This window comes from Microtus pennsylvanicus, chromosome 12 (assembly GCF_037038515.1).
Source record: "Microtus pennsylvanicus isolate mMicPen1 chromosome 12, mMicPen1.hap1, whole genome shotgun sequence".
Taxonomy (NCBI): domain Eukaryota; kingdom Metazoa; phylum Chordata; class Mammalia; order Rodentia; family Cricetidae; genus Microtus; species Microtus pennsylvanicus.
Genome location: NC_134590.1, coordinates 95,349,457 through 95,493,635, shown reverse-complemented (window position 1 = coordinate 95,493,635; position 144,179 = coordinate 95,349,457). Strand labels below are relative to the sequence as shown.

Below are 144,179 nucleotides of genomic sequence, written 5' to 3'. Positions count from 1 at the left end.
GCTGGCCAGCCTTCCCGAGGGCGACCTCTCAGGGATCCCTACTTCCCGATCTCATAGATGGGTCTAGTTGCCGATGATATCCCAGCGGTGCCCCCAATTGTAACACCCGATTTGGTGTTACACCCTCGGTACAGTTCGCGCGCCTCTGTACCGAACTCGAGTCGGGCAAGGGCCTGGAGATTGAAAAGAAGACACAGAGAGACCAGGGTCATTCGAAAGGAGATCAGCCAAATGCCACTTTATTCAGCATTGGGGGAGTCCTTATCTACCTGACTGCAGCACAAGGATCTCCGCCCAGGCAGGTGGGAAATTACCATATTAACAATGGAGTAAATGCCCTGCAGCTAACCACCAGGTGGGGCAGGCATAGCACAGAAACACACAGGAAGCTTAGTTGGTAGATCATAAACTGTCCCCACAAATGCACCACAGGAATAAGGGAGACCAGGGCCCTACACATGACCTCTAACAGGAGCCTTCTCTGCCCTACTGCTAACCTCAGGTTTAGTTATATGATTCCACTACAGTTCAGCTATCCTTCTATCACTAGGACTCCTAGGTAATTCACTCACTATATATCAGTGATGACGTGATGTAATCCGAGGAGGCACTTATCAAGGACATCACACACCTATTGTACAAAAAGGCCTACGCTATGAAATAATCCTATTTATCGTCTCCAGAAGTGTTTCTCTTTGCAGGTTTCTTCTAAGCATTCCATCACTCAAGCCTAGCCCCAACCCATGACCTCGGGGGCTGCTGGCCACCACCAGGAATTACACCCCTTAACCCTCTAGAAGTTCCACTCCTAAACACATCAGTCTTACGAGCATCAGGAGTATCTATCACAGGAGCCCACCACAGCCTAATAGAAGGCAAATGAAATAACACACACCAAGCCCTATTTATCACAATCATACTGGGAATCTATGTCACCATACTACAAGCCTCAAAATATTTTGAAACACCATTCTCTATGTCAGATGGAATTTACGGATCCACATTCTTCATGGCAACCGGATTTCATGGCCTCCACGTCATCATTGGCTCCACCTTCCTAATTATTTGTCTCCCACGACAATTAAAATACCACTTCACATCTAAACACCACTGTGGCTTCGAAGCAGCAGCACAATATTGACACTTTGTAGACGTAGCATGATTATTCCTATATGTATCCGTTTATTGATGAGGATCATACTTTCTTAGTATAATCAGTACATCTGACTTCAATCAGTTAGCTCTAGTGCAACCTAAAAGAAAGTAATTAACATAATACTTATCTTACTAGTAAACATCACCCTAGCCATAACCCTAATTCCCGTAGCCTCTGACTTCCTCACTTTAACATCTATACTGAAAAAGCCGACCCATAGGAATGTGGATTTGACCCTCTAAGCTCCGCTCGACTACCCTTCTCAATGAAATTCTTTCTAGTAGCGATCACCTTCCTACTCTTCAATCTTGAAATCGCATTAACTCCTTCCATTACCCTGAGCGATACAATTCCCCAACAGAAACATACCAACAATCATCGCATTTATCCTCATCACAATCCTAGCCCTCGGCCTAGCTTATGAGTGGACATAAAAAGGCTTAGAATGAACAGAATAACTGGTAATTAGTTTAATTGGCATTAATGATATCGACTCATTAGATTATGATGATATCATAATTACCAAAAATGACACCTGCCATACTTAACATTACCCTGGCCTTTACTTTTTCTTTCCTAGGAACCCTTATATTCCAATCGCACCTACTATCTACCCTCCTCTGCCTAGAGGCTATAATATTATCCTTATTTATCCTAGCCACTATCACACCCTTAAACACACACTCCATAATTATAAATCCCCATCGTTATCTTATCTTAGTATTTGCTGCCTGTGAGGCAGCTGTAGGGCTAGCCCTATTAGTAAAAATTTCAAACACCTATGGCTCTGATTTCGTACATAACCTAAACCTTCTACAATGCTAAAAATTATTTTCCTATCATTCATACTATTACCCCTAACCTGACTTTCAAGTGACAAAAAAGTATGGATCAATGGTGACAACCTATAGCCTTCTAATTAACCTTGTCTCTATTAACCTTTTATGACAAAACAACAAAAACAGCCTGAGCTTCTCTACCATATTCTCCGCAGACCCCTTATCTGCCCCACTTCTAGTCCTAACAACCTGACGACTTCCACGAATACTCCTGGCCAGCCAAAATCATATCAAAAAAGAGCCCGAACACAACAAAAAACTAAACATTTCCCTACTAGTGGGCCTCCAAACTCTACTTATCATGACATTCTCTGCCAATGAACTCATCATATGTTACAAGAGGTCCTCCCACTCCTCCAGCCTATCGCCGCTGAGATACCAGCCCCTTGGGGCGTGGTCTCTCTCCCTTTAAAAAAGCGGCCACTTCCCTCTCCTCTCTCTCTTCACTTCCTGCTCCGCCAGCGAGTAGACTTCCTTCCTGGTTGCGCAGAGGGCTGACGGTGATCTGTAAGTTTTTTCCCCTTTAAATAAATACCACCCTATCAATCATAATTCCAAACTGGTGTGGCATTGTTTATGACTTATGCCTTCAATCACATTCTATGTTCTATTCTAAGCCACCCTCATTCCAACCCTTATTATTGTGACACAATGAGGGAACCAAACAGAACGGCTTAACGCAGGGATTTACTTCTTATTTTACACCTTAGTAGGATCCATCACCCTAGTAATTGCCTTAATCTGCATTCAAAACTCAACAGGAACATTAAACCTTACCCTAATAACACTAAAAATCTCCTCACCAATCAACCAAACATGGTCTAATAACATCCTATGACTAGCTTGTATTATAATAATAATTATTGTTATTATTATTATATAATTATAGTTAAAATACCCCTATATGGAGTCCACCTAGGACTCCCTAAAGCCCATGTAGAGGCCCCCATTGCAGGATCTATGATCCTCGCAGCAATTCTACTAAAGCTAGGGGGATATGGCATACAAATCTCTACAATTCTAGACCCAGTAACCAAATACATAGCCTATCCTTTGATCCTATTGTCACTATGAGGAATAATTATAACCAGCTCCATCTGCCTCCGACAGATGGACCTCTCATCCCTCATTCTTCAGTCAGCCATATGGCCCTAGTCATGGCCGCCATTATAATCCAAACCCCAGGAAGTTTTATGGGAGCTGCAGCATTAATAATTGCCCATGGTTTAACATCCTCCCTATATTGTTCTGTCTAGCAAACACAAACTATGAACGCATCCATAGTCCAACAATAATCATAGCCCGAGGTCTACAAATAGGATTCCCTCTAATGGCCACATGATGAATCATAGCAAGCTTAGCTAATCTTGCCCTACCACCAACAATCAATTGAATTGGAGAACTAATAATTACAATCTCCTTATTCTCTTGATCAAATCCATCCATTATTCTACTAGGAACAAACATCCTTGTTACCTCCCTTTACTCAATCTACATAATTGTCACCACACAACGGGGTAAACTAACCAACCATATAAATAACTTACAACCTTCACACACACGAGAATCGACACTCATTCTATCCATATCCAATAGCTATCCATATTTTACCTCTCATCCTACTTACTATTAACCCTAAGCTAATTATGGGATCCACACTATATTAATATAGTTTAAAAAAAATACCAGACTGTGAATCTGAAGATAGGATATAAATATCCTTATTTACCCAGAAAGCATGCAAGAGCTGTTAAACTCTCACTAAGCCTAAAATTTGACCTTTTCTCAATCGTTTTCTTACCTGTAGCCCTATTCGTCACATGATCAATTATAGAATTTTCTATATGATATATACACTCAGACCCAAACCTAGATCGGTTTATCAAATACCTATTAACATTCTTAATCACTATAGTCATCGTAACTACTGCTAACAACCTGTTCAGAAGTTAAATGGTCAACCTTCTTTTAAAGTATTTTATTGTCAGTTTCCCTCTTTATTTTTTATTTTTTTAAAGATTAATTTATTATGTATACAACTCTCTGCCTCCATTTATACTAACATGCCAGAGGAGGGCACCAGATCTCTTCTCAGATGGTTGTGAGCCACCATGTGTTTGCTGGGAATTGAACTCAGGACCTCTGGAAGAGCAGACAGTGCTCTTAACCACTGAGCCATCTCTCCAGCCCAGTTTCCCTCCTTATTATTTTTGTACTTTACCCTCATTTTATGGAGTTTTTGGGCCCCTAACCATAACACTAACCATAACCTCTGAAAGTAGCTTGCTCTAATACAGAGAGTACCAAAAGTTGAGTGACAAGCCACCACACTTTCTAGGCCCTCCATGGACCTATACCCTGACTGGCTCAGTTTCTCCAGCGAAAAGGAGAGTTTCCTGCAGGTAGGCTGGACCAATACCCACTCCCATCCACTGGACCCCCACAAGCAACAAACACCATCCTGCACCAAAATGGAAATCTCAAATACAATACAGAGAGGACCAAGAGGTGATTGAACCAGCAGGGGTCCTCACAAACAGGACTTGGGTTATCTAGACAGCCAGCAGGAGAGGTTCCTGCTGAGAGGACAAAGAGCGGAACTCTAAAGCACAAGCTGTGAGAGCAACCCAGGAGAACAGAGCAAGAGAGCATGAGACACAAAGCAGACCAAGAACAGTTCCCAGAGACTCAGACAGCCATTTTAAGAATTGGATCAACAGAATAGAAAAGATGGAAGAGAGAATCTCAGGGGTTGAACATAGCTATATGAAATAAATTCATCAGCCAAAGAAAACATTAAATCTAACAAATTCTTAACACAAAACATCCAGGAGATCTGGGAAAACATCAAAACTCAAAACCTAAGAATGATAGGGATAGAAGGAGAACTCCAGCTCAAAGACACAGAAAACACATTAAACAAAATGATACAAACTTAAGGAAAGATAGCCCTACAAAGATAGAAGAAGCTTATAGAACACAAGATAGACTGGATAAAAATAAAGTCCACTCACCATATAATAATTAAAAAACAAAACATATAGACTAAAGACAGAATATTATGAGCAGCAAAGGGAAAAGGTCAAGTAACATATAAAGGTAGACCTATCAGAATGACACCTGACTTCTCAATGGAAACCAAGAAAGCAAGAAGGCCATGGTCAGATATGCTGCAGACACTAAGAGACCACAGATACAAGCACAGATATCTATACCCAGCAAACCTTTCCATCACCATCAATGGAGGAAACAAGATAATCCATGACAAAACCAGATTTGCACAATATATATCACAAACCCAGCATTACAGAAAGTACTAGAAGGAAAACCCCAACCCAAGGAAGCTCACTTCACACACAAAATAATCAAGCAACAGATAACCTCACATCAGCAAAACCAGAGGAAGGGAAACACACAACCACTCTCAATGAAACAGAACAGGTATTAACAACCACTGGACATTAATAGCACTTAGTATCAATGGTCCCAACTCACCTATAAAAGGACCCAGGCTAAGAAAATGGATAGGAAAACAAGATTCAGCCTTCTTCTGTATACAAGAAACACACCTCAACCTCAAAGACAGACATTTCCTCAGAGTAAAGGATTAGGAAAAGGTTTTCCGATTAATTGCACCTAAAAAAAAAAAAGGTGTAGCTATCCTAATATCTAACGTTAGATTTCAAAATGAAATAAATAAGAGATGAAGAAAGACAGTTTATACTCATAACAAGATAAATCTATCAAACTGAAGTCTCAATCCTTAATATTTATGCCCCTAATACAAGAGCACTCACATATGTAAAAGAAACATTACTAAAGCTTAAAACATACATCAAAATCCGCACACTGATAGTAGGAGACTTCTACATTCCACTAACCACAATGTTAGTTTGGTCTATCAGACAAAAATTTACAGAGAAATAAGGAAACTAACAGATGGCATGGATGAAAAGGAATTAACAGACATGTACAGAACATTTCACCTAAACGCAAAATTATACCTTCTTCTCAGCACCTCAGAACCACATACTCCATAGCAAATCAAACATCTGCAGATACGAAAAAATTGGAGTAACCCTATGTGTCTTATTGGATCACCAGGTTTAAAGTTAGAAATTAACAACAATACTATGAGAAATCATACAAATTCATGGAAATTGAAAAGTAAACTACTGAACCACCCCTGGGTCAAAAAAGAAATAAGAAAGAAATTAAAGACTTCCTAAAATTAACAAAAATGAAGCCACAAAGTACACAAACCTATGGGACACTATGAAAGCAGTGCTAAGAGGAAAGTTTGTAGCACATAAAGAAAGTGGAGAAACACTTATCCAAACTCTTATGCAAACTAATAAAAAAGCAGAGATAGAAAATCCAAATTAACACAGTCAGAAATGAAAAGGGATAAATGACAACAGACATCAAGGAAATCCAGAGAATCCTTAGATCATACTACAAAAGCCTGACTCCACAAAGTTAGAAAACATAAAAGAAATGGACATTTTTCTGGTTAGGTACCATATACCAAAATTAAATCAAGACCAAGTGAACAATTTAAGTAAACCTATAAACTATAAAGAAATAGAAGCTATCATAAAAAGCCTCACAAACAAAAATATCCCAGGGACAAATGGTTTTAATGCAGAATTTTATCAGAACTTCCTATACTCCTTAAAGTGTTCCCCAGAACAGAACCAGAAGGAACATTGCAAACTCTTTTTTATGAGACTACAGTTATCATGATCCCAAAACCAAAGACTCAACCAAGAAAGAGAATTAAAAAATAATCTCACTTATGAACATAGATATGCAAAAGTACTCAATAATATACTAGCAAACTAAATACAAGAACACATGAAAAAATTCATTCATTATCAAGTCAGCTTCATCCCAGAGATGCAAGAATGGTACAACATACAAAAATCTATTGAGATTCCCAGCCTGTCTGGGCGCTGGGTCCGAGTCCTCGGGGCGCCCGGGCAGGCTGCAGTTCCTTTGTTTCTGGGGCCTGCCTGCACCAAGCGGGGTAGGCGCTTTGTTTGCGAGCTGCCCAACCAGCATTGAGGCCTGATCTCTCGGCCCCAGGAGAACCAGCGTTGGGGTGAGTTTCTGGCCCGCGGCGACAGCCTGGGATGGGGAGCTCGGGGGTTCCTCGGCCCCCTGTCCTTCTTGGGCTCTCTGCAGGGCCTCTACTCCCTGGGTGCTGCCTCTTTCTTCCTGGCCCACCCAGCTTCCGTCCTTCTCGAAACCTTCTCGAAAACCTGGAACCTTCTCGAAAATCGACCACATAGTCGGTAACAAAGCAAACATCCAGTTACAAAAAAATATTAGTAACCACCTGTGTCTTATCAGATCACCATGGATTAAAGTTAGAATTCAACAAAAATGCTGCCCCTCGAAAGCCTACAAAGTCATGGAAACTGAACAGCCAACTACTGAACCATACCTGGATTAAGGAAGAAATAAAGAAAGAAATTAAAGTCTTCCTGGAATTCAATGAAAATAAAGAAACAACATACTCAAATTTATGGGACACTATGAAATCAGTCCTAAGAGGAAAGTTCATAGCACTAAGTGCCCACTTAAAGAAAACAGAGAAAGCTCACATTGGAGACTTAACAGCCCACCTGAAAGCTCTAGAAAAAAAAGAAGCAGACCCACTTAGGAGGAGTAGGAGACTGGAAATAATCAAACTAAGGGCTGAAATCAACAAAATAGAAACACAGAGAACAATCCAAAGAATCAATGAAACAAAAAGCTGGTTCCTGGAGAAAATCAACAAGACTGACAAACCCCTATCCAAACTAATCAAACGGCAGAGAGAGAATTTGCAAATTAATAAGATCAGAAATGAAAAGGGGGACATAACCACAGACACAGAGGAAATTCAGAGAATCATTAGATCTTACTACAAAAGCCTATATGCCACAAAACTGGAAAGTGTAAAGGAAATGGATACTTTTTTAGATAAATATCATTTACCAAAATTAAATCAGGACCAGGTGAACAATCTAAATAGACCTGTTAGTCGCAAAGAATTAGAAGAGGTTATCAAAAACCTCCCTACCCAAAAAAGCCCAGGACCAGATGGTTTCAATGCGGAATTCTACCAGAACTTCCAAGAAGACCTAATACCTATACTCCTTAATGTATTTCACAATATAGAAACAGAAGAGGCACTGCCAAATTCCTTTTAAGAAGCTACAGTTACTCTGATACCAAAACCGCACAAAGACTCAACCAAGAAAGAGAATTATAGACCAATCTCACTCATGAACATCGATGCAAAAATCCTCAACAAAATACTGGCAAACCGAATCCAAGCACACATTAGAAAAATTATCCATATTATGATCAAGTAGGCTTAATCCCAGGGATGCAGGGCTGGTTCAACATACGAAAATCTATCAATGTAATCCATCATATAAGTAAACTGAAAGAAAAAAACCATATGATCATTTCATTAGATGCTGAAAAAGCATTTGACAAAATTCAACATCCCTTTATGATAAAAGTATTGGAGAGATTAGGGATACAAGGGTCATACCTAAATATAATAAAAGCTATATACAGCAAGCCGACAGGTAACATCAAATTAAATGGAGAGAAACTCAAAGCCATCCCATTAAACTCAGGAACACAGCAAGGCTGTCCACTCTCGCCATACCTCTTCAATATAGTGCTGGAAGTTCTAGCAATAGCAATAAGACAACATAATGGGATCAAGGGGGTTTGAATTGGAAAGGAAGAAGTGAAACTTTCGTTATTTGCAGATGATATGATAGTGTACATAAGCGACCCCCAAAACTCCACCAAAGAACTTTTACAGCTGATAAACAGCTTTAGTAATGTGGCAGGATACAAGATCAACTCCAAAAAATCAGTCGCCCTCTTATACTCAAAGGATATGGAAGCAGAGAGGGAAATCAGAGAAGCTTCACCTTTCACGATAGCCACAAACAGCATAAAATATCTTGGGGTAACTCTAACCAAGGAAGTGAAAGATCTATTTGACAAGAACTTTAAGGCATTGAAGAAAGAAACTGAGGAGTATACCAGAAAATGGATGGACATCCCTTGCTCTTGGATTGGGAGGATCAACATAGTAAAAATGGCAATTCTACCAAAGGCAATTTATAGATTCAATGCAATCCCCATCAAGATCCCATCAAAATTCTTCACAGATCTGGAGAGGACAATAATCAACTTTATATGGAAAAACAAAAAACCCAGGATAGCCAAAACAATCCTATACAATAAAGGATTGTCTGGAGGCATTACCATCCCTGACTTCAAACTCTATTACAGAGCTACAGTAATGAAAACAGTGTGGTACTGGCATAAAAACAGAGAAGTCGACCAATGGAATCGTATAGAAGACCCGAATTTTAACCCACAAACCTATGAACGCCTCATTTTTGATAAAGGAGGCAAAAGTATACAATGGAAGAAAGAAAACATCTTCAACAAATGGTGCTGGCATGACTGGACGTCAACCTGTAGAAGAATGAAAATAGATCCATATCTATCACCATGCACAAAACTCAAGTCCAAATGGATTAAAGACCTCACTATCAGTCAGAACACATTGAACCTGATAGAAGAGAAAGTGGGAAGTACCCTACATCAGATGGGCACAGGAGATCGCTTCCTATGTGTAACCCCAACAGCTCAGACATTAAGGGCAACATTGAATAAATGGGACCTACTAAAACTGAGAAGCTTCTGTACAGCAAAGGACACTGTCACCAAGACAAAAAGGCAACCTACTGACTGGGAGAAGATCTTCACCAACCCCACAACAGACAAAGGTCTGATCTCCAAAATATATAGAGAACTCAGGAAACTAGACTTTAAAATGCTAATTAACCCAATTAAAAAATGGGGCACTGATCTGAATAGAGAATTCTCAGCAGAGGAAGTTCAAATGGCCAAAAGACACTTAAGATCATGCTCAACCTCCTTAGCGATCAGGGAAATGCAAATCAAAACAACTTTGAGATATCATCTTACACCTGTCAGAATGGCTAAAATAAAAAACTCCAATGATAGCCTTTGCTGGAGAGGCTGTGGAGGAAGGGGTACCCTCATCCATTGCTGGTGGGAATGCAATCTTGTGCAACCACTTTGGAAATCAGTGTTTAGGTTTCTCAGGAAATTTGGGATCAACCTATCCCTGGACCCAGCAATACCACTCCTGGGAATATACCCAAGAGATGCCCTATCATATGACAAGAGCATTTGTTCAACTATGTTCATAGCAGTATTATTTGTAATAGCCAGAACCTGGAAACAACCTAGATGCCCTTCAATGGAAGAATGGATGAAGAAAGTGTGGAATATCTACACATTAGAGTACTATGCTGCGGTAAAAAACAATGACTTCTCGAATTTTGCATGCAAATGGATGGAAATAGAAAATACTATCCTGAGTGAGGTAACTCAGACCCAAAAAGAAGAACATGGGATGTACTCACTCATAATTGGTTTCTAGCCATAAATAAGGGACACGGAGCCTACAATTGGTGAATCTAAAGAAGCTAAGTAAGATGGTGAACCAAAGGAAAAACATATAGTTATCCTCTTGGCTATGGGAAGTAGACAAAGTTGCCAGGGGAAAAATTGGGATCTTGGGGGTGGGGTGGGATGGGGGTAAGAGGAGATGGGGAGAGAAAAGGGTGAAGGGGAGGAAGGGGGGAACTTGGGGAAAAAGGAGGATTGGGATAAAGGAAGGTTGGATAGGGGAGCACGGAAGCACAATTCTTAGTGAAGGGAGCCACTTTAGGTTTGGCAAGAGACCTGACCCTAGAGGGGCTCCCAGGTGCCCAAGCCGAGGTCCTCAGTTAATTCCTTGGGCAGCTGAGGATAGGGAACCTGAAATGACCCTATCCTATAGCAATACTGACGAATATCTTGCATATCATCATAGAACCTTCATCTGGTGATGGATGGAGATAGATACAGAGACCCACACTGGAGCACTGGACTGAGCTCCCAAGGTCCCAATGAGGAGCAGAAGGAGGGAGAACAAGAGCAAAGAAGTCGGGACCACGAGGGGTGCACCCACCCACTGAGACAGTGGAGCTGATCTATTGGGAGCTCACCAAGGCCAGCTGGACTGTGACTGAAAAAGCATGGGATAAAACTGGACTCTCTGAACATGGCGAACAATGAGAGCTGATGAGATGCCAAGGACAATGGCAAGGGGTTTTGATCCTACGTAATGTGCTGGCTTTGTGGGAGCCTAGCCAGTTTGGATGTTCACCTTCCTAGATATGGACAGAGGGGGGAAGACCTAGGACTTACCACAGGGCAGGGAACCATGACTGCGCTTTGGACTGGAGAGGGAGGGGGAAAGGAGTGGGGGGAGGGGGAGAAGGGTGGGAGGAGGGGAAGAAGGGTGGGAGGAGGGGGAGGGAAATGGGAGGCTGGGAGGAGGTGGAAACTTGTTTTTTCTTTCTCATTTTCTCAATAAAAAAAGATTTAAAAAAATCTATTGATATAATCCATCATGTAAATAAAATGAAAGAAAATAACCGTATGACCAACTCACTAGATGTTGAAAAAGCATTTAACAAAATCTGATACACCTTCACGATAAAGGTCTTGGAGAGATCAGTGGTACAAGAAACATATCTAAATGATATAAAAGCACCTGTAAGAATGGCTATGTCCAAAAACACCAATGATACCATAAGCTGAAGAGGATGTGAAGTAACTGTTGGGAATGCAAACTTGTGCAACCACTTTCAAAATCACTATGGCTGTTTCACAGAAAACTGGCAATCAACATACCCAAAAATCCAGAAATACCACTCTTGGCATTATAACAAAAAGACGCACAATCATACTACAAAGATATATGTTCAACTATGTCCTTAGAAGCATTTTTTGTAATAGTCAGAACCTAGAAACACCCTGAATACCCCTCAACTGAAGAATGGATAAAGAAAATGTGGAACATTCACAGAGTTAGATTACTGCTCCGTGGTAAAAAAACAAAGATATTTGAAATTCTGCATGCAAATGGATGGAACTAGAAAACACCGTCCTGAGTGAGGTAACTCAGACCCAAAAAGATGAATATGGTATTATGTACTCACTCATAAGTGGATATTAGCTATAAACAAAGGATATTGACCCTATAGTTCATGATCCTAGAAGCTAAGTAACAAAGTAAACCCTAAGAAAAACATATAGATCCACTTGGAAATTCAAAATATACAAGACCAGCCACAAATTAGAATAAGGGGTGTCATGGTAAGGCTTGGGGATAGGAAAGAGAATGTAGATATGATATAATCTCAAAAAAATTATTTTGAAAAGTTGAAACAGGATTGATAGTCATGTAATTCAGTAACTAGGGATTTATATTAGGGCACATCAAAGATTTCTCAAACCTTTTATCTCAGGGTATATATTTAAAACCAGTAATAACAGTCCTGTTAGGCAGGGCCACATTTTACTCAGATCTATTTTGGTTGAACTACTGTAACTATAGCAATTTGGCTTTATGATAAGATATGTTTTTTATCCAGATTCTTGATTATATGGCATGTGGAAAACAAGAAATGGCCATCCGGGACATTTATGGAGCGTCTAAAATTGATCACCTAATTACTAATTAGATAATTACTACATAGCTAAACACTGCTAATCTCAACTACTGTTGAAGTAGGAACCTTCTCAACCACTGTCCTGTCTCTCCCTTTCTGCACTGTGAATCTACCAGCTTCAAGCTTGACCTATGTACTCAGTTCTTGCACAGATTATTTTTCATTTATAAGCAACACTAAAAAAAACAGAGATACTAGAGGTCACTCACTACCTGGTGTATTTATCCTTTTCACAGACCAGTCAAGGCCCAGTCCTGAAGGAGTTGCAGGATTACCTACCCAGCACTGAGCAGCAGAGTCAGGATTATGTGTTTAAAGCAATTTTCAATTACATAGCATGAGGCAACAACATTATAAATTCATAGTCTCCTATGCTAGAATGGCAAAACCTCCCCCTCGCCCAGGGAATTGACACTCAACAAAGATCAGAGGCTAGCCAGGCAGTGGTGGCGCACGCATTTAATCCCAGCACTCAGGAGGCAGAGGCAGGTGTATCTCTGTGAGTTCGAGGCCAGCCTCGTCCAGGAGCTAGTTCCAAGAGAGGAATCAAAAAGCTACAGAGAAACCCAGTTGATGGAGGAAGGTCATTGGCTAATAAAGGAACTGCCTTGGCCTATTTCATTGGTTAGAACATAGGTAGGTGGAAAAACATAACAGAACGCTGGGAGGAAGAGGAAGTGAGCTCAGACTCAACAGCTCTCCTCTCGGGAGCAGACGCCTCAGAGAGACTCCATGCTCCTTGCTCCCGGGCAGACACACATGATGAAGCAAGCCGCCAGGTTAGACATGCTGAATCTTTCCCGGTAAGACCGGTGTTCACAGATTATTAGAGATGGGTTGATCGGGATGTGAGAATTAGCCTGTAAGGGCTAGAGCTAAAGGGCCAAGCAGTGTTTAAATGAATACAGTTTGTGTGTTGTTATTTCGGGCATAAGCTAGCCAGGCGACTGGGGTGTTGGGGACGCAGCCCTGCCGCCCTTATTACTACACCCAGTCTCGAAAATAAAAAAAAAAATCAGAGGCCAAGGGCCACTACCCAGGTCACCACACAAACTAACAGAACCTGTATGGTTCACGGTCCATTGCTTTCTAAGCAGCTAACAATTCAGCCAACCTGCTCTTCCTGGTGCTCCCTTCAGCAGAAAAAGAGAATCCTTTAAAAAAACAGTAAGGTATCGGTGCTCCTGATTATCAAGTAGAGTCCTTCATTACCTAGGATGATGACCCATCTGGGCTTCAAGACATTACCAGTTAACCTACTGGTGAACAGAAATCAAATATCTCAGAGAACAAAAGTCTTCCAGGTTTGTCCTTGCACACTATGGTGAGACAAGACCCTAATTTATAGTTTAACAAAATCTTCTATTCTCCCAGAGCACTTCCTGTTCTTCCTCCAAGGTGCAGGGTCCTATGTGTACACATTCCAATATACACTCAATGTCCAGTGTAGCCAACCCTTTACTCCATAACTGGGAGGTCCTGCAAACAAACACAGGTCACATTCAAACAATAATTGTTAAAAAGAGGCCATGGATTAGAACACAATAAAGGGTCCATGGGAACAGTTAGAAGCCAGACAGAAATTGTGAAAATCATGTAATTAGAATGTCAAAAAATTACAGTTAAAAAGTTGAAACAAGCTTCATGGTCATGTGCTCCAGAGGCTAGGGATCTGTATTAGAGCACACCAAGTACAACTTATATCATTCTCTGAGGGTATACAGTCATGTTAGGCAGGACCACACCCTTTTGCCTCATTGTACTAGTTTCCTTGAAATACTGTAACTACAGTAATTTGGTTTAATAATAAGTTCAGTTTTTAGACAGATCCTTGAATGCATGGTTTGTGGTGTGTCACTACTCATTGCTCATTTTATGGAGATTTTGGGCACCCAAGGATAACCCTAACCTCTGAAAGTAGCTTGCTCTAATACAGAGAGAACCAAGAGGTGAGTGAACAGCCCCCCAAAACACACTTTCTAGGCCCTCCATAGTGAGGCAAAACCCTGGACCTCTACCCTGACTACCTCAGTTTCTCTAGACAATCAACAGGAGAGTTTCCTGCAAGTAGGCTGGCCAATACCCACTCCCATCCACTGGACGCCCACAAGCAACAAACACCATCCTGTAACCAAATTCACCTATCCTGCAACTTCAGTGGAACTCAGAAATACAGCTTGCTACAATACTGAGAGGACCAAGAGGTGAGTGACCAGGACGCCAGCAGAACTAACTAACCCAATGCGGGTTATCTAACCAGCCTGCAGAAGAGGTTCTGCTGAGAGGACCGAGAGAGGAACTCTAGCTGTGAGAGCAACCCGGGAGAACAGAGCAAGAGAGCAGGCTAAAGGAACCACAGTGGCTCCCTGAGACACAGAGCAGACCAAGAACAGTTACCAAAGACTCAGACAGCCACTGTAAGAATTGGACCAAGATGCAAAGACACTGCCAACATCAATTGAAGAGATGGGTAGGCTCCAAACTCCAATGCAAGAATTTATCCAACAACCTAATAAGCCGCATGGTAACATCAGAAACCAGTGATCACATACCAGGGAGACTTGACCATCCTAACCAAGTAAAAGCAAAAGAAAATGATTTCAAACATAAGTTTATGAAAAGGATAAAGACCGTTAAAGTGAAATGAAAAACTCCCTTAATTAATGGAGAAAAAACAACAAAAAATTGGGAAAAATTAATAAATCCCAAAAAGAAACCCCCCAAAAAATAATCAAACTGTTGAAGAAAATGGTTCAAGACTTAAAGACCAAAATAGAAGCAATAAAAAAAGGGAAACTCTGGATATGGAAAATCTGCATAAATGAACAGAAACTATACAGAGGGAAGTATAACCACTAGAATAGAAGAGATGGAAGAGAGAATCTCAGGGGTTGAAGAAAGCTAGATAAAATAATTTTAGGATAAAATAATTTTAGGAAAATAATTATTTAGATAAAATAATTTTAGGAAATCTGGAAAAACATAAAAACACCAAACCTAAGAATAATAGGGATGGAAGGAGAACAACTCAAGCTGAAAGGCAAAGAAAATATATTCAACAAAATCATACAAGAAAACTTTCCCAAATTAAGAAAGATATTCCTAAAAAGGTAGAAGAAGTTTACAGAACACAAAAAAGACTGGATCAAAAAAAGTCCTCTCACCATAACTCTTAATATCAATGAACTGAATACAGAAAGACACAGGCTAAGAGAATGGGTAGGAAACCAAGATCCAGCCTTCTTTGTATACAAGAAACACACCTCAACCTCAAAGACAGACATTACTTCAGAGTAAAGGGTTGGGAAAAGGTTTTCCAATCAAATGGACCTAAGAGACAAGCAAGTGTATAGCTATCCTAATATCTAACATTAGATTTCAAAATAATCTAATGCAGGAGGACACTTTATACTCAGAGCAAGGTGAATCTATCAAAATAAAATCTCAATCCTTAACATCTATGCCTCTAATACAAGAACACTCACATATGTAAAAAAAAACTAAAGCTTAAAACACACATCAAAATCCACACACTAATAATAGGAGACTTCTACAATCCACTATCCACCAGACAGAAACTTAACAGAGAAATAAGGAAGCTTACAGATGCCATGAATGAAATGGACTTAACAGACACGTACAGAACCTTACACCTAAACTCAAAAGAATATACCTTTTTCTCAACACCTCATGGAACATCCTCGAAAATTGAACACATACTGAACAAAGCAAACACACACAGATACAAAAAACTGGAGTAACCCTATATATCTTAGTGGATCACCAAGGTTTAAAGTTACAACTTAAGACAACAATACTCTCAGAAATCCTACAAATTCGTGGAAATTGAACAATAAACTAATGAACCACCCACCCATGGGTCAAGGTAGAAATAAATTTAAGACTTCCTAAAATTCAACAAAAATGAAGGCACAATGTACCAAAACCGGCCCTGGAGACACCCCCCCCCCCCGGTGCCGCCCACCCCTAGCGACGCCCCACCTCTAGCCACGCCCTAAGTATACCTTTATGGCACAACAGGACTTAATGGGGTTGTGACACTGGCATGGTATCTTGTGCAGCATTAAAAGGATGGTTTTTTAATGGAGGGATGGGTGTTTCTGCTGTTTGTAAAACATGGTTGTCGTCTTTGTTTTGAGAATGTAGCTAGTCAATCCTTGTGGGAGTGGGTGAGTCATTGTTTGAGGAGGCACGACATCTTGGGAGGGAGAATGTCCGAGAGGGAAGAGCCATGGTATGAGGGGTTTTTTTTTCTTTCGGAGAGTGGGAGTGTCCTTGGAGGAGGGGGTGTGGCCTTGTGGGAAGGAGGTGTACATTTGTAAGGGTAGGTGTGTCATTGTGGTAGGGGGTCCTGTCCTTGAGGGAGAATGACTGTCACTCTAGTGTCCTTGCAGGAGGGGGACAAGTCCTTTTGGGAGTCTGTCTGTCCTTGTGTGAGAGGGATGTTATTGTAGAAGGTGTGTCCTAGGTGTGTCCTTGGAGAGGGTGTGCATTCTTTTGGGATAGGGCAGTCGTCCTTGTGGTAGGAGGCTTGTTTTTGGTGGAGGAGACAGATGGGGACTAATTGGAGGTGTGTCATTGTGGGAGAGGGTGTTTCCTCCTAGGAAGAGGCAGGTCCTTGTGGGATTAGGCATGTCCTTGTGGTAGTGTACACAGCATTGTTGTAGGGGGCATGTCCTTGTGGGAGGTGCTCTGTCATTGAGTGAGGAGGAATGTCATTGCAGGAGGTGTGTGATTGTGGGATGTCCTTATGTGATGTGGTATCTCCCTGTGGAAGGGGCATGTTGTTCTGGGAAGAGATGTGTATTTGAAGGTGGTGTGAACTTGAAGAAGGGGGTATGTCTTTGTTGAAGAGGGTGTGTATTTGTGGGCGGAGGCGTGTACTTGTGGGAGAAGTACAAGGAAGCTTGTCATTCAGGGAAAAGGTGTGTTCTTGTGGGAGTGGGCGAGTCCTTGAGGAAGGAGGTGTGTCCCAGTAAGAATAGGTGTATCCTTGTGGGAGTAGGTAAGTGCTTTGTGGGAGGGATGTGTCCTTGTGGGAGTGGGCATGTTTGAGGAGGCGTGATATCTTGGGAGCAGGCATATCTTTGTGGAAAGAGGCATGTCTTTCTGGGAAGAGGTGTGTGTGTCATTGCAGAAGGAGTATCCTTGTGGGCAGAGGTATGTCTTCCTGTGAGGATGCATGCCATTGCAAGAGGCCTGTCCTAGTGGGAGAAGGCATGTCCATGTGGGCATTTCCTTCTGTCCTTGTGAGAGTAGGCATGTCATTGTGATAGTGGGCATTCCTTGTGGGAGGGGCATGTCTTTGATGGAGGAGACTCATTGTAGGAGATGTGTCCTTGGGGGAGGCTACATCTCACCATGGGGGTTGTCCTTCTGGGAGGTGGGGTGATACTGATGGTATTAAGAGGTGATGTGAACTTGAGAGAGGGTGTGTATCTTTGTCATAGGGAACCATGTACTTGTGGGAGGGGGTGTTACCTTCTGTGAGGAAACGTGTCATTCTGGGAGGAGACATGACCTTGTAGAAGAGGGTGTGTCCTTTACAGAGGAGGTTACTCTTCCTGAGAGTAGGTGTGTCCTTGTGGGAGCAAGCATTTCCAACAGGGAGAAGGCAAGTCATTGTGGATGGGGGCGTGTCCTTGAGGGAGGAGGTGTGTCCTTTCAGAATAGGTGTGTCCTGATGAGAATGGTGTTTCGCTGTGAAAGGGGTGTGTCTTTTAGAGAATGAGTATGTCCTTGTGGGATGGGCCATGTCCTTGCGGGAAGGATGCATATTTGTGGGAGGGGGTATGTCCATGGAGGAGGATCTAAGTACTTATTGGAGGGGGCGTGTCCATGAGAGGGTGTGTCTTTGCTGGGTGGGGCATATCTTCATATTGGGAGGCCTGACTTTCATGCAGGAGATATGTCTTTGCTTGAGGCATGTCCTTATGAGAGTAGGTGTGTCCTTGTGTGAGGGGGTGTTTCCTCCTTGTAGGAGGAGTGTCCTTGTGGGGCAGGGTGTGTCCTTGATGGTGCAAGTGTATCCTTGAGGGAGGGGTCAGTCCTAGTGGGAGGAGTCTTTCTGGTATTAGTCATGTTAGTGCAGGAGAAGTGTCCTTGTGGAAAAGGGCACAAGTTGTGGAAGAGAACATTTCCTTTAGGGAGGGGGCTTTTGCTTGCCGGAGGAGCCAATACTTGGGAATGCAGGCATGCCCATGTGAAATTGGGTGTGTCCTTCTGGGAGGGTGTATGTCCTAGTGGCAGGAGGCATGTATTTGCAGGAGGTTGCTTTGTGGGAGGGCACATGTCATTTTCGTGGGGGACAAATCCTTGTGTGAGGGGCATGACATTGTAGGAGATGTGGCCTTGTAAGATGTGGCAAGTCCTTTTTTGAGGAGGCATGTCCTTGAGGGTGGGGCTTGTTGGTGACAGGAGAGGTGTGTCATTGCAGGAGGTGTGCCCTTGTTGAAGGGGTGTGTCCTTAGGGGAGGAGGTATTTCCTACTGGGAGGAGGCATGCACTTTATTTAAGAGGCAGGTCCTTGAAGGAAGAAGTGTGTCATTATTGGAAAGGTTATGTCCTTGTGGAAGGTGTGTCATTGAAGGAGGTGTTTCCTTATGAGAGGGGTGTGTCCTTCAAAGAGGCGTGGTATGTGGTATGTTTCTGTGGGAGGGGACACTTCTTTTGGGGAAGGACACACCTCTGGGAGCAGGTGTGACCTTGATGCAAGAGGCTTATCTTTAAAGGAAGTGAGAATTTGTGGAAGGGGCATGCTCTTGTGAAGGGGTGAAAATTGTGGGAGGATACACGTCCTCTTTGCAGGAGGAGTTAATTTTGTGGGGTGGGCATGTCTTTTTTTTTATTTTTTTTAATTTATTTATTTATTAAGGATTTCTGCCTCCTCCCCGCAACCGCCTCCCATTTCCCTCCCCCTCCCCCGATCAAGTTACCCTCCCTCATCTGCTCGAAGAGCAATCAGGGTTCCCTGACCTGTGGGAAGCCCAAGGACCGCCCACCGCTATCCAGGTCTCCTAAGGTGAGCATCCAAACTGCCTAGGCTCCCCCAAAGCCAGTACGTGCAGTGGGATCAAAAACCCACTGCAATTGTTCTTGAGTTCTCAGTATTCCTCATTGTCCTCTATGTTCAGTTAGTTCGGATATATCCCATGCTTTTTCAGACCCAGGCCAGCTGGCCTTGGTGAGTTCCCGATAGAACATCCCTTCAGGGAAGGGTCAGGTCTTTGTGGAGAAGGTGTGTCATTGAGGAGATGTGCCTTTGTGGGAGGCGTATGTCCTTGAAGAAGATGTGCCTTTCAGAGAGGGATGTGTCATTGCAGAAGGTGTGTCCTTGTTGGAGGGGGCATGTCTTTGCAGGAGGGGTGTGTCCTTAATTGTGGGGGCATGTATTTTAATGAGGGAGCATGTCTTTTACTGAGGTGCATGTTATTTTGTGAGGAGGCATGTCCTTAATTGAGGCAATGCGTCCTTTATTGAGAGGTCATGACCTTGAGGGAGGTACATGTTCTTTATTGAGGGGCATGTCCTTTATTAATGGGGCCTGTCCTTGTGGGAGTGGGCATGTCCTTGAGTGAGTAGACGTGTCCTTTTGTTAGAGGGCATGTCATTGAAGGAGGTGATGTATCCTTGTGTGTGGGGTCATGTCCCTGAGGGAGGAGGCATGCCTTTCAGGGAGAGGGTACATCATTATAGGAAGCATTTCCTTGTGGTAGGGGACTCTATATTTGTGGGAAGAGGCAAGTGGTTTCGGGTGTGTACTTGTGGGTGGGGGCATGTTCTTGTAGGAATAGAATGTCCTTGTGAGAGTAGGCATGTCCTTTTGGGATTGGGCATAAGTTTGTGGGAGGGGCTTGTCCTTGATTGAGGTGGCAGAACGTCTTGAGAGGAAGCATGTCCTGTTTAAGGAGGCGTGACACCTAGAGAGAGGATGTGTCCTTGTTGTAGAAGGCATGTCCTTGTGGAAAGGGCATGTCTTTATGGAAGTGGGCAGGTCCATGTGGGTAGGTGTGTGTGCTTGTTGGAGGATGCACATCTCTGCAGGGTGATGGGATGGGTCATGTCCTTTTTGGAGGGGCAATGTTATTGCATGAGGCATGTCTTTGTGGGGAGCAAGTCCTTGTGGGAGGAGGCATGTCCCTCTGGGAGGAGGCATGTTATTGCAGAAAGTGTCCTTGTGGAATGAGGCAAGTCTTTGCATGAGGAGGCATGGCTTTGATACGGGAGTCACGTCTGCAGGAGTCGTGAACTATTGTGAGAGGAGTGTACTTGTAAGAAGAAGTGTGTCGTTTGTGACAGGGGGTGTGTTTTTGTGGGAGGAAGTGTGTCATTGCAGGAGTGTGTCCCTGTGAGAGGGGGCGTATTACTGAAAGATGGTGTGTACTTTTCAGGAATGGGTGGGTCATTGCAGGAGGTGTATCCTTGTGGGAAGAGGCATGTCCTTTTTTGATGGGGTGTGTCCTTGTGATATGTTGTTGATATAGGAGGCAAGTCATTGCAGAAGGCCTGTCCTTATAGGAGGAGTCATGTCCACATGAGAGGGGATGTGTCATTGTGGGAGGGGAGTGTTTTCTCCTGGAAAGGGGCACAGCCTTTTGGGAGGAGGCATGTCCTTGTGAGAGGTAGAACCTCTCTGTGGAAGGTGTGTCCTTCTGGGAGGAGGCAGGACCTTGATGGAGGGGGTGTGTAACTTGAGGGAGGGGGGGTGTCTTTGTCAGGGTGGGCATGTACTTGTGGGAGGAAGGGTATCCTTGTGGAAGGGGGAATCACCTTCTACCAGGAGGCATGTAATTCTGGGAGGAGTAGTGTCCTTGTGGGAGAGGACATTGATGTAGGAGGGTTACTCTCTGATGCTTTCATTGGTTAATTAATAAAACTGCTTGGCCTGATAGGTCAAAACACAGGTAGGCGGGGAAGACAGAACAGAATGCTGGGAGGAAGAAAGCAGTGAGGCAGACACAATGGAGCCAGCCACCAGGTCAAACAAGCTAATCTTTCCCATGGTGCTACACAGATTATTAGAAATGGGTTAAGCAAGATGTGAGAATTAGCCAATAAGAGGCTGAAACTAATGGGCCAGGCAGTGTTAAAATGAATACAATTTGTATGTTGTTATTTCGGGTGTAAAACTAACCATGCGGGAGCGGGGTGGGTCGAAAAGCAGGCCTGCTTGCCTTGTCACTACAGGACGTGTCCTTATAGGAGGGGCCATGTCATTGCAGGAGGTGTGTCCTTGTGGGAGGGGCATTTTCCTTATGGAGGAGGCAGTTCATGATAGTAGAAGTGTTCTTGTGGGAATGGGCGCGTCCTTGTGGGAGAGGGATGTCCTTTTGTGAGGAGCTATGTCCTTGAAGGACTGAGCACTTTCATGCAGCGCAGCAGGGGGCATGTGCTTGGGGAGTAATCTTATCCTTGTAGGAGGGCTTGGGCCACTTTGGGAATTGTCATGTTGTTGAGGGAGGATGTATGTCATTACTGGAGCTGTGCCCTTGTGGGAGGGGGTGTGTCCTTGTGAGAATAGACATGTCCATTTGTGAGTGGACACATTCTTGTGGGAGTGGGCATGCACTGTGACAGGAGGCATGTCATCGTATGAGGAGGCATGTCTTTGATACAGGAAGTGTCTTTGCAGTGGGTGAGATTGGAGGGAAGGGGCATGTAATTGTGGGAGGCAGCATGTTCTTGTGGGAGAGGGCGTGTCCTTGAGGAGGGAGGTGGATTATTGTGAGTGTTGGGATGTCCCTGTGGGAGAAGGCACACCCTTCTTGTAAGAGGAATGTCATTGAGGAGGGAGGTATGCTCCTGTGAGAGTAGGAGCATCCTTGTGGGAAGGGGCATGTCCTTGTAGGAAGAAGGTACATTTTTTGTTTGGGGGGTGTCTCCTTGTGATACTAGGAGTGTCCTTGTGGGAGTGAGTGTGTCCTTTTGGGAGGGAGTGTGTTCTTGTGGGAGGAGGCATGTCTTTTAGGAGGCATGCAGGAGTGTCTTTGCAAGAGTGAATTTGTGCTATGGGGCAACTACTTGTGGGAGACCTGTCCTTTTTGGAGTGGGACTGTCCTCACAGGGGCATGTCCCATGACTACCTTTAAGTGTCAGCCCCAAAGCCAGGTGGTGGTGGCGGCACACTCCTTTAATCCCAGCACTCAGGAGGCAGAGGCAGGCAGATCTCTGTGAGTTCGAGACCAGCCTGGTCTACAAGAGCTAGTTCCAGGACAGGCTCCAAAACCACAGAGAAACCCTGTCTCGAAAAACCAAACAAAAAAAAAAGTGTCAGCCTCACCACCATGGCTACCTTTGTGTGTCAGCCTCACCACCATGGTTTTTATGTGTCAGCCTCATCACCATGGTTACCTTTCCACATCAGCCTCATCACCATGGTTACCTTTATGTGTCAGCCTCATCACCATGGCTGCCTTTATGTGTCAGCCTCACCACCATGGTTTTTATGTGCCAGCCTCATCACCATGGTTACCTTTCCACATCAGCCTCATCACCATGGTTACCTTTATGTGTCAGCCTCATCACCATGGCTGCCTTTATGTGTCAGCCTCATCACCATGGTTACCTTTATGTGTCAGCCTCATCACCATGGTTACCTTTATGTGTCAGCCTCATCACCATGGTTACCTTTATGTGTCAGCCTCATCACCATGGTTACCTTTATGTGTCAGCCTCATCACCATGGCTACCTTTATGTGTCAGCCTCATCACCATGGTTACCTTTATGTATCAGCCTCATCACCATGGTTACCTTTATGTGTCAGCCTCATCACCATGGTTACCTTTATGTGTCAGCCTCATCACCATGGCTACCTTTATGTGTCAGCCTCATCACCATGGTTACCTTTATGTATCAGCCTCATCACCATGGCTACCTTTATGTATCAGCCTCATCACCATGGTTACCTTTATGTATCAGCCTCATCACCATGGCTACCTTTATGTGTCAGCCTCATCACCACGACTGCCTTTGTGTCAGCCTCATCATGGCTACATTTGTTGTGCAGAAGAGGAACCTGAAGCTAGAAAGAGGGAACACAAGGTGCCCAGTGACCAAGCAGAAACTTGCACCTGGGCTTCTAATCACCCTGTTCCAGTGGCCCTGCTGGCAATTCTGCTCTTGGGGAAGCAGAGACTAGGGAACTTAGCCAGCTACTCAGATGCCTGGCCTCAGGCAGAAACTGTTGCGTGTCTCCAACTTCAGATAGGATTAGAGGCTGAGCCATAGGGTGGCCATGATATGGGAGCATCTGACAAGCCAGCAGGGTAATCCAGCCATTAATCCCTTGAGCCAAGGTCTCCTTCTGGCAGGGCCCAGCTGGTGGGAGGAGCAGGAATCAGCCCCATCATCCTCAGCCTCTGACTGTTCCTGTAGGCTTTCCCCCCCTTTTATGTGATGCTGGGGATGAAACCCATCATCAAGCCCTTCCTTCCTATGTTCCTTTATGGATGATAGAAAATTGAGCCCAGAGAATTTTGATGGCAATCTCTGCTCAGTAGCCCACCTTTCCAGTCAAGACAGCCTCCCCATCTCCTCAGCACATACCCAGAACTAACTTCCATCCCAGCCTCCCACCTCAAGGGTAGAGGTTAGAGGCAAGCTTCCTTTCCTTCTTGAACTGAGAGATTCAAGTTGGAGGTTTGTCTACCATGTGTCTCCAGAACCTTGAACAGCATAAAACAGGGGCAGTCAATGCATACTGACTGGGTGACCCACGGACAGGAAGAAGGGACTAGCAAATACAACCCTTCTGTTGGCAAATAATCTTGGGGTCCAGGCACTGTACCAGGTGTTTTTCTGCTGTTTCACTCATTAAAGCCCAGGCAGCCGTGTATGATGATCTGTGTGGCACCCAGGCAGGAGCTGCAGTTCTTAGATGGGTTATGGTCAAGAGGCCCTTTGACAACAGGCCTAGACTCTGTGTAGAGCTATGGGAGGCACTCCAGAGGACACTAGACCTAGAGAAAACACAGATTGCAGGGGCCTGTGAAGCAAAGCCAGCTTAAACCGGACCTGGGAGAGGACACAGGAGGATGTGCTCCACAGCACTGACATGTTTCATAGTGATGGTATGGCTGCTGGGCAGAAGACAGACTGTGTGGCTGGGGTGAGTTTGGGGAGTTCCTGTACACTGAAGCCCTGATCTGAGCATTTGTTTTCTTTAGCAGACTCTTCGCAGAACAAATTAAACTGGATCCCAGAACCCAGTGCCCTATCCCAGCTCTTCCCTCAATGAGCTCTGATCTGAGATTGAGGCTCAGAAGCACACCCCTCACATGTAAGATTCAGGTTCAGTCAACAGGTCCAGATGGTGCTTAGTCTTATGATCAGGGCTCCTACCCCCACTGCTCTCTTGGAGGTAGACCAATGGTTTCAGGGGGCAGTAAGCATATGTGTGCCTACACGGCTATGTTCAACGGGCCCTTGGGCACCAGGCTTACACCATGTGAAGCTGCGCAAGGTGCTCTAGAAGACACTATTACACAGTTTGCTGCCTCCCACCCCCGCCCCGGAGGATATTCCTCACTGCCCACTCACCTAAACTCAGAAAGCCAGCACCCAGTCTCACTACCACACTGTCCAAACCCTAGAGCACTACAGAATGAGGCCATGGAGACAATCTGCACATTGCCCCCTTCCTCTGTTTTGTGACCAAGCACATGGCTGACTTTGCCAATGAACTGTGAGGGGACAGTCTTAGACACCAAAGAGAGGCTGTCATGCATTCTCCCACCCCCCACTTCTGGGGACCCAGAAGCCAGCCCTTGATGACAGATCAATGTGGAATTCTACTCTGGAGAGGGGCCCTACTCTCCTTGGAGATTGTCAAGCCTGTATTCATTTTGTGTGCACCTGTGTGTATGCCAGAGGCTAATGTTTGATATTTTTCTCTACTTTTAAAAAATGTATTTTATGGGCATTTTATCTGCCTGGTGTTGACAGAGGCCAGAAGAAACTGCAGTTACAGATGTTGTGAGTTGTGAGTTCATGTGCTGGAACTTGAACTGGGACCCTTGGAAAAATGGTCAGTGCTCTTAACTGTTGAGCCATCTCTCCAGCTCATCTTTTTGCTTTTTATGATTCATTTTATATTTAATTATGTGTATGTGCAAAAATTTGTGATTGTGTCCACATGAGGTTAGATGACATTCAGAGGCCAGAAACCCAAGTTACAGACAGGTCTGAGCTGCCCAATGTGGATGCTGGGGGCTAAACCTGGGTCCTCTGCAAGAGCATCATGCATTCTTAAGCACCACTGCTCCAGCCCCTACCTTATGCTCTTACTGAACAAGTTCACTGATTTGGCTAGGCTGGCTGGCCAGAGAGCCCCAGGGATGCTCCTGTTTCCTCCCTAGTGCTAGAATTATATGCACATATATCTGTATATAAACATATATGCATATACTGACTTTTATGTTGAGGACTGAAATGTAGGGTCTCATGAACAGATAGCACTTTACCAACTGAGCCATCTCACCAGCCACATTTCCCCCAAATCTTAAGCCCCGTTATTGCAACTCAGTCCTACCCACTATAGAGAAGGATTTGGGCCACTTGTGACTTTTATCTCAGAACCTGAACTTGGCCACCTTACACAGACAGAACTGAGGCACACAGCCTAAGTGCCTTGCCCAGGGTCACATGACAGCAGGACTCAAACCAAAGCATTTGTGTACTATGCCATTCTGACTCACTGCCAGACCCCAGGCAGCTCTTAACCTTGGTCTCCCCCATTTCATTTTACTTTTAATTTGTGTGCCTGGAAGAGGGCACTGGACTCCTGGAAGCCAGTGACACAGGTGCTGGGAACTGAACCTCAGTCCCCTGCGAGAGGAGCAAGCACTCATACCTGTTGAGCCCCCTCTCCAGCCCTGCCCTGCTACTTCAGACAACAGCGGTGACATGGCTCTCCTACTCTGGTTCTTCCAGAATGGAGGTTGGAAACCTCTGTACTCAAAAGGAAGTAGGATGGTTGTTTAGAAAGAAATAAAATATTTTTCTTTACTGCAAATTATTTGTAAATATTCACGTTTCCAGTGTCATTACAAAAAGACCCCCAGGAGAACTCTGGGTCCTTTAACGTGAAAGAATGGTACAACTTACAAAAATAATAAATACATATATTGCCACCTAAAGAAAAAAGGAAATTGCCTCAAGAAAAAGGAAATCAGCGCCAAAATTCATAGCAAGTATGAACTGTGGCTGGCAGCAACTTCTTGCTGCCCATGGGGGTCTCTCTTTGGTCTGCAACCCAAACACCTAGAGGACCACTCTGAAGAATTCAAACTGAGGATCAAGTGCAGAGCTGGACGTGGCTACTCCCTGAGTCAGTACCTCCTCCCAAGATATCCAATTCTGGGCACTGACTTTCTCTCTGGAACGGTGCTTAAAAATGGTGTGAGCGTGGGGGGATCATTCGTTTTCGTGAACGGCTCTCTTTTTGTGCTGGGGTGACAAGGACTGTGGCTCTGTCTTTGGTACCACTCTTCTCATCTGTGGGTACCACATCCATCATGCTCCTGACTTCTGCTGCTCATAACTACTTACAGATATTCTGAGAGGAGTAAGCCCTCCTCCTCCCAGCAATGGACAGGAAGAGGCAGAAAGCAAGGAAGGGATGGGGGCGGTCAGGATGTAAGTCCCTGTGAAGGGAGTATTGCTTGGCCTGGTTCAAAGCCTTCTGCTCAGGTCCTTTCCCACAAGGCTGCACCTAAAGCAAGTCCTGTGAGAGCTGCACTAGGTGCAGGGAAGTGTCAGAGTGCCTGAAGACCAGATGGCAGGCAAGGAGACATCACTCTGAGGCAACAGTATTTGTTGTTTGTTTTGTTTGTTCTTGTTGTTCCCTTGCTTTCAACTGCAGGCCTGAAGACAGGAAGCACTCTTCTGGAACCAGCAGGACCATGGGAACTGATAGAAGAGTTGGCAGGATCAGGAGAGGCTCCAGGGCTTGGCATCCATGGATGTGGCTGGAGAAACATGAGGCAGTAGCTGTTTGGTCACTAACTAGTGTGTTTGACACCAGCAATTTCTCTAGCAATTCAGCTGCCCTAGGCCCTACAGGAGCATGGGTAAACTTCCAGAGAACCTCACAAGTGGTACCAAAGGTCTGGCTTGTGTTTAAAGTGGAGTACATCTGTCTCCCAGTTTCTTCAAGGTCAGATCCAGAAGGGGGCCAGATGGTGGCTGCTGCTTTGTGCGTTTTGCTTTTTAGTTTGGTTTTCTTTTTCTTTATTTATTTTTTCATTTCTATCTGGGAGGCTTGGATTCCCAGGATTGATGGCTAATCCCTGGATACTGGGATGCTGGCCCCACAGTTCTTACCATCATGCCAGGGCCCAGCTCACACCAAGCCTGCATCCTTAGCCATGCTATAGAAGATGCCCCTGTGCTGCAGGAGCTCAGAGGGTGCACCACACTCCCGAACTTCTCCTTTGTCCAAGACGATCACCCTGCATGGGGAGAGATGTAGATGTGAGCATTATGCAAAGAGATGTGTTTGATGTCTATGGGATTGCCTGCCTGCAGAAAGTATTACAAACTCTAGGGGCTGGAGAGATGGGTATCCACCCTACCACCTCCTTGTTATCACTTGTACCTAGCACATGTCACCCTTTGACATCAATGTTTGTTGCTGTGTCCATTGTCCCTCTCTTTTAATTAAGTGTCCTGGTCCTTAAGATATTCCCTAAGCTTTGTTTGAGAGGTGACCCCAGAGTCCAGAATAACATGGGGCACATAGCAGACCCCTCATGCATATAAATATGCTGAATGAAATAATCCTGGATAACCTGTTCTTCTCGTGACAGAATAGTCCCACCAACTGGTGTTGCCCCTGAGCCTAAAAATGGTGACGGATGCATGAACAAACATGACTGTGAACCGGACCAACCCTGTAGGCCCACAGACCCACTCTGAGGGCTTAACCTTGTATAGTCCATGATGGTATTAAGCCGATGAGCAATAGTGAGCACAGTACAGTCTTCAAACTGTGTCCGGATGGTAGACTGAATGAGGTCATCTGTCTCTAGGTCCACAGCTGCTGTAGCCTCGTCCAACACTAGAATCTTTGTCTTCCTCAGCAGAGCCCGGGCCAGGCACACAAGCTGGCGCTGGCCGACACTAGAAAGGGAGAAAATCTCAGAGACAGGGCTCAAACTACCCTGATCCTGAACCAGGCTTGGAGGGGAGAAGGCTAGCGCACAGTCTGGGGGTGGGTTTTAGGCAGGAGAACAAGTCTGCTCCCCATGTCCATGCCTGTGACAGATATTACTAATCAATCATGCTTTACTTCCATGTGAGCAGGAAATGGACTTAGAATCATTCCCAACAAAAGGCTCAGAGGTAATATTCACAAAGTATCAGGCCATTCTGGTGTGGATGACAGAGTGGATAACAAAGGTGGTTCACTATCCATGACCTCTTTGAGCTGCTGCAGACTCAGCACTGGCTGGGCTCAGCTATGAGCCTGGCTTTAGTCAACGGGATGCTGACCAATGAACGGCCAGTAGAGGCCTAACGTGGGAATGGACATGTTCACCCTTACACATCTGCCATCACCACGACAGCACACCTGGGCAAGTCTGCTGGAAGATGAAAAACAGATGCACTGATCCCACTGAGGCCAAGTAGATCAGCCAACAGTCAGCTGCACCTACTTCCTTTCCCCATGAATAATCCCAGTCAAGGTCAGCAGCACAGTCATTGACTGACCACTGACTGAAGCAGAATGGAGGCTGGTTGCCCTGGTGATGGGGGCAAGAGGACAGAATCTTCACACACTAGCCCTGCCTGCCTACCTCAGGTTCTCTCCACCTTCTGCACACTCATGATTCAGCTTGTCGGGCAAAGCTGACACAAAGCCTTTCAGGTGAGCAAGCTCCAGGGCCATCCAGACTTCTTCATCAGAATACTGACTGAAAGGGTCCAGGTTCATGCGGAGAGAACCCGAGAACAAAACAGGATCCTGTGCAAGAACAGCAGATAGCATGTATGAGGGTCTAAATCTAGAAGGTTCCACACAGCCTGATGTTTTGAGCACTTGTTCCACAGTTGGTGGTGTCATTTTGGGATGTTGTGGAGCTTTTAAGGAGATGGAGCCTGTCTGAAAGAAGCAGGTTTCTGAGGGCAGTCCTCTGAAGCTTAGTCTTGGCTCTGATACTGGCTGGGTCCCTGCTTCCTGGTTGCTTGATGTCACCACCAAACATACTACAGCATGACCTTGCTTTCCCCACTGTGATGGACAGCAACCCTGTGATACTCTGAATCTCTCTTCCCTGCAGATGATTCAAGGATTCTGGCACAACTATCAAAAAAGTAACTAACAGTACATGGCAATCACACCACACTGAACAAGGAAAGCTCACCAATATAAGATATGAGATGTTCACACTAGAACAGGAAGAGATCTCAGAGTCCCTCCAGAGCATGAACTCTGTGAACAGAAAATGTCTGGAAAACCCTGCGTAACCAGACCAAAACTTTTTTTTCAAAACTTCTCCAAACTTTCAATATGCCAATTCTCTGTTGCTTTTAGCGGTGTTATTTCATCACAGCAACAGAGATGTAACTGACGCTGTCACTCAACCCCACCTGCAGGAAAGACTCAGAGAAACAAAGAAAAATCACAGCCACAAGCAATGCATTAGGGAACTCTTGCCCACAGGGAATGGTTTAGAAAATTCTTATTTGCAGCATAGCTCCAGAAGTGTTAGAGATTAAGACACTGACTCCTGCAACTGGTAGAGAAGACTGAGTTATTATCACCAAAGTCCTCAGATGCTCTGGGTCTCTGTATGAAACAGTAGAGAATTTTCACATCACCTGTTCACAGTTCCTATATACAGCCATGTACTATCTAACACCAAGAAAATACTTAGGAAAATAGCTGACCATCACTTGGGGGTAAAAGTCTATGTATGATATTAAGTGCAGATGCTAAATCTGGAAAAAGAAAAACTAATCATGGGTTTTGTGACCAAAGCTACATGCAACCAAGCCTGATGGCCTTGAATTTGATCCTCAGAATACACACGCAGAGGAGAGAACTGACTCCTGTAGACTATCAATTCATATGCATGGTCTGTTCCCCTCCTCCCAATAAATACATGGATGCAAATATATTACTCTCCATCTACAGTTGGCAGAGTATATGAATACAGAGGGTGTGGCTTCAGTGTGTGCAGGACCCATCAGCCTTGCCCACCTGGGGGATAATGGTGATCTTGAATCGCAGGTTGTGTAGGCCAATCTTAGCAATGTTCACCCCATCGATGATGATCTCCCCTTCTGAAGACTCATTGATCCGGAACAAACCCAGGGTGAGTGATGACTTCCCAGCTCCTGTACGGCCCACAATGCCAACCTGCAGAACAGGAAGAAGCTGTGGTGATGTGGGAATGCTGCAGACTCAAGGTTCTCCCAGCAGGTGGCTGGGTCAGAGCTGTGGTCATCTGGTTGATCTAGCTTCCACTACAGTGCTTACCCCCTCTCCACCCCGCTTCTCCAAGACCCACCTTCAGGGGCTACTTTGACAAAAGGTTGGAAAAGATGCCCTTTGCTTCACAGAGGCTAAGGACTTTTCATAAGTCAGAAGAGATGCTCAAAGGAATAGGGTGCAGATTAAACAAATGTTTAGTTGTGCTATGTTCAACTAGAGAGAGTCGGAAAATAATGAGGTGCTTCCTGGCTTCCCACATGGTTCCTCTCTCCTCTGATGGGAATTCCTTCCTGAAGCCATGACTATACCTCAGATTCAAGCAAAGCCCCTGAACTTCTCTGATATGGTCCGAGTACCCCAGTTCCTGATCAATGGCTAACATCCTCAATGTCCAATGACAGGTCTTTCTCCTCTCTTTTACATCTGGGCTTGAGTAGGCTCCTCCACAGTTATCACAGCTCAGCACCCATGCATGAATGCCCGTAAGACTCAGAGATTTACCTCATGGAAAGAGAACACTTGGACACATGTGGATGGACAATTTAACAATTCAATATTACAGTATGCAAATGCCTAGGATGATCCCTGACCAAGTGTCTGAGAAAGTTCTATGGGTCATGGTCTTGAATGCCTTCCAGGAAGAGCTTGGAGCTATATGTCCCCATAAGCTGTTCTGGGATGATGGTATCACTTTATTACTCTAGAGTTTACAAACTCCAGTAAAGGGACACACAGGAGGAGCTGGGGTGAGCTGGAGGGCTAGATTCTTCTAGACAGACCTGCAGGGGGGTGGGCAGAACTGCTACATGTTCCAACCATTCAAGAAAAGCAGAGGGACCATTTTATGGATCACGGATTTTTTTTTAGTATTTATAGTTCACGCAAATGTTTTCAAAAAACGTATCTGCATGTCTGGGGGTGTCGTCCACCTGTTGAATACACTCAGCATCTTTTATTCCCATGATTCCTCCCTGTAAAAGCACCTCAATCCCACAGTGGAGAGTTCATGCTGGACCCTAAGTCAATGGAACAGAGGACGGAGCACGCCCACCTTTTCTCCACCCTCGATGGTGACGTTTATGTTCTTGAGAACCAAGTCCAAGTCCTCTCGATACCTCAAGCAGTAGTTCCGGAACTCTACACGGCCCGAATGGGGCCAGGTGCTGGGTGGAGCTGTCTCCTGGATTTGCCAGGGAGCCTGGATCACAAGAAGAGGGATAAGAGAAACTGGCAAGTGCAAGCTGCCAAGAACAGTCTTTTATGTGGGTTCTGGGGTCTGAACTCTTCACCCACTGAGCTATCTCACACTTCCAATCAACTCATTCATGCTTAATTCCTCAACTTATGAGGAAAATTGTCCTCATTGTGTTCCTGTTTCCCCAGGGTACCTGTGGGCTGTGTTACTTATACTTACTAAGGGATATTTTCCTCTAAAACAAGATGGTTCTTAATAAGTGTTAAAAGCAGACAGGAAAAGCCCAAGAGGGCCTGGCAGACACATAGTTCACCCTCTGAGTAAGCAGAGGACACCCAAAGGGTTTCTGAAAGGCCAAGGCTAAGGGGCCAGACTGAATCCTGCCTTACCTCCTTCTCTGTTTCAGAATACTCTTTGAGTCTCTCCACAGCCACGATGTTGGTCTCCATCTCAGAGGACATTCGAACCAGCCAGTTCAAGTAGGAAGTTATCTGCCAATGGAGAGAGCCATGTGGGGTCTCTTGGGGAAAGCGTGGCTTCATTTTCATTAAGTATGCATCATATCATTCACACAGATACAGAAATAAGTGACCTACAGAGCCATCACCAGAATGGACACACTGCACCTCTTAGGAATCACACCTTTCAAGGTGACACATGGTTCACACAAGTTGTCAGAAAGCAGCCAAGAGCTGTGAGGTGGCTCTGTGGGCAAAGCACTTGCTGAGCAAGCCTGGCAACCTGAGTTCCACCCTCCAGGGCCATGTAAAGATGCAACAAGAGAAAATGACTCCACAGAGTTGTCCTCTGACATCTGCATTGTGGATGAAAGAAAGAGAAGGGGGGAAGAAAGGGAAGAAAGGAGGGAAGGAGGGAGGGAGGGAGGGAGGGAGGGAGGGACAGAGGAAGGGAGGAAAGGAGGGAGGGAGGGAGGGGGGAAAGAGAGAGAAGACAGAAAAGAAAGGCAGAAAGAAAGAGAAGTCATATAGGAAACTGGAAAATATTTTGAAACTGCATGTGTGGATCCGTAATTAATCCCAGTGCTCCAAAGATTGAAGACGCAGAATTATGCCAAGTTCTAGGCTACCCCATCTTAACCACACAAAGAAAATATTTTTAACTCAGTATGATAAACATCATGAGATGGAACTAACACAGAACTCAGGGAAATTCATAGCTTTGAAAGCATCAAAGCCACTGAGAATCTTCTGAATGGTAAAGAATGCAGGCCACGTGTCAGGATTCCCATAAAACTCCATTCAAGCCCTCTCCTTTTCCCATTCGTGCAGGTACCCAAAGCCAAGGTCTAGAAACTCAAAATCTGGTTGCCATAGGGAGAACATTCAACACAAGAAAGAGCCTTCTACCTGCAATGAGTAAGACACGGAGAGGCCCACCAAGCCAGCGCTGAGGCTGTGACGGGATATGACAGCAAACAGGGCGGCGAACAACACGATACAGTTGCCCACACACTCAAGACGCACAGCGAGCCACCTGTAAGGAGATATGTAGGAGTATATCAGACAGACAGACAGACAGACAGATGCACAGTTTTAAGTTCATGGAACAGAGCTAAGCTCATCTGCCATCTGAGCTAATTTCCAAGCACTTCTAGAGAAAGGCCTTGTGGGTGACACTCATCCAAGATATGAGAACTGGGAGTGGGGGTGGTGCCCAGGGCCCATAGGACTTCATGAATCTGGCTTGCCTAGGGACTAAAATAGAACTCTCAAGAGCAACCTCCACCCTGGAAACTCAAGTTTGCCTTTGGAAAGATTGACTTTTTCTTAGGAAATCTTTAATATCAAGAAACAATTCCCTGGAAATCGCGAAGTTGTCATCGACTACAGGAGGCACTGCTGTCTGTAAACAGGCATCGTGGGCTGGGGCAGAGCTCATTGCTGGGTCACTGGCCTGCCGTGCACAGGGCCCTGGGTTTGAGAGCCATCACCACAGAATACTAGCAATAATAATTATAAAATAAGTAAAAGTCAGTCCCTTGGCAAGAGATAAACCTCAATGTGAGGAAGAAACAGCTGCTATTTACAAAGTTGGACACTGAGCTCTTAGGACCACCCCCCACCTGCACCCCACAATGCTAAGATTATGTGAGGACAAAAATGTGGGTTCTCATGCTTGCACAGCAAGCAATATCAGCCACCAGGCCAGCTCTCCAGCCCCCAGGCTGCTTTATTTTTTAGACAAAATCTCATTCTATAGTCTAGCTGGCCTGGAATTCGCCAGTTAATCAAGGGAACCTCAGACTCATGGTAATCTTCCTTCAGGCATGTGCCCCGCTGTTTCCATTTCTCTCCCAGAAGAAACAGAGGCTGAGGGACTGGGCCCTCGGCTGGCTTCCCACCTGTTGGCCACAATGCTGGGGTAGTAGGCCTTCTGGTTCTCATCTACTTTTAGGTCACTCTGGCGAATGAAGCGCTCCTGCTCCTCAAAGGCACGGATGACACTGACCCCCAGCAAGGTCTCGTTGAAGTGTGAGTACACAGGGGAACGGCTAACAGACTCGAGGCGCTTCAGCTGTCGGGAGGAGGCCACATAGAACCTCTGTGGGAGAGAGAGAGGCACAGAATCAGTGCTAGCCCCTCGTGCCATCCTCCTGGGATATTCCGGGAGAAGCTCAGACGTGGCTGACCCCTGGAGATGGGCTGCTTTCCTGGTGAACTGTGGAACAGGAATGTCAGTGACAGTAGCCACAGTTTCTTGGATGCATGTCCCATTTTCCAACCTAGGCAGTGCTCTTTCTTGCTCTTGTGTGGAGACAAAGGGGTAAAAGTGGCCTCCTCTTTGGGTCCGTGCCTAAGCAGCAGCAGGATGAAATGACCTCCAGACTGCCTGGTCTCTCAGGAGCTCTCAATGTTTGGGGCTTTCCTCTCCCAACAGTACAGGTTCAGAAAGACGCTTTGTGACTGGCAGACCTCTTTAGTCTTCATTTGCTACTACCACAGAAATCCAGGCCTTGGCTTCTTCTGTATAATAGCAACACTAAAGCCATTTTGCACAGTAGACTATGAGGACAGCAGGTAAGAACCAGTATGGTTCTTCTTTGTGAGTCTCACATGGCTATATGCACATTCATTGCACATGTCTCACACACATACATGTCAAGGATGGAACCCTGTGGATGCCACTAAACCAGGAGCCTGTGTCAGCAGTTTCACACACATGGCAACTCCATGCCCTCCCATATGCCCATCCCTATTCTCCTTCAATTCATGGTCTCTTCTTTCCCTCATCATTACTGAATGTCTGTAAGTGTGTGTAAACATATACACATTCCTAGATAGAACCTGTGAGTCCAAATGTTACCTATATGTATGTTTTCAGGGCTGACCCTTTGGCACTAGACACCCAACTGATGGGCTCTTCTTTGGGGAGGGCCACCTCTTCTGTTCCTAGCTGACAGGGATGGGGCCACAGAAAGGAATTGACATTGGTCTTCACTCTATAGGGTGACAAGCACAGGTCAGCAGGAGGCAGCGCCAGGTACAAAGAGTAGGGGCCAAGTCAGCAAGGGACAGGAGTGACCCCACTGAGAGAAAAGGAGACAAGAGTTGCTTAGTCTCCGAAAATGCCAAACAGGATGAAAAAAAAAAAGACTACAAAGACATCAACCCTTATATACACAAACTATATAGGTGTGCTGGCTAGTTTTATGTTAGCTTCACACACGCTAAAGTCATATGAGATGATGAAACCTCAACTGAGAAAATGACTTCTTTAGGAGATTTTCTTAATTAATGATTGGTGGGGAGGGCACTGTGTGTGTGGGGGGGGAGGGGTGGAGGAAGTATCCCTGGGCTGGTGCCCTGGGTTCTAAAAGAAAGCAGGGTGAGAAAGCCATGAGGAACAAGCAGTACCCTCCATGGCTCTGCATCAGCTCCTGCCTCCAGGTTCCTGCCCTGCTTGAGTGCCTGTCCTCTCTGTCATATGGAATGGTGAATGCAATTAACCCCTTCCTTCTCAAGTTGCTTTTTGTTATGGTGTTTCATCACAGCAAAAGTAGCCCTTAGCAGTGTGCCCAGCAGTTGCTATGAACACCAAACAAGCACTCAAACAGCAAACAGCAAACATGTTCCAGCCTAGCTGAATTCTGCAGTTTTACCTATTACATAAGTTTCTTAGGAAAAGCACTTGTCATTTTTTAACTTTAAATCATATATGATAATGATGATGAGTTTGTGTATGTGTGCACGGTGTATGCATGAGCAGTATATATGCACACCCACGCCAGAATGCATGTGTGGAGGTCAGAGAGGTTCTCTCTTTCCATCTTGGGATGTGAGAATCAGGTTTGTGCAGCAAGAGCTGAGCAAGTCCTGTCTGCAAAAGTAAAGTATACTGACTAAGGTGGTTTGAGTAAAAATGTGCCTCACAGGCTTAAAAGTGTGAACACTTGGCCCCTAGTTGGTGGCACTATTTGGGTAGATTTAGCAGGCATGGCCTTGCTGGAGGAAGAGTGTCACTGGGGCAAGATCTGAGGTTTTAAAAGCCATGTACCATTCCCTGTCTGCTGTCTTGTCTCATAGTTCAAGATGTAACCTCTCAGCAGTTCCTGCCATCACAGATGGTACTTGTGTTCATGACTTCCAGATGTGATAGTGATGGACTTTTCTCCCTCTGGAACTGGAAGCCCAAATAAACCCTCCTTTGATAAGGTGTCTTGGTCATTGAGTTTTTATCATAGTCATGAGAATTTAATTTATTGAGAATAATATGAATAGAAAGATTAAGAAGTGCCTAGAATTAAATGTATAAAGGGGATGTAGGGCAGGGGAGCATGAGCAAGTGGAAGACACTGGTCTAACACTTTAGTTTCCATTCCCAGAACCACAAAATGAAGATAGTAGGTAGACAGACAGACAGACAGATCATGGAATATTCCTTTACACTGTGTGAATATATGTCACTGTGACTGACAAATAACTGGACAGGAAGAGTTTAGGCAGGACTGGCAGACAAAAAGAGAGCATGAAAAAGAAGAGGAGTCTCAGGAGTCACGAGGAGAAGCAGAGGAAGTAGGAGATAAACTTGCTATACTGAGAAAAGGTACCAAGCCAGGTAATAGAGTGTAAATATGGGTTAATTTAAAATGTAAAAGTTAGCTAGTGACAACCCTGAGCCCCTGAGCTTGGTATTGGTCAACTGCTATTGGCCAAGCATTTGCAATTAATAATAAGCCTGTGTGGCTATTTGAGAACAGGCTGGCAGGAAAGAAAATCTGCCTACAATAGATAGAATTGAGTATGATGATTAGACCTTTCTCAGAGAAGGTCAGTCACTGTGGGCACCAATAAATACATCTATCTCAAAGTCACCTTTAGTAGTACACCTATTTGTGTGCTACACAAATACGGTTGTAATTAGTGACTGGAGCATTGATTAAATGCCACCAAAAAGATCAAAGAAGCACACTTTTGAGTACAAGTGAGGAATTTTTCAGAGAGCATTAACTGAGGCCAGAAGACCCGCCCTGAATGTGAGAGCCACCATCTCATTCTGGGAGTCTGGATGAAGTCTGGATAAATAAAAAAGGAAGCTAGCACAAACATCTTCTGCTTCCTGACCATGCCACGCCCTCCCTACCAGACAGCACTAAAACTGTGAACAGAAGAAAATCTCCTCCTTGAGTTGTTTAGCTCAGGTAATTGCCACAGGTCCACAGAAATGACTATGCCAAAACACCTTCCACACATGGGCACTGCTTGGTCATCAGGCTTGGCTTTTCTAGGGATCAAACTCATGTACTCATGCTTGTGAGGCAAGCGCTGTACTCTCAAGGGGAAACTCTCTAGTTTCCAGTGTTACACTCGAGGGATGGTGTGGCCTCTTTGAACTGGAGCCTGCAAGAAGCTTTCCAGGCAGCATGAGCACATTTACCACATTTTGGGAAATACAGCCAATAAACAGCCAGCACTGATTTAAAGAAGCGACAAGGCAAGTCCAAAGATGGACTTTCGCCCTACAATTCCATCTTTCTTTATGGTAATGTCAATGACCTGAAGTGTGATAGGGTCCAGGTACGAGACAGCAATACCAAGGTCCCCAGACTCTATGTGACAAGTATCCACAATTTGGTATTTTTACTTTTTTGTTTTGATTTTGAGACAAGGTTTGCTATGTAGCTTTGAACTTTCTGATGTGGGACTCTCCTCTGTATGCTGTGAATATGATTTATTATCATTGCTTTATAAAGAAGCTGCTTGGTTCCCTGCGAGCTCCTTGGAACCCTGCCATACATCCTGTACCCAAACTTGGGGAACATAGGACATCCCTCGACATTTCTAGCTGCCAGAAGAATGCTTGCCTGCTAGCCTTCAATCCACCCTGCCCCCAACCTGCAGTTCCGTGCAAGTTTCCTGGAACCCTGCCATATATCCTGCATCCATACTTGGAAGACAGAAGAGCTGCCAGCAGGGAGCTTCCCTACTAGCCCTCAATCCACCCCACCCCCAACCTGCCTTTCCCTGCAAGTTCCATAGAACCCTGCCAAACACAACCTGTGCCAATACTGAGTGGACCTAAGAGCCTGCTCCAATACTGAGTGGACCTAAGAGACAGACACAGCAAGGATTGGACCAAGAAGCCAAGAGACTGCTCGCTTCATTTGAAGGAAGAGATGGGTAGGCACCAATGCAAGAATTCCTCCAACATCCTAAAAAACAACATGGTAACACCAGAACCCAGCAGACACATAATAGGAAGACTTGATCATCCTAACACAGAAGATGTAGAAGAAAATGACTTTAAATATAACTTTATGAAAAAGAGGAAGTGGAAAACTCCCTTAAAGAAATAGAGGAGAAGACAAACAGAAAGCTGGAAGAAATTAATAAATCCCTCAAAAAAAAAAAAAAACCAAGAAAACCAAGAAAAAGCAATCAAACAGGTGAAGGAAACAGTTCAAGATTTGAACACTGAAATAAAGGCAATAAAGAAAACACAAACCGAGGGAATTCTGGATTTGGAAAATCTGGGTAAACAAACAGAAACTACAGAGACAAGTATAACCAACAGAATTCAAGAGATAGAAGAAAGAATCTCAAACACTGAAGATACCATTGAGGAAATAGACTCATTGGTCAAAGAAAACACTAAATACAACAAATTCTTAACACAAAACATTCAGGAAATCTGGGACGCCATGAAAAGACCAAACCTAAGAATAATAGGGGTAGATGAAAAAGAAGAACTCCAGCTCAAAGGCACAGAAAATATACTCAACAAATTATAGAAGAAAACTTTCCCAACTTATGGAAAAATACCCCAATGAAGAAACAAGAAGCCCACAGAACACCAAATAGACAGGATCAAAAAAAAAAATCCCCTCATCATATAATAATCAAAACACAAAACATACAGAACAAAGAAAGAATATTAAGAGCTGCAAAGGAAAAAGGTCAAGAAACATATAAAGGTAAACCTAACAGAATTACATGTGACTTCTCAATGAAAACCATGAATGCCAGAAGATCCTGGATAGATGTGCTGCAGACACTAAGAGACCATGGATGCAAGCACAGACTACTATACCCAACAAAGCTTTCATTCACCATTGATGGAGAAAACAAGATATTCAATGACAAAAACAGATTTAAACAATACATATCCACAAACCTAGCCTTATAGAAAGTATTAGACAGAAAAACCTCAACCCAAGGAACTTAACTACACTCACAATAACACAGACATCTGATAAACCCCCCACCAGTATAACCCAAAGAAGGGAAACATACAAATACTACTCCCAAAAGATAACCGGAGTTAACAACGACTGCTCATTAATATTGTTTAAAATCAATGGACTCAATTCACCTATAAAAAGACACAGGCTTAGAGAATAGATATAAAAACAGGATCCAGCATTCTGCTGTTTATAAGAAACACACCTCAACCTCAAAGACAGACACTTCCTCAGAGTAAAGGGTTAGGAAAAAGGTTTTCCAATCAAATGGACCTAAGAAACAAGTGGGGGTGGCTGGCTACCTTAATATCTAACAAAATTTATTTCAAACTGAAATAAATCAGAAGAGATGGAGAAGGAAACTTTATACTCATAACAGGAACAATTCATCAAGATGGAGTCTCAATCCTGAATATCTACGCCCCTAATACAAGAGTACCCACATATGTACAAGAAACATTACTAAAACTGAAATCACACATCAAACCCCACACACAACTAGTAGGAGATCTCAACACTCCTCTCTCACCCATGGACAGGTCAACCAGACAGAAACTTAACAGAGAAATAAGAGAACTAACAGATGTAATGAACCAAATGGACTTAACAGACATCTATAGAACATTCCACCCAAACAAAAAGAATATACCTTCTTCTCAGCACCTCATGGAACCTTCTCGAAAATTGATCACATAATCGGTAACAAAGCAAACATCCACAGATACAAAAAAATTGGAGTAAACACCTGTGTCTTATCGGATCACCATGGAGTAAAGTCAGAATTTAACAATTCCACCCCTGGAAAGCCTACAAACTCATGGAAATTGAACAGTCAACTACTGAACCACCCCTGGCTCAAGGAAGAAATAAAGAAATAAATTAAAACTTTCCTTGAATTCAATGAAAATAAAGGCACAACATATCCAAACCTATGGGGCACTATGAAAGCAGTGCTAAGAGGAAAGTTCATAGCACTAAGTGCCCTCATAAAGAAAACAGAGAAAGCTCACATTAGAGAATTAACAGCATGCCTGAAAGCTCTAGAAAAAAAAGCAGCAGACTCACCCAGGAGGAGGAGAAGACAGGAAATAATCAATTGTGGGCTGAAATCAACAAAATAGAAACACAGAAACCCATACAAAGAATCAATGAAACAATGAGCCAGTTCTTTGAAAAAATCAACAAGATTGGAAAACCCTTATCCAAACTAATCAAAAGGCAAAGAGAGAACAACCAAATTAACAAGATCAGAAATGAAAACAGTGACATAACAACAGACACTGAGGAAATTCACAGAATCATTAGGTCCTACTACAAAAACCTGTACTCTACAAAATTGGAAAATGTAAAAGAAATGGACAATTTTTTAGATAGATACCATATACCAAAATTAAATCAAGACCAGGTGAACAATTTAAATAGACCTATAAGTTGCGAGGAGATGGAAGCTGTAATCAAAAACCTCCCAACCAAAAAAAAGCCCAGGGCCAGATGGTTTTAGTGCAGAGTTCTACAAAAACTTTCAAGAAGAGCTAATAATGCCTATACTCCTCAAAGTGTTCCACATAAAAGAAACAGAAGGCTCATTACCAAACTCTTTTTATGAAGCTACAGTTAACCTGATACCAAAACCGCACAAAGACTCAACCATGAAAGAGAATTACAGACCAATCTCACTCATGAACATGGATGCAAAAATTCTCAATAAAATATTGGCAAATCAAATTCAAGTACACATCAAAAAAAATCATCCATCATGATCAAGTAGGCTTCATCTCAGAGATGCAGGGCTGGTTCAACATAAAAAAAAATCTATCAATGTAATCCATCATATAAATAAACTTAAAGAAAAAACCATATGATCATTTCATTAGATGCTGAAAAAGCATTTGACAAAATTCAACACCCCTTCATGATAAAGGTCTTGGAGAGATTAGTGATACAAGGATCATATCTAAATATGGTGAAGGCAATATATAGCAAGCCGACAGCTAATATCAAATTAAATGGGGAGAAAAAGCGATTCCACTAAAATCAGGAACAAGACAAGGCTGTGTGCTCTCTCCATATCTCTTCAATATATTTCTTGAAGCTTTAGCAATAGCAATAAGACAACATAAGGAGATCAAGGGGATTCAAATTGGAGGAAAAAGTCAAACTTTTGTTATTTGCAGATGATATGATAGTGTATATCAGTGACCCCAAAAACTCTACCAGAGAACTCCTACAGCTGATAAACACCTTCAGTGATGTGGCAGGATACAAGATCAACTCCAAAAAATCAGTTGCCTTCCTATACAGAAAGGATAAAGAAAACGAGAGGGAAATCAGAGAAACTTCACCTTCACAATAGCCACAAATAGCATAAAAATATCTTGGGGTAACACTAACAAAGGATGTGAAAGACCTATTTGACAAGAACTTTAAGTCTTTGAAGACAGAAATTGAAGAGGATATCAGAAAATGGAAAGACCTCCCATGCTCTTGGATAGGAAGAATCAACATAGTAAAAATGGCAATCTTACCAAAAGCAATCTATAGATTCAATGCAATCCCCATCAAAATCCCAACACAATTCTTCACAGACCTTGAAAGAACAATAATCAACTTCATATGGAAAAACAAAAAACACAGGACAGCCAAAACAATCCTATACAATAAAGGAACTTCCAGAGGCCTCACCATCCTTGACTTCAAGCTCTATTACAGAGCTACAGTAATGAAAACAGCTCAATATTAGCATAAGAACAGAGACGTTGACCAAGGGAATCAAATTGAAGACCCAGATATTAATCCACACATATACGAACACCTGATTTTTGACAAAGAAGCAAAAATTATACAATGGAAAAAAAAGAAAGCATCTTCAACAAATGCTGGCCTGTAGAAGAATGAAAATAGATCCATATGGTTCGCCATGCACAAAACTCCAAGTGGATTAAAGACCTCAATATAAATCCAACCACACTGAACCTGAGAGGAGAAAGTGGGAAGTATCCTTCAATGCATGGGCACAGGAGACCACTTCTTAAATATATCCCCAGCGGCACAGACAATAAAAGCAACAATGAATAAATGGGACCTCCTGAAACTGAGAAGCTTCTGTAGCGCAAAGGAAATAGTCAACAAGACAAAAAGGCAGCCTACTGAATGGGGAAAAAAATCTTCACCAACCCCATATCAGACAAAGGACTGATCTCTAAAATATATAAAGAACTCAAGAAATTAGACATTAAAATTCTAAATAACCCAATTAAAAAGTGATGTACTGAACTAAACAGAGAATTCTCAAAAGAAGAATTTCAAATGGCCAAAAGATACTTAACTTCCTTGGCTATCAGCAAAATGCAAATCAAAACAACTCTGAGATACCAACTCTTTCCTGACAGAATGGCTAAGATAAAAACAAAAAACACTAATGATAGCTTATGCTGGAGAGGATGTGGAATAAGGGGTACTCTCATCCATTGCTGGTGGGAATGCAAACTCATGCAACCACTTTGGAAATCAGCGTGGCAGTTTCTCAGAAAACTGGGAATCAACATACCTCAGGATCCAGCAATACCACTCTTGGGAATATACCCAAAAGATGGTCAATCATACTAGAAAAGCATTTGTTTAGCTATGTTCATAGCAGCATTATTTGTAATACCCAGAACCTGGAAACAACCTAAATGTCCCTAAACTGAAGAATGGTAAAGAAATGTGGCACATCTACACATTAGAGTACTACTTAGTGGTAAAAATAATAATAATAATAATAATAATAATAATGACATCTTGAATTTTGATTGTAAATGGATGGAATTAGAAAACACTATCCTGAGTGAGGTAACCCAGACCCAAAAAAACCGAATATGGTATGTACTCACTCATAAGTGGATAACAGACATAAACAAAGGGCAACAAGCTTATAGTTCAGGATTCTAGAGAAGCTAAGTAATAAGGTGAACCCAAAGGAAAACATATATAGACCCACCTGGAAATTAGAATCAAACAAAAATTTGGGAGCAGGGGGGCAGGAGGTAGAAGGAATGGGAAAAGGGGAGTTGGAGGAGAACTTGAGGGAATGGGATGGTCAAGATGGAGGAAGGACAAGAGCAAGGAAAGAGATATCTTGATTGAAGGAGCTATTAGGGAGGTAGTAAGAAACCTGGCTCTAGAAAAATTCCCAAGAACCCACAGGGATGACACCAGCTAAGACCCTAAGCAATAGAGGAGAGGGTGTCTAAACTGGCCTTACCTTGTAGTCAGACTGATGGAGGAAGGTCATTGGTAAAATAAAAAGAAACTGCTTGGCCCTCATTGGTTAGAAGATAGGTGGAAGGAGTAAACAGAACGCTGGGAGGAAGAGGAAGTGAGCTCAGACTCCACAGCTCTCCTCTCAGGAGCAGACGCCTCAGAGAGACACCATGCTCCCCGCTCCAGGGAAGATGAAGCTCCGACCCAGGATGGACATAGGCTAGAATCTTCCCGGTAAGCGCACCTAGGGGCGCTACACAGATGATTAGAAATGGGCTAAATTAATATGTGAGAATTAGCCTAGAAGAGGCTAGATAGAAATGGGCCAAGCAGTGATTAAATGAATACAGTTTGTGTGTTGTTATTTCGGGCATAAGCTAGCCAGGCAGCCGGGATGCTGGGGACGCAGTCCCGCCACCCTTATTACTACAGTCAGACTGATGATTATCTTAAATATCACCATAGAACCTTTGTCCAACAACAGATGGGAACAGAGGCAATGACCCACATCAGAGCACTGGACTGAGCTCCCAAAATCCAGTTGAAAAGTGGAAGGAGTGAGAGTATGAGAAAGGAATTCAAGACCATGACGGGTTCATCCACTGAGACAGTTTACCTGAACTAATGGTAGTTCACCAACTCCAACTAGACTGGGAGTCAACTCTGAAGGGGGTTAACAGTTGGGGCAGACTGAGTGGCCACTGATAGTGACACTGGGATTTGTCTCTATGGCTTGTACTGGCTTCTTGGGATCCTATTCTCTTTGGATGTAAGCCTTGCTCAACCTAGATGTAATAGGGAGGGCCTTAGACTTTCCATAGGGAGGGGTGCATGGCCCTTTCTTAAGACTGGAGGGGAGTGGGGTGGGAGGGCTTGTGGAGGGAGTAGGAGGGGAGTGGGAGGAGGGGAGGGAGTGGGAATTTGGATTGGTATTTTTTAAGTAATAAAATAATAATAATAACAATAACAGTAATAATAATAATAATAAAGAAAGAAGCTGCTTTGGCCTATGGCAGAGCAGAATAGAGCTTGGTGGAAAAACTAAAATGAATGCAGGGAGAAAGAAGGCAGATTCAGGCAGACACCGAAGAAGGACACCAGAACCTTTCCAGTAAGCCACAGCCTCATGACAATACATAGATTAATAGAAATGTATTAATGTATTAATTTAAGATATAAGAGCTAGGTAGAAATACGCCTAAGTCTTCAGCCAAACAGTGTTGTAATTAACATAGGTTTTGTGTGATTATTCGGACCTGGGCAGCTGGAAAATGGAAGAAGAGTCCCTGATTATAAAATTACACACTCCTGTCTTGAGTTCCCTGAGTGCTGGGACAACAGCAGGTGCCACCAGGTGTTAGTTTACATTGATATTACCCCATCCCCCGCAACAATCTCAGCAGCCAACCTTACAAATGAATGACTAAGCACAAACCACACAGACCTGGGGTCCCACTCTTGGCTCTGCCACCTGAGAAAAATGCTTCCTCTTTGAGTCTCTCTACCCTCTCACCTGTCACCTTAAACTGTAATGTAGGCAGAAACTGACCAAGTAAGTATACATGTGCAAAGAAAAGGTGATTTCTACAAATGGGACAAGGTATGAACCAGAACAGCTGCCCCTCTCAAGAGGAAACTGGTTCTGAAAAACCAATGTACCGAGTACTTCCTTGCAAATAGCGGCCACACAACTCATCTTGAGGACCAGAGGATTTAAACGAGGACTTCTGATCCAACGGCCATATGTTCCCTCTTCTGTTTTCTTAATGATCTGTGTCTGAACTATAAATATGATAGACATGAAAGAGGAAACTTTGGCGAGCATTTTGGACCACGAGGCCAACTGATTGAAGACTTCTGTAAAGACAGCAAAGCAGAACTAAAAAAAAGGGGTGTTAGCAGCAGCAACAACAGCCTGGGTGCCACCTGACCCATAGGGCCACACCAGTCTCGAAATGAGCTGTCTCCTAATATGCTATATATGCATCAGCATTCACCCTGATGAGGCTGCTGTTTTTCATGACTCCACTGTAGAATTCTGTTCTTCAGTCTATTAACAACTGACTGCACAGCTGCAAGCCTTCCCCTAATATAGAGCTCTAAAGAGTTAAACGAATAAGAATGTGCATTTGTCTCCTGCAAACAAAACAGCCCTCTTAGTTATTCACAACAGAGCCGAGTGCTGTGTTCACATTCCCACCGTCCCTCCTGAGATATGGCACACAAGGAAGCATCTGTGGTTCACCTGCACAAAGAAGTAGACAAGGCCCAATGGTGGGATGACGACAGCGGCGATGGGTGTGGCCAGCAGGATGATAATGACAGCTCCAATGACGCTGAAGAGCGAGCCCATGAACATCTTGATGACCTGCGGGATCATGGAGTCCACTGTGTCCAGCTCCTTGGAGAAACGGTTTACTAGGTTCCCACTGGGTGTGCGCTCAAAGAAGCTCATGGGCGAGCGCAGGACATTGCGCAGCAGGTCCAGGTGGAGATGACGGGAAGCAAAGATGCCTCCAATGGACACAGCCATGGAGTAGCCAAATACTGAGACACCTAGGATGGCAACAGAGATGTGAGTGTAAGATACAGAAGTGTGGTCTGCTGGCCGGCACTGGGTCCCTCAGCAACTCAGTGATGGCTGCCCTCAGAAACCAGCCCTCACTGTGTACTACACACTGGGATTGAGTTTCTGAAGAAATGAATTTTCTTTTAACTTCAATGAACTAAAATTCAAATCACCTCCCATGACTGGAGGCTACTGTGCCAGACAGCACAGCTCTTGTAGCAGATACTGATTCTGTGTGAACCCACAGAAACATCTTCTCTGTTCTTTGCTCTCTCTAAAATCTAATATGAAGGCTGCTGCAGTCTCTGGCTCTATGGCAGGCAGAAGTAGGCTACACATGGAGAAACTCAAGGCATCCACACCTGATCATCTGACGGCTTGTTCCAAAACCACCTCAGAGGTCAGGAGACATCTGTGGCTCCTCCAAACACCCCCTGGATCACAGATTTCTTTTGGCTCATTCACCAATAACAGGGGAAGGCAAACTGAAGTTGGCGCTGCCAACCCTGTTCAGCTGGGGGCCTCTCATGTCAATCTATGTGAGTCACCTCACCTGTATAATAGGGACAGTGACACTCAAAACCACAACCAGTACTAAGTGCCTTCCTGGCAGCATGCCTGGACACAGAAAAGCTCTCACACAAAAAAGACTCACTTAACCACCCACATGAGTGCATCAGGGACACAGAAAGGGCATGTGTGTACAAAGCAGTTTTATGAGCATCTAGATCACATCTAGATCACATACTGGCTGGCACAGCTTCAGAGTGAACTCCAGAGCTAGGCTGCTTCATTTGATGCCAACTCAGCCAGCAATCAGCTCCTTGAGCTAACTGGGGCGGGGAAGGGGTGGGCATGAATTCAGCAAGCATTCAGAGTTCACCATGTGGCAGATTTTGTCCATGTACGTCTGGCTCAGTTAGTAGTTGTAAATTCCATGAGGTCTTGGGGTCTCAGGAAAGGACACATGAAGTAAGCACAGCCATACCTTGTAAGATGCCCAAGGCCCCATAGACACTCAGTCGGTACGTCCTGTGCTCCTGAGTCCCATTGATAGTAGGGTGGTCATCTGTCCAGAGGCTCAGCCAATAATTGGAGGCCAGTGCAGACACATGGTTGCATAGGAAGAGGAAAATACTCAAGAAGGAGATGAAGAGGCCAATGGCCTTCATGTAGTCCCAGTACACTGACAGCTGCACCTAGGACCCGTAGAGTGCCAGCATGAGGTTAGCAGCTCCTGTGTGATCTTAAGCCCAGCCCACCCTCCTGGGTCTAGACCCTTGATACCCTGCTGCCCCATTAATGATGTCAGGCAGGAGTAGCAAAGCCAGACTTCCTGCCTCCCACAAGAGCTTCCAGCAAGCACTCGGACAGCCTAATGCTCCATCATTACCCATAGAAACACATAAATAGAGAAGAGTCATAAGAGGCCATTCAAGTGCCCAGGTGGGTAGGTACCAGGGGAAGTTCTCCCTGAGGAAGTGATGTTGAAGAGTTTACCAGCTACGAATGGAAACCAGGAAGGGGAGGGGGTGACCCACAGGTGTAAGGCCCTGATATATGAGGGAGCTCAACACATTTGGGGAAGTGATGAGAAGATGGAGAAATGGTTGTAGCCTGGGAGGTCCCGTTCAATACTCCAGGCTGCTCATGGCCAAGCAGTAATGAGCACAGGCAGAGACTAGAGTGCCAACATGGAGTCAGCAGCTCAGATCCAAACTCCAGCAAAAGTCCCTTAACCTCTCTGGTTTTGGCATAGAACCTAAACATAGAGCCCTGGCAGCCTTGCCATCCAATAAATACACGCATTCCCATATGCCAAGCAAAGCACTCTGCACTGTGCCTCACTCACCTGCCCTGTCTGTGCCTTGTCTGCGTCCATCAGCTTCCATGTCTCCTCCTTGACTCCAGCCTTCTGCAGTTCGGCTGTGCTGCTATGCTGCTGACCAGCATCCCCACTGTGGGAAGAAGAGCTGCTGAGATACCTGTTGTCAAGGAGGGTAGGATGCCAAAGCCTTGGGGAGTGCCAGCACACACATGAACACACATATACACTTGGGCCCCTGTGGCACTCCCCAGAAGAATGTGTTTCCATGGGAAGAGATGTATATGTCAGGAATGGGGACTACTGAGGTATGTATGAAGGGCACTGGGCAGAAGGTGTGAGGAACAATCTTTCGTGTACAGAAATGACCTGGGAGTGGAGGTGTAGCTCAGTTGGTAGAATGAAGCTCTGGGTTCCATCTAAAGCACAGCATAAGCTAAGCACACACCTGTAATCCCATCAAAGAGGTAGAAACGTGAGGACCAGGCATTCAAGGTTATCCTTAGTAATCTGTTCAGTCCAAGGCCAGCCTGGGATTCACAAGCCTGCTGTTGTGGAATATGAATTGAAGATGTGCTACATTTTTTTATGCTGTGGAACGTTTGTTTAACTCTGTGAAGCTATGTTACTTTGCCTGTCTAAACACCTGACTGGTATAACAAAGAGCTAAACAGCCAATAGTTGGGCAGGAGAAAAAATAGGCAGAGCCAGCAGGCAGAGAGAATAAACAAAAGAAATCTAGGAAGATCGGAGAACATTAAAAGGAGGAGAGGAGGATGCCAAGGTACCAGACACCAGACATGGAATAAGAGAGAAATAAAAGATATATAAAAATAGAGAAAGGTAAAAGCCTAGACACAAAAGGTAAATGAGATAATTTAAGAAAAGCTGGCTAGAAACAAGCCAAGGCTGAGCATTCTTAAGAAAGAACAATCATCTGTATTTATTTGAGTCGGGTGGTGAGACACCAAAGAGTAAAGAGCACTGGTTCAGATCTCAGCTGGGTGTCTCTAGAGCTGCCCAGCTGGTGAGTCTCCAACTGCTTGCTGTAAGATGGGAGCAGGCCAGCAGTGAATTGGAAACCACTAGACTTCAGGCCAACAATGGGTCCAGCTCCCAGACCACTGTGACCGTCCGTGGTCATATACTGGCTCACAAAGCCCAACATGCCAGGCCCCATTTCCAGGTACCCAAGGAAAGACATAGATCAGTTTCAGAAGTAGGAACAAACAAATGAAAGGCAGGCCTGTGTGAATTATAGGTCACTGCTGGCTTCTTCCTGAGAAGGTTCTTGAAGGATGGTTCTTGAAGGAAGGTTCTTGAAGGCAGGACGCACACGTCTTCCAAATCCCTGAGACTGTGGTGGATGAAGTGGAGGTGCTACCTGTCTCTTCTGAGTTCCCACAGGCAGAGATACAGGGCCAGACGTCCTCCCTGTGCTTACCTCTGAGGGTGTTTCCCCACTGGCACCAGCATCCCATTCTCCACTGGCTTTGACTCCTTCCCTGAACCACTGACACCTGGCAAAGACAGGAAGAGGGGAGAATGTGGCATCAACAGCTGGGTATGGCCAAACAAAAGACCAGGAACCCAGTCACTTCCAGAGTAGACAACAGTGACTTTGGCTGCCAGGGAGCTTGAGAAGACAGAACCACATTGATGCAAGCTCCATCCACAGCTCAGTCCCTCAGGGAGGTATAGGGGTAAATGTCACCAGGAGCCACTTACCATTTACCCAGGGTAAATGGGTAAAAAAGGAAGTCTCGGGGAGATGCTCGAACCAAGGTAAGGAGGGGAGACAGGGCCAAGTGTGCTAGACTCTAAGCACCCAGTAGGGGGAGACGTTTAACAAGAAATTCACACCCAGCTGCTGGGATTAGTACTGTAGCTTTTCCTTCAGACCACTAGAGGCAGAATGAAAATTAACAGCCAACAAGCAGAAGCAACCTGTCCCCAGGCCCATGAGTGAGTAAACTATAAGTCTAAAATACACTGTAGCACAATGAAGAATTATGCAATCATGGAAGGAGGTGTGGTTTCAGTGCATACAAGCCTTGAGAATACAAAACTCAAAGAAGCCAGAGAATACCATGTATTGCTGACATGGATAGTTCAGAGTGGATAGTCCACAGAGAAGGAATACAGAAGCAGCTATGGAGGGACTCTGGGGAAAAAAAAGAAAAAAAGAAAAATCTGGCAGTGTGTATATGGGCTTGTGAATGGGTCTGGGGTTTCCTTTGGGGGGACAAGAATGTCCTAAAGTTAATTATGGTGGCTACAGTACATTAACAAATACCAGTTGACACAAACCAACAGACATATGGTTCGTATTTGAATTATCGCCCAATAAAGGTTTTTGATTTTCTGTCTCAAACTCCCAGTGATCAACCTGCCTGAGCCTCCCAAGTGCTGAGATTGCAGGTGTGCATTACCACACTTAACATCTTATTAATATAACATTTATTAAAAACTATTATGATATGGTGTGCATGGTAGAACGTGTCGTTAATCCCAGCACCAAGAAAATGGATCTTTTTTGAGTTCAAGGCCTACCTAATCTACACAGAGAGTTCCAAGCCATCCAGGACTGCATAGCGAGACCTGTCTCAACCTCCATGACACCCTAATGGTGAGGGCCTCACTCCTCCCACATGAGAGACCAGATGTGAGTCGCCTTTAGACCAGAGTTCTCTTCTCTGACATTCAAGGATTTGAGGGTTTTCCTGCTTGGCCAGGAGAGGTGACTCAGCAGTTAAGAGCACTGACTGACTGGGTTTGATTCTCAGCACCCACACGGTGGCTCACGACTGTCTTTAACTCCAGTTCCAGAGGATCTGACTCCTTCTCTGGTCTCCTGCACACCGTACTCACATTTACACTCAAGTTCACATTTACATATACACTTAAAACAAAAATGAACAATAATAGAGTTCCCCACTAAATTTAGACTAAAATTCAAAACTACTCCTTCAAGGCCCTCCTTGAAGGGTGAGCAGCTCACTGCCTCACTTCCTATCTCTTACCCCAATTCCCTTGCCTAACCTGATCTGTCCTCAATAGCCTTGTCCTGAGGCCTTTGCACATACCTAGATAGTCTCTGGGTTGGCTCCTCCCCATGTCTATCAGTGCCTCGGAGAGGCTCCCAGAGCCTATGCTGAATCCTGACTGCATAAATCTGTCTTCTACCTCTACAGTTTAGGGTTCACTAAGAGAGGGATTTTCATATTATCTTGTCCCCAAGCCTGAACCTCTCCCCCTAAGTTCCATGTGAAGCCCTCACCCCCAGCCTCAGACTGTGACAATGTCTGAGGTGAGTCACCCTGCAATCAGGTGGCCCAACCTCCACTTTACTGCTTCCTTTACAAAGACCTGACTGTGAACCACGCATGGCGGTGCATGCCTGGAGCCCCAGCACTTTGCGAGAGGAACCCTGTGGGTGAAGGAGGGGTGAAGGATGTGAATGTGAAGAGAGGGACCTGAGCACAGCACAGCCCCACACTGTACAGCCAACTTCCAGACTCAAAGCTCTGACACAGGAATTGCTTTCAGGGGAAGGAGTGTAATATGGGCCTGCACTGGGTGGTTTTGGGGTCAACTTGACACAAGTTGGAGTCCTCAGAGGAGCGAGCCTCAGTTGAGAAAATGCTTCAACAAGATCTAGCTGTAAAGCATTTTCTCAGTCAGTGAGAAAGCATGGTGGGTGGTGCCATGCCTGGGCTGCTGGTCCTTGGTACTTTAAGAAGGTGGGCTGAGCAAGCCAGGGAAAGCAAGGTAGGAAGCAGCTCCCCTCCACGGCCTCTGCATCAGCTCCTGTCTCTGAGAGCTTGCCCAGTCTGGGTTCCTGTCCTGACTTCCTTCAGTGATGAACAGCAATGCTGAAGAGCTTTTTGGTCATGGTGTCTCATCATAGCAATAGAAACCCTAACTAAGATAGGACCTGAGAAAGCAAAAGCACTTCACATACAGTAGGTGCTCCATAAATGCTCAAATGGCCAGGTAAATGGACAGCAAAAACATTTTTCTTAGTGACACCAAGGTCTCAGGCCAGCCCTTAGGACTGTAGGCTACCACCTGCAGGTTTCCCATTCATTGCCTCTGACGAGAGTTTTACCCCTGGGAAACTATGCAACGGGAGTGGCCATCTGAGGGCCATATTCCAAAGATCTACCTGGGATGTGTAGGATAGCATGCATGTCCCAGAGAGGATCTGGCTAGATGGGGGGGTCGTCAAACAAGTTTCAGACATTTTACAATAACTGTAACCAAAGCAGTTCATAGGGGTGTCCCTGTGGGCTGTAGAGCAGGCATTAGCTGGCATCATCTCTGTCAACTGCGGCCACTGCTCCCCAGATGCAGCTAACCAGAGGGTCCTCTGAGAGCCTGTGTGATTAATAGAATAGGAGGCTACAGATGGTCCCCAATCTGCTAGTCACTGAGGCTGCTGGAGTCTAGCTTCCTAAGTCCCCCAGCAACCAAGTCTGCAGGGGCAGATTCAACTGGCACATAAACCTTGTACCAACAGCACAGGCCCAGGACAACAGGTGGGGTGCTATAACAGTCAGGTCTGCGGTGTCATGTACCAGGGGAAACAATACAGCTACAGTTATTAAGCACGCAGGATGTCCCATATACCCAAGACCACACTAATCACCAGCACATGCCAGGCTGGCCCTGCATTGCTCTTTGGAGGTGGCAGGGACAGAGACACAGCTAGGAGGGTCTTACGGAGGGGCCCTGAGCCACAAAGTTCTGAGGAACATGGCCACTATGCGTGTCCACACTCTATGAGCCTCATGCTTTTCTGGGCTACATCATGGCTGTCACTGGAACTCAGGCCCCTGGGAACAGAGAAAACTATAATTATTATTGTCCCCATTTTATTTATTTATTTATTTTAAAGATTTGTTTATTTATTTATTATATAGACAGCATTCCTTCCATGTATGACTGCAGGATTCCAGATCTCATTACAGATGGCTGTGAATCATCATGTGGTTGCTGGGAATTGAACTCAGGTGTCACGCCCCACCTCGTCCACCAAGGATGACGCGACCACCGGAGCTCTTCTCACTGCAGTTTATTCCAGGACTTTATTCACTTTCTCTCTCTTTTCCCCTCTCTCTCTCCTTCCTCTCTCTCTCTTCCCTTCTCTCCTTCCTCTCTTTCTCCTCGGGCAAACCTCTCACAGCCCTTAAGTAGGCATGGGCTGCCAATCCCGGATTGCCAGGTGGGCACTGCCCATAGGCCCATGCATATGCAAGCAGCTGAGTGATCAGGCATAAGTCAGACTTTAGCCATAGGAGTTGATTATACATCTCCATTAGGTGTGGCTCTATGCTGCTCGCTACACTCAGGACCTCTGGAAGAGCAGTCAGTGCTCTTAACCACTGAGCCATCTCTCCAGCCCTATTGTCCCCATTTTAGCCATTGAGGAGTCTAAAGTCCAGAGGAGAAAGTACTTTACAGGAAGGACAGAGACTAATCTTGAGTTCACAAAGCCAAAGCCCAACCCTGTGTACCTGGGTGTCAAGCGCTGAGAACCCTTTCTACCTGACCTGCAAGGTTAAGCAGGTTTATCCATTTGTCGGTCTCCCAAAGCCCAATGTGCTTGTCATCCAATACTCTCATGAACTGCACCCCCGGGGCACAGATAAACCCTCCCATAAGCAGCTATGATGATCAGAGTCAGTTCCTGAAAGTCCCCCTGCCGTCCTTACTGTCATCCTCTGAGGCCAGGTCCTGCTCAGCACTGGCATAGGTGCGCAGGAACTCAGCGAAGGCCCCATCCCGGTCTAGCAGCTCCTGGTAGGAACCCATCTCTGATATCTTGCCGCCACTCATAACAATGATGACATCCACTTGGGGCAGGGAACTGATGCCATGAGTGACCAGGATCCGTGTCTATAAGCAAAGCAGAGACCTGACCCCATCAGCACCATGAAGGAAACTGTCACAGCCCTGTAGATACTAGAGGTAGTTTGGATCTTGGGACCCAGTGGCATTGCTCAGGTTCAATGGTTTTGGGGGAACACACACACCACACATACACAATATCTCTCTCTCTCCTCTCTCTCCTTCTCTCCCTCCCTTCCTCTCTCCCTCTCACTGTCTCTCTGTCTCTCTCTGGAGGGCGCACCCTGTGTCAGGCAGAAGCAGCAGGGGACAAAGCCAGCAGAGCCCTTCTTGGACTCCAGAGAAGGAGACAAAATGAACCACAGGCTAGAACCAGTGCTGGAGGGGGCAGTGTGAAGAGAAGGTAATTCAGAGAGTTGGGAAGAACCATTTGAATAGGACACTCTAAGAGGGAGGCAAACACCACCCAAGAGTGTAGATGAAGGAACTGTGAGGTAACCACACAAATCTGCATTTGATAGTCCCACTGTGTTTGCAGTGCTAAGAACTAAATTCAAGTCCTGTGCACTTGAAGCAGGCACTCTACCACTGGGCTTCAACTCCAGCCCTTGTCTATGTAGGCCAGGTTATTCCAACCCTCTAATCTCAGCCTCCCCAGTGCTGAGCTAACAGGTGTACTCCACCATGCCTGACTCTGATGTTTGTGTTTTGCACAGTAACTTTCACTATCTTTCCACTCAAACAAACCCACCACAAAACCTGTCTATGCTGCGCAGTTCTGCCTGTGCTGGCATGCTGAACAAATACATGTGTACAGACTGTCAACAGATGATAGTCTCTTCTTCAAGAGCCAGGTTTTAACTGCCATTCTTTAGAAGTTGATACTCATAGCATACCATCTCTAAGGGAAAGGGTAGGAATATCTGCTTTGGTTTTGCTGTTTTTCCTCAAATCTCAGCATTCCTTCCTACACACATTGCTACTTTATAATCCGGAAGAACCAGTATGTTCCTCCATCATTCTTAAAAAAAAAAATCAAAACAAAACCCAGGATTACAGCCTCTGTATCCTCTCTGGCTAAGGCTGGCTGAGTCACCTTCCTGCCCCAAGCTCCACCCTCAGCCTCAGCCCTGCTTTCCACGGGGAAGGAATGAGGAAGAAAGGTCCTTTAACCAATGAGGAAATGGATTCAAGTGAGGACAATAACTCATCCTATAAAGACCTGGTAAGATACCTGCTGTGGGGAGCTGACAGATGGTTAGTTCATAAAGTGCTTGTCACACAAGGACCTGAATTTGATCCCCAGAATCCATGTGAAAAAGGCAGACATGGTGGCAGACTCCTGTAGTTCTGTTACCAGGCAAGCAAAGACAGGAGGATCTTTTGGGGCAACATAGTTTAATCGGTGAGCTCTAGGTTCAGGAAGAGACCTTATCTTAGGAAGAGACCTTTTCTTAAAGAACAAGGTGCCTGAGCAAGGACACCCATGGTTGATTTCTGGTCTCTACCTGCATACATACATGCATGCGCACCAGTACATACTGATTTGTGTGACAGCTTGACACACGCTAGAGTCATGAGAAAGGAAGGAGCCTCAGTTGAGGAAATGCCTCCATGAGATTCAGCTGTAAGATGTTTTCTCAATTATGACCAATTGTGGAGGGCCCAGACCATGGTGGGTGGTACCACCCTGAGGCTGGCACCGGGTTCTGTTAGAAAGCAGGTTGGCTAGGCAATGCTGGCGCATGCCTTTAATCCCAGCACTAGGGAGGTAGAGGCGGCCAGATCTCTGTAAGTTCAAGACCAGTCAGTTCTACAAAGTAAGTTCCAGGACAATTAGAACTGTTACACAGAGAAACCCTATCTCGAAAAAAATAGGGAGAGAGAGAGAGAGAGAGAGAGAGAGAGAGAGAGAGAGAGAGAGAGATCAAACAGGCTGAGTAAAACATGGCCTCTGCATCACCTCCTGCATCCCTGCCCTGTTTGAGCTCCTGTCCTGGCTTCCTTCAGTGATGAATAACGATGCTGAACGCAAGCCAAATCAACCTTTTCCTCCAGAACTTACTTTTTAGCCATGGTGTTTGGTCACAGCAACAGAAACCCTAACTAAAACACATACATATTGTGCACACGTGAGCACACACACACAAAGCATGAAGGCAAGCCCAAGAATTGAGGACTTGTCCAGAGCGGCACTGCCAATTAACTGAATCCTGGTCCTGGAAGATACCTTGTTCTTCAGGAGGCCCATGGGACCAACCACCTTCTCAAAGATGTGCTTCCCAACATGTGCATCCACAGCCGAGAGGGGGTCGTCGAAGAGGTAGATGTCGGAGTTACAGTACACAGCTCGGGCCAGGCTCACACGCTGCTTCTGGCCCCCTGACAAGTTCACACCCTAGGAAGACAGTGAGGAGAGTGGGCATCTTGGGATCCTGAACAATCCTAAGGGACCCCAGAACCATACAAAACAAGAGTGGGGACAGAAGAGCTGCTGAGTGGGGTGCCTGACCCCCAACAAATGCTCAGAGAAGGGAAGCAGACAGTTGTGTCTGCTGGCATAGGTCTATCGGCCCAGCTACTCAGAGGCTGAGGCAGGAGGATGGCAAGTTCAAGACCAACCTAGGCAACATCTCAAGTGAAACATAAAAAGAGCGCTGAGGATGCAGCTCAGACCAAGTGCCTGGCTGCACAATGGTCTGGGTCTGGTCTCCAGTGCCACGAGAAAGAGGAGGTGGCGGCAGCTCATGACAGCCTACAGAAGCATCTGTAGAAGACACAGTGGGTGTGGCAAAGATACTACTTTCTGTGTACCTGTTATATTCTTGCACTGCAGATGACATCACTGCTGTTAGCAGCCAATCTGTGGTGCGCTTCACTCTGAGCTGCTATTCCTATTGCAGCCTCACAGAGAAGCTGACTGCTGCCAGAGTGCTGAGACCCAGCCAGTAGTGTGGAGGCAGGGTTCAGCACTGAGCAGCAGCAGTGATCACCACCATGACCACGTGACCACAACAGCGACCACCACCATGGCCACATGACACCTACTGAATAAACTGCCCAAACCTGTAAAGATGGACGCTCCCTTCCTGTGCAGCCTGCCCTGTCTTCCTGTGCTGAGGCTAGCCCTGCGCCTGCCCAGACACACTGTCTTCCTGTGCTGAGGCTGGTCTCAACACACCTATCTTTTCTTTGCAGTGCTAGGGATGAAGCTCGGGGCTTTGCACATACTAGACAAGTGCTCGACCACTAAGGCACACTGTTAGCCATTTTTTGTATTTTATTTTCAGATGGGGTCTTGCTAAGGTGGCCTCAAACTCATGATTCTGCTGCCTCAGCTTCCTGCATTCTGGGATGATGGGTCCAGCTACAAAGGTCCCTTCCAATGGCCCCTGGACACAGCTTACTGACCTGAAGGCAGATGTAGTACCCAAGATTTAGTCAATTCTTGACTCCCTCCAGACTTTGACACTAAAGCTGGAGGGGGACTGTGGCAGAAATTACTGCCAGCCTGGCACCAGAGGGTTAGCAAGTAACTCCCACTGGTCCATACCTGGCCTAGCTCCGGAGTAGGCACACAGTTCTAATCCATCCTATATGTTACAGACACCTTTTGTTGCCCTATGTGAATCTTGTCTGAAAGTTTCCCATGGATACAAAGTCAATGCAAAACTTGGTTTAGAAGGAACCTGGAAAACCATGGTACCTCATGAATCAGGCATTTGCACCTGGTGTTGTATTTTTGGAAACTTCATTCGGTTTGTTTTGAGATATGGAAATCTACTAGCTAAAGTGTAAATATAGGGAAAAGATAAAGATGCTGGGAGGCAAAGGGTAAGGCTTTTCACAGAGACTGAGCCCACTGCAGAGGCTAAGCTTGCTCTCCTGTGTCTCTGACCCCCGTGAACCACACATCACGCTGAGTTATCCACAAGGGAACAGTCCAGCGTCTCCGAGTACTAGATCTCAGCATTTATAAAATGGAGCAAGGCTGATGAGGTCCTGGAGACCCTGGCAATCCTGCCTTGGATCCCACACAATACTTAGACCCTTCAGTTTAGTTAACACCTCCAACCTGTAAAAGACATCATGTATCAAATAAACAAGGTGGATGGATCTTGGCTGGAGACTGGGAGCACACAAATCCAGCTCTCCCGAGAGGTCCCTGTCACTGTGACTGCAGACCTAGCACATACACAGGACAACCACTTGCACAGAACTGGGGGACACACCTAAGGCCCTCTTCAAAAGTGGGAGTGCAACAGGTGGCAAGAGGGACGTAAGAACCTCTGTCTCTTTGCTATGTGACTCAATCACAGGCAAGTCCCCTAACCTCTCTGAGCCTCCCTTTTGTCAGCCGCCCATCAGGGATCACATGAGTTGCTGTTCAGATGACGTAAGTTAAAAATGTTAGCATGGCAGCAGAGTGAAGAAGTGGGTGTCAGCTAGTCCAGAGCTGTTTGCATGGTCACTCACAGACACACCCCCAAGGTGCAATGTTTGCATCGTCACTCACAGACACACCCCCAAGGTGCAATGTTTGCATCGTCACTCACAGACACACCCCCAAGGTGCAATGTTTGCATCGTCACTCACAGACACACCCCCAAGGTGCACTGGATGACTGATGAGGGAATAACCTCTAGTGTCTTGTGCTGTGTTGGGAAAAGCACAGCACACCTTTTTATTTTTAAGAGTCTGAATCACTATTTGAAAGGATGCCACTTGGGAGGCTGTTGACACCTCAACTCAGACCACAGCACCAAGAGCCAGACGGGATAGACCCTTACCAAACCCACAGAGCTTGGCAAAAGGAGCAGAGCCACAGGCTGGAGACAGCAGGTGGAGGACAGCATTTTATGTGAAAGGCTCTGACAAAGTGCATATCTGTTTGTTACACAGCAGCAGCTGACAGTGACATGCTGTACCCATGCCATAACTCACCTTCTCACCAATCTCTGTCCGGTCCCCACTGGGCAAGATTTCCAGATCTGGGAGGAGGGCACAGGCTTCCAGCACTGCTTTGTAGTAGCGTTCCTTCAGGGGATGCCCAAACAAGATGTTCTCGCGGAGAGAGTCGTTCTGAATCCAAGCCTGCTGGGGCACATAGGCCACAGAGCCCTGTGTGGCAGGTAGTGGAGAGGAAAGACAGACAGACTTGATGAAAAGATAATAGCGTACACCTGGCTGCAAAAAGAGTCGGTCACCTAAAACACACAGCAAGGGCAAGAAGAGAAGGGCATTGACCCAGGGGAAATCACAGACAAGGAAGAAATTGAATCCAGTTCTTTCGAGGTACAGAAAGGCTGGCTTGACTGGACATGGGTGACTAGGTGAAGGGGACCAGTTCACAAAGGGCTGATTTCATGCCCACCTTTATCAAAAAAGGCGGTGAAATGCCACAGAGGGTTCTAAAGTAAGGGAACAGAAATCAATGACCTAAATTTGGATCTAAAATTTGAGAAAAATGATTCAATTGCTATTCTAACACTCCAGCTCCTATGAGCCCTAATTGTCAGGACACCCAGTTGTAAACCTCACAAGATATTCAGCTGCAGGCCGTGTCTTCCAAAACATGGGGAAAACTAATGTTTTCAATACACTTTCTGAAATTACCAACTACAAATAGTTCTTGGACTGGAAACATCAGTGCCTGGGATGGTAGGAACCCAGGAATTAAGAAACACAATGCAACATCAATACCCAAACATGATGAGCAATTTCCCTTTGTCAACCCTGTTCATGTTGCCTGTCCACTACTTGGAAGAAAAACAGGACACATTCATAAGCAACAGGTATTTGCCTGGACCCAGAAACTGTCCACTTATGTCTAAAAGGGCACCGAATCAGCAAAGAAAGGATCTGAATTGAAAGCAAACAGTGACTGAAGTCCACATCCCCAAACTTGAGTTCCCAGAAGAGGATGCAGGGGACAGACAGGTCCAGGCTGGCTAAAGTAAAATAGTTGGTGTTTTGTTTTTCTGTTTTGTTTTTCCTCTCTGGCCTCTCCAGAGGCTGCTGTAAGGAACTGATTTGCACAGCAGGCAAAGATCTGAGAGGGAAAAAGGTGCTCGTGGGAAGGGCTCAAGGGACTTTTTCTTTTAGCAGCCTGTAACGCTTCAAAGTTCAGCTCAGCTCAAGTGTGCTGCACCTCAAATCTCTAATTCCACACTCTTCCCCTCCAGGCCCATTCTAAGAACTCAGCTAACACTAAGGATTCAAACTGTGTTTCGTAGACCAGGCTCTGAGATTATTCTGGCCACATCAATCAGCACTGGTTACATCCTATTTACAGCATGAGACACAAAGATTCAAGAGAAAGAAGCCAGAAGGTTCCATCAACAGAAGCTACAGGGTGAAGTGAGAGTGGAGGAGTTTTCACCCTCCCTCCGTCCTGACATTTTCAGGTAGATGTATCATGGTACTTTGGTTAAATTCACCCTAGTGCCCCTCCCTCCAACAGGCCCCCTTCTGCTTTCCAGCCACACACACACACACACACACACACACACACACACACACACACACACACACACACAGGAGTAGTATTCAGTAGGGAAAATGATTAGGGCTGGAGATCACCACATGAAGTGAAATAAGGCAAATTCAGAAGGTGGGAGCCACAAATGCTCTCTCCTCTGTAGCGTATCTGGGTATTCACAGCCTGTTCACTGAGCAGCTACCACACTGCACACTAGACGAAGAGCTGGGTGGGGCAAAGCAAGGAGTGGCTGTCACTGAAACCTTGCCTTCCTAGAGGAGCAGAGAGAATGGAGAATGGGGGGCTGCTCCCTTGGACAGTCTGTGAGAGACACTGGGCTGAGCCTTCCTCCCAGACCATCTCTCCCCAGCCTGGCCCCATCCTACCTTGAGAGTCACGTGTCCCTCCACCTTGTCCATCTCAGCCAGCAGGGCTGACAACAGAGATGACTTCCCGCAGCCTACCTGGCCCACCACGGCCACAAGAGCTCCTTCAGGGATGGAGAAGTTGATGCTGCAAGGACACAATGAGGAGCCTGAATCACACAGTCCCCTATGCTCTCCAGCTGCTGAGGGTGGCTGTGAGTCTGTGCGGCAAGGTGGACCATGGCCTGAGGGGCTCAATGTAAATGCATCATGAAGCCTGGCCAACACAGAGCCCAAGGGCTGTCACGCAAGAGATGACAGAGGGCAGTCACCTCTTGGTTTACAACACTGTTCCCAACAACAAACCCCCTTCAGTTGAACTCAAATTCTCAGGCACCTGGGACTGGCTGAGAAAATCCAGAGGACAGAATACCAGGGTGACAGGCCAGGCCTGGAAGAATGTTCAGGACTCTGAGGGGCTGAACTCCCACAACTCAGGAGGCAGATCTCTACAAGTTTGAGGCCAAACTTCACTAAGTTAGTGAAGACTACATAGTGAGGCTCTGCCTAAAACCAAGTGCAGAAACATGAGCTATAAATTCTACAGCTAGACTAGCATGTCTCCTGCAGCTGACAGCTCGGTACACTGGCCTTCATGCTCAGGTGGGGCACACAGGCATCCCAGGCCCCCAGGCAGAGGTCCTTCTGATCCCTGGGCAAACCACATGCATCAACTACTCAATTCTTTTGTGTAGGCAAACATGTGAGTGGGTTAGAGGGCAAGTCAGGTGTTTCTCGGGTGCATGCACCTTGTTTTTAGAGACAGAGTCTCTCACTGGCTATTGGTCCTGTTTCTGCCTCCCCAGTGCTGGGAGGACATGGGTGTCAGCATGCTAAGCTTTTGCCACACGGGTTGAGGGCCACATTCATGCCTTTGCACACTGAGTAATCTCACTAGCCCCTAGACCACTCACGGCTATTGAGTCTTTTGTGCTGCACTGTGAGGGGCAGGGACATGGGACCACCCTGTGCAGGGCACCCAGGGAGGCAGCTCCTCCCTTCTTCCAAGGGAGACCAGGATATTCTTACAGGCTAAGGGGAGGCAAAGGTTAAACATAAAAGGTTGGGGATTCAAAGTGGCAGGTGAAAGGACCAGGGACCCTGAGTGCCAGGATGTGGGGAGTGCAGTACAGGCACAGGAAAGAGATACTACAAAAGAATCAGGCAGGATTTAAGTCAGTCCTAAGGAAGATCTTACACCCTGAGTAGTTAGAAGTAGAAAGGAAGTTTCTGTCTCTGAAGAGTCTGCTCTGTGATTGATAAAATACAGCAGGCAAACTGCCACGTCAGAAAAGAATTGTTCAGGGCACAAAGGACAAAAATGGCTCAGAAAAAGTCCCCTTGGCCTTGTATTTTGGATTCCTTAAGGAGATTAGATCACTAAGCAAGCACAGTCACAGTGAATGAGAGGCACAAAAGAGGTGTCCAGGGAATAGGGACAGGGCAGGTATGTTATAGACAGATAAGGGCATTGCTAAGACAGGAACACTTCAACAGGGACCCGGCCTGGACACCAGAATACCCTGTGCCTCCATGCACTGTCACTGGCTCAGAGAGAAGCACCAAGCCCAATCTGGGCCAATAGGAGGTATGCAGGAAGTCTGAGCATGGGGAAACTCAGATTAACAGCAGAGTTCTGCGGGCTCCTGAGGTCTTCTCAATTCCCCAAACCCCAATTCTTGTGACCCAGAAGCATGACTTCCTGTCACAATCAGAAGCGACACCTATACCAAGAACCTTCTGAGTTGTTCCTCACAACAGCCCAAGCAGTTGTAATTGAACCCTTTTCCAGATGGGTAAACTGAGGCTCAGAAAGACAAAAGTTAGAGTCACAGAGGTGGGGAGTCTGCCTCCCAGGCTTACCCATTCAGTGTGGGAGATTCACCCCTAGCCCATGTGAACGTTCCATTCTTCACAGTGATGCTATTCATCCCCCCACCTAGAAAACATCAGAAACAATATGTTAGGAATCACGCATGGCAACAGGCACACATTCAGATGTCCTGCTCTGGTCTCCTGCAGAAGCCGAGGACCCTCACTGGTTACTCAGTGCTTGAGGTCACCCTCCTTGACCTCAGACTGGAAGTGGAAGGAAAAAAGAGTTGTACCCTCATGTAAACCTCCCTCCACCAAGGTAACTACCATCACACCCATCAACACACTCCAGGTTCTAGGCTGTCGTTTAGTTTAAAGCTAGAGCCTTTACCCTGCAACTCTTGGATTCTAGGACAGCTTTGCTTTTTGCTCCCCTCCCTTAGCCATTCCACCCTGCCCGCCTCCCAGAAGGTCAATCTTTCTACAACTTCGGGGACAATCAACTGAAAAAACAATCTAGGGGAAACCTGCTAGGGAACAGGAAGGTGTGGGAGAGGGGACTTGTACAATGCCTACACTATAAGGTTCGAATTCCTGATGGTTCTGCCCTGCTCCATTGACTGTCTCCCCTTGTTTTCCTTTTACTTCTGTCTTCTTTTTTTTTAAGTCCACGAATTAACAGCCACCTTTAAAGTTGCCAGAAATACTTCTGAGGTAAGTTCCATAGACAAAACCCCCTGGTAAGAGGAGGTTGTTAGTTAAATTAAACTACCTGCAGCTCCCCAAGAGGTGGGAGCTGCACCCTCACAGAAGAGGAAGTAGGCTGTGCCTCTCCAAGAACCAGCCCGAAGCTGCAGCAGTCACACTGCACAGACAGACAAGGCTGCACGGTGATTGACACCCAGAAGCAGGACTGGCCCTGACTCAGTGGCACTTGCAGAGAATTGCGCAGCTTGGCTGTAGGAGCTCTGATGGCTGTCTTGGCTTGGGAGTCCACAGTGTTCCCACACCCAAAGAGCCTGAGGACAGCGGAAAACTGAACAGCAGAGTTCCAGCACCTGCTCGGACTACAGTTCTCAAAAAGGGACAAGGAGATACGTGGCAATGCCTGGAGACAATTTTGCCTGTCACACTGGGATAACTGCTATGATATGTGGTAGGGAGATGTCAGGCACACTACTCAGCACCCACAGGCTGTCCTCAACAAGAACTGTGAGCCTCAAGCACCCACTGATAACCTTCAAAGGACAGCAGTCACCGGTGATACGCCCACTAGGCTCCTGGCACTACATACACCTCACCATCGATGGCCAGACACTGTCTTCATTCCTGTTTACTGGGCTCTGAGCCAGAGGGTATAAGTTTGAACCCCAGTGCTATCACTTCCCAGCTGGACAGTCTCTCTGAGCCTGCTGGTGGCACCACCCTGGACCACTGCAGTAGTGGGCACATGCACAAAGAGGCCTGAGAACAAGGGCTGAGAGTAGAGCAGGTACTCGGGAAATCTCAGCCCCAAACTTACCTGCTGGGTGCCCAGGCTGAGCCTGGCTCCTACTCTAAGGCTCTACACTGTGTGTTCAAACTATATAAACACACCAGAAAAGGTTCACCACTGCTGGAGCCACCAGCAGTAACTGCAAAGATCCCAGCTCAGGGGCCAGCCAGAAAAATCAACTAGTCTATGAAATAAATCCAGTGGTAAAAATCCATAAGATACCTGGCTGGGCCTAATGGCACAGTCTTGCACACCTAGCTGTTCAGGAGGCTAAAGATCAAATATTTGGCCAGTCTAGGCAACTTAAACCCTGTCTCAAAAAGTAAAAAGTAGACAGAGGCTCAATAGTAGAGCACTTGCCTAGCTATGTGTGAAGTCCTGTGTTTAATCCCTAGCAATAAATTAATCAATCAATTAAAAACATCCAATGAAAGATCCAATGAGGAAAACGAAATTCTGAATGCACAGACACAGGCAGAAGCAGAAACTGGGCTACTCCTCACCTAAGAAGAACCAATGCCCTGGTTGAAAAGCCCAAAGTTCTCAATCACAGTGAAGGAGGGCAAGGACAAGAAAACAGCAAAGCCTCTTCCTGTCCCCTCTGCTGAGGCCTAGCCCGCCCAGGGTCTTGTAGGCAAAGCCAGGTCCTGGAGGGGCCAGGATAAGGACTCAAAGTGGGTAGAGGAAAGGCACCCACCATCCTTGACGGGCCACCGCTCGATGCTGTCTGGTTCCAGCTCCTCGTGAGACAGAAAGATCCTGAGACGTTTGAGGGAGACGCTGGCCTGGAGAAGCAAACACAGGGTGTGTCACCCTAACACCTGCCAGCCTGCACCTGGTGCCCACAGGAGTCAGCATATGAAGGGCATACTGCCTCATGCAGGGGGACTTGGGAAGGAAGAACCTCAATGCTGGCAGTTTGACTTCAACAAATTACTGAGTTCTGGGACCTAATTATGGACAGACAACACATGATGCAGTGCATATGGGCAAAAGGTGTAAGTTTGCTTAAAAATCCTTCAGTTCAGGCCAAGCGGTGGTAGTGCACAGCTTTAATCCCACCATTGGGGAGGCAGAGGCAGGCAGATCTCTGTGAGTTCAAGGCCAGGCTGGTCTACAGAGTTAGTTCCAGGACAGCAAGGCTCTTATACAGAGAAACCGTGTCTCAAAAAAAAAAATCAAAGAAAAAGAAATCCTTCAGTTCAGAAGAGGGATAGATGGAAAGAGAAAGAGGGAAAGGGAGAGACATCCTCAGAGATTCCAAAGAGTGGATCAGGACACAAACGCAGAATATGAAATTGAAGAAGCAGGCTAAGACCTGTGTTTTTTAAATATCAGCTAAAAGAGGCCATAGGAACATAGAATATTCCAGAAAGATTCTCTGAGATTAAAAGGTAAGTCTTGAGGTAAAAATCCATACCTCCTAATCCCAGAACTTCTGAGGCCAAGATGTAAAGAATATGAATTCCAAGCCAGCCTGGGCTAGAGTTGAACTCTAGGCCAACCTAGGCTACAAAGCCAGGCATTCTGTTTCTTTCTCAGGGTGGAATCAAATGACTGCAGACTGCTGAAACAGGATCTGTGCTGGGACCCCACTGGGTCCTCCACAACACAGCAACATGAGCTACTTGAAAAGGCTACTCAGTCAGTCAATCAGGGGGGCAGTTTGGGTCCAAATGACACTGAGGAATCTGTGTGTACCATGGCCCTGAGTCTCCATTCCCCTCCTGGCTCCCTGTCACCCACACACCTGCACAATTTTGCTAATGACCATGCTGACAGCTCCCATGCCCACTCCTGGTCCCCACTGTCCCCTACACGTCTGCATGATGCTACTGACGACCATGGGAGGATTCTGAGAGCCCCGGTGTTACCCTTCCAGCCCCCTCTGTCCAATACACACCTGCACAATGCTGCTGATGACCATGGGCAGGATGTTGAGTGGGAAGCGCAAGATATTGAACAGGGCTAGGGACACGAAGGCTTTCTTTGCATCTAGGATGTTGTTCTTATCCACTGTCACATAGACAGCAAAGGTCAACAGAGCCACCTGCAAACAGAGCAAAGCATTGAATGAAGAAGTCATGGCTGCACCATCCCCAGAAGGGGAATTCAGTCAAGTCACACCTCTCCTTGAGGCTTAAAAGGTAAAAAGCCCAAGAAGGGTGCAAAGGGGCAGGTGCAGAGGCAGCATTCCTGTATCATAAAGAATGAACCAGAGCCAAGCAGCAGTGGCGCACGCCTTTAATCCCAGCACTCGGGAGGCAGAGTCTGGCAGATCTCTGTGAGTCTGAGGCCAGCCTGGTCTACAGAGCTAGTTCCAGGACAGGCTCCAAAGCCACAGAGAAACCCTGTCACAAAAAAAAATAAATAAATAAAAATAAAAAAAATAAAAATAAATGAACCAGAAGGATGGATAATCAGGAGCCAAACACCTGGTCACTGTGGTTAAGTATTCCTGGCATGCAGGTGGCCCTGGAGTCCATTCCTAACAGCACAAAACTGCAGCTCAGGGAGTAAAGAGCACTCGTGGCCTGCATGAAGCTCTGAGCTCACCCCAGCACTGCATGAACCAGCTAGAGTGGAGCATATCTGCAATTCCAGCACTGGAGAGGAGCCAGGAGTGAAGCTTGATTAATAAAAACTCAGAGACAGAAATTGGGGTTCACCCTGAAGATCAGAAAAGCAAAACAGCCACTGGAGGATCAGAAACATAAGGTATCCCCAGCTACAGAGGGAGTTCAAGGCCAGCCTGGGTTATAACAGACCCAGTTTCAAAAACAACGAAAGTCAGAAGTCCCAGCAGTGAGGATGGAGTCTGGCAGACTGGTCACACTTCAAGAACAGTTGGTAGTGTCTTTTGGTAGTTAACTTCATTCTTTGTCTGGAGAAAGAAAAGTCCTGAACAATCCCAGAGAGTGACTTGGCTCAACAGGGGATAAGTACCTGATGACTATGAATCCCCATGTCCTGCCTTTGCTGCTCAGAGAGGAGACATCCTGGTGCCATCTAATAGGTAGCCACAGGGTCCCTTGGGGGGAGGGGTCCTCGAGGACATAACTACCAAAAGCAATTCGGAAAAGCATATATATGGCAGAGAGACAAGCCTGGTCCTGGAGCTACAAAAGGCTGGGCATAACCTGAGCAGGAGCAGCCATGCACATCTACGCCATCTCAATGCCTAGGGACAGGTCTGTCCTGTCCCTTTAAGAGACAAGCCCCACTCCCTCTGCTTCAGGCCTGAGCTCTCTTCCTTTCCCTCTCCGAAAGAGGTGGCTGCTGCCCTGGTTCCTCTCCTCCCCTCTCTCTGGTTCGTTCTCTCTCTCTCTCTCTCTCTCTCTCTCTCTCTCTCTCTCTCTCTCCCCTTTCCCCTTCCATAACCCACTAAATAAATATTCCACCTCTCTCTGCATAGTGTGACTATGGGTCTGTCTCTCCGTGCCTAGGACCCGCTGGCCCTCATGGTCTGCTGGCCACTCAGGGGCTCCCTTCTGGGACCCAGCTGCCTTATGGCCTGCCACAGTCTCAGGACCCGCTACCCACCACCACTCGGGGAACTGCAGTGTGGTCTCATGGCCCGCTGCCCACTGCCACCACTTGGGGGCAGCGCAGCGTTTTTATTTAAACCATTACACTAGGAGCCAGTGGCCCTATTCACCCAGAGCACATCAACTGTGTGGCCCAATATAAGGCGTGGAGTTGACACACCTACAAAGAGTGCCAAGGCAAGTGCTAGGTGCAAATCCTATAGGGTCACCTGGTTTATTTCACCTTACACTCTTGGCCAGGTCCCTTTGGCCATGTTCACAAGGACTCCATCCCTGCCAGTGAAGAACCAAAGTTCCTCCATTTTTGTCCTCCACCTCCATCTTGTATCTTGTGTAAGCTATTTCCTATAAAACATTCCAGTCCTCAGAAATGGCTGGGGCAAAAGTAACAGGGGAGTCGTCTTAAGGGTACAGATAACCGCAGGCAGAAAGTCCCCACCTGAAGGTCAGCTAATAAGAAAACTTGACAAGCAACAGGCGTGGTTGGAAAATAAAATTTGTGAAAAGCCCCTAGACACAGTCAATCAGGACTGAACCCATCACCACACCCTGCTAATGTAACTTTTCTGGGGTTTAGCTTTAAATAATGCCCTCTAGAAGGGCGGGTACCTCCTCTTGCTGCTGCTGCTGGGGCACCAGTTGCTTTGACGAGGTCCCTGCTGGCTTATATTGTGCACACAATAAACCTTGCTTTTGCATTTCAGTAAATCAGTCTCCCTGGTGATCTTTTGGGGTCCCCACAGACTGGGCATAACACCCAGAAGCTTGGGTCTGATGCAACCAGTAAAGAGACCTGCTTCCTGCTCTGCCTGTCAGCAGACACAGGGAAGAACTATTTGGGTTCTGTGGCCAAAAAGGAAGGCAGAGCTCCAGAAGCCACCAAATCGATCATGTGGGTGGTTCCAGAGGGTAGCCCCTTCAGTACCCTGGATATACAAGGAAGCCTCAAAGATTATGTTTTAGATTTGAGCCATATTATATATGTTTTTAACCTTATTTTATTATATTTTTTATGTTTTTGAGACGGGTTCCTACTATGTAGTCTGGCTGTCCTGGGATTCACCATATACAAGAAGCTAGTCTTAAATTCAGATATATATGCCTCTGCCTACTAAATGCTGGGATTAAAGGTGTGTGTCACTATGTCTAATTAAAACTTATTTTTTTAACTCACCCATTAAAAACTGTAAATAGGGGCTAGAGAGATGGCTCAGTGGTTAAAAGCACTGACTGATCTTTCCAAGGACCCAGGTTCAATTCCCAGTACCCTCATGCAGCTACCAACTGTCTGTAACTCCAAAATCTGACATCCTCACACAGATATACATGCAGGCAAAATACCAATGCACATAAAATAAAAATAATTTTTTAATTGTACATAATAATGAGGTGTCATGTGAAGCTTTGACGCACGAACTCAGGTCATGCATCCCTCAATCACTTCTCTCTCCACTGCAGGAAAAACATATTTTTTACTCTAGATTTTCCAGATGGACCAGACACTATTCTGTTGGTGCTGTGCTTCCATCTAATGGTAATTTAGTAATGATCCATCACCCTCTTCCCATCCCTCTCCCTCATGCAAATGTGTTTGCTCAAAATCCTCAAAAAATTCCACGAGACTAGAATATTACTCGGTCATAAAAAGAAAAAGAATGGCATGCCTAAACATACTATTACATGAATGAAACTTAGAAATGACACCCTGGGTGACAGAAATGGAAAGTCACCTCAAACAGACAACTCTCCAGAGACAGGAAACAGATTGATGATTGCCAAAATTAGTGGGAATAAGGGATTGTGGGTATAAGGTCTCCTACTAGGTAATGAAAATGACTGCTGAGCTTGCTGCCTACGGGAAAAGTGTGGAGCTATATGCTGACATGGGGGCATTTCTCAGATATGAAGAAACTTAAGAGGAACCAGCGAGAGAGCTCAGCAGATAAAGGCACTCGCCGCCAAACCTGACGACCCAAGTTCCATCCCTGGGAAATGTCAGGAGCCAATTTCCTCCTAAAATCATTGCAGGAACCATCACCCTGGGGAGTCTGCAGAGAACCCCACACCCCTAATTGTGTTAGGAATCATTCTATTGACAGAGCCTACCCCACACCCAAATTGGCTGTTAATGAGAGCTATCTGTTAGCGGAACCCACCCCGCATTCCAAACTATCTAGAGAACTAGGTGTGTCAACTCGTGACTTCCTGGCCTAGGTGACCTCACCGAAGGTAACCTCCTGGCTACGTGACCAACTCGGCCCATGTGACCAACGTGAACCACATGGCAAGAGCCCAGGCCCCTGTACCCATCCCCCAACTCTTTACCCTATATAAGCTGTACCCCATCTCTAATAAACAGAGGCTCTGACAAACTTAGCATGGCCCCCTTCCTCTTTCCTAGCTCATATCTTACAGATAGTGCCTCTCCGGGACCCTGGAATAACTGACTGCCAGGCGGGTTACTAACCCTAGACTAAGTAACCCGCCAAAGGCAATCAACAGGGAAATACATAGTGGAAGGAGAGAACCTACTTCCACAGGTTGTCCTCTGACCTCTGTATATGCCCCCATGGCCTGTGCGCTTGGCACATGTATGTATACACACACACACACACACACTGTAATAGTAACAAAACTAAAGTCAAGTGGTCTAGTGTAAAAGCCTGTCCTGGCCAGCCCCGGGACCTACATTGCAGATGTCATCCTCTGTCACTGGTCTATCCCTTCTTCTACTCATGTGTGCTCTCATTTCCATGTCAGACCCACAGTCCTATGCTCTACAGGAAGTGATGGTCACACAAACAGCCATCATCTATTAACCAACGCAGGTCTAGAAGCTCTGAGCATCAAGATCTAGGGATACACACAACAAGCTGGTTCTCTGGAGTGGTGTTTGGTAGTGAATAGTGGTTGAGACTGGCAGGCAGGTGGGACCAGGCCTGGACATTCCAGCATTTAAAGTCAGATTTCTTTTTTGATACATTTTTTATTGATATTTATTGAGCTCTACATATTTCTCTGCTCTCCTCCCTGTCTCTCCCCCCCCACCCTCCTCCAAGGTCCCCATGCTTCCAATTTACTCACAAGATCTTGTCTTTTTCTACTTTCTACTTCCCATGTAGATTATATCTATGTAAGTCTCTCTTATTGCCTACATTGTTCTCTAAATGTCTAAGTACTCTGGAATTGTGGTTTGTAGGCTGGCTTTCTTTGGTTTATGTTTAAAAACCACCTATGAGTGAGTACATATAATAATTGTCCTTCTGTGTTTTGGTTACCTCACTCAAAATGATGTTTTCTAGCTCCATCCATTTGCCTGCAAAATTAAAACTGTCATTATTTTTTTTTCTGCTGTGTAGTACTCCATTGTGTAAATGTACCACATTTTCCTTATCCATTCTTCAATCAAGGGGCATTTAGGTTGCTTCCAGGCTCTGGCTATGACAAACAAAGCTGCTGTGAACATAGTTAAGCACATGCCCTTGTGGCACAATTGAGCATTCTTTGGATTATACCCCAAAGTGGTATTACTGGGTCTTGAGGAAGGTTATTTCCTAATTTTCTGAGAAATCGCCATACTGACATTCAAAGGGGCTGTACCAGCTTGCACTCCCACTAGCAATGCAGAAGTGTCCCCTTTTCCCCACAACCTCTCCAGCATAAGTTGCCATCAGGGTTTTTGATCTTGGCCATTCTGACAGGTATAAGATAGAATCTCAGAGTTGCTTTGATTTGCATTTCTCTGATGACTAAAGATGTTGAACATTTCCTTAAGTGTCTTTCAGCCATTTTACATTCCTCTGTTGAGAGTTCTCTGTTTAGGTCTGTACTACATTTTTTATTAGATTATTTGTTCTTTTGTTGATCAATTTCTTCGAGTTCTTTGTATATTTTGGAGATCAGACCTCTGTCTGATGTGGGGTTGGTGAAGATCTTTTCCCATTCTGTAGGCTGTCGTTTTTTCTTGTTGACCGTGTCCTTTGCTTTACAGAAGCTTCTCAGTTTCAGGAGGTCCCATTTATTAATTATTTCTCTCAGTGTCTGTGCTGCTGGGGTTATATTTAGGAAGTGGTTCCCTGTGCCAATGTGTTCAAATGTACTTCCCACCTTCTCTTCTATAAGGTTCAGTGTGGCTGGCTTTATGTTGAAATCTTTGATCCATTTGGACTTGAGTTTTGTACATGGTCATAGATATGGGTCTATTTTCATTTTTCTACATGTTGATATCCAGTTATGCCAGCACCACTTGTTAAATATGCTTTCTTTTTTCTATTTGATATTTTTTGCTTCTTTATCAAAGATCAGGTGTTCGAAGATTTGTGCATTGATATCCGGGTCTTCTATTCGGTTCCATTGGTCCTCCTGTTTGTTCTTAGGCCAGTACCCAGCTGTTTACAGTACTGTAGCTCTGTAGCAGAGTTTGAAGTCAAGGATTGTGATGCCTCCAGAAGTTCTTTTATTGCACAGGATTGTTTTGTCTATCCTGGGTTTTTTCATTTTCCATATGAAGTTGAGTACCGTTCTTTTGAGGTCTTTGAAGAATTTTGCTGGGATTTTGATGGGCTAAAGTCAGATTTCTGTCAGATGATAGAACTGAAGTAATACAACTTTCGCTCACTCATTCATGCACCTACACATGGGTACTGTGCGGATACTTTATGCCAAGGCCCTATGCTCTGGAGACATGCATAACATGGCAAGCTCTGACCTGTAGAGCAGTCGTCATTATCCCAGGGGCTGGTGATTACTCTGCAGAAGGTCCAGGCCAAATAAGAGCAAGCAGCTCACAGATCACCTAAGAGTGTGCTTTACTCTGCCTTAGAAAAGAGCACCAAGTGACAGACACTAGGCTCTGAGCCCAGAACAAGAGGCAAGGCCTTCCACCTCTCTATATCTCTACAGGTGAACACCACCCATCCTTGAAGCAGGAGCCTGCAGTGGAAAGGCAGCACAGACCACATCCTTTCTCCTAATGAAGGCAGAGGCCCTTTGCAGGGGGCCCGGAGTCCTGCTGACAAGTGGCCTCAACTGTTTCTTGACAATAGGTTCAGCTGACTATCTGGAGGCCCAGCATTTTCAGCCTTCTCTGCTGCTCTGGTTTCAGGGTAAAATGTCCCACAGGCTCATGTGTTGGGACACCTCTCCAGCAGGTACCACTGTCTGGAAAGGACATGGAATCTTCAGGACACCAGGCCTGGCTGGCAGATATCAGCTTCCAGAGCAGGCCTGGCCCTGCTTCCTGATCCACTAGGATGGGAGCAAGCCATACTGAAAGCCAAGCTCCCATTCCGCCACAGATGCAACACAATCCTCAGCACCACAGTGCACTGGTGTCTGTGAAGCAAACTAAGTCCTCCTCCATAAGTTGTCTCTCTCAGAGATTTTTGTCACAGCACGTAAAAAGGTTATATACTGAACCCAGCCAGAAACCAAGGGGCAAGGTCCAGAATCCTCTCTAGTACTTTCTGGCTTTGGAATGTAGACAAAGGAAAAAGATCTTTGAAAATAAGAACCTGCAGCCTAGAAACTGCACGTTCTATCAAGGTTGCCGTCAACAAAGCTGGAAGCAGTTGGACATCCGAAGAGCATTTCGATATCAGATATAAAGATACAGAGTTTGGAGATTGCCCCGTTGGTTTTTGATCTTTCTTTGGTCTACCATTTATTTCTTCACTGTGCTCCCTTCTCTACAATTTGGAATAGTAATGTAAATTCTGTACGCGCGCGCGCGTGCGCGCGTGTGTGTGTGTGTGTGTGTGTGTGTGTGTGTGTGTGTCTTACAGAAGGATTACAGTTAAGAGATTGCCATGCATCTCAGAAGAGACTGGACTTTGAAATAAGTTTGAGACTGTAATAGACCATGGGAACTTTTGAAGTTGAATTAAATGCATTTTGCATTAGGTTGTTACCAGTTTATGGGTGCTAGGGAGTGCCATTACTAGGAGGTGCAGCTTTGTTAGAGTGGGTGTGGCCTTGTTGGAGGAAGTGTGTCAGTGCGGGGGTGGGATTTGAGGTTTCCTATGCTCAGGGTACCACCCTGTATTTCAATCTACTTCCTGGTGCCTTCAGGATGTAGCACTCTCTGCTCCAGCACCACATCTGCTTCTAAGCCTGAAACGGCTAGAAGGGCTGGGGGTGAGGGGGGCAACAGATCAGAGCCTTGACAGAGACCAGACCTTATTTTCATTTCACTGAAACGGGACAGAGCTGAACAAGCAGGTCTCATGATAACCACAACTTATGGGTGACCATCAGCAAACATACCCACAAGCCCTTCTGCTGGCTCAGGAGGCCCCCAAAGCCCTTCTGCTAGCTCAGCAAATGCCCCCAGAAACTTCTGCAGGCTAAAGACAGCTTTCCCTACCCTGCTGCTAGAAGATCCCTAACCACTAGGACCTTCTACCAATCAGGCCCCACACTAATCTTTCCTCTACTAGTCAGCCCCAGATCAATCCCTCCTCTTTGGAATTCCCCTAACTCTGCTTGGGTTTTCTTTTTGTTTTGTTTTTCGAGACAGGGTTTCTCTATGGCTTTGAAGCCTGTCCTGGAACTAGCTCTTGTAGACCAGGCTGGCCTCGAACTCACAGAGATCCGCCTGCCTCTGCCTCCCAAGTGCCGGCGTGCGCCACCACTGCCCGCTCCCCCCTAACTCTGCTTAAAAGAAGCTTGTGACCTTCTTTGGGGGTCAGCAAGTACAACCCCAACGTTAGGATAAAGTGCCCTTCTTATTGCATATATGGCTGTTGGTCTTCTTTGGGGGCTTCTCTCAGACCCTGACAATTGGTGCATTGCCCAGGAAGGCCACCCAGAGACTCTCATCACGTTGAGAGTTTAATAACCCAGCCAGCCAATAAGTGAAGTGGCCACTCTTTGTCTTGGTCTGTTCTGTTCCTTGTTCTGTGGTCTAGGATTTTCTTTCCCTCTTGGAGACTCAAGCTAACTGAATCTGGAGACCAAGGTTTGCCTGGCAGATGTGCTAGACACTAGAGGCACCTCAGCCATGTGGGTGCCGTGAGACATCTGGGACTCACTTGGTAGGGACAACTGGGTCCCATTGGGTGAACTGAGACACAGGGTCCCTTTTGGTTGAACTGGGACAGAGGATCCCTTAGATTGAATAGGAAACACAGGTCATGTCTTTTGCAATACGAAACTCCCCAAGGCGACATTCCATCAGCCCTTTCTGGTTCCTGGTTTCTTTTTCATGTGCCATACTGGTGGTACATTTCTATCAGTGTTATTTTTGTGTTTCTCTGTTTGTAATGTTACCTCACTACTTCTCTTAGGAGTGGGTCAGTCAAACTCAACGTCCTCCTTTGAGTCTTATTTTGGACCATTTCAAACTTTCAAATCCAAATCACTGACTTAAGGCTAATTGTCTGGAGGAGGCAGAGGTACGCTAGATAAGGGCATGGCAGGACTTTGGGTCCCTGACAGAGAGCCTGCGATTGGTCATTCTGGTGGCCCGTATGGGGAAGCTGACAATCTTTTCTTGCAGGATGCTGACTGCTAGGCAGGCGCTCTGTGCCTGTAAGCTACCCTTGCTGCGAGCAGCTGCTGTGCTACACCTTCTCTTCCTTCCGAGTCAAATTCTTCACGGGCACCAAGGTCCTTGCTGCCAGTTACTTCCCCCTTAACCCTTTCCTGTTCTGGCACTGACTAGGAAAAAATATGCTTTTGTTTACACCCACACCCACACACACACAAATGTGTGGGTTTTGTTCATTCAGATCCAATGGGTTATAAATATTTGTCAACATTTAGAGGGGTTGGTTACTAACTATCATTGGTTAGGGTAAAAAAAAATTACTGCTAGTCTTGGAGGTTTCTTATTGGTATAGGTTTTTATGTAAAATTATTTGTTATGATATATTTATTTTATTTTAAATATTTTATTTATGTTATTAAATATAGACATATAAAAGAAACTACAAAAAGGATTTTAATAAAAGTTTTCACATTGTCTAAAAAAAAAGCACTAAACTAAAATAGTAAAGAAAAAAAGGTTGTCTACAGTAAAAATCTCTGACTAAACCAGAGGGGCGGAGAAAAACCCCTGAGGAGTACAAGGCCAGAAGATGTATGAGATTTGAGCACTTTATGTTAATTCTGGTTGATTTTCTTCGTTAAAAAAAATAATAAAGCTGATTCACAACAAAATGTTTGTGTTTGGAGTGTGGTCATGCTCTTTAAAGGGGGAAGGCAGACCACAGCCTACTGCACCCCTGTACCCTGTCTTTCCTTCTCCAGGTGACTTGGAGGAGTTTTTTCTATCCCACCACCTTACCCCCAGGATAAGAGGTCCTGGAGGACAGAATTGGAGGGGTGCTGGTTCCCCCCACATATGCACACATTCTCAGAGGGAAGAGCTGCCAGCCGGAGCTGACTCTGGCCTTTCTATTGTGCCCTGTGGGCCAACCTGATGCTGAGGGCAGCAGCTGTCCACTTTGCCACTAGCAACCTTTATAATTAGAAATTACAAAATCTCAAGTTTTCTAAAAAGCGTACAAGGCAGCCTAGTTGACCTGTTTGATTCTGTTCTTTTCACTCACCTGACCACATGGGATGATTGTTTCCAACTGCTCCAGGTCCTCTTCACTACTGAGGAGAGGGACCGGATCAGAACAGAGGCTGGGAAATTGGTTCCAGGCCCAGATGAAGATGGGTCACCGATGCAGATCTCATAAATGCTGAGGTGATATGACCCAATTGGGATTTCAACATGGAGAAAGATAGGGAAATGCTAAACGTCTACTGCCAGATTCTAAAGCAGCCCACACATTTGTCCAAAGTTAATCAGGTATTCCAGGGTCCTGAAGAGACACCAGAAACATTCCTAGAGAGGCTGAGAGAAGTTTACAAGCCCTACACACCCTTGGATCCAGACTCAGCGGAGAATCAGTCTGCAGTCAGCCTGGCTTTTGTCAACCAGTCAACACCAGATATCCGCTGCAAGCTGCAGAAACTAGAAGATTTTAAAAGTAAAAGGTTGGCTGAACTCACTGCAGTTGCTGAGATAGTATTCAACAATAGGAAGATCCCAGTAGACAGACAGGAACATGGGGCTCACAAAGTCCTTCTAGCTGTGTCATGCAGTCCACAGATTAGAAGACAGGAACTGACCTTGGGAGACTCAGCAGGGAAAGGGAAAGGCCTAATGCAGGGACTGCACAACAGGCCAGTCTGCAAAAAGACCAATGTGTCTACTGTAAAAACTTGGGTCACTGAAAAGATAAATGCCCTAAATGACAGGGCTCAAAAATAAAGGTAATAAAACTGGAAAAAAATAAGTGATTAAAGGAGACGGGGCTCAGAGCCCTTCCCCGAGGCTTGAATAATCTGAAAGGTGGAGGGGGAACCCATAGATTTTCAGGTAGATACAAGAGCAGAACACTCCACTCTAAAACAAACCCTAGGCAAAATGTCACCAAAACTATTCTGGGTATTAAGGGGCTACAGGGATAAACCGGTACTCATGGACTATTTGACGATCAATAGACATAAAAAAGGGCCAAGTAACCTGCTCTTTTATGGTCATCCCTGAGTACCCATCCCCACCATTTAAAAGAGACTTGTTAACAAAGATGAGGGCCTATACCCATTTTGACCAGACTAAAATATCAATGACCAATCAAAAGGGAGAGGCACTATACTTGCTCACTTTGTCACTTGTGGATGAATATAAATTGTTTGTGCCCCCCCCCAAATCAAAGAGACAATAAAGACCTGCTCTAAAATTGGCTCCAAGAAATTCCCCAAGCATGGGCAAAAACTTGGAAACCTGGGAACAGCCTACTGCCACTCCCCGCACCAACACAACTGAAAGCCGGGGGAGGGGGGGGGGACACCAACACATATCAAACAATACCCAATGCCCAGAGAAGCTAAGCTCCTCATATAAGCACCTCTGAGACCTGGGTATTTTGGGCCCTTGCCAGTCGGCCTGGAACATGCTTCCTGTTGCCAGTTATAAAGCCCAAAGCCCAATTCCAATGACTGTAGACCAGTGTAAGACATCTATGAAGCACTCCACGAGGACTTGGTTGAGTACCGACAAACTTACCCTAAAGCCAGCTTATTATGACCTCCTGAAAGCATCTGACACCTTGAAAGCCTCCAAGCTGCTACTAACACGTTGCTTAAAACTTTGGAAAACTTGGAGTATTGCAAGTCAACTCGGCCAAACTAAGGTTACTTACTTAAGGTACATACTCAAGGGGGGTAAAAGATGTATGTCAAAAACAAGAAAAGAAACCATTCTGAGGATCCCAAACCCAACAACCACCAAGAGGTTAGAGAATTCCTGGGGTCTGCTGAGTTATGCAGGCTCTGGATCCCTGGGTTTGCTGAATTTTCTCGGCCTCTGTATGAGGCCATGAGATAGGGAAAGACTTCCCTCATTGGATCCTACAGATGGAAAAGGCCAATAGCTGACTTGTTCAAAAAGATGGATCCAGTGGCTACTGGCTGGTCTCCTTGCCTCCACATAATTGCAGCAATAGCTTTACTAGTCAAAGACTCAGACAAACTAACTTTGGGGAAAGCTCTTAAAGTGACCAGCCCTATGCTATAGTGGGGGTCCTTAAGCTCCTCCTGACAGACAGCTCACTAATTATCAGGCTTTTCTCTTAAACCCACCCAGGATCCAATACACCCACAGCCATGCCTTGAACCCTGCCACCTGCTCATGAACCAAACCTGAATCAGCCTCTCCACGATTGTCTGGACATGCTGAGTCATCTCCAAGGGATCAGACCTCAAGGGCTGAGGTAACATGGCATACAAATGATCAAAGGTCAAAGATGGTATCAGGTACGTGGGGGCAGCAGTTACAACTGAGAAAGAAGTCATATGGACAGAGGCCCTACCTCCTGGGTCAACAGCCCAGTGGGCCGAGATGATAGCTCTAACAAAGGCTCTGCAGTTGGGAAAGGGAAAAAGATTTAATGTCTATATTGATAGCTGGTATTAGTTTGCCACAATACATGTCCATGGTGCCATGTACAGGAAGAGGGGATTGTTGACTGCAGAAGGAAAGACTATTACAACGAATAGGAGATTTTAGACTTCTTACGGGCCATGTGGCTGCCCTCCAGACAGCAGCCATCCTGCTGGCAACACCACCAAAGATAGTAACACCCACATTGCCAGCATTTCTAGCTTACAACGACCAAGAACCCCAAAGTAGCCACTAGTGCGCAAACACTTACAAGGAGGAAGGATGGTTCAGGACCCAATAAATGGACCATCCTCCTTTCAGACTTTGCCACTCTGTTAGTTCAACAAATACACCAAAGTACTCACTTGGGAGAAAGGAAAACATAGAACCACTTGAAAAGAGCACATCTTAAGGCCAACACAGCAGAAGCTGCAGGCTGATGTCCCACGTGTATCTGGTTGATACAAAACGTGGAGAAGACACGAGAACTGGATACCAGGAGAGAGCAACTCGGTCCAGCACCAATTGGGGGATTAATTTCACAAAGGTAAAGCAAGGCCTGTATGGCTATAAACACTTGCTAGTCTTTATAGATACCTTTTCAGGGTGAAAACAAAGCACAAGACAGCTGCCAGGCTGGTCGAGAAACTACTAGGAGAAATTATCCTAAGGGATGACTTCCCTGTGCTCTTGAGCTCAGATAACAGACCTGCATTCATTTCTCAGGCTACGGGACCAACTGGAAACTTCATTATGCTTACCGTCCCCAAGGTTAAGGCCAGGTAGAAAAGATGAACCAGACCCTAAAGGAGACCTTAACCAAATTAATCCTTGAGAATGGCAGTGACCAGGTGTCTCTACTCCCCTGTGCTCTCTATAGGGATCACAATTCTCCTTATACCCTAGGCCTGACCCCATTTCAGATCTTATATGTCAGGCTACCACCCATTCTGCCTAATCTTGGGGCAGAATTACTGGCTGTATTTGATGACTAAAGATTTCTTTCCTCCCTACAAGTTCTGACTCAGGTGCAGAAACAACTCTGGCTTCAGTTGCATGCAGTCTGCGAGAAGGCACCACCTCCTGTGCCCGTGGGTTCCACTCAGGAGACCCGTGATCATCACAGATCTCTATGGTACAGTTGCTGGTTCTGCAGTTTTAGATCATGGACCTTCCTTGATGTTTGGAATTTATTTCAGAGAAGAATCCAAACATATAGAACAGCAAGGAAGAACAAAAGGTGTGGAGGTTTCCCAAGATCAAATTCTTGGTGCAGGAGAATATGCTGATCCACAGGTCCAAGCTCTTTATAACAAAGAAGTATTGTGTCTATGTCACCAGGCAGCTTTAAATGCTTGGAATAGGATACAAGATCCAGCAAAAAGGGTTGAATCATATACCAGGATTAGGCAGGGACAGAGAGAACCCTTTATTGACTTTTTGCAAAGATTAATTAAGGCTCTGGACATAAGGGTAACAGACCCAGAAGCTAGACGAATACTTCTTGAATCTCTAGCTTTTGAGAATGCAAACATAGAATGCAAAAAGATAATTGGGCCTTTAAAGTCTAGATCAGCACCTATGAATGAATGTTGAGACTTTGGCTATAATGATGAATCTTGGGTAGGAGAAGCAATTTCCAAAGCAATGAGGAGACATCAAACTGCTAGGTGTTTTAATTGTAGTAAATTAGGACATTTGCAAAGGGATTGCAGGCAAAGAATTTCTAGGAATAATATCTCCTCTGGGAATGAAAAAAATAGGAGACCTCGGCCTTCAGGGATATGTAGGAGATGCAGTAAAGGCTGGCATTGGTACAACGAATGCAGGTCAACAACAGACAGACAGGGCAACCCAATATCATCAGGAAACCTTGAGGGGCCTCTCGCAGGCCCCCAAGCCAACAGTGGCCCAGTCATTCCCAGTCACAGTGGAGAACGTGTCTCACCAAGAAAATTAAAACCTCCAATTTCTGCTGTAAAAAGTAATACTGATCTAAATGATGAATAACATATGGAGAATGAGTCAAAAAATCCAGTAGGACAGAGTAAACATATATTTTGGCAGACATCTATTAACGATCAAAGACCAAACCTAAGAGTCTGTATAAGTGGCATTTTTATTGAAGGCTTATTAGACACAGTAAGTATCATTACTCCAGAATCTTGGCATCTGAATTGGCATCTTCAAGAGGTAGATGTTCAGTTCCTGGGAATTGGAACCCTATCTCATGTAAAACAAAGCACAAAATGGGTTGAATGCATAGGGCCTGAAGGGCAAATAGGAAGACTAAGGCCATATATAGCCAATATTGCAATAAATTTATGGGGCCGTGACCTGCTACAGCAATGGAATACCCAGATTAACATTCCTGTAGTTCCAGGAATTCTGGGAAGGATATGATGAGGTATTATGGAAAAAGGTCACCAGCCATTCAGGCTGTACAAGAACATACAGCAAATAACAAACCTTTAGAGGCACCAACAGCCCTACCTTTAAAATGGCTAACTGAGAAGCCAAAATGGATCAAACAGTGGCCTCTAGCTGAAGATAAATTACAGGCATTGGAACAGCTGGTGCAAGAGCAACTAGATGCTCACCATATTGAAGAATCAACCAGCTCTTGGAATTCTCCTGTGTTTGTTGTAAAAAAGAAATCCGGTAAATGGAGAATGGTGACAGATCTAAGAGCTGTCAACAAGGTAATTCAACCTATGGGCCCACTACAATCTGGAATTCCTTTGCCTTCTCTATCACCAAAAGGATGGCCTCTTATAGTTATTGATTTGAAAGATTGTTTTTTCACTATACCTTTATAAGAAAGGGATAGAGAAAAATTCGCTTTCACAATGCCTACTTATTATAATAATTCTCAGTCTACTAGGAGATATCAATGAACTATCCTCCCACAGGGTATGCTCAATAGTCCCACATTGTGCCAATATTTTATGAGTAAGCCATTGGAAATAATTCCTAAGCAATTTCCCAAAGTCCATGGATGACATTTTGTTGTCTGATTCAAATAAAGATACTTTAGAAAGGATGTTTGAAGAAGTAAAGAAAGTCTTGCCTAGGTGGGGATTACAAATTGCTCCTGAAAAGATTCAAAGAGGAAATTCTATTCTAGGTTACAGAATAGGGTTAGAGAAAATTAAAACGCAAAAGGCACGAATTAGGAGAGACTGGTTACAGACTCTTAATGACTTCCAAAGATTGTTAGGAGACATTTCCAGTCTACAACCAGCTATTGGAATAACACCTGATCTAATAGTTCATTTAAACAAAACCTTAGATGGTGATAAAGATTTGAATAGTCCCAGAAAACTGACAGCTGAAGCAGAAAAGGAACTGACAATGATTGAGGAAAAATTACAGGAGGCACATGTGGATAGGGTGAACCCCAATCTTAGCTGCATCCTAGTCATATTGCTTTCCAGAATTTCTCCTACAGGGATTCTAATGCAGAGGGAAGATATTATTTTAGAGTGGATATTTATACCTAATAAACCAAGCAAAAAATTAAAAACTTATGTGGAAAAAGTCTCTGAATTAATTATAAAAGGTAAGCTGAGACTTCGTCAACTAGCAGGTATAGACCCAGCAGAAATTATAGTGCCTTTTACTACTGAGGAAATAAAAAAGTTATGGGAACACAATGAACCATGTCAAAGAGCTTGTGCTAATTTTTTGGGAGAAATTAATAGCAACTATTCCAAAAGTGATAGACTTAACCTCACAAAGAGAACTTCTTGGATTCTTCCTAGAATTGTACATGATGCTCCAATAACTGAAGCCCGTACGTTCTATACCGATGCAAATAAATCAGGGAAAGTAGGTTACAAGTCAGATGAATTGAGTAAGGTGGAACAAAGCCCTTATAATTCTGTCCAGAAGGCAGAATTATATGCCATTCTTATGGTGCTAAGGGATTTTAAAGAACCTCTTAATATAGTTACAGATTCACAATATACAGAAAGAGTTATCTTGCATATTGAAACCGCTGAATTTATACCTGATGATACAGAGTTGACTTCACTGCTTATCCAGGTACAAGATATAATCAGGAATAGGCTTTGTCTGATGTACATAACACACATCCGATCCCATATGGGTCTGCCTGGTCCTCTAGCACAAGGTAACGCTGAGATTGATCAATTATTGATTGGAAGTGTGTTGCAGGCCTCAGAATTTCATAAGAAGCATCATGTCAATAGTAAAGGCCTAAAGAAAGAATTTTCCATTACATGGCAACAAGCTAAGGACATTATAAAGAGATGTCCTACTTGTTCTTTCTATAATCAAACACTGTTGCCTGCAGGGAGTAACCCAAAGGGTACTAAGAGAAATGAAATCTGGCAGATGGATGTGTTCCACTTTATGGAATTTGGTAAATTAAAATATGTACACCACACCATAGACACGTATTCAGGTTTTCAATGGGCTACTGCCCTTAGCTCAGAAAAGGCTGATTCAGTAATCACACATTTATTGGAAGTTATGGCCATCATGGATATACCTGTACAAATAAAGACAGACAATAGTCCAGCATATGTATCTAAGAAAATGAAACGTGTTTTTGCTTATTATAACGTAAAACACATTATAGGTATACCAAATAATCCTACGCTTATAGAAAGATCAAACCATACTATAAAGGAGATGCTGAACAAACAGAAAGGAACCGAAAATACCCCCAGAAATAGATTACATAATGCTTTATTAACCTTGAATTTTCTTAACGCTAATGAGAAAGGAACAACAGCGGCAGAAAGACATTGGATAATGGAAAAGTCTGCTGAACTAAATCAACCGATTTATTTCAAAGATGTGCTGACCTCTCAATGGAAGCCAGATGTGCTACGTTGGGGAAGGGGTTTTGCTCTTGTTTCCACAGGAGAAGAAAAATTGTGGATACCATCAAAATTAATAAAGGTTCGATTCGAAGAGGAGAAACCTTTTGGAGAGGAGAAATGACAATTCATCCACAATGATGATATCCATACCAGTGGTTAAGAAAAACATATAGAATGGGGGCAGGGTTCTCTTCTTATCTCTGCAGGAAAACACTCATCTTCAAAAAATTCAAGGGACCCTGGATGTTTGAATACTGACAGATGAAAACTATTTACAAGCCAATAAGTGGCAAGAAAATCGAATAGGTTCCGTAAGTAAAATTATTCTACTCGTCTTTAAATATGTATTAATGTGCATTTATTTATAAATATATAGAGCTGGTTTTGAAGTTGGACTCTGGCTCAGTCCCTTTCCAATTCCAACCCTGTTGGTAAGAAAAAAAACCCAGAGTTTTTGGAGTTTCTGTCTCATGTCAAGAGCCATGATATGGGACAGAAAGAAATATGAGTTTAGAAAACATCTTTGCTTTTCTTTATATCTATCATACCTTTCACTGAATATATCTATCGTGCCTTTCATTGAATATATGTATGTCTGTATATGTCTATATGATTAATGTTTAAGTTTTTCACAATGAACAATGAGTTTTTCCTGCAGTGACATTTGAAGTTTCCAGGAAGAAGATGGGGCCCCACAACAACAACTCCACCTGGTTGATATGACGTCATGATACTGATAGCGCTACTACAAGACCTGTTTTGGGTACCAGCTGCACGAGATAATGCATCTTGTACAACATTCTGGCCAGACCTCCACAAAATACTCAGAGACTATTGGCAATTTTAAAAGACATTGATCTTGAAATTTAACCATCATTTTACTTTCACAGGATCCCCCAGAAAGAACGTCGCCCCCATGACAGCTGGAAGTAATTCCAGAGGACGACGTCCCCTCTCCCAGTAAAGTTTGCCCTTGGGTTTAGGGACATCATTTAGGGGTTGATTATAATTAGTATACAGCTGAGGGTTGGGGGGTTGGAGGAGGAATTTTATAAGCTCAGGGATGTTTTGGAAAAAAAAAAGAGGGATAATTGGATGATGGAATAATAGATTAGTACTTGTTGGTACTTGTGAGTTATTGTTTTGAGACAAATATATTGGTATAGATTCTTATATATTGATACAAAGTTAAATTATATTGACAATTGTATGCATGCATGCTTCTACCTGTTTAAAACATTTTTATGTATTGATACTGTATATTTACCATATTGCAGTGTACATTTCTACCTCTGATTAAGATACTTATATATTGTTTGTGTATTGATATATATTTACCATATTGCAATGTATATTTGCAATTGTTTATATTTTGAGGTCATTGTCCTCATTTGTTTCACAGTTGCTTATTGTCTTAGTCTTTAAGTTAGATAGGTATTGAGAATTATATAGATCAATTGTATTCTAAGTTTGTCATTTATAATTAGACTAATCAGGTTCTTTAGATACATAGAGATTATACTCAATATAGTAGGTTAATAATCTTTAACCTCTTCAAAGAGTTGTAGAAAATGGCCTTTAATCTAACTCAGAGTTTTGTGGTAGTGAGACACAATTGCTCCTGGCAACACCACTCTATTCCCAAGAGAATGTTGAGCACCAAAGACGCTCCACCTGGAGCCTTTCTTTTTGGCAGAACTGGCCTTTGGGCAAAGAAATGCCCATACCTTAACCACTGACAGAAATACAGAGTATCCGTAAATGGAAAAAACAGGACTGTCATATCCTGCCAAGACAGGGTAAGATAGTTTTGACACGTTTCTTGCCTTTGAAAATGGTATGTCAGTTATGTTAGGCCTTATCCAAAGTTGGTTGGCTTCAACGCTGTAAAAATGACCTTGGGTGATTGCCCAGGTAGCTAGTTGTCTCTGTCATTTGTTGCATGTTTTGGAAGTTGTTTGATTGCACTTCCTAATTACTCAGGTAACATTATTTCCCTTCTCAGATCTTCGATGGGGTTGAAGACTATATAAATATATATAAAAAGACTATATAAATATATATAAAAAAGACTTTCCACTCATGACTTGGCCAAGCTATTTATTATATAAGACTTAAGCTAGTTAGAATAGAATATTTGTACTGATTGTATATAATTTCATAGTAGGTTAAAGAACTCTCTTACTTAAACAAAAGGGGGAGGTGTTGCGGGAGCTCCTTCTGTTCCTTCAGCCAATAGCGGCTAAGATACCAGCCCAATGGGGTGTGGTCTCTCTCCCTTTAAAAAAGCAGCCACTTCCCTCTGCTCTCTCTCTCTGGCTTCCAGCTCTGCTTCCAGCGACTAGACTCCCTTCCTGATTGTGCAGAGGGCTGTTGTCTGGGATGGTGATCTGTAAGTTTTCCCCTTTAAATAAATAACCATTCTATTAATCATAATTCCAAACTGGTGTGGCATTGTTTGTGACTTACGCCTTCATAGGCAGAGAAGACAGAACTAAATTCTGGGAGGAAGAAAGCAGAGTCAGACAGATGCCATGGATCCACCGGAGACAGATGCTGGGAATTTTACCTGGTAAGCCACATAGCAATACACAGATTAAGAGAAATGGGTTAAATTAAGACAGAAAGATTAGCCAACAAAAAACTAGAGCTAATGGGCCAAGCAGTGATTTAATTAATACAGTTTCTGTGTGTTATTTCGGGGCTAAGCTAGCCGGGCAGCCAAGACAAACAAGCGGGCCCTCCTTCCAACATACAGTACCCTTAATTACTGTGTGAAAGCAAAGGAAGTGAAATGCAAGGTGCTTCTGTGCACAGAGACAGAGCCAGCTAACAGGGTAGGGAAGGATAGGTGACATGTCCCTGTCAGAAGACAAATCCAGGGTCTTAAGCATGTCAGGATACATACAGTACAGTTCTACTAGAATACATAAAACTATTTTAAAGATTTATCTTATTTTATTTATCTGTGTGTGTTTCTGTCTGTGTATGTGCCACATGTATGTGAGTGTGCCACCGGTTAGAAGAGGGGATGGACTTCAGATCCCCAGGAATGGAATTTTAGGTGGTTGTGAGCAGTCCACTTTGAGTACTAGGAACTGAACTCAGTGTTCTGGAAGAGCATCGACTGTTCGTAACTGCTGAGTCATCTCTAAAGCCCTCATAAAGGTATCTTTAAACACCTATAACCTTAGACATTGTTTTCTTATAAATAGAATAGTCTCTACGGAGCAAAGGATTTGTCACAATGGAGATGTGTAGGACAACATGCATCTATACTTTAGAACTTCCTATCTGATCTGGGAGCTACCATGGACTGTTAGCCTTAGATCCTCTGAGGAACAGGGACAGGTGTCCACAGATGCCCTCTCTGAGCCGACATTCCAGATACAGGCAATAAACCACACTGTAATTTTAGAATGTGTCTGGCAGTGCCACTGAACACATGGTCTTAGGGCACTGACAAGCCACAGCTTGCAATCAGTTAATAACAAGAAGACTCTAGTCCCCTGGTGTCTACCAGGTATGGCAACCAAGTATACAGTTTAGTTCAGATAGCACTGTGTGTGTTTGGACGTGTGTGTGCATGTACAGACCAGAGGATAACTTCAGCTGCCATTCTATTTAGTTGGATGGTTTGGGGTTGTTTGTTTGTTTGTTTGATTGGTTGATTGATTGATTTGGATTGACTGATTGATTGATTTGGTTTGGTTTGGTTTTTTGAGGCAGGGTTTCTCTGTTTAATAGCCCTAGTGGTCTTGGAACTCACTCTGTAGACCAGGCTGGCCTCAAATTCACAGAGATGACCTCCCTGGTGCTGGGATTAAAGGCATGCACCACCATACCCAGCTCTGCTGCCAGTCTTTAGGCACCACCCACCTGAAAAAAGGTTCTGTCAAATTTGCCTTAACTCAGTAAGTAGGCTAGACAGGCTGGCCAGAGAGTCCAGAATCTGCCTGTCTCTGCCTCCCCACCACTTCAGGCTGTTGTTGAACGTAAGGTGCTAGAGATCACATAAAGAAACTCATTCTTACAAGGCAAGTCCTTCACTGCTAAGCCATCATCCCAAGCCTAGCATGCTTTCATATGAGACTTTCTCAATGAAGGAAGCTGACAACACAGGTTTCCATTCTGTAACAGCTGCAGGACTGCCAAGCATTGCAAATAAAGCAGGATGAGAGTTATCAGCCTTGGAGAGGCCTTGCTTAAATGGCAATATTTTGTCTGGTTAGCTTTGCAGTGATGGGTTTGGAACCCAGGACACCAAACCTAAGGAAATGCTAGACCAATGAGCTAAACCCCAGCCCCAAACGAGCAGTCTTTGAAAAATATATGGATGCTGGCTTAATGGCATAGGCACTTGCTCTCAAACGTAATGAGCTGAGTACAATCCCTGGAGCCCACAGGCGGAAAGAGAGAGCTCTAGCTGTCCTCTGCCTCCGCGTATACATATGCACACAAGTTCATAAATCTGATTTTTACATTCTTACAAATATTTAGGCTTAAAAACACAAGACACAATAACCATCCATCATGAAACTATCCCACTCACCAAGAAAGGTGTGCAGACCCAGGTGAATGTGCCCACAGCCGCCAGGTACGCAGATTTCTTTAGCACCTTCAGCTCTTCTTGCCTGATGTCCATGACCTTGTCCTGGAAGGCCAGTTCCCAGGCATATAACTTAAGTACTTTGATCCCATTGAGGATCTCATTCATCAGCTTGATTCTGTTGTCTTTGCTCTTCATGTGTGCCACCTACAGGGGAAGAGATCAGCATCCTGGGCCCTAGGCACAACCACAATTAGAAAGAGCTCCTCCCAGAGGTTGGGAGAGCTGGCCTTGGACTCCGTGAGCAATAGAGTCAGCTCCCAGACCACAGCAAAAGACTAGGCCATTGTAAAAGTTAAAACTTCTCCAAATCAGGTTGAATTCAACTGAGAGACCAACTCAGAGTTGAGGGATGGAGGTGAGACAAGGCTTCCAGGTATTCAGAGAAGAGGGGATGCCACCTTATGCTGCTAACATACCAGGAGAGAATAAATTATTCCTCCCTTCCTTTTTCCTATCTTCCTCCCTCCTATTCCTTCCCTTCTCTATCTCTCTCTTTTTCACAGGGTCTTTATAGCCCCCCTGGCCATGAACCCCTAGTCCTCCTGCCTCAGCTTCCCAGTGCTAAATAGACAAGAGCACACCACACCAGTTGGTTTCTTTCCTTGTAATTGATTCCAGCCACTCTCTGGTCATTAAACTACTGAAACGTGCCAGGACTGGCTGGTACTAGTCCTGACAAGCCATGACAAAGACATTTAGTTGTTAAATATTTTAAAACCACTTGGCACATCACCATGGCAGATGCTTTTCTAAGCATTTCAAAAACAGCCAAGCCATGTTCAGTCAGGCTGGGTCACCCCTAAGTCACAGATGGGGGAACCACATACAACTAGACCCGACAACAAAGATAGGAGCACTTCTTAAGGTGAGCCACTCATGGAAGCCTACTGATTCCAGGACAAAACCTGCTGACTGGCCTGCTCCATGAAGTCAGCCTACAAGGCTACCCTCCCATCATGGTCAACTTACCTGAAACCCCGTAAGTATGGCCAAGGACAGCACACACCCAACAACAGGGGCAGGGAAATGTGGGAGACTGAGAACATGGGATGTGAAGATCACAAGATCCACTCAGGACGATCAGCGGGCATGGAGTCAAATGACAAAACTCTTACCATCACAAATGTCCACTGGATTAAAAATACATGATAAAACTAGTGTTTTAGCCGGGTGGTGGTGGCACACGCCTTTAATCCCAGCACTTGGGAGGCAGAGGCAGGCGGATCTCTGTGAGTTCGAGACCAGCCTGGTCTACAAGAGCTAGTTCCAGGATAGGCTCCAAAACCACAGAGAAACCCTGTCTCGAAAAACCAAAAAAAAAAAAAACTAGTGTTTTATGGGATTCCTGAGTCTGTAGACAGCAGGTCTCTGTTTCTGATGCCTTCTCTCTGGCTCTTTTCCTTCTGTTTGTTTTGTCCAATTCCAACCAGTTAGCTTTTATTTTATCTTTAGCGTTCATCATTACAATATTATATTATATTATATTCCCTGAGAAGCCTGTTTGTTTTCTAATGAAAGACAGAAAGGGAATGGATCTAATGGCAGATGAGATGGGAAGGAACCGGAAAGGGTAGAGGGAGGAGAAACTGAATCAGGATATATTATGTGAGAGGAAAACTGTATTTTCAATAAAAGGAGAAAAAAACTTTTAAAACTTAAGAAAAAGTACATAATTTCATACCAAGTCTAATTATACATAAAATTATATGGCATGTGGAAAGATCCAGAGGTAAAGCCAGGCATGGCAGTGCAAGTCTATAATCCTCCAATTTGAGGCAGGAATACGAAAAGTGGGGCTAGTCTCGGTTTACAAAATAAAATCAAGAAAAGAGGGAGGGAGAGAGGGAGGGAGGGATCCACTTCAATGTGTTCACAGTGGCCAAGAAGGTAGAATGCAGGATACCATTGCTTCTAACCTATAAACTTAAGAAATTTAAAATTGTATAATAGAAAAGCACTTACTGTGTTAAAACACTTTTAAAAAGTGTGTCTCAAAATAAAAGTTAGTATTATATATAAGTATTATAAATAAGTAACCAATATAAAAGATGGAGGGAGGGAAGAGAGGAAGGGAGGAAGATAGACTCCCAGTCACTATGCTTGTCTCTGCTTGCCTGCTCAAACCAACTCTGGGGCATTGACCATGGCTGCCCTTTGGAAAAGTTGCCAACTCTAAGGACAAGCCATTGTGGGAAGCAGTGTCCCTATATCACGGAACCTGGAATAGATGAGGCTGACCATCAAGAAACTGGGCAACCTTCATCAGGAAAGACCCAAGCCAGGGCTCAGGGTGGGGATTCATGGAGATGGACATCCTACCTGGTAGGTCTTGGTCTTCATGGCCATCACAGCATTGAAGGGTACCATGAATACCATCACAGCCACTCCAGCCAACACTGAAGGACCCAGGTTCTAAGGAAAGACAGGTGATAATTAGTCACTCGACACAGAAGAGAGCCCTGGTACTCACATTATCTATCGTGGACTACACAGTCCAGGCAGACCCCACCAACCAAATAGGGTGCCAGTCATTTATTCCTTTTACCCAAAGATGGGGCATCAAGCGTTTTCAGTTGGGGTCCTCCCAACCCTTTTATGAATATGCCGGTATTCTATCCCTTATCCAAAGCTCTTGAGAACCAGGTAAGCTATGTAAATTTGACTTTTGGAATCTTAGAAAAGCCTTAAGGTGCTGGCTAGTTAACGTCTAGCCTGGTGACTTAGTGCTAATCTGGGTGGCTGGAAGGGTGGCTACCAGATTGGCGAGCATCTGACACTGTAAGACTTGGGTTTCAAGGGGTTTCCTGCCACTCAGCTGGCACCAACAGTGTGGCTTGTGTACCACCTCCCTTTTTCTAGAAGGCGAAGCATTTTGTACTCGCCAGGCAGAGAATCCACAGAGATGAGCTGCAGCATCTCATCTCCCCCAGCTTTACGCCTGTGACCTTGACTTGCTAGAGACTCAAACCTGTTGCTGTGTGCCCTTGCGTGGGTGCCTTATCCTTGCTGAGTGTATGCATCTACATGGGTGAGAAAGTGTACATATAAACATACACACACACACACACACAAATTGATTCTGGCATCTTCCTCAGCAACTTTTCACTTCATTTCTCAAGACAGGGTGGTTTCATGAACCTGTAGCTCACTTCATCCCAATCCTGGGATTATAGACATGTGTTGCTAGGCCCATCTTTTTGCATGGGCAATATGGATCCAAATTCAGGTCCTCATGTTTACACAGCAGCCCTTTTATGGATTAAGCCATCTCCCTAGCGCCTCTGATGGTTTTTTATAATCAGCTCTGACTCTACTGTCCAATTAGGGCATTTTTAAGGCTGATAAAGGCTCTGGGGAACCTGATGCATTACAGCACACACTTCATGACACTCCCAGCATAGGCTCGCAGAACATTCTACAGTCAAATGCACTGATTTAAAAAATATATATATGTGTGTGTGTGTGTGTGTGTATTATATATATATATATATATATATATATATATATATATTAACCATTTGCATGTCTATTTGTACTTGTTGAGCAGGATATGATACACAAGCATTTGCATGTCTATTTGTACTTGTTGAGCAGGGTATGATACACAAGTGTGTGTGCATGGGGACTAGCATACACAGCTCATAGGGAGGTGTGGAGATGCCCAAGGTCATAGAACCCAGAATGGAAGAGACAGCCTAGTTCCAGGGCAACCTCAGCAGCCACCTTCCTACACTGTGAGGTTAGTGGTCTGAGTAAAGAAGTCCTGCTGTGGTCTCGAGACAGCCTTACTGTATAGGGCTGACCAGCCTCCATCAGATCCTTCTTTATGACTCACAAGCCACCCATGGAGGCTTTTCAACCTTTCACATGGATTACAGTTCCTAGGAAAGGGTGCACTCCACAGTATCCACTTGAAGATCTGTATTTAGCCATCTATTTTGTGTGTGTTGCTGGAGCCGCAGTGCAGGGCTTGCTCCCCAACAGCCAAGTCCTGGGTCTGCTGTTTTTCTTTCTCAGCTGCATCATCAAAGCATTTCGCTCACCACTCATCTCTATACAAACAGTGGGACCAGTGAGATGGCTCTGTGAGCACGGGAGCTCCCCATTGGGGAGACGGGGTCATCTGCTTGTCTGCAAGCATCTTGCCACCAAGTCTGATAACCGCCAATCCTGACTCTCACAAGTTGTCCCTGACCTTCACATGAGCTGTGGCACATAAACACATACATAAATAAATGTAAATCTTTTAAGTTTAAATGTAAACTCCATTTAGCAGAAGGAGATGGACTGTTGTTATTGCTGTTGCTTTGGTTTTGGTTTCTTTGGTGGGGGTTGTTTGTTTTTGCTGGTGTGATCATGTATAACACCATGGAAACTCCAATGCTATCTGTCTAAAAGTACAGTATGAGGACCAAAATCTACCTCAGAAGATCATATCATACACACTCCTATGCTAAGGAGAAAAAGGGAGGGCTAGGGAGCTGGGTCAGTAGGTCACGTGGCCTGAGTTCAGATCCTCAGGATCCATGTACACACATCTGTAAACCCGGAGACCTCCAGTGTGAGGGGAGGTAGAGCTAGGGGAACCTAGAAGCCTGCAGGTCGGCCAGCCTGGCATACACAGTTAGGAACAACAAAGAGACCCAACATCCAAAGTTATCCTCCAACCTCAAGTGTCAGAGCAGGGTCCAGGAATGGATTCCTATAGGACTTCTGAAAACTTGTGAGAACAATCCAAAAAAAGAAGACAAGAGTCTTGTGACCTCATTTTCCTGAAAACATGGAATGTGGGTTTTTTTTTTTTACTCCTCCCAGGTGTAGTGGGTAGGAATGAGTTTACTTCAGATTACTCATTATTATTGCTTGCTGATGTTATTTAAATTATCATTTACATGCCTCTATGGAAAAACATGTTTTTGGCACATGTGGCTTGTTCTTGGTATTGTATACAGCTTGACTCATGAGAACTTTACTCATGTGACCTATCTTAACCCTCAGAGTATATATTGTCTGGAGCTCTGAATAAAGTTGGCTACTGCATTAGGCTTTAGTTTACCTCGTTTATTGGTTCTATTCTCCCAGGTCCCATTGCTCCTAGAGCCACTGTGTGTCCACACTCACACATGTGAATGTGACATATGACTGCAATGGGAGGCGGTCCATCAGCTGGGAGTAAGGAGGGTAATTCCTCTGGCTGTAGATGGAGCTCAGTGGTAAAGCACTTGCCTAGTATACAAAGGGGCCCTAAGTTTCATCCTCAGGACTAAGAAGAAGAAAAAAACAGAAAGAAAGAAAAGAGAGAGAAAGAATTCATGGGGGAATGAACAGGGCACGTGCTGTTCTGGGAGCCTCCTGGCTCACCATCTTCTCAGTCTTGGATCTATCACATCTTTCTGCAACGGGGAGGACTCATGACTCACGGTGGCCAGTCAGAGACTTCTCTTTCCCAGGCCACAGCCATTGATCCAGGGATGGAAAGAGGACTGAGCTGGTTAATCACAGTGCCCTAGGAGAGACCCATGAAGGCAATGAATGCCATCTGCTATTGTCTATAAAGATGACACAAGGGCATTATGAATGAAACCAATTAAAGAAAGCAGGGCCAAGAAATAACAAGAGAGAAAGCGAGCTCTCTAAACACAGCAGTTCTTCTGGACCCTAGGGATCTCTGAATTGTTTCAGTATGAGTACTCCTCCCCTGCAATTCCTCTTGTCTGCTCAGGCTAAGATGGATTTCTATTCCTTACAACAAAGAACTCTTGGTCAATATATGTAGGTTCTAATAAATAAGTTTGTTTCACATGAGGGGTAGAGTGGGAGAAAATTGGTGGGTTAACCATATAAAAGGTCATTAATTACATATATTTCATGAAAAGACTAACATGATCATGGTGATGCATGTCTGTTAACTCAGCACTGTGAAGGCAGAGGTGGGAGGATCTCTGCAAGTTTGCTGACAACTTGGTAGGCATAGCAAGTTCTAGGGCAGCATGAACTATATACCAAGACCCCGTCTCAAAAGGAAAACAACAGCCAGGCGGTGGTAGTGCACACCTTTAATCCCAGCACTCAGGAGGCAGAGGCAGGCGGATCTCTGTGAGTCCGAGGCCAACCTGGTCAACAGAACAAATTCTATGACAGGCTCCAAAGCCACACAGAGAAACCCTGTATCAAGAAAACTGGGAGGGAGGGAGGGAGGGAGGGAGGGAGGGAGGGAGGGAGGGAGGGAGGGAGGGAGGAAAGACCAAACTAGGTGTGGCAGTATCCATCTGTCATTCCAATGCTGGGCAGGCAAAGCAGAAACAAGGCTAGAGTTCATCGACCAGCTACCCCAGCTAGTCAGTGAGCTCCAGCCTCAGCAAGAGACACTCTCTCAAAGAATAAGGTGGAAAGAGATTGGGGAGGACACCTGAGGTCTACTTCTGAACCCTTTGTGTGTGCGCAGAGAGAGAGAGAGAGAGAGAGAGAGAGAGAGAGAGAGAGAGAGAGAGAGAGAGAAATGGCAATGCATATCTATCAAGTAACAGAAAGTAACCTGGATGACTCAAGGAAAGAATAAAATAACCAGGAACTGGCCAATGGACAGAAAATAAAATGTATGTGACAACAAGAAATGTTCTTTCCCATCCATACCTTCTCTGTCAGTGCCTAGACAAGGCCAGCCCTCCCTGCACAAAGAAACCAAGAGCAAACACATACCAGCCATAGGAGCCAGAGGGCTAGGATGACTTGCAGAGGGGCTGACCAGACCATGTTAATGTATGTGGCCAAATCCATGAAGCGCTGGGCATCCACGGACATGAGGTTGACAATCTCCCCAACCGTAGAAGACTTTCTAGCTGAATTGGTGATCACAAGGGCCTGTGGGATACAGAAGAGGGGAATAATTGAACTTCCAGGTAAAGACAAAGAGTTGTATACTGTCCCCAGGCCCTGGACAAGACACTGGACAGTGGTAACTGCTGATCTCTCTGCTCCCCATCCTGAGTACTTTCTAAACCAAGGCCTTGCACATCTCAGTAGGCAGGCATGTCACCTGAGGGTGGAACCCTGTGCTTTCTTGATCAGCAGGTCTGCGGTAGGCTAGGAATCGGGATTTCTAAGAAGTTCAAAGGTCATGACCATGCTGCTGGCCCCAAATCCCAACACAAGGTTCTCGGCCTTAGCACTCTGAGATTGGGAACTAGACAATGCTTTGTTAGGCCAGTCTGCATACTGACTGCAAGGCAGTCTCTGGCCTCTACCCAGAAAATTGTTGTGGTACCTAAAGTGTCTTGATGTGTTAGGGGCAAGCTGCTCTAGAGGATATATCTATCCAGGACACTTGTTCTCAAGCATGGTTGTACACAATCATGTGGGGAGACTTAAAAAATACACCTGTGCCACTCAACACAGCAAACTGGACTTCAAGGTCCCACGGGTCTGGGCTGCAGCCTATGCACCAGGACTCAAGCTAACAGGCCAGGGTAACAGGGGTAGGAACACTAGGAAAGCCGCCACTCTTGCCAGCCTGTGAGCCAGGTGGCGCTGCTGCCCCAGGGGCCAAGGCACGAGTGGCTGGAAGATCACTAAGTCTCTTGAAGTTACCTGTTTTCTAATGAGAGAGAGAAAGAAAGGGTGTGATCTGGGTAAATGGAGAGGATCTAGCAGAAACTGGAGGAGGGGAAACTTTGATCAGAACATATTATATGGAGAAAATCTATTTTCAATAAAAATTTAAATTATGGGGAAAAACCAAACAACAACCAAAAAAAAAAAAGTGGAGTTGGGGCTATGGCTCTGGGATAGTCCCTGCCAATCATGTGCACCTCCAGCATGGCAAAATAAAAATATTTAAAGCTTGTTCTCTGCTGTCCAAGAATCACACTACCTCTTTGGTCCAAATCCGGGATGAGAGTGACGGCAAACCCAGGAATGAACTAAAGATTTAACATTCATTGCTTTTCTTTAAAAAAAATTAAAATTAAAAAAACTGCACGATATTTAAGTATGTGTATACAGGCTTAAGCAGTCATGGTGCACATGTGGAGGTCAAATGTTGTCCTAGACTTCCAGATTGTTTGAGACATTACTGTGCCCAAGCTATCTTGCTCAGGGGTTCTCCTGTCCCCACCTCCTATCTCGTTGCAGGGTAAATACAGACATGTACTACTAGGGATTCTCCTGTCCCCACCTCCTATCTCACTGCTGGCTATACAGACGTGTTCTGTCATGTTCTTTACATGGTTCTGGAAATCCAAACCCAAATCATCAGGCTTTCACTTTACCTAGTGAGCCTCCTCAGCCCCTGAACATAGATCTCCACCCTTGACTTCATCAGAGATAGCCAAACCATCTAAGAAACCCAGCTACCCAAAGGCAGCATGTGGGTTCACTGACATCCCACACATCAGCCACTGAGAACCACTTTGTTAATGGACAAAGTTTGGCGGTGGCTACCCTTGGCCCCATGGTCCCCATCATTTCTTTGCTGAGTCCCAGCTCAGCCATCCTGATTCTGAGGTCACAGGATTAGGTGTGGGTGCCTGGCCTACCTTGCGGTAGACAGCGCCCACCACAGCTGTCTTGATGCGCATGCATTAGGAACACACTGTCTTCACTCTGCTCCATGCACATACACAGCAACTCTGCGTTAGGAACACACAGTATTCTCTCTGCTCTAAGAACACACTTTCTTCACTCTGCTCTAGGAACACACTGTCTTCACTGTGCGTTAGGAAAACACTGTCTTCAGTCTGCTCTAGGGCCACACTGTCTTCACTCTGCTCAATTCCAATACACCACAACTCTGCATTAGGAACACACTGTCTTCACTCTGCATTAGCAACACACTGTCTTCACTCTGCATTAGGAACACACTGTCTTCACTCTGCTCTAGGAACACACTGTCTTCACTGTGCTCCATGCACATACTCCGCAACTTTGCATTAGGAACACACTGATTTCACTCTGTTTTAGGAACACACTGTCTTCAATCTGCTCTAGGAACACACTGTCTTCACTCTGCTCAATTCCAATACACTACAACTCTGCATTAGGAACACACTGTCTTCACTCTGCATTAGGAACACACTGTCTTCACTCTGCATTAGGAACACAATGTTTTCACTCTGCTATAGGAACACACTGTCTTCACTCTGCTCGATGCACATACACAGCAACTCTTTGTTAGGAACGCACTGTATTCACTCTGCTAGAGGAACATACTGAATTAACTCTGCATAAGGAACACACTGTCTTCACTCTGCTCCATGCACATACACCGCAACTCTGCATTAGGAACACACTGTCTTTACTCTGCGTTAGGAACAAACTGTCTTCATTCCGCTCCAGAAACACACTGTTTTCACTAAGCGATAGGAACATACTGTTTTCACTCTGCTCTAGGAAAACACTGTCTTCACTCTGCATTAGGAACACACTGTCTTCACTCTGCATTTGGAACAAACTGTCTTCACTCTGCTCTAGGAACAGTCTTCACTCTGCTCCATGCACATACACCACAACTCTGCATTAGGAACACACTGTCTTCACTCTGACCTACGAACACACTGTCTTCACTCTGCATTAGGAACACACTGTCTTCACTCTGCTCCATGCACATACACAGCAACTCTGCGTTAGGAACACACAGTATTCACTCTGCTCTAAGAACACACTGTCTTCACTCTGCTCTAGGAACACACTGTCTTCACTGTGCATTAGGAACATACTGTCTTCACTCTGCTCTAGGAACATACTGTCTTCACTCGGTTTTAACAACACACTGTCTTCACTCTGCATAGGAACACACTGTCTTCACTCTGCATAAGGAACACACTGTCTTCACTCTGAAAGAGGAACACTGTCTTCACTCTGCTCTAGGAACTCACTGTCTTCACTCTGAATTAGGAACCCACTGTCTTCACTCTGCTCTAGGAACACACTGTCTTCACTCTGCTCCATGCACATACTTTGCAACTCAGTGTTAGGAACGCACTGTCTTCCTCTGCGTTAGGAACACACTGTCTTCACTATGTGTTAGGAACACACTGTCTTCACTATGCATTAGGAACACACTGTCTTCACTCTGCATTAGGAACACACTGTCTTCTATCTGCTCTCGGAAGACACTGTCTTCACTCTGCATTAGGAACACACTGTCTTCACTCTGCATTTGGAACAAACTGTCTTCACTCTGCTCTAGGAACAGTCTTCACTCTGCTCCATGCATATACACCACAACTCTGCATTAGGAACACACTGTCTTCACTCTGATCTACGAACACACTATCTTCACTGTGCTCCATGCACATACTCCGCAACTTTGCGTTAGGAACACACAGTATTCACTCTGCTCTAAGAACACACTTTCTTCACTCTGCTCTAGGAAAACACTGTCTTCACTGTGCGTTAGGAAAACACTGTCTTCAGTCTGCTCTAGGAACACACTGTCTTCACTCTGCTCAATTCCAATACACCACAACTCTGCATTAGGAACACACTGTCTTCACTCTGCATTAGCAACACACTGTCTTCACTCTGCATTAGGAACACACTGTCTTCACTCTGCTCTAGGAACACACTGTCTTCACTCTGCTCGATGCACATACACAGCAACTCTTTGTTAGGAACGCACTGTATTCACTCTGCTATAGGATCATACTGTATTAACTCTGCATTATGAACACACTGTCTTCACTCTGCTCCATGCACATACACCACAACTCTGCGTTAGGAACACACTGTCTTTACTCTGCCTTAGGAACAAACTTTCTTCATTCTGCTCTCGGAACACACTGTTTTCACTAAGCGATAGGAACATACTGTTTTCACTCTGCTCTAGGAAAACACTGTCTTCACTCTGCTCCATGCACATACACCGTAACTCTGCATTAGGAACACACGCTCTTCACTACGCTTTAGGAACTTACTGTTTCACTATGTGTTCGGAACACACTGTCTTCACTATGCATTAGGAACATACTGTCTTCACTCTGCTCTAGGAACACACTGTCTTCACTCTGCTCCATGCACATATACCGCAACTCTACGTTAGGAACACACTGTTTTCACTCTGCTATAAGAACACACTGCCTTCACTCTGCTCTAGGAACACACTGTCTTCACTGTGCGTTATGAACACACTGTCTTCACTCTGCTCTAGGAAAACACTGTCTTCATTCTGCTCCATGCACATACACCGCAACTCTGCTTTAGGAACACACTGTCTTCACTCTGCCTTAGGAACACACCGTCTTCACTCTGCTCTAGGAACACACTGTTCACTCTGCATTAGGAACACACTGTCTTCACTCTGCTATAGGAACACACTGTCTTCACTCTGCTCTAGGAACACACTGTCTTCACTGTGCGTTAGGAAAACACTGTCTTCATTCTGCTCTAGGAACACACTGTCTTCACTGTGCTCCATGCACATACACCGCAACTTTGCATTAGGAACACACTGACTTCACTCTGTTTTAGGAACACACTGTCTTCAATCTGCTCTAGGAATACACTGTCTTCACTCTGCTCAATTCCAATACACCACAACTCTGCATTAGGAAAACACTGTCTTCACTCTGCTCTAGGAACACAATGTCTTCACTCTGCATTAGGAACACAATGTCTTTACTATGCTCCATGCACATACACAGCAACTCTGCGTTAGGAACACACAGTATTCACTCTGCTCTAAGAACACACTGTCTTCACTCTGCTCTAGGAACACACTGTCTTCACTGTGCATTAGGAAAACACTGTCTTCAGTCTGCTCTAGGAACACACTGTCTTCACTCTGCTCAATTCCAATACACCACAACTCTGCATTAGGAACACACTGTCTTCACTCTGCATTAGGAACACACTGTCTTCACTCTGCATTAGGAACACACTGTCTTCACTCTGCTCGATGCACATACACAGCAACTCTTTGTTAGGAACGCACTGTATTCACTCTGCTATAGGAACATACTGTATTAACTCTGCATTATGAACACACTGTCTTCACTCTGCTCCATGCACATACACTGGAAGTCTGCGTTAGGAACACACTGTCTTTACTCTGCCTTAGGAACAAACTTTCTTCATTCTGCTCTCGGAACACACTGTTTTCACTAAGCGATAGGAACATACTGTTTTCACTCTGCTCTAGGAAAACACTGTCTTCACTCTGCTCCATGCACATACACCGCAACTCTGCGTTAGGAACACACTGTCTTCACTACGATTTAGGAACTTACTGTTTCACTATGTGTTCGGAACACACTGTCTTCACTATGCATTAGGAACATACTGTCTTCATTCTGCTCTAGGAACACACTGTCTTCACTCTGCTCCATGCACATATACCGCAACTCTACCTTAGGAACACACTGTTTTCACTCTGCTATAAGAACACACTGCCTTCACTCTGCTCTAGGAACACACTGTCTTCACTGTGCGTTAGGAACACACTGTCTTCACTCTGCTCTAGGAAAACACTGTCTTCATTCTGCTCCATGCACATACACCGCAACTCTGCTTTAGGAACACACTGTCTTCACTCTGCCTTAGGAACACACTGTCTTCACTCTGCTCTAGGAACACACTGTTCACTCTGCATTAGGAACACACTGTCTTCACTCTGCTATAGGAACACACTGTCTTCACTCTGCTCTAGGAACACACTGTCTTCACTGTGCGTTAGGAAAACACTGTCTTCATTCTGCTCTAGGAACACACTGTCTTCACTGTGCTCCATGCACATACACCGCAACTTTGCATTAGGAACACACTGACTTCACTCTGTTTTAGGAACACACTGTCTTCAATCTGCTCTAGGAATACACTGTCTTCACTCTGCTCAATTCCAATACACCACAACTCTGCATTAGGAACACACTGTCTTCACTCTGCTCTAGGAACACAATGTCTTCACTCTGCATTAGGAACACACTGTCTTTACTATGCTCTAGGAACACACTGTCTTCACTCTGCATTAGGAACACACTGTCTTCACTCTGATTTAGGAACACTGTCTTCACTCTGCTCTAGGACCTCACTGTCTTCACTCTGAATTAGGAACCCACTGTCTTCACTCTGCTCTAGGAACACACTGTCTTCACACTGCTCCATGCACATACTTTGCAACTCTGCGTTAGGAACGCACTGTCTTCACTCTGCGTTAGGAACACACTGTCTTCACTATGTGCTAGGAACACACTGTCTTCACTATGCATTAGGAACACACTGTCTTCACTCTGCATTAGGAACACACTGTCTTCACTCTGCATTAGGAACAAACTGTCTTCACACTGCTCTAAGAACAAACAGTCTTCACTCTGCTCCATGCACATACACCGAAATTCTGCATTAGGAACACACTGTCTTCATCTGATCTACGAACACACTGTCTTCACTCTGCCTTAGGAACACACTGTCTTAACTCTGATATAGGAACACACATTCTTGACTCTGCTCTAGGAACACACTGTCTTCATCAGATCTACGAACACACTGTCTTCACTCTGCATTAGGAACACACTGTCTTCACTATGCATTAGGAACATACTGTCTTCACTCTGCTCTAGGAACACACTGTCTTCACTCAGCTCCATGCACATACACAGCAACTCTGCGTTAGGAACACACAGTAATCACTCTGCTCTAGGAACACACTGTCTTCACTGTGCGGTAGGAAAACACTGTCTTCATTCTGCTCTAGGAACACACTGTCTTCACTGTGCTCCATGCACATACTCCGCAACTTTGCATTAGGAACACACTGACTTCACTTTGTTTTAGGAACACACTGTCTTCAATCTGCTCTAGGAACACACTGTCTTCACTCTGCTCAATTCCAATACACTACAACTCTGCATTAGGAAAACACTGTCTTCACTCTGCATTAGGAACACACTGTCTTCACTCTGCATTAGGAACACACTGTTTTCACTCTGCTCTAGGAACACACTGTCTTCACTCTGCTCGATGCACATACACAGCAACTCTTTGTTAGGAACGCACTGTATTCACTCTGCTAGAGGAACATACTGTATTAACTCTGCATAAGGAACACACTGTCTTCACTCTGCTCCATGCACGTACACCGCAACTCTGAGTTAGGAACACACTGTCTTTACTCTGCGTTAGGAACAAACTGTCTTCATTCCGCTCTAGAAACACACTGTTTTCACTAAGCGATAGGAACATACTGTTTTCACTCTGCTCTAGGAAAACACTGTCTTCACTCTGCTCCATGCACATACACCGCAACTCTGCGTTAGGAACACACTGTCGTCACTCTGCTATAGGAACACACTGCCTTCACTCTGCTCTAGGAACACACTGTCTTCACTGTGCATTAGGAACACACTGTCTTCACTCTGCTCTATGAAAACACTGTCTTCACTCTGCTCTAGGAACACACAGTCTTCACTCGGTTAAGAACACACTGTCTTCACTCTGCATAGGAACACACTCTATTCACTCTGCATTAGGAACACACTGTCTTCACTATGCGTTAGGAACACACAGTCTTCACTCTGCTCAAGGAATACACTGTCTTCACTCTGCCTTAGAAACACACTGTCCTCACGCTGCATTAGGAATACAATGACTTCACTCTGCTTTAGGAAAACACTGTCTTCACACTGCTCCATGCACATACACCGCGACTCTGCGTTAGGAACGCACTGTCTTCATTCTGCTTTAGGAACACACTGTGTTCACTATGTGGTAGGAACCCACTGTCTTCACTATGCATTAGGAATACACTGTCTTCAATCTGCATTAGGAACACGCTGTCTTCACTATGCGTTAGGAACATACTGTCTTCACTCTGCTCTAGGAAGACACTCCCTTCACTCTGCATTAGGAACAAACTGTCTTCACTCTGCTCTAGGAACAAACAGTTTCACTCTGCTCCATGCACATACACCGCAACTCTGCGTTAGGAACACAATGTCTTCACTCTAATCTACGAAAACACTCTCTTCACTCTGCATTAGGAACACACTCTCTTCACTCTGCATTAGGAACATACTGTCTTCACTCTGCTCTAGGAACATACATTATTCACTCTGCACAAGGAACACACTGTCTTCACTCTGCATTAGGAACACACTGTCTTCACTCTGCATTAGCAACACACTGTCTTCACTCTGCATTAGGAACACACTGTCTTCACTCTGCTCTAGGAACACACTGTCTTCACTGTGCTCCATGCACATACTCCGCAACTTTGCATTAGGAACACACTGATTTCACTCTGTTTTAGGAACACACTGTCTTCAATCTGCTCTAGGAACACACTGTCTTCACTCTGCTCAATTCCAATACACTACAACTCTGCATTAGGAACACACTGTCTTCACTCTGCATTAGGAACACACTGTCTTCACTCTGCATTAGGAACACAATGTTTTCACTCTGCTATAGGAACACACTGTCTTCACTCTGCTCGATGCACATACACAGCAACTCTTTGTTAGGAACGCACTGTATTCACTCTGCTAGAGGAACATACTGAATTAACTCTGCATAAGGAACACACTGTCTTCACTCTGCTCCATGCACATACACCGCAACTCTGCATTAGGAACACACTGTCTTTACTCTGCGTTAGGAACAAACTGTCTTCATTCCGCTCCAGAAACACACTGTTTTCACTAAGCGATAGGAACATACTGTTTTCACTCTGCTCTAGGAAAACACTGTCTTCACTCTGCATTAGGAACACACTGTCTTCACTCTGCATTTGGAACAAACTGTCTTCACTCTGCTCTAGGAACAGTCTTCACTCTGCTCCATGCACATACACCACAACTCTGCATTAGGAACACACTGTCTTCACTCTGACCTACGAACACACTGTCTTCACTCTGCATTAGGAACACACTGTCTTCACTCTGCTCCATGCACATACACAGCAACTCTGCGTTAGGAACACACAGTATTCACTCTGCTCTAAGAACACACTGTCTTCACTCTGCTCTAGGAACACACTGTCTTCACTGTGCATTAGGAACATACTGTCTTCACTCTGCTCTAGGAACATACTGTCTTCACTCGGTTTTAACAACACACTGTCTTCACTCTGCATAGGAACACACTGTCTTCACTCTGCATAAGGAACACACTGTCTTCACTCTGAAAGAGGAACACTGTCTTCACTCTGCTCTAGGAACTCACTGTCTTCACTCTGAATTAGGAACCCACTGTCTTCACTCTGCTCTAGGAACACACTGTCTTCACTCTGCTCCATGCACATACTTTGCAACTCAGTGTTAGGAACGCACTGTCTTCCTCTGCGTTAGGAACACACTGTCTTCACTATGTGTTAGGAACACACTGTCTTCACTATGCATTAGGAACACACTGTCTTCACTCTGCATTAGGAACACACTGTCTTCTATCTGCTCTCGGAAGACACTGTCTTCACTCTGCATTAGGAACACACTGTCTTCACTCTGCATTTGGAACAAACTGTCTTCACTCTGCTCTAGGAACAGTCTTCACTCTGCTCCATGCATATACACCACAACTCTGCATTAGGAACACACTGTCTTCACTCTGATCTACGAACACACTATCTTCACTGTGCTCCATGCACATACTCCGCAACTTTGCGTTAGGAACACACAGTATTCACTCTGCTCTAAGAACACACTTTCTTCACTCTGCTCTAGGAAAACACTGTCTTCACTGTGCGTTAGGAAAACACTGTCTTCAGTCTGCTCTAGGAACACACTGTCTTCACTCTGCTCAATTCCAATACACCACAACTCTGCATTAGGAACACACTGTCTTCACTCTGCATTAGCAACACACTGTCTTCACTCTGCATTAGGAACACACTGTCTTCACTCTGCTCTAGGAACACACTGTCTTCACTCTGCTCGATGCACATACACAGCAACTCTTTGTTAGGAACGCACTGTATTCACTCTGCTATAGGATCATACTGTATTAACTCTGCATTATGAACACACTGTCTTCACTCTGCTCCATGCACATACACCACAACTCTGCGTTAGGAACACACTGTCTTTACTCTGCCTTAGGAACAAACTTTCTTCATTCTGCTCTCGGAACACACTGTTTTCACTAAGCGATAGGAACATACTGTTTTCACTCTGCTCTAGGAAAACACTGTCTTCACTCTGCTCCATGCACATACACCGTAACTCTGCATTAGGAACACACGCTCTTCACTACGCTTTAGGAACTTACTGTTTCACTATGTGTTCGGAACACACTGTCTTCACTATGCATTAGGAACATACTGTCTTCACTCTGCTCTAGGAACACACTGTCTTCACTCTGCTCCATGCACATATACCGCAACTCTACGTTAGGAACACACTGTTTTCACTCTGCTATAAGAACACACTGCCTTCACTCTGCTCTAGGAACACACTGTCTTCACTGTGCGTTATGAACACACTGTCTTCACTCTGCTCTAGGAAAACACTGTCTTCATTCTGCTCCATGCACATACACCGCAACTCTGCTTTAGGAACACACTGTCTTCACTCTGCCTTAGGAACACACCGTCTTCACTCTGCTCTAGGAACACACTGTTCACTCTGCATTAGGAACACACTGTCTTCACTCTGCTATAGGAACACACTGTCTTCACTCTGCTCTAGGAACACACTGTCTTCACTGTGCGTTAGGAAAACACTGTCTTCATTCTGCTCTAGGAACACACTGTCTTCACTGTGCTCCATGCACATACACCGCAACTTTGCATTAGGAACACACTGACTTCACTCTGTTTTAGGAACACACTGTCTTCAATCTGCTCTAGGAATACACTGTCTTCACTCTGCTCAATTCCAATACACCACAACTCTGCATTAGGAAAACACTGTCTTCACTCTGCTCTAGGAACACAATGTCTTCACTCTGCATTAGGAACACAATGTCTTTACTATGCTCCATGCACATACACAGCAACTCTGCGTTAGGAACACACAGTATTCACTCTGCTCTAAGAACACACTGTCTTCACTCTGCTCTAGGAACACACTGTCTTCACTGTGCATTAGGAAAACACTGTCTTCAGTCTGCTCTAGGAACACACTGTCTTCACTCTGCTCAATTCCAATACACCACAACTCTGCATTAGGAACACACTGTCTTCACTCTGCATTAGGAACACACTGTCTTCACTCTGCATTAGGAACACACTGTCTTCACTCTGCTCGATGCACATACACAGCAACTCTTTGTTAGGAACGCACTGTATTCACTCTGCTATAGGAACATACTGTATTAACTCTGCATTATGAACACACTGTCTTCACTCTGCTCCATGCACATACACTGGAAGTCTGCGTTAGGAACACACTGTCTTTACTCTGCCTTAGGAACAAACTTTCTTCATTCTGCTCTCGGAACACACTGTTTTCACTAAGCGATAGGAACATACTGTTTTCACTCTGCTCTAGGAAAACACTGTCTTCACTCTGCTCCATGCACATACACCGCAACTCTGCGTTAGGAACACACTGTCTTCACTACGATTTAGGAACTTACTGTTTCACTATGTGTTCGGAACACACTGTCTTCACTATGCATTAGGAACATACTGTCTTCATTCTGCTCTAGGAACACACTGTCTTCACTCTGCTCCATGCACATATACCGCAACTCTACCTTAGGAACACACTGTTTTCACTCTGCTATAAGAACACACTGCCTTCACTCTGCTCTAGGAACACACTGTCTTCACTGTGCGTTAGGAACACACTGTCTTCACTCTGCTCTAGGAAAACACTGTCTTCATTCTGCTCCATGCACATACACCGCAACTCTGCTTTAGGAACACACTGTCTTCACTCTGCCTTAGGAACACACTGTCTTCACTCTGCTCTAGGAACACACTGTTCACTCTGCATTAGGAACACACTGTCTTCACTCTGCTATAGGAACACACTGTCTTCACTCTGCTCTAGGAACACACTGTCTTCACTGTGCGTTAGGAAAACACTGTCTTCATTCTGCTCTAGGAACACACTGTCTTCACTGTGCTCCATGCACATACACCGCAACTTTGCATTAGGAACACACTGACTTCACTCTGTTTTAGGAACACACTGTCTTCAATCTGCTCTAGGAATACACTGTCTTCACTCTGCTCAATTCCAATACACCACAACTCTGCATTAGGAACACACTGTCTTCACTCTGCTCTAGGAACACAATGTCTTCACTCTGCATTAGGAACACACTGTCTTTACTATGCTCTAGGAACACACTGTCTTCACTCTGCATTAGGAACACACTGTCTTCACTCTGATTTAGGAACACTGTCTTCACTCTGCTCTAGGACCTCACTGTCTTCACTCTGAATTAGGAACCCACTGTCTTCACTCTGCTCTAGGAACACACTGTCTTCACACTGCTCCATGCACATACTTTGCAACTCTGCGTTAGGAACGCACTGTCTTCACTCTGCGTTAGGAACACACTGTCTTCACTATGTGCTAGGAACACACTGTCTTCACTATGCATTAGGAACACACTGTCTTCACTCTGCATTAGGAACACACTGTCTTCACTCTGCATTAGGAACAAACTGTCTTCACACTGCTCTAAGAACAAACAGTCTTCACTCTGCTCCATGCACATACACCGAAATTCTGCATTAGGAACACACTGTCTTCATCTGATCTACGAACACACTGTCTTCACTCTGCCTTAGGAACACACTGTCTTAACTCTGATATAGGAACACACATTCTTGACTCTGCTCTAGGAACACACTGTCTTCATCAGATCTACGAACACACTGTCTTCACTCTGCATTAGGAACACACTGTCTTCACTATGCATTAGGAACATACTGTCTTCACTCTGCTCTAGGAACACACTGTCTTCACTCAGCTCCATGCACATACACAGCAACTCTGCGTTAGGAACACACAGTAATCACTCTGCTCTAGGAACACACTGTCTTCACTGTGCGGTAGGAAAACACTGTCTTCATTCTGCTCTAGGAACACACTGTCTTCACTGTGCTCCATGCACATACTCCGCAACTTTGCATTAGGAACACACTGACTTCACTTTGTTTTAGGAACACACTGTCTTCAATCTGCTCTAGGAACACACTGTCTTCACTCTGCTCAATTCCAATACACTACAACTCTGCATTAGGAAAACACTGTCTTCACTCTGCATTAGGAACACACTGTCTTCACTCTGCATTAGGAACACACTGTTTTCACTCTGCTCTAGGAACACACTGTCTTCACTCTGCTCGATGCACATACACAGCAACTCTTTGTTAGGAACGCACTGTATTCACTCTGCTAGAGGAACATACTGTATTAACTCTGCATAAGGAACACACTGTCTTCACTCTGCTCCATGCACGTACACCGCAACTCTGAGTTAGGAACACACTGTCTTTACTCTGCGTTAGGAACAAACTGTCTTCATTCCGCTCTAGAAACACACTGTTTTCACTAAGCGATAGGAACATACTGTTTTCACTCTGCTCTAGGAAAACACTGTCTTCACTCTGCTCCATGCACATACACCGCAACTCTGCGTTAGGAACACACTGTCGTCACTCTGCTATAGGAACACACTGCCTTCACTCTGCTCTAGGAACACACTGTCTTCACTGTGCATTAGGAACACACTGTCTTCACTCTGCTCTATGAAAACACTGTCTTCACTCTGCTCTAGGAACACACAGTCTTCACTCGGTTAAGAACACACTGTCTTCACTCTGCATAGGAACACACTCTATTCACTCTGCATTAGGAACACACTGTCTTCACTATGCGTTAGGAACACACAGTCTTCACTCTGCTCAAGGAATACACTGTCTTCACTCTGCCTTAGAAACACACTGTCCTCACGCTGCATTAGGAATACAATGACTTCACTCTGCTTTAGGAAAACACTGTCTTCACACTGCTCCATGCACATACACCGCGACTCTGCGTTAGGAACGCACTGTCTTCATTCTGCTTTAGGAACACACTGTGTTCACTATGTGGTAGGAACCCACTGTCTTCACTATGCATTAGGAATACACTGTCTTCAATCTGCATTAGGAACACGCTGTCTTCACTATGCGTTAGGAACATACTGTCTTCACTCTGCTCTAGGAAGACACTCCCTTCACTCTGCATTAGGAACAAACTGTCTTCACTCTGCTCTAGGAACAAACAGTTTCACTCTGCTCCATGCACATACACCGCAACTCTGCGTTAGGAACACAATGTCTTCACTCTAATCTACGAAAACACTCTCTTCACTCTGCATTAGGAACACACTCTCTTCACTCTGCATTAGGAACATACTGTCTTCACTCTGCTCTAGGAACATACATTATTCACTCTGCACAAGGAACACACTGTCTTCACTCTGCATTAGGAACACACTGTCGTCACTCTGCATTAGGAACACATTTTCTACACTCTGATTTAGGAACACTGTCTTCACTCTGCTCTATGAACTCACTGTCTTCACTCTGCATTAGGAACACACTGTTCACTCAGCTCAAGGAAGACACTGTCTTCACTCTGCCTTAGGAACACACTGTCCTCACGCTGCATTAGTAACACACTGTCTTCACAATGCGTTAGGAACACACCATCTTCACTCTGCTCAAGGAATACACTGTCTTCACTCTGCCTTAGAAACACACTGTCTTCACGCTGCATTAGGAATACAGTGACTTCACTCTGCTTTAGGAAAACACTGTCTTCACTCTGCTCCATGCACATACACCGCGACTCTGCTTTAGGAACACACTGTCTTCTCTCTGCCTTAGGAACACATTGTCTTCACTCTGCTCTATGTACACACTGTTCACTCTGCATTAGGAACAAACTGTCTTCATTCTGATCTAGGAAAACTCTGTCTTCACTCTGCTCCATGTACATACACCGCAACTCTGCTTTAGGAACACACTGTCTTCAGTCTGTCTTAGGAACACACTGTCTTTACTCTGATCTAGGAAAACACTGTCTTCACTCAGCTCCCTGGACATACACAGCAACTCTGTGTTAGGAACACACTGTAAACACTCTGTTTTAGAAACACACTGTCTTCAATCTGCTCTAGGAACACACTGTCTTCATTCTGCGTTAGGAACACAGTGTCTTCACTCTACTCTAGGAACACACTGTCTTCACTCTGCTCAATTCCAATACACCACAACTCTGCATTACGAACACACTGTCTTCACTCTGCTTTAGGAACACACTGTCTTCACTCTGCATTAGAAACACACTGTCTTCACTCTGCTCTTGGAACACACTGTCTTCACTCTGCTAGTTGCACATACACAGCAACTCTTTGTTAGGAACGCACTGTATTCACTCTGCTATAGGAACATAATGTATTAACTCTGCATTAGGAACACACTGTCTTCACTCTGTTGCATGCACATACACCGCAACTCTGCGTTAGGAACACACTGTCTTTACCCTGCGTTAGGAACAATCTGTCTTCATTCCGCTCTAGGAACACACTTTTTTCACTAAGCGATAGGAACAGACTGTTTTTACTCTGCTCTAGGAACACACTGTCTTCACTCTGCTCCATGCACATACACGGCAACTCTGCGTTAGGAACACACTGTCTTCACTACTCGTTAGGAACATACTGTTTCATTATGTGTTCGGAACACACTGTCTTCACTCTGTTTTAGGAACACACTGTCTTCACTATGCGTTAGGAACACACTGTCTTCACTCTGCACTAGGAAGACACTGTCTTCGCTCTGCCTTAGGAACACACTGTCTTCACGCTGCTCCATGCACATACACAGCAACTCTGCGTTAGAAACACACTGTCTTCACTCTGCTCTAGGAACACACTGTCTTCACTCTGCTCTAGGAACACAGTGTCTTCTCTGTGCGTTGGGAACACACTGTCTTCACTCTGCTCTAGGAACACACTGTCTTCACTGTGCTCCATGCACATACACTGCAACTCTGCATTAGGAACACCTGTCTTAACTCTGATCTACGAACACACTGTCTTCACTCTGCATTAGGAACACACTGTCTTCACTCTGCATTAGGAACACACTGTCTTCACTCTGCATTAGGAACACACTGTTAATACTCTGCTCTAGGAACACACATTCTTCACTCTGCACAAGGAACACACTGTCTTCACTCTGCATTAGGAACACACTGTATTCACTCTGCATTAGGAACATATTTTCTATACTCTGCTCAATGCACTTACACAGCAATTCTTTTTTAGGAACGGACTGTCTTCACTCTCCTCTAGGAAAGCACTGTCTTCACTCTGCTCCAGGAAGACACTGTCTTCACTAAGCTCCATGCACATACACTGCAACTCTGCGTTAGGAACACACTGTCTTCACTCTGCTCTAGGAGAACACTGTCTTCCCTATGCTCTAGGATCACACTGTCTTCACTGTGTGTTAGGAACACACTGTCTTCACTATGCGTTAGGAACACACTGTCTTCACTCAGCTCTAGGAACACCCTGTCTTCACTCTGCATTAGGAACACACTGTCTTCACTCTGCATTAGGAACACTGTCTTCACTCTGCTCTAGGAACTCACTGTCTTCACTCTGCATTAGGAACACACTGTCATCACTCTGCCTTAGGAACACACTGTCTTCACTCTGCTCCATGCACATACTTTACAACTCTGCCTTAATAACGCACTGTCTGACTCTGCATTAGGAACACACTGTCTTCATTCTGCTCTAGGAACACACTGTCTTCACTCTGCTCTAGGAACACACTGTCTTCACTCTGCTCCATGCACATACACAGCAACTCTTTGTTAGGACCACACTGTATTCACTCTGCTGTAGGAAAATACTGTCTTCACTCTGCTCTAGGAACACACTGTCTTACATGTGCTCCATGCACATACACCGCAACTCTGCATTAGGAACACACTGTCTTCACACTGCGTTAGGAACAAACTGTCTCAATTCCGCTCTAGGAACACACTGTTTTCACTATGGGAAAGGAACATACTCTTTTCACTCTGCTCTAGGAAGACACTGTCTTCACTCAGCTCCATGCACATACCCCGCATCTATGCGTTAGGAACACACTGTTTTCACTCTGCTCTAGGAAAACACTGTCTTCATTCTGCTCTAGGAACACACTGTCTTCACTCGGTTTTAAGAACACACTGTCTTCAATCTGCATAGGAACACACTGTCTTCACTCTGCATTAGGAACACACTGTCTTCACTCTGATTGAGGAACACTGTCTTCACTCTGCTCTAGGAACTCACTGTCTTCACTCTGAATTAGGAACCCACTGTCTTCACTCTGCTCTAGGAACACACTGTCTTCACTCTGCTCCATGCACATACTTTGCAACTCTGTGTTTGGAACGCACTGTCTTCCTCTGTGTTAGGAACACACTGTCTTCACTATGTGTTAGGAACACACTGTCTTCACTATGCATTAGGAACACACTGTCTTCACTCTGTATTAGGAACACACTGTCTTCACTCTGCTCTCGGAAGACACTGTCTTCACCCTGCATTTGGAACACACTGTCTTCACTCTGCATTAGGAACAAACTGTCTTCACTCTGCTCTAGGAACAGTCTTCACTCTGCTCCATGTACATACACCGCAACTCTGCATTAGGAACACACTGTCTTCACTCTGGTCTACGAACACACTGTCTTCACTCTGCATTAGGAACACACTGTCTTCACTGTGCTCTAGGAACACACATTCTTCACTCTGCACAAGGAACACACTGTCTTCACTCTGCATTAGGAACACACTGTCTTCACTCTGCATTAGGAACACATTTTCTACACTCTGCTCGATGCACATACACAGCAACTCTTTGTTAGGAACGCACTGTATTCACTCTGCTCTAGGAACACACTGTCTTCACTGTGCGTTAGGAAAACACTGTCTTCATTCTGCTCTAGGAACACACTGTCTTCACTGTGTTCCATGCACATACACCGCAACTTTGCATTAGGAACACACTGACTTCACTCTGTTTTAGGAACACACTGTCTTCAATCTGCTCTAAGAACACACTGTCTTCACTCTGCTCAATTCCAATACACAACAAATCTGCATTACGAACAAAACTGTCTTCACTCTGCATTAGGAACACACTGTCTTCACTCTGCATTAGGAACACACTGTCTTCACTACTCGTTAGGAACATACTGTTTCATTATGTGTTCGGAACACACTGTCTTCACTCTGTTTTAGGAACACACTGTCTTCACTATGCGTTAGGAACACACTGTCCTCACTCTGCACTAGGAAGACACTGTCTTCACTCTGCCTTCGGAACACACTGTCTTCACGCTGCTCCATGCACATACACCGCAACTCTGCGTTAGGAACACACTGTCTTTACTCTGCGTTAGGAACAAACTGTTTTCATTCCTATCTAGGAACACACTGTCTTCACTCTGCTCTAGGAACACACTGTCTTCACTCATCTCCCTGCACATACACAGCAACTCTGCGTTAGAAACACACTGTCTTCACTCTGCTCTAGGAACACACTGTCTTCACGCTGCTCCATGCACATACACCGCAACTCTGCGTTAGAAACACACTGTCTTCACTCTGCTCTAGGAACACACTGTCTTCACTCTGCTCTAGGAACACACTGTCTTCTCTGTGCGTTAGGAACATACTGTCTTCACTCTGCTCTAGGAACACACTGTCTTCACTGTGCTCCATGCACATACACTGCAACTCTGCATTAGGAACACACTGTCTTCACTCTGATCTACGAACACACTGTCTTCACTCTGCATTAGGAACACACTGTCTTCACTCTGCATTAGTTACACACTGTCTTCACTCTGCATTAGGAACACACTGTTAATACTCTGCTCTAGGAACACACATTCTTCACTCTGCACAAGGAACACACTGTCTTCACTCTGCATTAGGAACACACTGTATTCACTCTGCATTAGGAACATATTTTCTACACTCTGCTCGATGCACATACACAGCAATTCTTTTTTAGGAACGGACTGTCTTCACTCTGCTCTAGGAAAGCACTGTCTTCACTCTGCTCTAGGAACACACTGTCTTCACTGTGCGTTAGGAACACACTGTCTTCACTCTGCTCTAGGAACATACTGTCTTCACTCTGCTCTAGGAAGACACTGTCTTCACTAAGCTCCATGCACATACACTGCAACTCTGCGTTAGGAACACACTGTCTTCACTCTGCTCTAGGAGAACACTGTCTTCCCTCTGCTCTAGGATCACACTGTCTTCACTGTGCGTTAGGAACACACTGTCTTCACTATGCGTTAGGAACACACTGTCTTCACTCAGCTCTAGGAACACCCTGTCTTCACTCTGCATTAAGAACACACTGTCTTCACTCTGCATTAGGAACACTGTCTTCACTCTGCTCTAGGAACTCACTGTCTTCACTCTGCATTAGGAACACTGTCTTCACTCTGCTCTAGGAACTCACTGTCTTCACTCTGCATTAGGAACACACTGTCTTCACTCTGCTCTAGGAACACACTGTCTTCACTCTGCTCCATGCACATACTTTACAACTCTGCATTAATAACGCACTGTCTGACTCTGCATTAGGAACACACTGTCTTCATTCTGCTCTAGGAACACACTGTCCTCACTCTGCTCTAGGAACACACTGTCTTCACTCTGCTCCGTGCACATACACAGCAACTCTTTGTTAGGACCACACTGTATTCACTCTGCAGTAGGAACATTCTGTCTTCACTCTGCTCTAGGAACACACTGCCTTACATGTGCTCCATGCACATACACCGGAACTCTGCGTTAGGAACACACTGTCTTCACACTGCATTAGGAACAAACTGTCTCAATTCCGCTCTAGGAACACACTGTTTTCACTATGGGAAAGGAACATACTCTTTTCACTCTGCTCTAGGAAGACACTGTCTTCACTCAGCTCCATGCACATACCCCGCATCTCTGCGTTAGGATCACACTATTTTCACTCTGCTCTAGGAAAACACTGTCTTCATTCTGCTCTAGGAACACAGTGTCTTCACTCGGTTTTAAGAACACACTGTCTTCAATCTGCATAGGAACACACTGTCTTCACTCTGCATTAGGAACACACTGTCTTCACTCTAATTGAGGAACACTGTCTTCACTCTGCTCTAGGAACTCACTGTCTTCACTCTGAATTAGGAACCCACTGTCTTCACTCTGCTCTAGGAACACACTGTCTTCACTCTGCTCCATGCACATACTTTGCAACTCTGTGTTAGGAACGCACTGTCTTCCTCTGTGTTAGGAACACACTGTCTTCACTATGTGTTAGGAACACACTGTCTTCACTATGCATTAGGAACAAACTGTCTTCACTCTGTATTAGGAACACACTGTCTTCACTCTGCTCTCGGAAGACACTGTCTTCACTCTGCATTTGGAACACACTGTCTTCACTCTGCATTAGGAACAAACTGTCTTCACTCTGCTCTAGGAACAGTCTTCACTCTGCTCCATGTACGTACACCGCAACTCTGCATTAGGAACACACTGTCTTCACTCTGGTCTACGAACACCCTGACTTCACTCTGCATTAGGAACACACTGTCTTCACTGTGCTCTAGGAACACACATTCTTCACTCTGCACAAGGAACACACTGTCTTCACTCTGCATTAGGAACACACTGTCTTCACTCTGCATTAGGAACACATTTTCTACACTCTGCTCGATGCACATACACAGCAATTCTTTGTTAGGAACACACTGTATTCACTCTGCTCTTGGAACACACTGTCTTCACTCTGCTCTAGGAACACACTGTCTTCACTGTGCGTTAGGAAAACACTGTCTTCATTCTGCTCTAGGAACACACTGTCTTCACTGTGTTCCATGCACATACACCGCAACTTTGCATTAGGAACACACTGACTTCACTCTGTTTTAGGAACACACTGTCTTCAATCTGCTCTAGGAACACACTGTCTTCACTCTGCTCAATTCCAATACACAACAAATCTGCATTAGGAACACACTGTCTTCACTCTACATTAGGAACACACTGTCTTCACTCTGCATTAGGAACACACTGTCTTCACTCTGCTCTAGGAACACACAGTCTTCACTCTGCTCCATGCACATACACAGCAACTATTTGTTAGGAACGCTCTGTATTCACTCAGCTATAGGAACATACTGTATTAACTATGCATTAGGAACACACTGTCTTCACTCTGCTCCATGCACATACACCGCAACTCTGCTTTAGGAACACACTCTCTTCACTCTGCTCTAGGAACACCCTGTCTTCACTCTGCTCAATTCCAATACACAACTCTGCATTAGGAACACACTGTCTTCACTCTGCTCTAGGAACACACTGTCTTCACTCTGCATTAGGAACACACTGTCTTTACTCTGATCTAGGAAAACACTGTCTTCATTCTGCTCCATGCACATACACTGCAACTCTGCTTTAGGAACACACTGTCTTCACTCTGCCTCAGGAACACACTGTCTTCACTCTGTTCTAGGAACACACTGTTCACTCTGCATTAGGAACACACTGTCTTCACTCTGCTATAGGAACACACTGTCTTCACTCTGCTCTAGGAACTCACTGTCTTCACTGTGCGTTAGGACAACACTGTCTTCATTCTGCTCTAGGAACACACTGTCTTCACTGTGCTCCAACGACATACACCGCAACTTTGCATTAGGAACACACTGACTTCACTCTGTTTTAGGAACACACTGTCTTCAATCTGCTCTAGGAACACACTGTCTTCACTCTGCTCGATGCACATACACAGCAACTCAATGCTAGGAACGCACTGTATTCACTCTGCTATAGGAACATACTGTATTAACTCTGCATTAGGAACACACTGTCTTCACTCTGCACCATGCACATACACCGCAACTCTGCCTTAGGAACACACTGTCTTCACTACGCGTTAGGAACATACTGTTTCACTATGTGTTCGGAACACAATGTCTTCACTATGCATTAGGAACATACTGTCTTCACTCCGCTCTAGGAACACACTGTCTTCACTCTGCTCCATGCACATATACCGCAACTCTACGTTAGGAACACACTGTCTTCACTCTGCTCTAGGAACACACTGTCTTCACTCTGCTCCAGCACATACTTTGCAACTCTGCATTATGAACGCACTGTCTTCACTCTGCGTTAGGAACACACTGTCTTCACTATGTGTTAGGAAGACACTGTCTTCACTATGCATTAGGAACAAACTGTCTTCACTCTGCATTAGGAACACACTCTCTTCACTGTGCTCTCGGAAGACACTGTCTTCACTCTGCATTAGGAACACACTTTCTTCACTCTGCATTAGGAACAAACTGTCTTCACTCTGCTCTAGGAACAAACAGTCTTCACACTGCTCCATGCACATACACCGCAAATCTGCATTAGGAACATAGTGCCTTCACTCTGATCTACGAACACACTGTCTTCACTCTGATCTATGAACACACTGTCTTCACTCTGCATTAGGAACACACTGTCTTCACTCTGCATTAGGAACACACTGTCTTCACTCTGCATTAGGAACACACTGTCTTCACTCTGCTCTAGGAACACACTGTCTTCACTCTGCTACAGCACATACACAGCAACTCTTTGTTAGGAACACACTGTCTTCACTCTGCATTAGGAACACAGTGTCTTCACTCTGCTCTAGGAACACACGGTCTTCACTCTGCATTAGGAACACAATGTCTTCATTCTGCTCTAGGAACACACATTCTTCACTCTCCACAAGGAACACACTGTCTTCACTCTGCATTAGGAACACACTGTCTTTACTCTGCATTAGGAACACATTTTCTACACTCTGATTTAGGAACACTGTCTTCACTCTGCTCTAGGAACTCACTGTCTTCAATCTGCATTAGGAACACACTGTTCACTCTGCTCTAGGAAGACACTGTCTTCACTCTGCTTAGAAACACACTGTCCTCACGCTGCATTAGGAACACAGTGTCTTCACTCTGCTTTAGGAAAACACTGTCTTCACTCTGCTCTAGGTACACACTGTTCATTCTGCATAAGGAACACACAGTCTTCACTCTGATCTAGGAAAACACTGTCTTCACTCTGCTCCATGCACATACACCGCAACTCTGCTTTAGGAACACACTGTCTTCACTCTGCCTTAGGAACACACTGTCTTCACTCTGCTCTATGAACACACTGTTCACTCTACATTAGGAACACACTGTCTTCACTCTGATCTAGGAACACACTGTCTTCACTCAGCTCCCTGCACATACACCGCAACTCTGCCTTAGGAACACACTGTCTTCACTACGCGTTAGGAACATACTGTTTCACGATGTGTTCGGAACACACTGTCTTCACTATGCATTAGGAACATACTGTCTTCACTCTGCTCTAGGAACACACTGTCTTCACTCTGCTCCATGCACATATACCGCAACTCTACGTTAGGAACACACTGTCTTCACTCTGCTCAAGGAACACACTGTCTTCACTCTGCTCCAGCACATACTTTGCAACTCTGCGTTATGAACGCACTGTCTTCACTCTGCGTTAGGAACACACTGTCTTCACTATGTGTTAGGAAGACACTGTCTTCACTATGCATTAGGAACAAACTGTCTTCACTCTGCATTAGGAACACACTCTCTTCACTGTGCTCTCGGAAGACACTGTCTTCACTCTGCATTAGGAACACACTTTCTTCACTCTGCATTAGGAACAAACTGTCTTCACTCTGCTCTAGGATCAAACAGTCTTCACTCTGCTCCATGCACATACACCGCAAATCTGCATTAGGAACATACTGTCTTCACTCTGATCTACGAACACACTGTCTTCACTCTGATCTACGAACACACTGTCTTCACTCTGCATTAGGAACACACTGTCTTCACTCTGCATTAGGAACACACTGTCTTCACTCTGCATTAGGAACACACTGTCTTCACTCTGCTCTAGGAACACACTGTCTTCACTCTGCTACAGGACATACACAGCAACTCTTTGTTAGGAACACACTGTCTACACTCTGCATTAGGAACACAGTGTCTTCACTCTGCTCTACGAACACACGGTCTTCACTCTGCATTAGGAACACAATGTCTTCATTCTGCTCTAGGAACACAAATTCTTCACTCTCCACAAGGAACACACTGTCTTCACTCTGCATTAGGAACACACTGTCTTTACTCTGCATTAGGAACACATTTTCTACACTCTGATTTAGGAACACTGTCTTCACTCTGCTCTAGGAACTCACTGTCTTCACTCTGCATTAGGAACACACTGTTCACTCTGCTCTAGGAAACACTGTCTTCACTCTGCTTAGAAACACACTGTCCTCACGCTGCATTAGGAACACAGTGTCTTCACTCTGCTCTAGGAAAACACTGTCTTCACTCTGCTCTAGGTACACACTGTTCACTCTGCATAAGGAACACACTGTCTTCACTCTGATCTAGGAAAACACTGTCTTCACTCTGCTCCATGCACATACACCGCAACTCTGCTTTAGGAACACACTGTCTTTACTCTGCGTTAGGAACAAACTAACTTCATTCTGCTCTCTGAAAACACTGTTTTCTCTAAGCAATAGGAACATACTGTTTTCACTCTGCTCTAGGAAAACACTGTCTTCACTCTGCTCCATGCACATACACCGCAACTCTGCGTTAGGAACACACTGTCTTCACTACGCGTTAGGAACATACTGTTTCACTATGTGTTCGGAACACACTGTCTTCACTATGCATTAGGAACATACTGTCTTCACTCTGCTATAAGAAAACACTGCCTTCACTCTGCTCTAGGAACACACTGTATTCACTGTGCGTTAGGAACACACTGTCTTCACTCTGCTCTAGGAACACACTGTCTTCACTCTGCTCCATGCACATATACCGCAACTCTGCGTTAGGAACACACTGTCTTCACTCTGTTTTAGGAACACACTGTATTCACTATGCGTTAGGAACACACTGTCCTCACTCTGCTCTAGGAAGACACTGTCTTCACTCTGCCTTAGGAACACACTGTCCTGACGCTGCATTAGGAACACTCTGTCTTCACTCTGCTCTAGGAAAACACTGTCTTCACTCTGCTCCATGCACATACACCGCAACTCTGCTTTAGGAACACACTGTCTTCACTCTGCTCTAGGAACACCCTGTCTTCACTCTGCTCAATTCCAATACACCACAACTCTGCATTAGGAACACACTGTCTTCACTCTGCTCTAGGAAAACACTGTCTTCACTCTGCATTAGGAACACACTGTCTTCACTCTGATCTAGGAAAACACTGTCTTCATTCTGCTCCATGCACATACACTGCAACTCTGCTTTAGGAACACACTGTCTTCACTCTGCCTTAGGAACACACTGTCTTCACTCTGTTCTAGGAACACACTGTTCACTCTGCATTAGGAACACACTGTCTTCACTCTGCTATAGGAACACACTGTCTTCACTCTGCACTAGGAACACACTGTCTTCACTGTGCGTTAGGAAAACACTGTCTTCATTCTGCTCTAGGAACACACTGTCTTCACTGTGCTCCAACGACATACACCGCAACATTGCATTAGAAACACACTGACTTCACTCTGTTTTAGGAACACACTGTCTTCAATCTGCTCTAGGAACACACTGTCTTCACTCTGCTCGATGCACATACACAGCAACTCAATGCTAGGAACGCACTGTATTCACTCTGCTATAGGAACATACTGTATTAACTCTGCATTAGGAACACACTGTCTTCACTCTGCACCATGCACATACACCGCAACTCTGCGTTAGGAACACACTGTCTTTACTCTGCGTTAGGAACAAACTGTCTTCATTCCGCTCTCGGAACACACTGTTTTCACTAAGCGATAGGAACATACTGTTTTCACTCTGCTCTAGGAAAACACTGTCTTCACTCTGCTCCATGCACATACACCGCAACTCTGCCTTAGGAACACACTGTCTTCACTACGCGTTAGGAACATACTGTTTCACTATGTGTTCGGAACACACTGTCTTCACTATGCATTAGGAACATACTGTCTTCACTCTGCTCTAGGAACACACTGTCTTCACTCTGCTACAGCACATACACAGCAACACTTTGTTAGGAACACACTGTCTTCACTCTGCATTAGGAACACAGTGTCTTCACTCTGCTCTAGGAACACACGGTCTTCACTCTGCATTAGGAACACAATGTCTTCATTCTGCTCTAGGAACACACATTCTTCACTCTCCACAAGGAACACTCTGTCTTCACTCTGCTCCAGAACATACTTTGCAACTCTGCGTTATGAACGCACTGTCTTCACTCTGCGTTAGGAACACACTGTCTTCACTATGTGTTAGGAAGACACTGTCTTCACTATGCATTAGGAACAAACTGTCTTCACTCTGCATTAGGAACACACTCTCTTCACTGTGCTCTCGGAAGACACTGTCTTCACTCTGCATTAGGAACACACTTTCTTCACTCTGCATTAGGAACAAACTGTCTTCACTCTGCTCTAGGAACAAACAGTCTTCACACTGCTCCATGCACATACACCGCAAATCTGCATTAGGAACATAGTGTCTTCACTCTGATCTACGAACACACTGTCTTCACTCTGATCTATGAACACACTGTCTTCACTCTGCATTAGGAACACACTGTCTTCACTCTGCATTAGGAACACACTGTCTTCACTCTGCATTAGGAACACACTGTCTTCACTCTGCTCTAGGAACACACTGTCTTCACTCTGCTACAGCACATACACAGCAACTCTTTGTTAGGAACACACTGTCTTCACTCTGCATTAGGAACACAGTGTCTTCACTCTGCTCTAGGAACACACGGTCTTCACTCTGCATTAGGAACACAATGTCTTCATTCTGCTCTAGGAACACACATTCTTCACTCTCCACAAGGAACACACTGTCTTCACTCTGCATTAGGAACACACTGTCTTTACTCTGCATTAGGAACACATTTTCTACACTCTGATTTAGGAACACTGTCTTCACTCTGCTCTAGGAACTCACTGTCTTCACTCTGCATTAGGAACACACTGTTCACTCTGCTCTAGGAAGACACTGTCTTCACTCTGCTTAGAAACACACTGTCCTCACGCTGCATTAGGAACACAGTGTCTTCACTCTGCTATAGGAAAACACTGTCTTCACTCTGCTCTATGTACACACTGTTCATTCTGCATAAGGAACACACAGTCTTCACTCTGATCTAGGAAAACACTGTCTTCACTCTGCTCCATGCACATACACCGCAACTCTGCTTTAGGAACACACTGTCTTCACTCTGCCTTAGGAACACACTGTCTTCACTCTGCTCTATGAACACACTGTTCACTCTACATTAGGAACACACTGTCTTCACTCTGAACTAGGAACACACTGTCTTCACTCAGCTCCCTGCACATACACCGCAACTCTGCCTTAGGAACACACTGTCTTCACTACGCGTTAGGAACATACTGTTTCACGATGTGTTCGGAACACACTGTCTTCACTATGCATTAGGAACATACTGTCTTCACTCTGCTCTAGGAACACACTGTCTTCACTCTGCTCCATGCACATATACTGCAACTCTACGTTAGGAACACACTGTCTTCACTCTGCTCTAGGAACACACTGTCTTCACTCTGCTCCAGCACATACTTTGCAACTCTGCGTTATGAACGCACTGTCTTCACTCTGCGTTACTAACACACTGTCTTCACTATGTGTTAGGAAGACACTGTCTTCACTATGCATTAGGAACAAACTGTCTTCACTCTGCATTAGGAACACACTCTCTTCACTGTGCTCTCGGAAGACACTGTCTTCACTCTGCATTAGGAACACACTTTCTTCACTCTGCATTAGGAACAAACTGTCTTCACTCTGCTCTAGGAACAAACAGTCTTCACTCTGCTCCATGCACATACACCGCAAATCTGCATTAGGAACATACTGTCTTGACTCTGATCTACGAACACACTGTCTTCACTCTGATCTACGAACACACTGTCTTCACTCTGCATTAGGAACACACTGTCTTCACTCTGCATTAGGAACACACTGTCTTCACTCTGCATTAGGAACACACTGTCTTCACTCTGCTCTAGGAACACACTGTCTTCACTCTGCTACAGGACATACACAGCAACTCTTTGTTAGGAACACACTGTCTACACTCTGCATTAGGAACACAGTGTCTTCACTCTGCTCTACGAACACACGGTCTTCACTCTGCATTAGGAACACAATGTCTTCATTCTGCTCTAGGAACACACATTCTTCACTCTCCACAAGGAACACACTGTCTTCACTCTGCATTAGGAACACACTGTCTTTACTCTGCATTAGGAACACATTTTCTACACTCTGATTTAGGAACACTATCTTCACTCTGCTCTAGGAACTCACTGTCTTCACTCTGCATTAGGAACACACTGTTCACTCTGCTCTAGGAAGACACTGTCTTCACTCTGCTTAGAAACACACTGTCCTCACGCTGCATTAGGAACACAGTGTCTTCACTCTGCTCCAGGAAAACACTGTCTTCACTCTGCTCTAGGTACACACTGTTCACTCTGCATAAGGCACACACTGTCTTCACTCTGATCTAGGAAAACACTGTCTTCACTCTGCTCCATGCACATACACCGCAACTCTGCTTTAGGAACACACTGTCTTTACTCTGCGTTAGGAACAAACTAACTTCATTCCGCTCTCTGAAAACACTGTTTTCTCTAAGCAATAGGAACATACTGTTTTCACTCTGCTCTAGGAAAACAGTGTCTTCACTCTGCTCCATGCACATACACCGCAACTCTGCTTTAGGAACACACTGTCTTCACTCTGCTCTAGGAAAACACTGTCTTCACTCTGCTCCATGCACATACACCGCAACTCTGCTTTAGGAACACACTGTCTTTACTCTGCGTTAGGAACAAACTAACTTCATTCCGCTCTCTGAAAACACTGTTTTCTCTAAGCAATAGGAACATACTGTTTTCACTCTGCTCTAGGAAAACACTGTCTTCACTCTGCTCCATGCACATACACCGCAACTCTGCGTTAGGAACACACTGTCTCAACTACGCGTTAGGAACATACTGTTTCACTATGTGTTCGGAACACACTGTCTTCACTATGCATTAGGAACATACTGTCTTCACTCTGCTATAAGAAAACACTGCCTTCACTCTGCTCTAGGAACACACTGTCTTCACTGTGCGTTAGGAACACACTGTCTTCACTCTGCTCTAGGAACACACTGTCTTCACTCTGCTCCATGCACATATACCGCAACTCTGCGTTAGGAACACACTGTCTTCACTCTGTTTTAGGAACACACTGTCTTCACTATGCGTTAGGAACACACTGTCCTCACTCTGCTCTAGGAAGACACTGTCTTCACTCTGCCTTAGGAACACACTGTCCTGACGCTGCATTAGGAACACTCTGTCTTCACTCTGCTCTAGGAAAACACTGTCTTCACTCTGCTCCATGCACATACACCGCAACTCTGCTTTAGGAACACACTGTCTTCACTCTGCTCTAGGAACACCCTGTCTTCACTCTGCTCAATTCCAATACACCACAACTCTGCATTAGGAACACACTGTCTTCACTCTGCTCTAGGAACACACTGTCTTCACTCTGCATTAGGAACACACTGTCTTCACTCTGATCTAGGAAAACACTGTCTTCATTCTGCTCCATGCACATACACTGCAACTCTGCTTTAGGAACACACTGTCTTCACTCTGCCTTAGGAACACACTGTCTTCACTCTGTTCTAGGAACACACTGTTCACTCTGCATTAGGAACACACTGTCTTCACTCTGCTATAGGAACACACTGTCTTCACTCTGCACTAGGAACACACTGTCTTCACTGTGCGTTAGGAAAACACTGTCTTCATTCTGCTCTAGGAACACACTGTCTTCACTGTGCTCCAACGACATACACCGCAACATTGCATTAGGAACACACTGACTTCACTCTGATTTAGGAACACACTGTCTTCAATCTGCTCTAGGAACACACTGTCTTCACTCTGCTCGATGCACATACACAGCAACTCAATGCTAGGAACGCACTGTATTCACTCTGCTATAGGAACATACTGTATTAACTCTGCATTAGGAACACACTGTCTTCACTCTGCACCATGCACATACACCGCAACTCTGCTTTAGGAACACACTGTCTTCACTCTGCTCTAGGAAAACACTGTCTTCACTCTGCTGCATGCACATACACCGCAACTCTGCTTTAGGAACACACTGTCTTTACTCTGCGTTAGGAACAAACTGTCTTCATTCCGCTCTGGGAACACACTGTTTTCACTAAGCGATAGGAACATTCTGTTTTCACTCTGCTCTAGGAAAACACTGTCTTCACTCTGCTCCATGCACATACACCGCAACTCTGCCTTAGGAACACACTGTCTTCACTACGCGTTAGGAACATACTGTTTCACTATGTGTTCGGAACACACTGTCTTCACTATGCATAAGGAACACACTGTCTTCACTCTGCTCTAGGAACACACTGTCTTCACTCTGCTCCATGCACATATACCGCAACTCTACGTTAGGAACACACTGTCTTCACTCTGCTCTAGGAACACACTGTCTTCACTCTGCTCCAGCACATACTTTGCAACTCTGCGTTATGAACGCACTGTCTTCACTCTGCGTTACTAACACACTGTCTTCACTATGTGTTAGGAAGACACTGTCTTCACTATGCATTAGGAACAAACTGTCTTCACTCTGCATTAGGAACACACTCTCTTCACTGTGCTCTCGGAAGACACTGTCTTCACTCTGCATTAGGAACACACTTTCTTCACTCTGCATTAGGAACAAACTGTCTTCACTCTGCTCTAGGAACAAACAGTCTTCACTCTGCTCCATGCACATACACCGCAAATCTGCATTAGGAACATACTGTCTTCACTCTGATCTACGAACACACTGTCTTCACTCTGATCTATGAACACACTGTCTTCACTCTGCATTAGGAACACACTGTCTTCACTCTGCATTAGGAACACACTGTCTTCACTCTGCATTAGGAACACACTGTCTTCACTCTGCTCTAGGAACACACTGTTCACTCTACATTAGGAACACACTGTCTTCACTCTGCATTAGGAACACACTGTCTTCACTCTGCATTAGGAACACACTGTCTTCACTCTGCCTTAGGAACACACTGTCTTCACTCTGCTCTATGAACACACTGTTCACTCTACATTAGGAACACACTGTCTTCACTCTGAACTAGGAACACACTGTCTTCACTCAGCTCCCTGCACATACACCGCAACTCTGCCTTAGGAACACACTGTCTTCACTACGCGTTAGGAACATACTGTTTCACGATGTGTTCGGAACACACTGTCTTCACTATGCATTAGGAACATACTGTCTTCACTCTGCTCTAGGAACACACTGTCTTCACTCTGCTCCATGCACATATACTGCAACTCTACGTTAGGAACACACTGTCTTCACTCTGCTCTAGGAACACACTGTCTTCACTCTGCTCCAGCACATACTTTGCAACTCTGCGTTATGAACGCACTGTCTTCACTCTGCGTTACTAACACACTGTCTTCACTATGTGTTAGGAAGACACTGTCTTCACTATGCATTAGGAACAAACTGTCTTCACTCTGCATTAGGAACACACTCTCTTCACTGTGCTCTCGGAAGACACTGTCTTCACTCTGCATTAGGAACACACTTTCTTCACTCTGCATTAGGAACAAACTGTCTTCACTCTGCTCTAGGAACAAACAGTCTTCACTCTGCTCCATGCACATACACCGCAAATCTGCATTAGGAACATACTGTCTTGACTCTGATCTACGAACACACTGTCTTCACTCTGATCTACGAACACACTGTCTTCACTCTGCATTAGGAACACACTGTCTTCACTCTGCATTAGGAACACACTGTCTTCACTCTGCATTAGGAACACACTGTCTTCACTCTGCTCTAGGAACACACTGTCTTCACTCTGCTACAGCACATACACAGCAACTCTTTGTTAGGAACACACTGTCTTCACTCTGCATTAGGAACACAGTGTCTTCACTCTGCTCTAGGAACACACGGTCTTCACTCTGCATTAGGAACACAATGTCTTCATTCTGCTCTAGGAACACACATTCTTCACTCTCCACAAGGAACACACTGTCTTCACTCTGCATTAGGAACACACTGTCTTTACTCTGCATTAGGAACACATTTTCTACACTCTGATTTAGGAACACTGTCTTCACTCTGCTCTAGGAACTCACTGTCTTCACTCTGCATTAGGAACACACTGTTCACTCTGCTCTAGGAAGACACTGTCTTCACTCTGCTTAGAAACACACTGTCCTCACGCTGCATTAGGAACACAGTGTCTTCACTCTGCTATAGGAAAACACTGTCTTCACTCTGCTCTATGTACACACTGTTCATTCTGCATAAGGAACACACAGTCTTCACTCTGATCTAGGAAAACACTGTCTTCACTCTGCTCCATGCACATACACCGCAACTCTGCTTTAGGAACACACTGTCTTCACTCTGCCTTAGGAACACACTGTCTTCACTCTGCTCTATGAACACACTGTTCACTCTACATTAGGAACACACTGTCTTCACTCTGAACTAGGAACACACTGTCTTCACTCAGCTCCCTGCACATACACCGCAACTCTGCCTTAGGAACACACTGTCTTCACTACGCGTTAGGAACATACTGTTTCACGATGTGTTCGGAACACACTGTCTTCACTATGCATTAGGAACATACTGTCTTCACTCTGCTCTAGGAACACACTGTCTTCACTCTGCTCCATGCACATATACTGCAACTCTACGTTAGGAACACACTGTCTTCACTCTGCTCTAGGAACACACTGTCTTCACTCTGCTCCAGCACATACTTTGCAACTCTGCGTTATGAACGCACTGTCTTCACTCTGCGTTACTAACACACTGTCTTCACTATGTGTTAGGAAGACACTGTCTTCACTATGCATTAGGAACAAACTGTCTTCACTCTGCATTAGGAACACACTCTCTTCACTGTGCTCTCGGAAGACACTGTCTTCACTCTGCATTAGGAACACACTTTCTTCACTCTGCATTAGGAACAAACTGTCTTCACTCTGCTCTAGGAACAAACAGTCTTCACTCTGCTCCATGCACATACACCGCAAATCTGCATTAGGAACATACTGTCTTGACTCTGATCTACGAACACACTGTCTTCACTCTGATCTACGAACACACTGTCTTCACTCTGCATTAGGAACACACTGTCTTCACTCTGCATTAGGAACACACTGTCTTCACTCTGCATTAGGAACACACTGTCTTCACTCTGCTCTAGGAACACACTGTCTTCACTCTGCTACAGGACATACACAGCAACTCTTTGTTAGGAACACACTGTCTACACTCTGCATTAGGAACACAGTGTCTTCACTCTGCTCTACGAACACACGGTCTTCACTCTGCATTAGGAACACAATGTCTTCATTCTGCTCTAGGAACACACATTCTTCACTCTCCACAAGGAACACACTGTCTTCACTCTGCATTAGGAACACACTGTCTTTACTCTGCATTAGGAACACATTTTCTACACTCTGATTTAGGAACACTATCTTCACTCTGCTCTAGGAACTCACTGTCTTCACTCTGCATTAGGAACACACTGTTCACTCTGCTCTAGGAAGACACTGTCTTCACTCTGCTTAGAAACACACTGTCCTCACGCTGCATTAGGAACACAGTGTCTTCACTCTGCTCTAGGAAAACACTGTCTTCACTCTGCTCTAGGTACACACTGTTCACTCTGCATAAGGCACACACTGTCTTCACTCTGATCTAGGAAAACACTGTCTTCACTCTGCTCCATGCACATACACCGCAACTCTGCTTTAGGAACACACTGTCTTTACTCTGCGTTAGGAACAAACTAACTTCATTCCGCTCTCTGAAAACACTGTTTTCTCTAAGCAATAGGAACATACTGTTTTCACTCTGCTCTAGGAAAACAGTGTCTTCACTCTGCTCCATGCACATACACCGCAACTCTGCTTTAGGAACACACTGTCTTCACTCTGCTCTAGGAAAACACTGTCTTCACTCTGCTCCATGCACATACACCGCAACTCTGCTTTAGGAACACACTGTCTTTACTCTGCGTTAGGAACAAACTAACTTCATTCCGCTCTCTGAAAACACTGTTTTCTCTAAGCAATAGGAACATACTGTTTTCACTCTGCTCTAGGAAAACACTGTCTTCACTCTGCTCCATGCACATACACCGCAACTCTGCGTTAGGAACACACTGTCTCAACTACGCGTTAGGAACATACTGTTTCACTATGTGTTCGGAACACACTGTCTTCACTATGCATTAGGAACATACTGTCTTCACTCTGCTATAAGAAAACACTGCCTTCACTCTGCTCTAGGAACACACTGTCTTCACTGTGCGTTAGGAACACACTGTCTTCACTCTGCTCTAGGAACACACTGTCTTCACTCTGCTCCATGCACATATACCGCAACTCTGCGTTAGGAACACACTGTCTTCACTCTGTTTTAGGAACACACTGTCTTCACTATGCGTTAGGAACACACTGTCCTCACTCTGCTCTAGGAAGACACTGTCTTCACTCTGCCTTAGGAACACACTGTCCTGACGCTGCATTAGGAACACTCTGTCTTCACTCTGCTCTAGGAAAACACTGTCTTCACTCTGCTCCATGCACATACACCGCAACTCTGCTTTAGGAACACACTGTCTTCACTCTGCTCTAGGAACACCCTGTCTTCACTCTGCTCAATTCCAATACACCACAACTCTGCATTAGGAACACACTGTCTTCACTCTGCTCTAGGAACACACTGTCTTCACTCTGCATTAGGAACACACTGTCTTCACTCTGATCTAGGAAAACACTGTCTTCATTCTGCTCCATGCACATACACTGCAACTCTGCTTTAGGAACACACTGTCTTCACTCTGCCTTAGGAACACACTGTCTTCACTCTGTTCTAGGAACACACTGTTCACTCTGCATTAGGAACACACTGTCTTCACTCTGCTATAGGAACACACTGTCTTCACTCTGCACTAGGAACACACTGTCTTCACTGTGCGTTAGGAAAACACTGTCTTCATTCTGCTCTAGGAACACACTGTCTTCACTGTGCTCCAACGACATACACCGCAACATTGCATTAGGAACACACTGACTTCACTCTGATTTAGGAACACACTGTCTTCAATCTGCTCTAGGAACACACTGTCTTCACTCTGCTCGATGCACATACACAGCAACTCAATGCTAGGAACGCACTGTATTCACTCTGCTATAGGAACATACTGTATTAACTCTGCATTAGGAACACACTGTCTTCACTCTGCACCATGCACATACACCGCAACTCTGCTTTAGGAACACACTGTCTTCACTCTGCTCTAGGAAAACACTGTCTTCACTCTGCTGCATGCACATACACCGCAACTCTGCTTTAGGAACACACTGTCTTTACTCTGCGTTAGGAACAAACTGTCTTCATTCCGCTCTGGGAACACACTGTTTTCACTAAGCGATAGGAACATTCTGTTTTCACTCTGCTCTAGGAAAACACTGTCTTCACTCTGCTCCATGCACATACACCGCAACTCTGCCTTAGGAACACACTGTCTTCACTACGCGTTAGGAACATACTGTTTCACTATGTGTTCGGAACACACTGTCTTCACTATGCATAAGGAACACACTGTCTTCACTCTGCTCTAGGAACACACTGTCTTCACTCTGCTCCATGCACATATACCGCAACTCTACGTTAGGAACACACTGTCTTCACTCTGCTCTAGGAACACACTGTCTTCACTCTGCTCCAGCACATACTTTGCAACTCTGCGTTATGAACGCACTGTCTTCACTCTGCGTTACTAACACACTGTCTTCACTATGTGTTAGGAAGACACTGTCTTCACTATGCATTAGGAACAAACTGTCTTCACTCTGCATTAGGAACACACTCTCTTCACTGTGCTCTCGGAAGACACTGTCTTCACTCTGCATTAGGAACACACTTTCTTCACTCTGCATTAGGAACAAACTGTCTTCACTCTGCTCTAGGAACAAACAGTCTTCACTCTGCTCCATGCACATACACCGCAAATCTGCATTAGGAACATACTGTCTTCACTCTGATCTACGAACACACTGTCTTCACTCTGATCTATGAACACACTGTCTTCACTCTGCATTAGGAACACACTGTCTTCACTCTGCATTAGGAACACACTGTCTTCACTCTGCATTAGGAACACACTGTCTTCACTCTGCTCTAGGAACACACTGTTCACTCTACATTAGGAACACACTGTCTTCACTCTGCATTAGGAACACACTGTCTTCACTCTGCATTAGGAACACACTGTCTTCACTCTGCCTTAGGAACACACTGTCTTCACTCTGCTCTATGAACACACTGTTCACTCTACATTAGGAACACACTGTCTTCACTCTGAACTAGGAACACACTGTCTTCACTCAGCTCCCTGCACATACACCGCAACTCTGCCTTAGGAACACACTGTCTTCACTACGCGTTAGGAACATACTGTTTCACGATGTGTTCGGAACACACTGTCTTCACTATGCATTAGGAACATACTGTCTTCACTCTGCTCTAGGAACACACTGTCTTCACTCTGCTCCATGCACATATACTGCAACTCTACGTTAGGAACACACTGTCTTCACTCTGCTCTAGGAACACACTGTCTTCACTCTGCTCCAGCACATACTTTGCAACTCTGCGTTATGAACGCACTGTCTTCACTCTGCGTTACTAACACACTGTCTTCACTATGTGTTAGGAAGACACTGTCTTCACTATGCATTAGGAACAAACTGTCTTCACTCTGCATTAGGAACACACTCTCTTCACTGTGCTCTCGGAAGACACTGTCTTCACTCTGCATTAGGAACACACTTTCTTCACTCTGCATTAGGAACAAACTGTCTTCACTCTGCTCTAGGAACAAACAGTCTTCACTCTGCTCCATGCACATACACCGCAAATCTGCATTAGGAACATACTGTCTTGACTCTGATCTACGAACACACTGTCTTCACTCTGATCTACGAACACACTGTCTTCACTCTGCATTAGGAACACACTGTCTTCACTCTGCATTAGGAACACACTGTCTTCACTCTGCATTAGGAACACACTGTCTTCACTCTGCTCTAGGAACACACTGTCTTCACTCTGCTACAGGACATACACAGCAACTCTTTGTTAGGAACACACTGTCTACACTCTGCATTAGGAACACAGTGTCTTCACTCTGCTCTACGAACACACGGTCTTCACTCTGCATTAGGAACACAATGTCTTCATTCTGCTCTAGGAACACACATTCTTCACTCTCCACAAGGAACACACTGTCTTCACTCTGCATTAGGAACACACTGTCTTTACTCTGCATTAGGAACACATTTTCTACACTCTGATTTAGGAACACTATCTTCACTCTGCTCTAGGAACTCACTGTCTTCACTCTGCATTAGGAACACACTGTTCACTCTGCTCTAGGAAGACACTGTCTTCACTCTGCTTAGAAACACACTGTCCTCACGCTGCATTAGGAACACAGTGTCTTCACTCTGCTCTAGGAAAACACTGTCTTCACTCTGCTCTAGGTACACACTGTTCACTCTGCATAAGGCACACACTGTCTTCACTCTGATCTAGGAAAACACTGTCTTCACTCTGCTCCATGCACATACACCGCAACTCTGCTTTAGGAACACACTGTCTTTACTCTGCGTTAGGAACAAACTAACTTCATTCCGCTCTCTGAAAACACTGTTTTCTCTAAGCAATAGGAACATACTGTTTTCACTCTGCTCTAGGAAAACACTGTCTTCACTCTGCTCCATGCACATACACCGCAACTCTGCTTTAGGAACACACTGTCTTCACTCTGCTCTAGGAAAACACTGTCTTCACTCTGCTCCATGCACATACACCGCAACTCTGCTTTAGGAACACACTGTCTTTACTCTGCGTTAGGAACAAACTAACTTCATTCCGCTCTCTGAAAACACTGTTTTCTCTAAGCAATAGGAACATACTGTTTTCACTCTGCTCTAGGAAAACACTGTCTTCACTCTGCTCCATGCACATACACCGCAACTCTGCGTTAGGAACACACTGTCTTCACTACGCGTTAGGAACATACTGTTTCACTATGTGTTCGGAACACACTGTCTTCACTATGCATTAGGAACATACTGTCTTCACTCTGCTATAAGAAAACACTGCCTTCACTCTGCTCTAGGAACACACTGTCTTCACTGTGCGTTAGGAACACACTGTCTTCACTCTGCTCTAGGAACACACTGTCTTCACTCTGCTCCATGCACATATACCGCAACTCTGCGTTAGGAACACACTGTCTTCACTCTGTTTTAGGAACACACTGTCTTCACTATGCGTTAGGAACACACTGTCCTCACTCTGCTCTAGGAAGACACTGTCTTCACTCTGCCTTAGGAACACACTGTCCTGACGCTGCATTAGGAACACTCTGTCTTCACTCTGCTCTAGGAAAACACTGTCTTCACTCTGCTCCATGCACATACACCGCAACTCTGCTTTAGGAACACACTGTCTTCACTCTGCTCTAGGAACACCCTGTCTTCACTCTGCTCAATTCCAATACACCACAACTCTGCATTAGGAACACACTGTCTTCACTCTGCTCTAGGAACACACTGTCTTCACTCTGCATTAGGAACACACTGTCTTCACTCTGATCTAGGAAAACACTGTCTTCATTCTGCTCCATGCACATACACTACAACTCTGCTTTAGGAACACACTGTCTTCACTCTGCCTTAGGAACACACTGTCTTCACTCTGTTCTAGGAACACACTGTTCACTCTGCATTAGGAACACACTGTCTTCACTCTGCTATAGGAACACACTGTCTTCACTCTGCACTAGGAACACACTGTCTTCACTGTGCGTTAGGAAAACACTGTCTTCATTCTGCTCTAGGAACACACTGTCTTCACTGTGCTCCAACGACATACACCGCAACATTGCATTAGGAACACACTGACTTCACTCTGATTTAGGAACACACTGTCTTCAATCTGCTCTAGGAACACACTGTCTTCACTCTGCTCGATGCACATACACAGCAACTCAATGCTAGGAACGCACTGTATTCACTCTGCTATAGGAACATACTGTATTAACTCTGCATTAGGAACACACTGTCTTCACTCTGCACCATGCACATACACCGCAACTCTGCTTTAGGAACACACTGTCTTCACTCTGCTCTAGGAAAACACTGTCTTCACTCTGCTGCATGCACATACACCGCAACTCTGCTTTAGGAACACACTGTCTTTACTCTGCGTTAGGAACAAACTGTCTTCATTCCGCTCTGGGAACACACTGTTTTCACTAAGCGATAGGAACATTCTGTTTTCACTCTGCTCTAGGAAAACACTGTCTTCACTCTGCTCCATGCACATACACCGCAACTCTGCCTTAGGAACACACTGTCTTCACTACGCGTTAGGAACATACTGTTTCACTATGTGTTCGGAACACACTGTCTTCACTATGCATTAGGAACACACTGTCTTCACTCTGCTCTAGGAACACACTGTCTTCACTCTGCTCCATGCACATATACCGCAACTCTACGTTAGGAACACACTGTCTTCACTCTGCTCTAGGAACACACTGTCTTCACTCTGCTCCAGCACATACTTTGCAACTCTGCGTTATGAACGCACTGTCTTCACTCTGCGTTACTAACACACTGTCTTCACTATGTGTTAGGAAGACACTGTCTTCACTATGCATTAGGAACAAACTGTCTTCACTCTGCATTAGGAACACACTCTCTTCACTGTGCTCTCGGAAGACACTGTCTTCACTCTGCATTAGGAACACACTTTCTTCACTCTGCATTAGGAACAAACTGTCTTCACTCTGCTCTAGGAACAAACAGTCTTCACTCTGCTCCATGCACATACACCGCAAATCTGCATTAGGAACATACTGTCTTCACTCTGATCTACGAACACACTGTCTTCACTCTGATCTATGAACACACTGTCTTCACTCTGCATTAGGAACACACTGTCTTCACTCTGCATTAGGAACACACTGTCTTCACTCTGCATTAGGAACACACTGTCTTCACTCTGCATTAGGAACACACTGTCTTCACTCTGCTCTAGGAACACACTGTCTTCACTCTGCTACAGCACATACACAGCAACTCTTTGTTAGGAACACACTGTCTTCACTCTGCATTAGGAACACAGTGTCTTCACTCTGCTCTAGGAACACACGGTCTTCACTCTGCATTAGGAACACAATGTCTTCATTCTGCTCTAGGAACACACATTCTTCACTCTCCACAAGGAACACACTGTCTTCACTCTGCATTAGGAACACACTGTCTTTACTCTGCATTAGGAACACATTTTCTACACTCTGATTTAGGAACACTGTCTTCACTCTGCTCTAGGAACTCACTGTCTTCACTCTGCATTAGGAACACACTGTTCACTCTGCTCTAGGAAGACACTGTCTTCACTCTGCTTAGAAACACACTGTCCTCACGCTGCATTAGGAACACAGTGTCTTCACTCTGCTATAGGAAAACACTGTCTTCACTCTGCTCTAGGTACACACTGTTCATTCTGCATAAGGAACACACAGTCTTCACTCTGATCTAGGAAAACACTGTCTTCACTCTGCTCCATGCACATACACCGCAACTCTGCTTTAGGAACACACTGTCTTCACTCTGCCTTAGGAACACACTGTCTTCACTCTGCTCTATGAACACACTGTTCACTCTACATTGGGAACACACTGTCTTCACTCTGAACTAGGAACACACTGTCTTCACTCAGCTCCCTGCACATACACCGCAACTCTGCCTTAGGAACACACTGTCTTCACTACGCGTTAGGAACATACTGTTTCACTATGTGTTCGGAACACACTGTCTTCACTATGCATAAGGAACATACTGTCTTCACTCTGCTCTAGGAACACACTGTCTTCACTCTGCTCCATGCACATATACCGCAACTCTACGTTAGGAACACACGGTCTTCACTCTGCTCTAGGAACACACTGTCTTCACTCTGCTCCAGCACATACTTTGCAACTCTGCGTTATGAACGCACTGTCTTCACTCTGCATTAGGAACACACTGTCTTCACTATGTGTTAGGAAGACACTGTCTTCACTATGCATTAGGAACAAACTGTCTTCACTCTGCATTAGGAACACACTCTCTTCACTGTGCTCTCGGAAGACACTGTCTTCACTCTGCATTAGGAACACACTTTCTTCACTCTGCATTAGGAACAAACTGTCTTCACTCTGCTCTAGGAACAAACAGTCTTCACTCTGCTCCATGCACATACACCGCAAATCTGCATTAGGAACATACTGTCTTGACTCTGATCTACGAACACACTGTCTTCACTCTGATCTACGAACACACTGTCTTCACTCTGCATTAGGAACACACTGTCTTCACTCTGCATTAGGAACACACTGTCTTCACTCTGCATTAGGAACACACTGTCTTCACTCTGCTCTAGGAACACACTGTCTTCACTCTGCTACAGGACATACACAGCAACTCTTTGTTAGGAACACACTGTCTACACTCTGCATTAGGAACACAGTGTCTTCACTCTGCTCTACGAACACACGGTCTTCACTCTGCATTAGGAACACAATGTCTTCATTCTGCTCTAGGAACACACATTCTTCACTCTCCACAAGGAACACACTGTCTTCACTCTGCATTAGGAACACACTGTCTTTACTCTGCATTAGGAACACATTTTCTACACTCTGATTTAGGAACACTATCTTCACTCTGCTCTAGGAACTCACTGTCTTCACTCTGCATTAGGAACACACTGTTCACTCTGCTCTAGGAAGACACTGTCTTCACTCTGCTTAGAAACACACTGTCCTCACGCTGCATTAGGAACACAGTGTCTTCACTCTGCTCTAGGAAAACACTGTCTTCACTCTGCTCTAGGTACACACTGTTCACTCTGCATAAGGAACACACTGTCTTCACTCTGATCTAGGAAAACACTGTCTTCACTCTGCTCCATGCACATACACCGCAACTCTGCTTTAGGAACACACTGTCTTTACTCTGCGTTAGGAACAAACTAACTTCATTCCGCTCTCTGAAAACACTGTTTTCTATAAGCAATAGGAACATACTGTTTTCACTCTGCTCTAGGAAAACACTGTCTTCACTCTGCTCCATGCACATACACCGCAACTCTGCCTTAGGAACACACTGTCTTCACTACGCGTTAGGAACATACTGTTTCACTATGTGTTCGGAACACACTGTCTTCACTATGCATTAGGAACATACTGTCTTCACTCTGCTATAAGAAAACACTGCCTTCACTCTGCTCTAGGAACACACTGTCTTCACTGTGCGTTAGGAACACACTGTCTTCACTCTGCTCTAGGAACACACTGTCTTCACTCTGCTCCATGCACATATACCGCAACTCTGCGTTAGGAACACACTGTCTTCACTCTATTTTAGGAACACACTGTCTTCACTATGCGTTAGGAACACACTGTCCTCACTCTGCTCTAGGAAGACACTGTCTTCACTCTGCCTTAGGAACACACTGTCCTGACGCTGCATTAGGAACACTCTGTCTTCACTCTGCTCTAGGAAAACACTGTCTTCACTCTGCTCCATGCACATACACCGCAACTCTGCTTTAGGAACACACTGTCTTCACTCTGCTCTAGGAACACCCTGTCTTCACTCTGCTCAATTCCAATACACCACAACTCTGCATTAGGAACACACTGTCTTCACTCTGCTCTAGGAACACACTGTCTTCACTCTGCATTAGGAACACACTGTCTTCACTCTGATCTAGGAAAACACTGTCTTCATTCTGCTCCATGCACATACACTGCAACTCTGCTTTAGGAACACACTGTCTTCACTCTGCCTTAGGAACACACTGTCTTCACTCTGTTCTAGGAACACACTGTTCACTCTGCATTAGGAACACACTGTCTTCACTCTGCTATAGGAACACACTGTCTTCACTCTGCACTAGGAACACACTGTCTTCACTGTGCGTTAGGAAAACACTGTCTTCATTCTGCTCTAGGAACACACTGTCTTCACTGTGCTCCAACGACATACACCGCAACATTGCATTAGGAACACACTGACTTCACTCTGATTTAGGAACACACTGTCTTCAATCTGCTCTAGGAACACACTGTCTTCACTCTGCTCGATGCACATACACAGCAACTCAATGCTAGGAACGCACTGTATTCACTCTGCTATAGGAACATACTGTATTAACTCTGCATTAGGAACACACTGTCTTCACTCTGCACCATGCACATACACCGCAACTCTGCATTAGGAACACACTGTCTTTACTCTGCGTTAGGAACAAACTGTCTTCATTCCGCTCTCGGAACACACTGTTTTCACTAAGCGATAGGAACATACTCTTTTCACTCTGCTCTAGGAAAACACTGTCTTCACTCTGCTCCATGCACATACACCGCAACTCTGCCTTAGGAACACACTGTCTTCACTACGCGTTAGGAACATACTGTTTCACTATGTGTTCGGAACACACTGTCTTCACTATGCATTAGGAACATACTGTCTTCACTCTGCTCTAGGAACACACTGTCTTCACTCTGCTCCATGCACATATACCGCAACTCTACATTAGGAACACACTGTCTTCACTCTGCTCTAGGAACACACTGTCTTCACTCTGCTCCAGCACATACTTTGCAACTCTGCGTTATGAACGCACTGTCTTCACTCTGCGTTACTAACACACTGTCTTCACTATGTGTTAGGAAGACACTGTCTTCACTATGCATTAGGAACAAACTGTCTTCACTCTGCATTAGGAACACACTCTCTTCACTGTGCTCTCGGAAGACACTGTCTTCACTCTGCATTAGGAACACACTTTCTTCACTCTGCATTAGGAACAAACTGTCTTCACTCTGCTCTAGGAACAAACAGTCTTCACTCTGCTCCATGCACATACACCGCAAATCTGCATTAGGAACATACTGTCTTCACTCTGATCTACGAACACACTGTCTTCACTCTGATCTATGAACACACTGTCTTCACTCTGCATTAGGAACACACTGTCTTCACTCTGCATTAGGAACACACTGTCTTCACTCTGCATTAGGAACACACTTTCTTCACTCTGCTCTAGGAACACACTGTCTTCACTCTGCTACAGCACATACACAGCAACTCTTTGTTAGGAACACACTGTCTTCACTCTGCATTAGGAACACAGTGTCTTCACTCTGCTCTAGGAACACACGGTCTTCACTCTGCATTAGGAACACAATGTCTTCATTTTGCTCTAGGAACACACATTCTTCACTCTCCACAAGGAACACACTGTCTTCACTCTGCATTAGGAACACACTGTCTTTACTCTGCATTAGGAACACATTTTCTACACTCTGTTTTAGGAACACTGTCTTCACTCTGCTCTAGGAACTCACTGTCTTCACTCTGCATTAGGAACACACTGTTCACTCTGCTCTAGGAAGACACTGTCTTCACTCTGCTTAGAAACACACTGTCCTCACGCTGCATTAGGAACACAGTGTCTTCACTCTGCTCTAGGAAAACACTGTCTTCACTCTGCTCTAGGTACACACTGTTCATTCTGCATAAGGAACCCACAGTCTTCACTCTGATCTAGGAAAACACTGTCTTCACTCTGCTCCATGCACATACACCGCAACTCTGCTTTAGGAACATACTGTCTTCACTCTGCCTTAGGAACACACTGTCTTCACTCTACTCCATGAACACACTGTTCACTCTACATTAGGAACACACTGTCTTCACTCTGATCTAGGAACACACTGTCTTCACTCAGCTCCCTGCACATACACCGCAACTCTGCCTTAGGAACACACTGTCTCACTACGCGTTAGGAACATACTGTTTCACTATGTGTTCGGAACACACTGTCTTCACTATGCATTAGGAACACACTGTCTTCACTCTGCTCTAGGAACACACTGTCTTCACTCTGCTCCATGCACATATACCGCAACTCTACGTTAGGAACACACTGTCTTCACTCTGCTCTAGGAACACACTGTCTTCACTCTGCTCCAGCACATACTTTGCAACTCTGCGTTATGAACGCACTGTCTTCACTCTGCGTTACTAACACACTGTCTTCACTATGTGTTAGGAAGACACTGTCTTCACTATGCATTAGGAACAAACTGTCTTCACTCTGCATTAGGAACACACTCTCTTCACTGTGCTCTCGGAAGACACTGTCTTCACTCTGCATTAGGAACACACTTTCTTCACTCTGCATTAGGAACAAACTGTCTTCACTCTGCTCTAGGAACAAACAGTCTTCACTCTGCTCCATGCACATACACCGCAAATCTGCATTAGGAACATACTGTCTTCACTCTGATCTACGAACACACTGTCTTCACTCTGATCTATGAACACACTGTCTTCACTCTGCATTAGGAACACACTGTCTTCACTCTGCATTAGGAACACACTGTCTTCACTCTGCATTAGGAACACTCTGTCTTCACTCTGCTCTAGGAACACACTGTCTTCACTCTGCTACAGCACATACACAGCAACTCTTTGTTAGGAACACACTGTCTTCACTCTGCATTAGGAACACAGTGTCTTCACTCTGCTCTAGGAACACACGGTCTTCACTCTGCATTAGGAACACAATGTCTTCATTCTGCTCTAGGAACACACATTCTTCACTCTCCACAAGGAACACACTGTCTTCACTCTGCATTAGGAACACACTGTCTTTACTCTGCATTAGGAACACATTTTCTACACTCTGATTTAGGAACACTGTCTTCACTCTGCTCTAGGAACTCACTGTCTTCACTCTGCATTAGGAACACACTGTTCACTCTGCTCTAGGAAGACACTGTCTTCACTCTGCTTAGAAACACACTGTCCTCACGCTGCATTAGGAACACAGTGTCTTCACTCTGCTCTAGGAAAACACTGTCTTCACTCTGCTCTAGGTACACACTGTTCATTCTGCATAAGGAACCCACAGTCTTCACTCTGATCTAGGAAAACACTGTCTTCACTCTGCTCCATGCACATACACCGCAACTCTGCTTTAGGAACACACTGTCTTCACTCTGCCTTAGGAACACACTGTCTTCACTCTACTCCATGAACACACTGTTCACTCTACATTAGGAACACACTGTCTTCACTCTGATCTAGGAACACACTGTCTTCACTCAGCTCCCTGCACATACACCGCAACTCTGCCTTAGGAACACACTGTCTTCACTACGCGTTAGGAACATACTGTTTCACTATGTGTTCGGAACACACTGTCTTCACTATGCATTAGGAACATACTGTCTTCACTCTGCTATAAGAAAACACTGCCTTCACTCTGCTCTAGGAACACACTGTCTTCACTGTGCGTTAGGAACACACTGTCTTCACTCTGATCTAGGAACACACTGTCTTCACTCTGCTCCATGCACATATACCGCAACTCTGCGTTAGGAACACACTGTCTTCACTCTATTTTAGGAACACACTGTCTTCACTATGCGTTAGGAACACACTGTCCTCAATCTGCTCTAGGAAGACACTGTCTTCACTCTGCCTTAGGAACACACTGTCCTGACGCTGCATTAGGAACACTCTGTCTTCACTCTGCTCTAGGAAAACACTGTCTTCACTCTGCTCCATGCACATACACCGCAACTCTGCTTTAGGAACACACTGTCTTCACTCTGCTCTAGGAACACCCTGTCTTCACTCTGCTCAATTCCAATACACCACAACTCTGCATTAGGAACACACTGTCTTCACTCTGCTCTAGGAACACACTGTCTTCACTCTGCATTAGGAACACACTGTCTTCACTCTGATCTAGGAAAACACTGTCTTCATTCTGCTCCATGCACATACACTGCAACTCTGCTTTAGGAACACACTGTCTTCACTCTGCCTTAGGAACACACTGTCTTCACTCTGTTCTAGGAACACACTGTTCACTCTGCATTAGGAACACACTGTCTTCACTCTGCTATAGGAACACACTGTCTTCACTCTGCACTAGGAAAACACTGTCTTCACTCTGCTCCATGCACATACACCGCAACTCTGCCTTAGGAACACACTGTCTTCACTACGCGTTAGGAACATACTGTTTCACTATGTGTTCGGAACACACTGTCTTCACTATGCATTAGGAACATACTGTCTTCACTCTGCTCTAGGAACACACTGTCTTCACTCTGCTCCATGCACATATACCGCAACTCTACATTAGGAACACACTGTCTTCACTCTGCTCTAGGAACACACTGTCTTCACTCTGCTCCAGCACATACTTTGCAACTCTGCGTTATGAACGCACTGTCTTCACTCTGCGTTACTAACACACTGTCTTCACTATGTGTTAGGAAGACACTGTCTTCACTATGCATTAGGAACAAACTGTCTTCACTCTGCATTAGGAACACACTCTCTTCACTGTGCTCTCGGAAGACACTGTCTTCACTCTGCATTAGGAACACACTTTCTTCACTCTGCATTAGGAACAAACTGTCTTCACTCTGCTCTAGGAACAAACAGTCTTCACTCTGCTCCATGCACATACACCGCAAATCTGCATTAGGAACATACTGTCTTCACTCTGATCTACGAACACACTGTCTTCACTCTGATCTATGAACACACTGTCTTCACTCTGCATTAGGAACACACTGTCTTCACTCTGCATTAGGAACACACTGTCTTCACTCTGCATTAGGAACACACTGTCTTCACTCTGCTCTAGGAACACACTGTCTTCACTCTGCTACAGCACATACACAGCAACTCTTTGTTAGGAACACACTGTCTTCACTCTGCATTAGGAACACAGTGTCTTCACTCTGCTCTAGGAACACACGGTCTTCACTCTGCATTAGGACACAATGTCTTCATTCTGCTCTAGGAACACACATTCTTCACTCTCCACAAGGAACACACTGTCTTCACTCTGCATTAGGAACACACTGTCTTTACTCTGCATTAGGAACACATTTTCTACACTCTGATTTAGGAACACTGTCTTCACTCTGCTCTAGGAACTCACTGTCTTCACTCTGCATTAGGAACACACTGTTCACTCTGCTCTAGGAAGACACTGTCTTCACTCTGCTTAGAAACACACTGTCCTCACGCTGCATTAGGAACACAGTGTCTTCACTCTGCTCTAGGAAAACACTGTCTTCACTCTGCTCTAGGTACACACTGTTCATTCTGCATAAGGAACCCACAGTCTTCACTCTGATCTAGGAAAACACTGTCTTCACTCTGCTCCATGCACATACACCGCAACTCTGCTTTAGGAACACACTGT

General features: G+C 44.9%; 1 protein-coding gene across 1 annotated transcript; it reads right to left on the bottom strand.

Annotated features, from left to right (window-relative positions):
- Window positions 1-25,747: 25,747 nt before the first annotated feature.
- Window positions 25,748-97,199, bottom strand: LOC142832308 (multidrug resistance-associated protein 1-like). Its single transcript, XM_075942706.1, has 24 exons — window positions 97,158-97,199; window positions 95,323-95,484; window positions 90,943-91,035; window positions 88,564-88,767; window positions 66,575-66,721; window positions 65,369-65,456; window positions 63,225-63,300; window positions 61,323-61,449; window positions 59,400-59,576; window positions 56,686-56,853; window positions 54,320-54,503; window positions 50,047-50,122; window positions 48,630-48,735; window positions 47,766-47,976; window positions 46,454-46,764; window positions 34,630-34,829; window positions 33,635-33,761; window positions 32,657-32,758; window positions 32,124-32,270; window positions 30,839-30,997; window positions 29,433-29,599; window positions 28,561-28,755; window positions 27,958-28,085; window positions 25,748-27,602 (listed from the first exon to the last, which is right to left on the bottom strand). The coding sequence occupies exons 1-23, from the start codon at window positions 97,197-97,199 to the stop codon at window positions 27,977-27,979; spliced, it is 3,378 nt and encodes a 1,125-aa protein (XP_075798821.1). The 3' UTR covers window positions 25,748-27,602; window positions 27,958-27,976.
- Between the last annotated feature and the right edge of the window lie 46,980 nt (window positions 97,200-144,179).

What these genes read in the sequence shown, in the direction of transcription:
- LOC142832308 (XM_075942706.1), bottom strand. Translation starts at nt 97,199, where the DNA reads ATGCGCATCAAGACAGCTGTGGTGGGCGCTGTCTACCGCAAG. An exon ending in CCCTCTGGCTCCTATGGCTG is followed by an intron (nt 91,036 to 95,322) that starts GTATGTGTTTGC and finishes GTCTTTCCTTAG; the next exon opens with AACCTGGGTCCTTCAGTGTT. An exon ending in TGGGCCTCCTGAAGAACAAG is followed by an intron (nt 54,504 to 56,685) that starts GTATCTTCCAGG and finishes CTTTGCTTATAG; the next exon opens with ACACGGATCCTGGTCACTCA.